General features: G+C 39.9%; 2 protein-coding genes across 2 annotated transcripts; both read left to right on the top strand.

Moving 5' to 3' along the window:
• Positions 1 to 60,358: 60,358 nt before the first annotated feature.
• LOC309392444 (arylacetamide deacetylase-like) lies at positions 60,359 to 77,998 on the top strand (the record flags this gene model as incomplete). The annotated part of the gene is made up of 5 exons (XM_081953673.1): positions 60,359 to 60,496; positions 70,846 to 71,068; positions 71,955 to 72,024; positions 73,028 to 73,199; positions 77,187 to 77,998. The coding sequence occupies 5 exons, from the start codon at positions 60,359 to 60,361 to the stop codon at positions 77,793 to 77,795; spliced, it is 1,212 nt and encodes a 403-aa protein (XP_081809799.1). The 3' UTR covers positions 77,796 to 77,998.
• Positions 77,999 to 93,252: 15,254 nt separating this feature from the next.
• Positions 93,253 to 101,270, top strand: LOC309392448 (arylacetamide deacetylase-like; the record flags this gene model as incomplete). Its single annotated transcript, XM_081953678.1, has 5 exons — positions 93,253 to 93,390; positions 94,713 to 94,935; positions 97,428 to 97,497; positions 98,306 to 98,477; positions 100,306 to 101,270. 5 exons carry the CDS (start codon positions 93,253 to 93,255, stop codon positions 100,912 to 100,914), a joined length of 1,212 nt encoding a protein of 403 aa, XP_081809804.1. The 3' UTR covers positions 100,915 to 101,270.
• Positions 101,271 to 103,368: the final 2,098 nt, after the last annotated feature.

Below are 103,368 nucleotides of genomic sequence, written 5' to 3'. Positions count from 1 at the left end.
ACAAGGTTTTGTTCCAGTGAATTTAAAAAAAACAGAAGCAGATATAAGGGTCTCATATTGTAAGATGATAGATTTTGGTTGACCATTATAAGAACATCCTTATGATGAGAGCAGATGAACTTAAAGGGATGGTAGGATCTTCTTCACTGAATAAAGCAGTTGTAGCCAAAGTGATGCCCATGGGGTAATGGTGCCCTTCTTTGGTACCCAGTATAATAAATCAGGGCTTTGGGAGTTATTAAACCAATCTTAGAGGTTTTGGATGTCTTTCCCAGTTTTAAAGACAGCTTGTTTTAAAAGGAAACGTTGGATATTATCAGTATCCTAAAGGAATCTTGCCTTTGCTGGCTTTTCAGAAAACTGCCTCTCTACCACCACAGATATAGTGAACATTTATTCAATAAATACTTTCAATAAAACTAAGAGGAACTTGATTAGATTCATCTTGCACATTTCTAGGCATTGTACTAGGGCTCATATACATTAGAGCAGTGATGGCGAACCTATGGCACGCGTGCCACAGGTGGCACGCGGAGCCATTTGTCAGGGCACGCGAGGCGCTGCCCTGTCAGCTGGCCAGCATGCATGCGCCCGCTGGCCAGCTGAGTTCACCGTTTTTAAAAGCCATTTTTCGCCCTCCCCAGGCTCCAGAGGCTTTATAGGAGCCTGGGGAGGGTGAAAAGAGCCCCCCCCCGTGCCCCCTCCGGAGGCTTCATGAGTGACTTCCGGTTTGCTCGGAGGGTTGTTTTAAGCGTTCCGAAGGCTTCAGGGAAGTCTCCGGATGATCCCTGAAGCCTCCGGAGGGCCTCCGGGGTGGCGGGGGAAGCTCTTTTCACCCTCCCCAGGCTCCTATAAAGCCTCTGGAGCCTGGGGAGGGCGAAAAAAGCATGTAAAAATCGGGGGGGTGTGCCTGTTGTGTGCGCATGTGCACTGGGGGGTTGCGCATTGCATTATGGGTGTGGCACGCCCGCACACGACCCCCCTGTGCTCCCTCCACTTGTGGCACACGAGCCAAAAAAGGTTCGCCATCGCTGCATTAGAGGAAATCTAGAAACAGTAGCACTGCTGGGACTCCAGAGATCAGTTTTACAGGAATGTTTCACAAGATAAATAGGTCAGCGCAATGTTAAAGCACCATGTAGTGGACTTTGTGAAGAAAACCAACCACTTATAGTTTAATAACATTTTTTATTACTTTGTTTTATAGTTAGGTCCCCGGTGATACAAACCTCGAAAAGAGAAAGCGAAGGCTTTCCCCCCCCCCTTTTTTCTGTTAAAAAGTCATAAAAACATAATTTGCTGCACTTTTCAAAGGAATGGAGGGTGTTTTTGTTTGAATGAAAGTGATGTAAGTGGAATTTCCCATGAAATGCTTCATTTTATTTCAAATGTTTTATGAATAGCTTGTACAAATAGGATTGTTGTTAAATGTAATTGTGTACCAAAGGAAAGAAAAGTCACAGAAAATTCTTCCTATATGTGGATTATTGTATTTCACAGGAAAAGCATGCAGATTTTCAATGCATAAAATAAAATTAAACTAATTGTGTTGGCATACAGTCCACTAACCGCAGATTTTGGTGTGTTTACAAGCTCCATTTAGATCTTCATTTCATTCAGTTATGCAAAGAATACAGTATACAGTTACTGACTCATGTTTAAATCCTGAATAAATCAATGTAACTGGACATAAACCACATTAGAGTTGTAAGTCTTTGGATTCTAATGAAGTTTATCCTATTTGCTTTCATTGTGTTAATATGCAGTATATCCATGCAGTTTAGTAACTTTGGTTTTCAAGCTTTCAGTATGCAGGAGTAGATTCCTGAAGTGGGACAGTAAGGAAACTTCTTGTTACAAGAATATAAACGGTATAGGGTTTCCTGCCTAGGCAGGGGGTTGGACTAGAAGACCTCCAAGGTCCCTTCCAACTCTACTATTGTATTGTATTGTATTGTAATATCCATTTACATATTGTCAAAAAAGAATGAAAACCATGGAAATCCCATAGTGACTTGATACTACTCATGACTTGTCAGCCTATCTCACAAAGTAGTTATTATGAAGAAAAGTGAATAAAGGATTGTTTTATATATGGTCCTGAGCTCGGAAGGAAAGGCAAATTTGTTAATGTATTAACAAATTAACAAATAGGACAAAAGAGACAGTGGGTTAAATATACCAAAAACAGGGAAGGCAGATAACTTGAGCTCCACTGCATTTCCATGTGCTGCCCAATTTGTACCATGCCTTCAACAAACCTGATTGTGCAGTGTACATCTGTAAAACATCTGGATGACCACTAGATAGCAGCAGTACACAAGCAGCAGTTACTGTTCTGATCTGTTTTGGGGTGATGGTGATATTTTACTTCTCATGCTAATTTACCACTCTGGAATGCCCTGATGCTTTCTCATCAGAACGCTGATTCTGCTTAACATTTTTAAAATCAGAAAATATTGTCTAGATATTTAATATTCTTGATAAATTTAGGAAGAGACCACAAGATTTCCATTTAGCAGACCTTGTTGTCTGCAGTGAGCTGGCAAAAAGAAATAGTCTGCTCAGTAGAAGACAGGGTATTTGAAGAACTGTCTGTCCCAATTATATCCACATGTCCCACCCAGTCAAGCAGTGAAGAGGGCCTTCTCTGCTGTTGACTCTGCCCTTTGGACTATCTAATGCCAGAGGTGAGAAGCCCTCACTCTTCTGATTTCCAGAAGAGTGTTAAGACCTGGCTCTGCTATTTAGCGTGGGCCTAAGAATGAGTGTGATGCAACCTTAAAGATGGCTGCTGGCTTGATTGTAGTCTCTCCAGCTTGTTAACCTTTTAGCCTTTTAAGCTTTTTAACTTTAATTTTCATGTTTAACTTTTAATTTTTAACCTTTTTAATTTTATTTTTAGCAGTGCTTTTAGTTATGTTTTATATTGTCTGACGTTGTTTCTAAACCACCCAGAATCACAATAGTTTTCTCCACTATCTAAGGCAGTGCTTCTCAATTATTTTCTGTCATGCCCCCCCTAGGAAGAAGAAAACATTTCGCGCTCCCCGCGCGACTGTAAATAGTATCATTTGTCTATAAAATTGTTATAAGTACACCTCTGCATAACACTGTATCCTTATTAACGTATAAGAGAATAAAAAAAGAAAGAAATGTGGATCAATTTACAACAAAGAATAGCTTTATTAACTGTAGCAAAAAAGATTTAAAGGAGCACAGGATTTAAAGGAACACAATATTAAAAAAAAACTTTAACCTGCAAAACAAAAATATATAAAATAATTTGAGCTGAGCCCCCTTTACGGAGCCTCGCGCCCCCCCCCCCGGGGGGCCCGCCCCACTATTTGAGAAGCACTGATCTAAGGTAATATGGCTTTTGCAAAAAGAAAAAGATAGGAATGAAATTTAGGGAAAATATGTCACTTTATAAGTATGCATACCATTTTACTTTCGCATAAAAGTAAAACAGCAACCATATATGAACTGCAAATTTGGAATGCGTTGCTTTGCCTTGTAAACTGCATTCCAGTTTTGTGGTAATGGCTGCTATTTGGGATGATGGTACATTACCTCTGGTATCCAAGGTAATTTTCCAGCTCATAGGGAACACAAGGAGAAGGATGTTATTGTTCTTAAGCCTTACTTGGGGGCTTCCTATAAGCTATTACAAAAACACAATGAAGTTATAGGTGAACCTGGATTTAATGTAGCAGAGTTTTTCTTGGAAAATCCTTTAGAATTTGGTCAATGGCTTCATTTAAATAAGCTCATTTATTCAAATGGAATTGCTACATATTTTAGCATAGATGGGCACTGAATATATTTAATTTTGTAATAGCAGAAATAATCTTGAATCATTTTGTTGTACTGTTTGGCTTCAGAGAAAATATTTTGATGCAATAACTATCCAATTTTCCCCTACATTTTCATGAAAAAAATGCCTATTTCACAATTCAGCAGCTTAAAACGTTGATGCTAAAACACCACATTTAAAACCACATGCATCACATTCAAAATATGTTTGCAAGCAATTAGTCTCACTCTAGTTTTGCCAATACCATGGAAACCAAATAACTAGTACCAAACATTTTATCTTTGATTTATTATGTGCGCATATGGCATACAATGATTTTTGGAACCTCAACACAATGAATATTTCACTTGAGAGTTCTTCAGACAATCTAGCCATGTAATGCTTCATTTGTATTAGTTATTTCCTTGCCCCAAGTTGGAGAAGATATGCATTTGCCCACTGTCTCCATAATGGTTTCTCCCCAGTTTTCAATCTTGATTATGTTGCCTGGAAAATCTATGATACAGCAAGTATAATTCTGATGAACCTGCTATTTACCATGGCATTTCCCTGGTTCATCGTGTATCCCGGCATCCTTGCACACAACCCCTTAAACATTGTACAAACCTTATGTGCTTTATCTTATTAAGATGTTACTTGGAAAATAAGACAGTTTAGATGCTAATTGGATGTAGTGCTAATCAGAAAAGGGAAGGATATCTGATACTGAATTGGCAAAATCTCTCTCTCTCTCTCTGTCTCTCTCTCTGTGTTTGTTTGTGTGTGTGTGCAGATACAGTATTATGACACAGTGGAGTCTTGAAAGCTTAAGGTGATTCTGCTAATATCAGAGAGGATTCTGAGAAAAAACTAAGCAATGCAGGTAGTAATAGCAATAGCACTCAAACTTATATATCATTCATTGTGCTTTACAGGACTCTCTAAGCAGTTTACAAAGTAAACACAATGCCCCCAACAATCTGGCTTCTTATTTTATTGACTTTAGATGGATGGAAGGCTGAGTCAATCTTGAGCCAGTGAGGATTGAACTCCTGGCAGTGAGCTGAATTAGCCTGCAATACTGCATTCTAATCACTATGCCATCATGGCTCCTACATAAAGGTGCTATAATGGCTTATGTGGCCTTCAAAAGCCTACACAGATTAAATAGTACAGTGGCTGATTTGACTATGGCCTGCAGTTTCTATCTTAGAATAGAATATAAAAACCGAATTGGAAGGGAGCTTGGAGGTCTTCTAGTCCACCCACTGCTCAGGCAGGAAATTCTATACCATTTCAGACAAATTATTGTTCAATCCTTAAAAACTTCCAGTGTTGGAGCATTCACAACTTCTGGAGCAAAGTTGTTCCACTGATTAATTGTTCTAACTGTCAGGAAATTTCTCCTTAGTTCTAGGTTGCCTCTCTCCTTGATTAGTTTCCATCTATTGTTTATTGTCCTGCCTTCAGGTGCCTTGGAGAATACTTTGACTCCCTCTTCTTTGTGGCAACCCCTGAGATATTGGAACACTGCTATCATGTCTCCCCTAGTCCTTCTTTCTCTTAAGCTAAACATACCCAGTTCCTGCAACCGTTCTTCATATGTTTTAGTCTCCAGTCCCCTAACCATCTTTGTTGCTCTTCTCTGCACTGTTTCTAGAGCAGTGGTTCCCAAAGTAGGTGGTACGCCCCCTGTGGGGCGATGGGATGACTTAGGGGGGCGCTAAGAGGCAAGGGAGGCAGCAGGGGGGGCACTAAGAGATAAGGGGGGGTGGCAGGAGGGCACTTTGATTATTTTTCTATTTATTCCCTCATCCAAATCATTGATGAAGATGTTGAAGAGTACTGAGCCTAAAACAGAGCCTTGCAGTACTCCACTGCATACTTCCCTCCATGTAGATACAGTTCCATTGAGGACCACACGTTGAGTGCGGTTGGTCAGCCACTTACGAATCCATCTGGTGGTGATGCTGTCTAATCCACATTCTTCTACTTTATCTAGTAGTAGGTTATGGTCTACCTTATCAAATGCCTTACTGAAGTCCAAGTAAACTATATTGATGGCATTCCTCTGGTCCACTAATTTTGTCACTTTGTCAAAAAATGCAATAATGCAATAATGTTCACTTTAGCAATTCTCTGTTTTCGATTCTTCCCACTCCTGTCTTTTCTTTCTGTGTCTGCTACTGGTCTCCTAAAGTACTACACTACAGGAATGGAAAAGCTATGTCAGGTATGAAAGGGAGGCAGATAGACTGAGGTAAAAGCTCGCAAAATACAACACATGCACAGTAGCAGCAGAAGATAGTTCTTTGCCAACAATCAGCTTGGCTCCATTTTGACTGTAATAGAGATACATATAATTCTCTCCCAATCCAATTTTAAAGAAGTGTTCCAGGGCCTGCTTCCTTTACCAGCAGCTGTGAGCCAAACCACTGATGAGTCTGACTTCTTATGCAGATCAATGAGAGCTTGGACAAAATCTAAGAAAAGTTGAAATGACCTCCCTCTTCTGTTAGAACTGGCACTGCTGAAACAGCCACTGAGTCAAAATTATTCTTTGACAGAGATTTAGATTCCCCATCAACAAATGTGTCTTTGATTAAACTGTTTTTTTTAAAACCAATGAACACAAAAGTAACTATGGTAAATGTATTTGTGCCAAGATTTGAAGATTTGTGATATGACAGATACTCTCTGTCTTTAAATTACTGTAAAGTACTTTGCCTTTATTTGCAAAATGCCAGACCAGTTTTCTACACCTAAGATGTGAAAGCAACAACACTTAAGCCTTGTCACCTTTTAAATATTGAACGTTTGAAAAACAGCTGAAACACTCTTTTACTCCCTCGCTCCCTCATTCCCTCTCTCCCTCCCCCTCTCTCTCTTCATCACTGTACACAATCCATTCCTCTTAGAGCTATGTTTTCTTTTACTTAAGAAATCCAAGACCAAACAGGAGAATCATGTGGCTTAAAAATAAACCTGAAAAAGACCCAGGTTATGTTTAATAAATTCATAAAACAAAGAAAAAAATTATGTCTGAAGACGAATTAGATATAGTAGACTACTACGTGTACCTTAGCCAATGAATTTCAATGGAAGGTAATATTATCAAGGAAATTCAATGGTATGTTAAATGTGCTTGGCAGGCATTCAGCAAGCTAAGCGTAATTTTCAAGAACAACCTCTCCCTATGCCTGAAGAGAAAGGTTTTTGATCAGTGTGTGCGATCTGTTCTAACATGGTGGTGAAACATGAACGCTAACCTCACAGTTTAAAAACTAATAGTGGTGCAAAGAGCCATGAAAAGACACACACTCGGCATTACAAGACAAGATAGAAAGACCTGTGTGTGGATTAGAGAACAAACAAAAGTATATGATACCATCAAGAGAGTAAAAAAAATTGAAATGGAAAAGGGCTGCCTTGGTCCATAGCAAGAAGAACTAAAGGCAGGTGGACCAAGGCAGTCATAGAATGGATCCCACTTCATAAAAAGCATACACGAAAGAGACCTAAAACAAGATGGATCAATAACATCATTATTGTGGGCCCAATTGACAAAAGAAAGCTCAGGACCATGTTGGTTGAAAACATGCGGAAGAGGCTTTCATCCTTCAGTGGATAGACAATAGCTAAAAGGATGATGATGATGATGATGATGATGATGATGATGATGATGATGATATGATAGAATATAATCAATATATACAGTACATGTAGTGAAAATATTTTTGGTCTTTTATAACCAATCATTCAGTGATGAAAAACTAGTGAATTCAGCTTAGTGTAACTCACAATTTTATAATCAGTCTTAAACAATTGGTCCACTGTTTTATAAATAAAAGAAAGGTAGAAAGCATTTTTGAAGCAACTATATTAGTTTTTTTCCCCAAGCTATCTTTATGCCACTATTATTTAATTTTTAAAAAGCTGTTACAAATTAGAACAGAGTAGTTGAAATTTCACTTTGTGGTTGTAATTAGCGGGCATTTTTTGTAATACTAATTATTTTAATTGTTAAACATTTTATTATTTCTTTTAAAAGAGAAGGTCAAGAACAATTTCCTTGCTTGAAAGAATGGTTTCTATTAAAGATTAGTAAATTTTTAGGTCTGTTTTCATTTTCATAACAGTAGCTGCAAAATTTAACTGGATAAAATATTGAATTAAATTGAAAGAAAGTGTTTTTTTAATTAATAACAATTGTTAACTCTCTGTAGAGATGTCCTGCAAAAACCTTGAACAGATATGATTCAAGATTAATTTGCTAATATTTTTCCTGTACATTTGGCTTTTGATAATTAAATTGAAGAATAGCTGGGTTATTTTACCTCTAGTAGTAGAACATTTTTTTCCAGAAAAAAACTTGAAAAAAGCACAGAGAAAATATTTAATTACCATGGCAAACATTATCATAAAAAAGCAGAAAAACAGAACCAAATTAAATGAATATGTTTTGCCCTTCATCATGAACTTAGAACCTGGACGGTAATGTAATGGTCATATGAAGTCAAATAAGAAATATCCAATGATTTCCATAACTAGAACAATGCATATTATAGCTTAGGTTATATTCCTATTTGGGGACTAGTCATAAGTGGGAGGAAAAAGTCTTGAGGTACTGGAGAAAGGAACAATGTGCTGGAGAACAATGCTACAGTATGTGTCCTTGAGTTCCTTAGTTGTACTTTAAAGATCAAGAAGAACAAATGGTTCTATACAATTACTTGTGTTGAAGTTCTATTTTTATATAGGGAATGGGAAATAGGTAAGCTTTTAACAGTTAAGGCAATATATCTCTGGCAGCTCAAATTTAAAACATAAAAATGAATACAGATGGGGAAAGCAACTCTAAAAATCTTAACTACATTTGCTATTAATCTTCACTTTATCTTCAATTTCGAGTTGGATCCTCATTACATTATTCAATGGTATTTGATTTTTTTTTAAAAAGATCCTTTGATCTACACTGAAGTCATTATGGCAATATCAGCCTACTTGCACCTTTTGTATGAAACAGAAAATTGGATTCACATTACTTCTGGACTTTGGGCATCTTGGAATAAGGAAAGCTGTGATCAGGATCAATGGTCAAGACATCTATACCAAAAATTAAAGTGATGGGGAAGATGGAAATCAAATAAAACAGAAATGAAGGCAGTTACATCACAAGTAACAAGACACCTGTATGGATTTAACAGTCTCAGAAGCTAGACAGAGAAGAACTAGTGACAAGTTCAGGACTCTAAAGTTTTACGTCTATATTAATGTACTTGGGAATAAATTCTGCTCAATTCAGCCAGCCTATTTCACTCTTGAGCCATTTTAAAGTGATGTGTTTGAATCAGTTGCCCCATTTTCCAAGACAGCAGCTCTTCATTGAACAAGCTTTTAGGTCTTCCAGTTGCTGTATAACTTTCCACTCCAATGCTTGCTGAAGTTGGAACAGGAAACGTGCGTTCACCACTATTCTAAATTTAAAAAGTACATTTAAAATAAAATATAAGCATGACAAACTGGCATTCTCTAAAGGCCCAGTTAAAGACGAGCCTTCTGGAGTAAGAATCACAAGAAGTTCCTTCAAAATTGAAAGCAAATTCCCAGCTGGCATATGATTAAGTTTGCAATATGGCTATAAATTGCACACAGACTACCATATGTAACTAAAAAGTAAGGCAGGGGAGAAGGAAAAGAATAATAGGCATATACTAGTAGTTTAAAACAAAACTTTAATACAAAAACAGTCAAGACCATAGGCTTAGCTTTTTAAAAAAATCCCAGGTTTGGTGGATATTATTATCTTTTTAATTATTAGATTTTATTACCGGTAGCTTGAGGTAATAAGGACACAAGTAGTAATTTGCCAGATTAAATGTATTCCCATTCTTGTAGATGAGAGGATGAAAAGATGAGTTACTTGTGCTAAGCCTTTTTACTGATAATTCTTGGTACCTGGCACTTAGATAAGTATCAAAACAGAACAAACTGAATACATGGTTTTCATGAAATAGAAAGATTGAAATTGTCTGGGGGAAAATGTTGAGCCTACCTTCACAATCAATTTATTCCAGATCATCCCTTCCACTGCACTTTTCCTAGAAGAGAAAAAAAATGTCTCAAGACATTCTACAGAAGAGAACATAATATAATTTTTGAAACTACAAGTGGGTGTCAATCAGAGCAGAGATCTAAGTGTGCCATTCTAGAGGCACACATAATTGTCTTGCCACCACATTCTGCACCAACTGAAGTTTCCTGATACTCTTCAAGGGCAGCTTCACATAGAACGCATTACAACAATGAATTGTAATTTGAGAGTTAATCAAATTAACATAAGTAACTGGCCAGGGTGTTTCATCTCTTCTGCTTAGCTACTGTTACCACTGTTTGGGGAACAGTTGCTAAAATGGCATTTGTGTTTTACTCCTGTCACACCTAATTAAAGCAGGCTTATTAAGAGGTGGAAAAGGGAATAAAAATATCCTGCTGTTTTCTACAATCTGCAAATGTTCACTCTTAGTTTTCATGTTTATCGAGAAGCATGGTCCCTTTTAGTCTCTGTGTTTGCTTTATCCACAGTAATAGCTTTGTAACTCTTATTTCCTTTCCCCAGTATTTTAAAATTTCAATTTTCTTCCTTCTTCTTATTCCCCTCTCATTCCTGAACTGCGTGAGTCTTTCACTGAATAAAATCTAAGATTATGTACCTTTTGTTAGATAATTGTGCATAATTCAAACAATTTATGTCTATCATATTGTCCAATACCTATAATAGTAATAACAGACTCATATTTTTCTCATGTTTCTGGTTTTAAAATGTTGCAAAGACTACATATAATGTATTATTTCTAGGAGATACTAACTTTGCCAGTCAGCCATGCCAATAAGACTGCCAGCTCAATTATCCACTGTGGAAACAGGCTTCTGAATAGATTACTGGCATGATTCTAAATTCTCTAAATTATGTTCTTATTTTCCTTCCTTGAATAGTTCACTATAGTTTGGTGGTTCCTTCATGCTATGAGGCACATTCCAGAGGTCACTGAAGATTCTTTCACTGTGACTAACCCTGGTATCTTCTGAAATACATAGAAAGCATGTTGATAGAGTATTATAAAAATAACATATCTTTTCTCAATTTAAAGAGATGTCCTTAGACAAGAGTAATAAAATCTATATTCTAGATATATTCTTTTACCCAGACACTAATCCAGAAACAACCTGCTCATATAAAAACATAACTATTATGTCAATTATAGTTAGCTCTGATTTTATAGTTAAGCTTTCACAGTTATATAGAAATCATGTATAATATTGCATAAAAAAACATTGACTAGAAATCCTAATTTTGAAATAAATATTCTTCAAAAACCCTTTCAAAAAGCTAGTTGGCGATGTTTCTTTATCTTTCTACTACAGTATTTTTAGTTTTAAAATTGGGAAATATATTAAAAACTAATAAAGTTGGTTTTAGAGACTTCAATTGCCTATGGGTTGCCAATTGAACATCCCTTGTCTCATCTGAATAGCCAAATCTGATTTCTTATTCATGACTGCTGCCATGAAGAAATCATGAATTCCATCCTTCAAAGCCACAGCTGATTTTCATGAAGATTCCATTAAAATCACATCATAGCAACACACAAGCTATATCTAGGTCTCTGGGGGCTTGGTGTGTAATTTCAATGGTATAAAAATCTTTAAATTTTAAAAAGGAAAAAGAATAGTTTCTTCTTGACTTGTGAGAATACTAGGATGGGATTATGAATGGGACGGCTCTTCCGAAATGTATATGGGTCCCCCCTATTTTAAAATGCAAATTAATTCCCTCCTCTTCATAGTGAAAAATGAAAAAGGATGTAACGATGAATAAAAAATAATAAAATTCAATCATTTCATAAGTAATAACCCATACCCAAATAGAACATTAATTTAATTTCAAACAAATAAAATGGGTTTTATCTATTCAGAATGTAATATATTATGTTATTTTATTCTGAATCTTTATAGAACTTGCCAGTAAATGAAAAGGTCCATGATTAAGAAGAAATACAGATGTAAATTCATGGGTAGCATTACAAGCTTTTCCTGATTTGGTCTGACTCATTCTGCCAGTTTGCCCTAGTTCGGGCAAACCGGAAGTGGCGGTGGTAGAAGGTTCTGCCAACCCATTCACTCACCCAGACATCATCATGCACATGTGCAGAAGTGTCATCGCACGCACATGCGCACATTCCCAGTTCTGAATCAGTAGTGAAAGTAAGAGAAAACAATTACTGGTCTGACTAGACAGGGCAGTCAAAAAAATTCCTGGAAAAAGGCAATGGTAAACAACTTCTGTATTGCTGCCAAGAAAATGGAATGACTATTGTCCAATTGACAGAATTCAAGGTCAACCTGCATGGATCTTTCCCATTTATTCCAATTGTTGCCAAAAATGTAATGAAAAGATAGACACTTGACTTCTTGTGAAAGAATTATATCTTTTGCAACTAGAAATACAATTTTCGAACAAAATGTTGAGAATTCTACATTCACTATACTTTATATGCATATTGAAAATACATTATAACATTTACTAGATCCCAAATTGCCACCTTAATATCAATATAACTGCAGTGCTGTGGTGGCATAGTGGTTAGAGTGCAGTACTGCAGGCTCCTTCTGCTGATCATGGGCTACCAGCAGTTTGGCAGTTTGAATCTCACCAGGCTTAAGGTTGACTCAGCCTTCCATCCTTCCAAGGTGGGTAAAATGAGGACCCAGAATGTTGGGGACAATATGCTGACTCTGTAAACCACTTAGACAGGTCTGTAAAGCACTGTGAAGAGGTATATAAGTTTAAGCGCTAAGTGCTATAACATAAGACCTAAATCAACTTTAGTAGAATAGTTCTATGGCAATGTATTACCACTGACTGCACCAGTAAAAATCTAGGATAAGAAATCCAAGAGTCACCATTACTAATAAAGCTGTCTCTAATGTCTCTTTATTTTACAATCTAGCATTGCCAGAATAACGTCATGGCTAATGATATCTGATATTCAATGAGAGACAGGGGGAGGATTGTTGGAGTGAATATATGCTTTAGTTCCCAAACTAATCTTAATTAGAAAACTACATTTTTATTTTCCTGTGAAAAAGCTATACTAAAGAGGCGAGGTTGCTTTTCTGGAAAAAAGTTAAAACTACAAGATTTATTATTCTTTTTATACAGGATAATATATTTGATAGAAACTATTATATCTTAGAATCCTAGCAGTATTTATGACTCATTGTCCTTAAAATTGTATCCATTTCATATGGATTTGCTTTGAAAAGTCAGCAACCTGCTTGCCCACAGGCTGTCCCATATTTCATTATTCCAAAATAGCTATCCACAATTGTAAGGATAGTTGCTGCACTTAAGAAGATTCTCTACCTATCAATAGTTAAATATTTTCAAACAGCTCTCAAGTTGCTGGGATGTGACTGTTGAAGTTCCAAGTCAGTAGAATTCTTTACAGACCCCTGGCATAAGTAAATGCAATTCTGTTTCAGCTGTAGTTTATTAATCCCAATTTATTTCAGACTTAAGGCACTAGCCAAGTAAGTTGAATGATATTACTGATAACTCATTTACTTTCCTGGCTATGATGGTAGAACATGTTCTCTTCTCTGACTTCTTTCGGTGGTGGTTAGAGAACTGGCAGAAAATATTGCTGCTGCTGCAAAAGCATTGAGCTATGTAGATCCGGTTGGATTGGCTGTATGGAAAGCTGTCAGGTTAAGTACCATCTCAAAAACACACGTGTGTTAGACTGAGTTTATCCTAAGTATTCCTCACAGTTTAATCACTTGAAGGACTATTTATATAAGAATTGTGGGAGAGAGGCATTGTAAGAAATAATGAACACTTGTTACATCTTGCTAAGTAAGATGTAAGCAGTGCCAACGGGTGGCGCCTAGGAATAGAGCCTTCTCTGTGATGGGCCCAACCCTCTGGAATGATCTCCCCCCCGATATTAGAACTATTAACGACCTCCACTCCTTCCAACAGAAGCTTAAGACCCACCTGTTCCAATTAGCTGGCTTAGCCGATTTATAGCTCCATCTTTCACCTCCTGGCAAACATCTTATTGTGGAATTTTTAAGGGAATTTTAATCTTATTTGTATTTTAATTAAATATGGTACAGTATATTTTCTACCTCCTCCGTCTATGTCTATGTTTATGTATATGTATTCTATTTTGATATGTATATGGTTTTTAATAATGACTGTACACCACCCCGAGTCCTGCTTAGGAAAGGGCGCGGTTTATAAATAAAAGTTTGATTGATTGATTGATTGAGATAAATGGAATGATGATCAGAAAGTGTTCATAATAAATAGGATTGAATGGTTCTTTTTCTAAAATTCCAATAATTTCTAAACATTATTTAGCAAAAATACTTTCAGGGTATTGCTTATTCTTGCTTATTAAATATAAAATAAGAATAAGCAATAATCTGAAGGACTAGGTTAGCAACAGATTATGGACAAAATCTATGTTGTTGCTGATAGTTGAGACTTAACTTAATGGTACAAAATTAATTAAAATGCAGAGATTAATGGGAATGGGGGAAAAAACGTTTCTTTTCTCAAAGCATAATTCTGACCTATGGAATTTTCAGTCTTGATATGGAATAAGAGCTTTTCAAATGGTTAGGCAATTTACGAACAATTATTAGCTATCACAGCTGAATTTAATGGCGCCTACTGCAGGATGCAATAAATGAAAATAAACATTACATATGCAATGTGTTTGTGGGAAGTACCTAGTAGGCCATTTCTAGTATAAAGAATACTAAATTTGGTGAGCTTCGAAATGATCTAGTAAGGTGGAAGTGGGGAAACTATGACCCTTCATATGTAACTGAATTATACTTTCCAGTAGCTGAACTAGCAAGTCTGATAAGAGATGTTATCAATATTGATACCTTCAGTTCATTATAAATCTCCTTTTTCCTACTAACTGGCATTACCAACTAGGATCACTTAACATTATAGACTGACATCCCAATGGAAGCTGATGTAGAAGCCGAAGCTGTTCTGTATTGAATGTATTTAGTTGTGTTAAGCGCTGCTAAACTGAAACTAGCCTTTAGATGTCTCTAACTGTTAGCTCCAACTGTTCTGGAGGGAAACTTTGAATATGCATATTTGGGCAGGGGTTTTCATGTACTATGATTGGTTAAGGCCCCATGGGCCCAGAGCAGTGACGTGCAGTCAGGGAGGCAAGGGAGGCACAGCCTCACCACTCTCATTATGAAAAGAAAAAAAACTGTAAAAGGAAAAAGCTGAGCTAGTTGCTGCCTCACCATGGATGACTCTGCTTAACTGTTTAAAAAAGCCTCTAAAAAAGCACCCTCTACTATGAGGCAGGAGAACTGCATGCCTCATCTAGTCTATCTTTAGACGTTTTATGATCACTCGAGCAGAGTTAAGCAAGGGTTAAAAGCCTAAAAATTCCTGACGTAGGCACGCTGCCTCATAGTAGAAGGCACTTTTTAGAGGCTTTTTTTAACAGTTTAACAGTTAAGCAGAATCATCCACGGAAGCCAGGCAAAGAGCCATCCTGTAGCAAACACACTTTCCCCCAGCCTCTTTCTTTTGGAAGGCTCGGATCGACTCCACTCCAGCTCCTCTGCCTCTCCTCTCACCCCAGCCTTCCAGCAGGAGGTGAGTGGGTGGGCTTTATTGCGTTCCAGGCATTTCCGACCCAGACAGCAGGCTGCATTTGCAATGGTGGAGGTGTTTGGGGAAGGCAGCAGGGAAATGGAGGGGATGGCAGAGGAGCTGCTTTCAAGCCACTGGAAAAGATATCCAATCCAACTTTTGTATGTGTGTGTGTGTGTGTGTGTGCTTGTTTGAGAGTGAGTGAGAAAGGGAAGGGGGTAGGAGAGATAGTCCAATCCAACTTCTCTGTGTGTGTGTGTGTGTGTGTGTGTGTGTGTGTGTTCGAGAGAGGGGAGGAAGGGAGAGAGGGAGGAAGGAGGGGAAGGGAGAAGAAAAAGAAAATGAAAAAAGGAAATTTATTTCGCAAAGGAGAAAAACAAATGCTGTCATTTTAAATCGGAACTGAGCATGCCTGGCTGTGGAATTCTGGGAGTTGAAGTCTAAAGTCTAAAAGTATTTGAAACCCACCACTGTGTCAGTGCCTCACAAGCCATAAATCTCACCGCACGTCACTGGCCCAGAGTATAAATTATAGGCATTTGCCTGCAGTTCACCAGTTCCATTTTGAATCAATAGAAGCTGTTGCAGCTATGCTGATCTGGTTCTTGCCTACTGAAGCCCACTGCATAATAGAAGCTATTTTCATTTGTAAAACTTCCCCGAGTTTATGAATCTTTCCCTCAGAAAAACTCTTTGAATCATAATCATCAGGGAAAATGATCATATCAAAAGACTGTATGGGGCATTCTGGAACAGCCATTTCACTCAGCTGACAGAAGACATATTGGGCCTAGCTCTGGTCTGCTATTCCCTCAAACATCAACTCAGAGCAACTACTTTAGTGCAGTTACAAAGTGCTTTGCCTAAGCTTGCTGAACATGTTGTTGTGTAATGTTATTCTGAAGAAGACCTATAACTGAAATGATAACCATTGTGATCATCTCCCATTATGCTTCTCAGAGGATTCCCACAGAGATGGGAAACTGGCTGAAAAAGGTTCCTCTGCTTGTGCTGGTGTTGCAGAAAATGACAGACTTAGACGTCTCAGGATGCAGGAGAAGTTTATTGGCAGCCAGGTTCAGAAAACTAGCCCATGGCTAATATTGCAAGTTCTGAACAACCTTCATCATTGAAGCATGCATTCTGATACATTCTCAAAAGCAGCATAATACGGAAACACTCATTTCTTATTCCTTGAGGAAAGAAGCCTTATAAGTAGATATTGTCTTACTTCTCCTTTTGTCTTGGGCCATAGGTACTGACTAGGTGTCTTTATGTGAACTTTAGCTGAACCTTGTGGTTTTGGGCTTTTGACATAAGGACATTTACTGGAACATTTACTAGACTTCTGTGGTTGAAGGCTGATGACATTTCCCTGTCTTCTTACAAACAGGCTTTTTATTTGTCCCTTATGCCACATCTTGTTTTTATATTTTAATCCACATTTTATTCTGCTTTACTGGTACCTCTGAAGAAAGTGGGAGAACATACACAGAGATAAATAACAAAATATCCTTCCCTCATAACTTTAGAAGACAGAGCTTCTTGGGCTGCTTTTGGTATGGTCCTGGTATGACATGGTTCAAGACTGAAATTAAGGTTGAGATTAAAGTTAAGGTGATAGAATTGGCAGAAATGACAAAACTGATTTTTCTTTGTTAAAGAAAAAACTTTGACCATTTTTATTTCTACTAGGAAACCATTTTTGCTGGTTTTTGCAAGAAAATGAAAGAAATGAAATCATGACTTTGGAATTTGATTATTGGAATTGGAGATTAGGAAGGGATAGGATTATAGAAATAATATGGACTATTGCTAATTTTAGAATAAGAGTTTGGTGTATTTTTTATCTATTATCTGTAGCAAAGAAAGTCAGGAATTATTTCTATTTTCTTTACGTTTTGGTTCCTTTTATTTTCTGTACTTCTGTATTACTTTTTTCTTGACTTTTCTTTCATTTTAATTCTTGTTTGCTTGTCTATTTTTGTTTTTTGAAATTCAGTATAGGGATATATATGTAGAGATAATACCCAATTTACAACCTGTCCTTTAACAACCATTTGAAGTTACAATGGACATACTTTGGGGCTACTCACAACACACATTTATGTGTGTTTGCAGCATCTAATAATTACATGGTCATGGCAGTTTATGGCAGTTTTGTTAAAAATTGGCACTTACTCTTGGTTTTTGGCAAAACCATTCTCTATAGCAAAACATTGGTTTGCTTAATGATTGCTTTGTTCAATTAATGACTGGTGGAACTTATGTGTGCTACATTTACTTAACAATTGCTTTTAAAAAAAGATCTTAAAATCAGGTTGGTCATGTGACCTTTCCATATTATGACTGTCACGTTTACAACTGTGATGGGCAGTTCATCTGATGGACAGATCATTAAGGCTAAGATGCACTGCCTGCACAGAACTCCTTATCTTGCTGACCAGATTGATAACCAAATTGATAGTAATGGAACAGTCACCTCTGCTGCATCTACAGCAGACCAGAGTGCATCCATATTCAAACAACTTGCCCTAATGTTATCTGCATGAAACAGTCAATTTTGTCTATAGGCAAAGGAAGTCTTATAGAAGGGAGGATGTATTTATACCATCTCCAAAGTTCATGTAGGTAACTATGGTAGTGCTTATGTGTGAGTAAAAGGAAGCTTTCAGGAATACCTTTATGGACTTAAAAGGATTGGATGCTTATAGAGTAAACACAATCTTGTCTTTTGCTTTCTTCAGTACAATAAGCTATATGGTTTTCATTATTTAGCACGTGATGACAGAAGAGAAGGATATATGCACAGTTCATGTAATGATAAGTAAAACTTCTGTGGGTGTATGACATTGGCCCCATAACTGGATGTCCAAATCAACTATCTGGGTGATCACCTATGGCGTTGCTTCATGCAGATCTAGGCAACCAGAGAATGCACATCATGGGCAATCTTCCACAATATGTCTAATAGCTTGCATGTCAGCACCACAATCGCAACAAGGGGAAGTTACACCTCACTAAGTTGTCCTACTTCATCTCTGAACTTTTCATGTTCTAAGCATCTTAATATCATCTGCTTTTCTCATTAAGAATGTTCTGCTTAAATATTTTATGGCAGACAGTTCGGTCTTATTCCTTTACCTAATTTTATCCCCATTTGGATTCCTTGTTTGTTTGTTTGCCTGCCTGCCAGGTCTAAGAAAGGAGTTTATAAAAGTTCTGAATGTATCATCAAATGGTCACTTTACAAACACGTACAGAATTTTATGCAGTTTTAGGCATTTATTCTCCCATATTTTACACCTCTTTTCAAATAAGTCTTAACATAAAAGACCTCTCAAAACAACAAAATCTTGATAACTGTGGAATTTATTTGTCTCTGCTACTAATAAAATAGAAAGATGTGTGTTTCTGTATGACCTAGACTTTGTAACCGTCTTCAAAATAAATTTGCTGTAACAAAAGCCAGCAGTTTTCCTTTTTTCTAGGCCAAAAAAGAAATCTGTCTCTGGAAAAAAATGTTGTTTCATGCAGTGCAAAACACTGAGGTGTACATGCATACATACTACAAACCTATCCAAAACCATCACAATTTTTCATGAATTTCGTTTCCATTTAGTAAGAAGGGAACATACTATTCACATGTTGGTGGATTTCAAACAAATCATTTTAAAGGCCAATTTTCCACTTTACTGTTTTCAATTTTTAGAATAGTTTTTTTTTAATCTTTCCTCCAACAAACAAACACAATTTTCTACTAATACAATTGTTTCAAGTGTTTTTAGCAACACTGAAACAAAAGATCATCTTACTTGACATACCATACTTTTGTGTGCTGCCAATATCTGACACATCGACCAATAATTAAATCCAACTAATGGATCTTTTCTGAGTCAAAACAAGTTAATCATTTAGATACTAATTAGTTCATATCTTCTTCTAAAGGGTAAAGCCACATATGGTAAGAAAACACTGTGGCATTACTATGCTATTGCTATTGAATGCATAAAGACAGCTGATACTGGAAGCTAATGGAAGAAACCAGTAAAGCAGGAGAGGCTGCTGGAACTGCATGGAAAAAATAATCATTGTTTGTTTCCAGCCTTGCACTGTCACACTGAACTATGGGTAAACTATGCTGCTAAATGACCTACTAGATATTTTATTCTAGAATTAAGCTGTGCAGTTCTCTATAATCACAGAATCAGCATTCAAATATTTTAGTGGGAGCACATATAAATGATTTATTAAAGAGACAGCATCAATACTGCAGCAATATGATGTACAATATAACTTTAGAGAGAAAGAGTGAAAGATAGATTCAGGTGATATGAAAGATAGTGTCAGTGGAGGGAGAGCTGGTGTGATAGACTACAGTAAAGTGGCAGTTTGGTAGGAAGGAGGAAGCAGTCAGGAAAGGAGTGGTCGTGGTGAGACAAAAAACAATGTATAGTCTGGAATTGCATAGGAAACAGAGGAAGAGAGTAAGGATAGCCACTCCCTCGGATCTCCCAGATTAGTAGAAAATTAGATATGTTAGGGTCAGAGTAATAAGAGTTTAGTCTGGCAAGATTCTGTCTATTGTATAGAAACAAATAAAGAACTCAACTTTGGAAAAATGTCTCTTGGTGGTTCTTCTTGGGCTAGCCTGACTGGCAATGGATGGATGGAGAGATAGATTATAGTTCCTATCGATCTACAAAACCTTAAAACCTTGACAAGAGGCAAATCATCATGCTTTGAACTGATTATGTTTCCCTTTCTCTACTGAGTCTTCCCTATTTTCGATCCTAGGGCTTCTGGATTACACCACTTTTTTCCTCACTCAAAAGCCTGAGGCTGATTGATTGTTAGCTGACTTGACACTACTTTACGGTAGGATGTTCCCTTGAATATTTGTTCACTTGATGAATATTTGTAATTCATTCATATTGTAATTAATATTGAGATAATCTCCATGTAGGTAATACCAGATCCTCCCTTTTGTAGCCTGATATTATTATTGTTTGTACAGTTCTGGACATTCTTCATTCTTCTGAGGTTTCATGTTTCAGTTCTAACCACAGTTTTTAAAGGTGGAATCAAGGCATGAAGGGCAGATACATGTATAATAACATGTAATCAGCACATAATATGAATATTATTCAAAATAATTATGTAAGACACAAGTATTACAATATCTTCTAATAGCACAAGCCAGGATTTCCAAACAAATACCAAAAATCAAAACATCTTTGCCTACAGCTTTTGTAATGGGAAAATGCAGACGAAAGCATGCCATTAATTTTTACTTTATATGCAGGAAACATATGTAAATGTGGATTGGATATATTCATTCTTTAGGAAAACTAAATTTGGCTAGAATTCTAAACAAAAGTTGCACATAAATTTTGTCAAATTTTGACTTTTTCAGTATCCAAGAGATATAACTGCAATATGATCATCTACTTTGATTTGCAGTCATTGTGTTGTGGTCATTTTGTTTAGTACCCTGTCTTGGTAAAAAGATCATAATCTTTGTCATTGTCGTCATAGTCATCACCATTGTAGCTAAGGTGGCTGAAGGGTTTCCTGCCTAGGCAGGAGGTTGGACTAGAAGATCTTCAAGGCCCCTTCCAACTCTGTTATTCCATTCCATTCCATTCTATTCTATTCTAAGGATTGATGTTATCCCCTAGGATTTTACATTCCCTTTAATATGTGAAATGAATGCTGTTACTTATTTTCCTCTGAGAAAAACTGGATTGGTGAGTGTGAGCTAGATAGACTTTTCTTTACTTTCTGGAGTTGTAGCAATGAAACTCTGTAAATCCAATGTAAATATCTCAAGACTGTATTTTCTATGGCTTCTTGAATTTCGATTCCCCCCCCCTGCGTTCTATGTATAGTTTTGCTGCATTCGTTATTTAATTTTTGATATTTTAAGGCAGAATTCCTCTTTTATTACTGCAATAAATTTTTATTAATCCTGGTGTTTCATATGAAATACTTTTATTCTATGAACCACTTAAAAGGGACTTTATTTCCTAAAAGGCTGCATAAAGGTATCTAGATATTAGTAAATTTCTCATTGCATTTCTTCATTTGTCTATTTATACCCTCGTTAGCCCGAATGTTCATTATAGTGCAACAATTATTGAATCAATGTATCTAAAGTCCATTAACTTAAAGAGTTTGTAAAATATCCAGGATCCTTTATTCCTGCAGAATTGAAATTTTCACAAAATCTAGACCACTTTTATTTGCAAAGTTGCAACATCCCCATGGTAATGTGACAGTGACTTCCTGTTTTGATAGCTTTTCACAAGCAAAGTCAACAGGAAAGTTGGCAGGAAGTGTATTTATTTATTTATTATTAAATTTGTTTGTCACCTGTCTCTCTGCAAGGGAGAGTTGGAAGTCATTCTCACTCCCACTGCTTTTTTGTCTGCCCATGATGTTTCTGCTTATTTTTTTAGTAAATAACTGTTCAGTTATTATTGAAGGTTTTTTTTTAAATACTGCAATTATTTTAATGATATTCATTCTTGTTAGATGATCATGGGACTATCCAGCATTGGGATAAAAAAACTAAATAACTAAATAACTAAAATTTAATATTTATTTTGGTCATATCAAAGTGCATACTGTCTCTCAAATGATGACCCAATAGGTCACAGGGTTTCTTGGTTTTAAATAAAAATGACTCCTTGTGTAGTCTGTGAACTAAGGTGCATTATCTGATACACCATCTGCCAAAGATAACACAGTTTTAATAAAAAGTGAATAAAGCCGGTTGTTTGGGACTATCCTAGTAGTATAAATAATGATCATACACTTTGAAGATATGTGTGGCTTTTTCTGAACCTTTCATAATGCAGTTCTTGTATATTTTCCTCAAAATAGATGAAACACCCTTAAAAATCAATCCACTCATCTATAGTACCAGAAATGCATTGAAGGCTTTAAGTTGTTGTAATTGAATCATCTTCTACTTTTGCACCATGTGATGCAAAAGTGCAAAAAACAATTGAAGTTATTTATTGTAAGAATTGATAATTCCTTAACTTTCCACATATTGCTGGAAAATCTATAGGCTGAGCTTGGTGGACAGATCATAGAAGCAAAAAAAGATTCTCATGAAATTAGCCCGAAGTTCACCTTAGAGTTATTTCCAAATAAAACAAAATAAGTCATTTCAAATTTATGGAAAGATCATATAGGGTCACGAAAGATTCTGTATTAATATAATCTGTATGCAATATACATGCTTAAGAATTGCAAAGTTAGCAGATGTTTATAATTTAAAGAGAATATGACATTGCTTTGATGTTATATGAGTTGCATAATTATGGCTCATACCTAAAAACAAGGCATACTTTCATTAACTTTTGGAATAATGATGTTCAGTTCTTTTAAAGGCCAATGCACAAATGAGTTAAGAGAGGTTACCTAGACTGAAATGGATCTATATACATAAACAGGGCGGCTGGGCAGTTATCTGCCGATGCGATAACAGCGGAAAAATGTTGCCGCTTTGCCACTTTTATCACCACTAAGTAGGATTTAATATGAATTCTTACTAGTATTCGGTCCAACCACTCTCTAGATGTCTTTTCTGGTGTTTCATCTCCCGGAGCTCCTCGGTAAACCAGGGAGCTACCCCGGATTGGCACTGGGTCAGAGGCTGCAAAGGCACAACGTGGTCCAAGGCCCCAGTGTCCGCCCTATCCCAGGCTTCCACTAGGGCTTCGGTTGAGTTGTGAGCAAGGGATTCAGGAAAAGTCCCAAGCTCCATCAGGAAACTACCAGGGTCCATCAGGCGCATAGGGTGGAACCATTTAATCGGTTCCACCTGTCTGCGGAGAGGGGTGGCAGTATGGAAGTCAAGCCTAAGGAGGAAATGATCCGACCATGTCAAGAGTTGGCTAGAAATATCCCCTAAATCTAGATCATTCATCCACTGTCCAGAGACGAAAATCAGGTCTAGCGTGTGTCCCCTGTTATGAGTGGGGTTTTGAATTAACTGAATTAGGTCCATAGCCGTCATGGAAGCCATGAGCTCCTGAGCTGACTTGGATGTTTCGCCAATGGAAAGCAGATTGAAATCCCCCAGGACCATAAACCTGGGGAAATCAACCGTCAATCCAGCTAACACATTCAGCAGCTCCTGCAGGGCTGATGAAATGTAGCAGGGAGACAGGTACGTAAGAAAAAGGCCCACCTGGACTCAGCAGATTGTTTTTTTTCTTTGCATCCTAGGGAAAAAAACATTTTCCACTACCTAGAATTGAACCCTCAACCTACATTTACATTTTATTTCCACAAAGCTGATGTCTATTTAAAAAAAAAAGAAGTTGAGTTTGAGAAAAAGAAAATGATAGTTTTACTCATTCCTACCATGCATAACCTGAGAATAATGTTGTGGATTATTTTACTACTATACTACTATTACTATTTTACTACTATACGTAAAAGTAAAAATCAGGTCACCTGAATGCTCAGATTATTGGCAATAAAAATACTGTATTATTGTGAAGTAGAGAAGGGTGTCTGCAGTAATTGCTTTTTCTGTTATACATTGAGACTTCCATGATTGCCCATACTTCCTAGTGTAGAAAGCCTGGTGGGAGCAGTTCTTCCCTGGGGACTTAAAATAAAATTCCATGGAGGTTTTATCTGAAGAAAAGCAGAGGGTTTTTTTCTTGGATCTCTTAGGAGTTAGAAGTGCAATATCTTGGTAATTTCATTGAAGAAAAGTGACAGGTTTGGCAAAGAGTTTCCTGGTCTCACTCCACAAATGATTATTATGTTTCCAAACCATTTTGACTTCTTTTCTTTTTTCTTTTTCCGTTTCTGTGTTCTTCAAAGGGTGAGAATTTGTTGATACTATTGATCATCTATTCCATTCTTTGAAATATAAGTTGCTAAATAATAACTAGTTTTCCACACAGATGTGACAGTCGCCTTTAAACCACAAAGACTCCTTGCTGAAATGTGTCATTGGGGGAAAAAAGAAAGATTTTATTTAGGTCAACCAAGGACGAATATCCCTTTCTGGATTTTTTACAAGCAATGTGCAGATGAGTAATAGGCTCAATGCCACCAAGGTCTCTTGGTGTATTCAGTATATATTTCTTTTGGATGCTGTTTTATCAGAAATATTGTCCCAGATGGATTCCAGAAATCAAGCCCCGAAACAAGGCTGAATCATTTCAGGGAAAGATAAATTTTCTTCATTCAAATTAGGCTTCTCAGTGGAGAAATCTTTTCTTGTATTCCAGTGGAGAGAGCTGCATCAAAGACAAACAATAAATTTAACTTTTTTTAAACTTCAGCTTAGCTGTGCAGTCTGAATAAAAACATATATGATAAAATTCAAAATAAATTCACCACTTAAATTAGGCAACACCAAGGCAGTTACTCAAAAAACTAAAAAAATAAAATAAAATAAGAAAAGGACAATTAAAAAAAATCAGTTCAAAGGCTTAGGAAAACAAAAAGGCCCCCACCTGGCATCAAAAAGATGCTAATGTGTCTCACTTAAGCCTCTCTGGGAAGATAACACCCTACATGGTTGTATGTGTGTGTGTGTGGGGGCGAGTAAATATGGAAAAATATATTTTATGTAGAGTCCACCTCACTCCTTTGATGAGGTGATCTGAAAAAGACCTCCGTTAGATGATTTTAACAAGAATTTTCCATGTAAGCCACACTGAATGGTAGGAAAGATGGAAGGATTTTAAGTACTACATGAGTTTTATCTTTTGAATTTTGTGATAGATTCAGATATTTAAATCTTGAGTTAAATAACTTTTGTGTACAATCTTGTGTTTTAAGAATCATAACCTGAGGTCTATTATTGGGTATTACCATCTAGTTTGGTATAATATTCTTTACTAACATATCAACCCAACATCTTCACACTTAGAGCCAAATTCTTTGTAACAGGACAGAATACATCAAAAGAGTTGATTTATTTTTCTGGTTTCTGTCTGTATAGCAAAAATAAAGTTCTGGAATTATAACATTTTGTTAATTAGAAATTTCATTCAACCTTTTACATTTTTAAAAATAGCTCCACAATTAAACATTTGGTTTCAATCAACGTTCCCAGGTCTCTGAGAAATTGTTGCAACAGAAAAAGGGATTTCTACATGATCCAAATTCATCTTATTTTAATTGAGCAGACTTGCTCATATTAAGAAGAATAGAATCAACCTATACATAACAATCTCTGGACAACATCAGGAACCTGAAACAGTTGGAGTTAACACTATTCTAACAATATTCACACTGATCTACAAGTGTGTAGTATACAGTAAAAAAACCTGTGGTTCTTGGTTATATTTCAGTGGTTTTTTGCAAGTAATTATTCTTTTAAAAGTTATATGATTATATCCCTTCCTCGCATCCTACTATGTAAAGAAAAACAACTATTTAAAAAGTGGCATCAGAAAGAGAGTATGAGAGAAAGAAAGGTGCCATAAAAGAAAAGAAAAAGTGATATCATTCACTTTTGGAGCTAAACCTGTCAACTTGAACTAAGTCTAATATATTGGGTTCATGTAGTAATAGCTTCTGTATGGTATGCAATGTGAATTGAATGTTTAAGAGAAAAAGTTTGTTTGTAATAAATAGTCTTTTTTGTTCTACCAAGATCAGCTAAGAATTTTTGATAGTCTACTGCTGTGATTTAAGATTAGGTAGACAGGATTAGATTATGTCAAAGCCATTGCAACAAACAAAGAATTTTTTGTTCCTAAAGAGCTTCAGTAAATAGCATGTGTTTGAGGAAGAAATTTATTATTTTTAGCAAAATTAATTTCTTACATACATTTGAAGAGCTGTCACTTCTTAAAATTGAAATGGATCTTCAGTGAAAGATGCATATAACATTTACTGCTCCAATCAAGTTAGCTGTCACTAAATACCACTGAACGATAATATCTTTAGTAGGTTTCAGATTTTTCATCACCCAGAGTCACTGGAAGTGGGGCAGCATATAAATTAACTAAATTATTATATACACAGCAATATGAAAGAAAACCTTCATGGTATACTAGCTTCACAGCATTTCTTTCACTGTTCTTCAGATATTCTTCCAATGCCCTTTTTTCAACTGTTTGGTGTACTTGTAACATCCCATGCTCATTTATATTCTTTGGTGTCTAGAGTTTGTCAACATCACTGTATGAGTGTAGAACTTGTTATCAACTGTTGGTCAACTAGGCTGTTAGACTAACATCAGCTACCATCCCAGTGAGAATTTTAAAGTTGTTAGTAAGCAAGTAATTGACCTGTAGTTGCCTAGTGCTGCCCCTTTTCTTGGATCTTCCTTATCAAGTAGGTTTTGTCAGATTTTAACTAATCTTCAGTTTCTCATCCCAGCTGTATGTTGTTAAACTCTGTGCCAATGAGTGCCAGGCTATCCCATCTCCCATCATGTATTCTTTGGTCTTCTTGTTTAGCTTATTTTCTTCCCTCTGTTCTAGCTTTCTTGAAACTAATCTTAGCATGCAGATTTTATTTTCCTCACAGCATACAAGCCCTCATAATATAATGCCTCACTGGGAGTTAAATTATTATTATTATCTGTTCACAACAATGTGAAGTCGCAGCTGCCAGGCCTTTAATTGGTGTTGGCTTTTATTTGCATCCTGATTTTCCAAGAATTGAGGATGTCATAATATATATCATAGTATATGTGTGGATACAAAGAGTGTGGTCTTCTGCAATTTGCCAGATGAAAATTTTGTTAATATGCAGATTTGCTGTCTAAGATGTTTTGGACACAGTTGCAATTAACTTATTAACATGTTTCAATGGGAGACAATTGCAAGGTCTGTGAGTAATATCAGTTGGAGTAGAGTTGAGATCTCAGCAAACAATAAATTGTTCTTCTCTGATCTTGTTGATATTCCTTATCTGTATTTTGCTTGTTTGCTCCCTTTCCAGAAAAATGATTATCTGCGTCCGCAGATAACCGCCCTGCCGCCCTGTTTCGGGTGACTCGCTCCCTCTTGTTTGAGAGACCGCGGGAAGCCCCTTTACAGGGCAGAGCAGAGGAGTTTGGGAAATATCTACAGGACAAAGTCGCTCAGATCCGGATGGGATGGGCCCCTTTCAGTGGTCCAGTAGACACGCTCGTGGCGAGTCTTGAGGGACCGCTTTGGGAGGAGTTTGACTCGGTTGCCATCGAGGATTTGGACAGGTTGCGTGGACGTCTGCGACCCACCACATGTTTATTGGACCCGTGTCCCTCCTGGCTTGTACTGGCATCCTGGGAGGTTACGCGCGACTGGCTCCTGGGCCTAGTGAACGCTTCGTTGGGTGAGGGATCTCTACCGGCCGCCTTGAAAGAGGCGGTGGTGAGGCCCCTGCTCAAGAAGCCTTCCCTGGACCCAACGGACCTAGCCAATTATCGTCCTGTCTCCAACCTTCCTTTCTTAGCGAAGGTTGTAGAGAATGTGGTGGTACAGCAGTTCCCACGTCACCTGGAGGAAAATGATTATCTAGACCCGCGCCAGTCCGGCTTCCGACCCGGGCACAGCACGGAGACGGCCTTGGTCGCATTGGTTGATGATCTCTGGAGGGCCAGAGATAGGGGTTGTTCCTCTATCCTGGTCCTATTAGATCTCTCGGCGGCGTTCGATACCATCGACCATGGTATCCTGTTGCACCGGCTAGAGGGGCTGGGAGTCAGGGGCACCGTTTTACGGTGGTTTGGCTCCTACCTCTCTGACCGGACGCAACGTGTGTTGTCAGGGGAGCAGAGTTCGACCCGGAGGTCACTCACATGTGGAGTGCCACAGGGATCGGTGCTCTCGCCTCTCCTGTTCAACACATACATGAAACCGCTGGGCGAGATCATCCGTGGCTTTGGGGTGGGATATCATCTGTATGCTGATGATACTCAGCTATACATTTCCACCCCGAACCACCCCAATGAGGCCGTCGAAATGATGTCCCGGTGTTTGGAGGCCGTACGGGTCTGGATGGATGGCAACCGACTAAAACTCAACCCTTCCAAGACGGAGTGGCTGTGGCTTCCGGCCCCCCGGTTCAACCAGGTGCTTCCATCTCTGGCCATTGGGGGCATGCAACTAGCCCCCATGGAACAGGTGCGCAATTTGGGCGTCCTCCTAGATGCCCGGCTGTCCATGGATGACCATGTAACAGCCGTGGCTAGGGGGGCGTTCCATCAGGTCCGCCTGATGCGCCAATTGCGCCCCTTATTGGACCGGGATGCCCTACGCACAGTCACCCATGCGCTAGTGACGTCTCGCCTGGACTACTGCAATGCTCTCTACATGGGGCTTCCCTTGAGATGCACTCGGAGACTACAGTTGGTCCAGAACGCGGCCGCGCGGGTGATTATGGGGAGGTCTAGATACTCCCCTGTAACACCTCTCCTGCGTGAGCTGCACTGGCTTCCTGTGGTCTACCGAGTGCGTTTCAAGGTTTTGATTATGATCTTTAAAGCGCTTCATGGCATAGGACCTAGTTACATGCAGGATCGCATCCTGCCCCACACATCCCTACGACCAATTCGCTCACACAGAGAGGGACTTCTCCGGGTGCCGTCCGCCAAACAGTGTCGGGGGGCGACATCCAGGAGCAGAGCCTTCTCTGTGATGGGCCCAGCCCTGTGGAATGACCTCCCCCGTGACATCAGGATTATTTCCGATCTCCGCTCCTTCCGTGTACAGTTGAAGACCCACCTCTTTCAATCATCCGGCCTGGCTCAACCGTAATCTTTTCATATTCCTCCTGACTGTCTTTTTTAAATTTTAAATTTTTATTGTATATTGGATTTTTTATTAGACGGGGCATGTTAATGGTTTTAATTTGTCTTAATGTTTTAATCTATTACCTCCTCCGTGCATGTATGTCTTTGTATATATGTATGTTTATATATGTCTTAGTGTACGCCGCCCCGAGTCCTGCCCAGAAAGGGAGCGGCTAATAAATCCAAATATATATATATATATATATATATATATATATATATATATATATATATATATATATATATATATATATATATATATATATATATATATATATATATATATATATATTTATTATATATATATATATATATATATATATATATATATATATATATATATATATATATATATATATATATATACATACATATATATACATACATATATATATATACATATATATATATATATATATATATATATATATATATATATATATATATATATATATATATTTATATATATTTATATATATTTATAAAAAATATTTGCTTAAATCATCTGATGATTTTTTCCCTCTTGAGGATTACAGTATATCTTATGAGATACCCTTGTGATAAATTCTTAGTCCAAGAATTAGCATAGGATTCCTTGTGAACTATGAATGGGATGGAAGCTGGAATAAATCAGTAAAACCAGTTATGAGTAATTAATGACTTCACAAGAAATATGTTTGCATAAAAGCCAGTAATAATAGTGAAACTAAGACTTTTGAAAGTAACCCAAAGTCAAATAAAGCAAGTGTTTGTTTTCTCATTCTTTCTCTTCCATTCTTTTATGCTTCTCTTTCCTATTTCACCAATGCCAAAATTTGTATAGGTGTTAGCTCTTTTTCACGCATTTATGGACAGATTTTCAAATGTGTAATCCATCTGGAAATGTGGTTAAGGAGGTTAAATGCTTGATTTGGCCATATGGGCAAAATGTCCTGGGAAATGCCTCCTTTCATGGTTGAAGAATTCATAAGGGATACATTTAAGCAGCTACCACATGGGAAGATCCTGTTAAATTCTGTCCATCCCAAAATTCTCTGCAAAATGAAACTCAGGAAGAGTTAGGGTTGGTTAAAGTTAGGATGGGTCATCAGCCCATCCTAACTTCAACTGATGATATTTTAGGTCTTATTCATCAGTAACATTCTTTAATAAAAATGTATGTACACTTGTACATCACCAATAAATTTTCAGAACTTTCTATTCATTGGAATAAGTCTAATATATTTCCTGTGGGTTCCAAAGTTTCCATGGATATTTTTTCAGAATAGATTTTGTATGGATTCACCCACCCACAGACACTTGAAAATATTTCTTTATTGGCAGAGGTTAATGTTCATAATTTTTAAATCTCAGATTAATATTGATATGACTGGAAGTGACTAGTCGGTTAAAAATCTACTTGAGATGAAGCGTCGCGATGACACAACCTGCGATCTCAAAGTCCCGAGATCACAGTTGATACTTTTGCCACTGGACAGTCCGTATGGACCTAAACCTTTCCACAGAGATGGTGATTGGGAAGAATACATCTTGCTGATCTCAAAGTCCCGCAAAGTCCCTGATTGATCCAAGAGAAGTTTTTCTAGATGGCGACAAAAGCACAGCCACAAACTGATGAAGTTGGGACAGCTCCGGGACAGAAGTAAAAGGAAAGAGAAAGTGTATACAGCTGGTGAGGAAATTTTACTGTTTTAAAAGAGACTGTTCAAAAAAACTTTAAAGCTAAATTAAATTTGAGAACAGAAGAAATAAGCGGCGAAATTAAGGTGCATTGGACAGTGTGTTATCTTTCTTTTGTTAAATGCTATTTTATGGGTGGAATTTACACAACACTTTTTAAAGTGAACGGATTAGTTTTTCTTCTTCTACTTTTTTATTTTTGTAACATATGGATTGGAACTCTTTTTTTCATTTCTATATGAGTTTTTTCTTTTTTTCTATTTTGCCTCATTTAAGAATTTTACTTCTTTTAAACCTGGAATACATAAAAGATACAAAAGGAGTACAAAGAGGCTTGTAACATGAGGGGGAAAGGAAGCAGCACTGCCACTTGGAGGCTGGAGGTTTGAGCCTTGGAAACATTGTACTTTCACTTCTCTCTTTGATCATTTCGATTTTGCACTTTAAGACCTTGCAGCTTGTTTACAGAGAGTGATAAGAAGAGCACGGAGTGTTTATGCAGGTGTTCTTTTGAACCTTATTGCCAGCTGGAGAAAAGTGAAAACAAGGTCTTATTGTGAGAGATTATAAATGAATTTTTGGTTAGTCTAATAAAAAGCTTTGAAAGCCAGAGTGGCAGTGTTTACCAGTTGAAAGAATGGCACAACATCAACATCAAAAAGAAACTTTAATATTGCAAGAGATAATGTTTGAAATTCAAAAATTATTAGAAGTATCAGAGAGAATTGAGGAGAAACTGAAAACATAGAGCATGTAACAGCAAAATATGATGGTCCAAAATTTCAATTGGAAAAAGTGGAGGCTAGAGTCCAAAAAATTGAAGAGAAAAACCAGCACAAAGACAAGAAATTTGTTGACATCTATGGTGAATGGAGTATGGTTGGAAATGGAGAGAGTGGAATATGGAAAGGAGAGTTAGATGGCCAGGAACTCTACCCCAGATGGCAAGGTTTAGAAGAAGAAAAAAGATAAGAATTGATGGATTTAAGGAGAGAAATCTTATCAGAAGCACTGTTGATGACTAAAGATATGCTGATTAAGGAAACAGATGGAAGATATCGAGATTATATAAGAGATGCAACAAGCAATGAGCTGCAAAGAGAAGTCCGCACAAATATTATCAAGGAAATAATCAGAAGATGAATTCCACAAATGGCAAAAAACATAACATTGTATTACTACTGGAAAGATACAGGTTGATATATGAAAGCTTATAACAAAAAAATAGTCAAATTTAGTTAAATTTAGAGCATTATGTAAAAAAATGAAGTGATAATGGATATGGTTAAATAAATAATTGATAATAATAATACTGGGTACATATGTAGTGGTTTGATAAAAATTAATTGGATATGAATGGTAAATGGTGACTATGAAAGGAAGATTAGAAATTTTGTTATGACATAAAAGCTAATAATCAAAAAATAAATTAAATGTAGTTAAACTTTGAGTATTAGGCCAAAAATGTTATGATAATGGGCATAATCAAATAAATGATTGATAATGCTAATGATAATAACACACACGTATGTATGTATGTATGTATGTATGTATTGGCTGAATAAAAGGAAATTGTATATAAATTGTAAACAGTGATTTGGAAAGGAGAACTAGAAACTTGGTTACTAAATATTATTGATTTTTATTTAGAATAGGTCATAAGGATTTAATGTTATTGGATGGTATTGGAAATTGCTAACGAAATGCCATTATGTGGTTTTCTTTTAAACTTTGGAATATTCTATGCAAAAGGACGTTAAAACAATTATAGTCAAATGAAAATTGAGGTATGATGATAGTGATATCTATAAATATATTTGATTTAAAATGTATGATTTGATATGAATTATAGGTGGTGACTGTGGAAGAGATGCACAAAAGCTTTTTGTAACCAATTGACACACTTTCTATAGTATGTAAAGAAAGAGGATTCTTTGCGTTGTGTTTGTTTGTGTTTATTCAAAAATAAAAAAATAAAAATCTACTTGAGATAATGTGGAAGAGTAAATGTTACTTCAAGGTTATCTTGTCATAATGGGTCTCATCTTTCAGAAGAGGGGAAGCTATTTTTTTGTATCAGCTGAACCTTCTGAACTGTTTCTATGTCCAGCCTTTCAGGGCCATGCAATTCAGATTGTAATAGTCAAAATGCAAGATGATAAGGTTTTAACAGTGGTGGGTTGCAGGCGGTACATCCCAGTACGGGCATACCGGAGCCTGCCCGGAGCACCAAATACCATTCCGGTACGGTGTTCAGGAGGGTCCACCTGCCCGCCTGAGCTCCTTACCTGTCTTTTAAGGCTTCCGTGCATGCGCATGGCACGTACAGTGCATGCGCTATGCTCCACAGAGCAGCTAGAACATCGCGGAGGAGCTAAGACGCATGTACGTGCTGCACGCATCCATGTGGACGCTGCTGGAACCTACCACTGGGTTATAAGCATCTGTTAGAGTCCTCCACTCAAATAAAGGCTGCCACTACACATCAATTGAATCTGAACAAAAAGTTTCCTAGCCTTAATTTCTGCCTGTTGATACGTTCCAAATCACAAATTCAAGAGGAAATAAAGTGAGTGGGATCTTTACAATGATATTCTTATAGGCTTCTGTTGAAGAAACCCCTTGCTTCACCTGCCTTACCGTATCTCATGAACCTGCAGTGAAATAATCATTGCTTATTGGGGGTAGGAGGAATATATCAGAACAGGGAATCTATTCTTCATCCCAATGTGATTCGTAATTGTTTATGTTTTCATATTTCACTGAATTTCTCATAGTGACGTAGTGATGAAAAAAATAATATTTACCATGGCAAGTTTCATCTATTGTTTAGACATATTTTTGTCCCTTAGATAAAACATGGTAATGGAAAAGTTGAAGCCTACTAAAGGATAAATGAAATTCTGCATCCTGTATGAAAATATTTTATTGAAAAATAGAAGAAGAATGTGCATTTTGGTAAGTCATTATTTTTTAAAGTATTTTATTATTTTATTCAATTAATGAAACTATTCCAGCATGAAGAAGATCCTATGGTATTGATCTGCTGTGTGGTTGTTAATTATGATAAGCCTGTCAAAGAACAAAATATCCTTCATTCAAATCTGAATTATTTCTGGCTGGCAATTTAAGGAAATTATAGATTTAAAGTACATATATCATTTAAATACATGGGATGTGAGTTCCAGAAATTTCAGGCCATTTGATAAAATACATTTATCTTACCTGCCATTTTTCTCATCCCCAGACATGCCTTTAATGTCCTATGTAGTTGGAAGCCATTATTCTTGGAAACAATTGGACTATATCAGTGGTGGGATTCAAATTTTTTTACTACTGATTCTGTGGACGTGGTTTGGTTTGGTGACCATGGCAGGGGAAGGATACTGTAAAATCTCCATTCCCACCAAACTCCAGGGGAAGGATACTCTAAAATCTTCATTCCCTCCCCACTCCAGGGGAAGGTTACTGCAAAATCCCCATTTCCTCTCGATCAGCTGGAACTCAGGAGGCAGAGAAAAGATGGAGGTGGGGCCAGTCAGAGGTGGTATTTACCAGTTCTCCAAACTTCTCAGAATTTCCGCTAGTAGTTCTCCAGAATTGCTCAGAAACTGCTGAATACCATCTCTGGACTATATGCATACTTTATCCTTAAATTTTCTTGTAGAAAATTAGTTATATTTCATTAAGGCTCATTTCTTGAAATATGGCTTGCTTAGACTTAACAGATATATGAGAACAAAGTTTTCATAGATCATGAATATAAAAAATTGCCAAGAACTTAGAAGATTCTTTTAAAAATGGCCTTTTAAAATTAGCATCTTTTTTTTACAAATGACTTCAGCCAGGTTTGAAAAATGTTCTTAAGGTTTCCTTTATATTTCATCTTACATTTTATTTTCAACACTGGGTGTGTAATAGTAGTAACACTTCAAACAAATTGAAACTTCACACTTAAAACACAGATAAATAAATATAGATGATATATCAGCTGAGTGGGAAATTAGCTAAGCCATCTTTTATCACTTGACTGTCCAGGACATATTCATATTTGAGAAGTATATCTCAAAAGGGCTGGAAGGGGGAGGGGCAAGGGGAATGGCTTACTGAAATAAGAAAAGATTCTCAATGATAGTATTAAATGCTAGTTTATTTAACTTAGTTCTTAAAAACCTTTGAATTACCCTGAGGCCTTTGTGCTCAAACTTCAGCATGCACAAACAACTTACATAATCTTGTAGGCTTTACATGAAGAAATGCCACATGTTAACTGAATGCTTATTTATCTTTAGTTCTGCAGCATACTGCTATTTGCAGATAGAAAATGAGGGCAGCACTGGAGAAGACATTTGTTTCCATTTATATAGCTCATAATTCAATAATGAAAAACAGATGGAGGACCAGGATCCAGAATGGCTTTATAACAGAAACTCTTGTGAAAGCCACATCTTTTCACTTGATTGAAATTAGAGTAATACATTGACCCCGTGGCAAAGAAGTAGCATAATTTGTTCCAAGTTTGTGGTAGAGATAGATAACTATCTTTAATAATGGTCTATACTCTAACTTAGTAGAACTCTATTAGGGTTCTTCAACTGAAGCAGAAATTGCAGGCTTGCTTTTGTTGTTGGTTCTTTACTTTAGTGCTATTTTATACCTCTCATTTAATAATGAAAAATTAAAAGTATATCTCGTGATAAAATTGTATGAGCAACTAGGATAGAATGGGATATTTTGCTTCTTTTGAAAGAGATAGTAACTACTGCAAAGCTTTTCTTCTGTATGCAATTAAAGACTGATTGTTTAACTTGTTTAAGAATAACCAGTAATTTTATTTTTATATGAATTATCACCTTTTCATTTCCCTTTTCCCCCCACTCTGATTTGTGAAAAATTACTGATTAGGGATATAGAATGTTGAGATATCTAAAGTATCATAGAAGGTCAAGATAACTTCTCTATCATCTCAGAGTACAGACCACAGTATAATGGTCTCAATTTGGAGAAACTAAAATTCTGATAAAATGTTAGAGGAAAAATTCTTAATATAAAAGCACTTCAGTAATGGAACCAACTGCAATGCAAAGTGTTTTTCTGTAACAGCTCTGCTTCCTTCTAAAATGGTCGTGCTTTGGTGTCCATGTTCCCATTATCTGTTAGACATCTATCACAACCTTCTCTGGATTATGTTGTTTTTTAGAGAGGCTATGCTTCCAGAAGTAAATCCTCTGAACTGGAGGTGATTTGTGCTGTTCTGGACATGAAAAGGATTGGAATATTGTAGCCTTTCTGGACATTTAATGTAGTGATCAAAACATTAGCATAGAAACCAAGAGACTGTGAGTTCTAAGGCATGAAAGATGGAAAGCTGAAGTTACTTATAAAATGTTAAAATTGAGGTATGAGATAATATGAGCTTTCATATTCTTAGGAGCAAAATCAAAAGAAGGTGAGAAACACAAGAATCTCTGCTAGTCAGTCTAGAGATCTAGGCGTTCTGATATGTTCTCAGAGTTCAAGTGCCAAGACATAGGGAGAACAGATATGAGAGTCCCCCATAACTAGGGATAGCTACTGCTGAGCATGGCAGAGTGCAAGCAACTTATTGGCTTTGCTTGTAGAAAGATAGCAGGAAGATTGTAAATGGCAATTGTCACCATGGGACCAGTCATAAGTACCATTCGTTCAGCACGGCTATAACTTCAAACTGTTGCTGAAGAAGTGGTCATTAAATGAGGATTATCTATAATTCTAGACTTCATTAAGAACTAACATATGATAGCAGAAAATAAAACTGACACATAGTAGACTGCAAAGAAAAGAAGTGCAATAAAGGAACAATAGGTATACCATCTAAAATTAAAACTGAGTAAAATTGAGATTTTATTGCCCAGTTTTCTTCCAAAGCAAGGTTTTCCTTGCTTCCAAAGTAAGGAAAAACCTTGCTTTGGAAGAAAACTAGGCAATAAAATAAAGTCAAAACCTTAATGTCACTTTTCCTCTAACTATTTATTGCATATAGAAGTCCCTATGTGTTTGGTTGCTTCCTGCTACCTTAAAGATTTGCTATTCCTAATTAGGAGAAGATGTTCATTTTTCATTCTTTTCTTCTGCACAGCCACTGCTGTTCAAGGTTAGCTTCAAAATATATGTTCAGGGATTTAACCAACTATCTAAAACTATCCAGGTTGTTGACAGACTGTTTAATGAAGTATTAATACACTTGAAAAAAAAAACCTGTACTTCAGTTGTGTTGTGTACTGGTGAGCCCGGCCAGCAGAGGGCGTCGAGAGAAATGCCTCTGATTGGCCCAGGCGCGCCAGCCGGCCGGCGGGAGAAATACTCAACCCATTGGTTCACCGTCTGACAGCTGCATGTATAAATAGCTGTCAGACGGCTTCTGTTGTGCTTGTTCCTGTCAGTTCTGTTCTGGTTAAATAAACGTGTTAGTTGCAATCAGCTGTCTCCGTCTCCTCAGTACAAGCTACAACACTGGCGACGAGGACGGGCGACACGGATCCCCACGTTGTGTCTCCCATGGCTGCCGCTACTGTTTTTTCGCCTTTTAGACCGGAGGCTGAGGCGTGGGACGCGTTCTTAGAACCTTTTGAATGTTTCCTCATCGCCCATGACCTCACCAGCCTCTCGCTCGACCGCAAACGAGGTATTTTTCTAAACTATTGCGGCCCTGAAATGTTTGCCACAGCGAGGGCACTTTCTTCTCCGATTCCTGTACATACAATGCCCTGGGACCAACTACTTCTGAAGCTGAAACACCACTACGAGCCTGCTCCTTCGCGCTTCGCCCGGCATCAATATTTACACTGCTGCGTCCAGAAAGAAGGGCAGCCCATCAGCCACTATGTGGCCTTTCTCAGGGCAGCAGCTATAAATTGCGAGTTCCATGACCTCGATGAGGCATTGCTCGAACAATTTATCTATGGCCTCCAAGATGTTAAACTCCATCGGCGCATTCTCTCGCGTTCCGAATTGATGCTGAAAATTGCCGTGGACGACGCCCGAGCCTACAAGATGGCTGACCAGTCCACCCCAAACTTCAGCCATTTCTCTCAGCTGCCACTGCACACGGCTGCCGCCCCCTCTGCCTACAATCCGACCGCCTCTGCTTCCTACCGCACTGACATCGACCTGGCCATTGATCGCCTGCAAGCGCTCTCTACTAAGGATGGCCAGCCCTGCCTTAGCTGTGGTGGCTGACACCTCCTTTCCTCCTGCCATTTCCAGGCTGTAGTTTGCCACAAGTGCGGCAAAAAAGGCCACCTGGCCTCTGTCTGCTGTTCGGCGCCGCCTGACCACTGTGCTCAGCCACCGCATCCTCAGCTGCCCCACTCTCCAGCTCATCTGCCTTCCCTCCGGGAAAATTCCCTGTCAGTGGGTGATCCTGATGATGCATTCCCGGAATGGATCATTGACTCGGCCTCTTCTTCTATGGGAGGCCGAGGTAAGCTGCACCTGCCTGTCTACATCGAGGGCGTCCTCTGCTCTATGTAGGTGGACACTGGATCAGCCCGATCCATCATGTCCTGGGACACCCTGCACTCCCTCCTTCCCCACCTCCGCCGCCAGCACCTGTCTCCCGCCGACTGTCGCCTCCTGAACTACCAGGGGAACCCGATTCCTTTACTGGGTTGTGGCCATTTCCTAGTCTCCTATGGCTCCTATCAATCTGTTCTGCCCCTGCTTATTGTCCAGAATCCCCTAGCCTCTCTGCTGGGACTCGATTGGTTCCAGGCTCTGGGTCTATCTATCTCTGGGGTTCATGATATCTCTCTTCCCGCTCCTTCCTCTGATCCTGCTCTCTCCTCCCTCCTTTTGGAATTTTCAGATGTTTTTGACCCCTCCCTGGGCTGCTACACCGGCACGCCCATCTCTTTAACCCTCGATCCCTCCGTGGCTCCTATCCGCCTCAAAGCCCGCCGCCTGCCCCTCGCTCTTAAGGCTAAAGTAGATGCTGAGCTCGATAAGCTCATTGCCCAGGGGATTTTGGAGGCCGTCGATTTCTCGCCCTGGGAGACGGCTATTGTGGTGCCTTTAAAGTCCGACGGGTCCATTCGGATCTGTGCGGACTTTAAATCGACCATAAATGAGGCCTTACAGTCCCACCCATACCCCATGCCCGTCGTGCAACACGTCTTGCACTCCTTGGGCCAAGGCCAGGTTTTTGCAAAACTTGACCTTGCGCAGGAGTATCAGCAACTCCCCGTAGACAACGTCACCATGCTTGTGCAAACTATAGTGACACACTGCGGCGCTTTCAAATGCCGCCACTTACAGTTTGTCATCAGTGTGGCCCCGGGCATTTTTCAGGGCCTCATGGAGCGTTTGCTCCATGGCATTCCTGGGGTCACACCCTACTTTGACGATGTCCTAATCGCTGCTAAGGATCGATTAGGACTCACCAAAACACTGTGGTCGGTCCTTCAGTGCTTCCGCGCTGCCGGCCTCCATCTCAAAGCCTCCAAATGCCAGCTGGGTGTCCCTGCCATCACCTTCCTGGGATACCTGATTGACAAACATGGCATCCACCCTGACCCATCCAAAGTCAAAGCCATTCTCTCTGCCCCCACTCCCTCTAACAAAGTCGAGCTCCAGGCCTTCTTGGGGCTCCTTAACTTTTATTCTTCATTCATTCCCCATAAAGCCACTCTCACTGAGCCACTCCACCGCCTCCTGGACACCTCCTCCCCTTGGAATTGGACAAGCCGCGAGGCGCATGCGCTCGTGGCTGTCAAGCGCTCACTCACGGCCCCTCCCGTCCTCGCTCAATATGATGACCGGTTTCCCCTTGTCCTGGCCTGCGACGCCTCCCCCTTCAGCGTTGGTGCTGTCCTCAGCCACACCTACCCCAACGGCTCGGAGTCACCCATCGCCTTTTACTCCCACACCTTATCCAAGGCTGAGCGAAATTATAGCCAGCTGGATAAGGAGGTGCTGGCCGCTGTTGCGGGAGTAAAAAGATTTCATCACTACCTCTACGGCCGTCCCTTCTCTCTTGTCACCGATCATAAGCCCCTCCTCAGCATCATTGCTGGGGACTGCCCTACTCCCCTCATTCTCTCCCCCCGCATGTTGCGCTGGGCAGAATTCCTCGCTTCCTACTCCTACACGCTTTTCTATAAGCCAGGTGGACACATTGCCCACGCTGATGCTTTAAGCCGCTGCCCTCTGCCTCTACCTGTCTCCGACCCTGCTCCTACCCACACGCTGTGCCTCATTGACGACCTCCACCTGCCGATGTCCGCTTCGGACATCGCATAAGCCTCTCTCGCTGACCCAGTCCTCTCCCGTGCCATGGCCGCTGTCCACTGCGGCTGGCCTGCATCGTCTGCTGACCCTCAACTCCTTCCTTTTTTTCGCCGGTGCACAGAGCTGTCAGTCCTTCAGGACTGCCTCCTCTGGGGCAACCGCGTCGTGGTTCCAGCTTCCCTACGCAGCACTGTCTTGACCCGACTCCATGACCGCCACCCTGGCATCATCCGCATGAAAAGCCTCGGCCGCGGATATGTCTGGTGGCCATCCATGGATGCGGACATTGCCTCCTGAGTCCAGAATTGCAGCCCTTGTCAGGTCGTGTGACCTGCCCCTCAGCCGCCCCAGGCCGAGATTGGGAATGGCCCATGGCCCCATGGAGTCGACTTTACCTATAACATCTTGCTATATAGCAAATGTACTGATTTTGAAATCTATGGTTTTCATCCAAAAACTCACTGAGATCCTTCCTGTGTGGGTTTCAGGAATGTTAAGATTGGAGGTACAATATATTCAAATTACTCTCTGTGATTCAGGAGGTGGTATGTACTTCAGTCACAGCCTTCCAGCTTTAGAAAAGACCAATCTGCAAATTTAATTTTAATATTTTCTTTCATAATTCATTGTCAAGAGGAAATGAGCTTGCTAACATTATTTCATTTCTCACCAATTAATCTGCCCTTACCTAAAAAAAAAAACCTTTCATTTAACCATTGCTCCCACAATTCATGGGATCATTATCAGCAGGTATTCTTACAATATTGGTAATAATAATAATAATAATAATAATAATAATTTTATTTGATTAGCCGCAACCCTCTCCCGAAGGACTCGGGGCGGCGTACAATCAAAACGGATAAAAATACACATAGGACAAACATATATACAAAAAGAACAGAGACATATACATATGTGCATGGAGGAGAGTTGACTTATAAGTGAAAGACAATTAAAAACACAATTTAAAATCCCCTTAAATAAAATTACTAAATTAAAAAACCCGTCAGGAGCGTTACGAAGTTATGATTGAGCCAGGCCAGCTATTTGGAAAAGGTGGGTCTTGAGCTTGACACGGAAGGAGCGGAGGTCAGTAGTGGTCCTAATATCCGGGGGGAGGTCATTCCACAGGGCTGGGCCCGCCACAGAGAAGGCTCTGCTCCTAGGTGCCGCCCCATGGCACTGTCTGGTGGACGGCACCTGGAGAAGTCCCTCTCTGTGCGAGCGGATGGGTCGTAGGGATGTATGGGGCAGAATACGATCCCGCAGGTAACTAGGTCCTGAGCCATGGAGCGCTTTAAAGATCGTAATCAAGACCTTGAAACGCACTCGATAGACCACAGGAAGCCAGTGCAGCTCGCGCAGGAGAGGTGTCACATGGGAGTACTTAGTACTCCCCATAATCACCCGCGTGGCCGCATTCTGGACCAACTGCAGTCTCCGAGTGCATTTCAAGGGAAGCCCCATGTAGAGAGCGTTACAGTAGTCCAGGCGAGACGTCACCAGCGTATGGGTGACTGTGCGTAGGGCATCCCGGTCCAATAGGGGGCGCAATTGGGGCACCAGGCGAACCTGGTGGAACGCCCCCCTGGCCACGGCTGTCACATGTTCATCCATGGACAGCCTGGCATCCAGGAGGACGCCCAAATTGCGCGCCCGCTCCACGGGGGCGAGTTGAATGCCCCCAATGGCCAGAGATGGAATTATCTGGTTGAACCGGGGAGCCGGAACCCACAGCCACTCCGTCTTGGAAGGGTTGAGCCTGAGTCGGTTGTCATCCATCCAGACCCGTACGGCTTCCACACAACAGGACATCACTTCGACGGCCTCGTTGGGGTGGTTCGGGGTGGAAATGTACAGCTGAGTATCATCAGCGTACAGATGATATCCCACCCCGAAACCACGGATGATCTCACCCAGCGGCTTCATGTATGTGTTGAACAGGAGTGGCGAGAGGACCGACCCCTGTGGCACCCCACAAGTAAGGGGGCTTAGGGTCGACCTCTGCTCCACTGCCAACACACGTTGCGTCTGGCCGGAGAGGTAGGAGCCGAACCACCACAAAACGGTGCCCCGGGCCCCCAACCCCTCCAGTCGGTGCAACAGGATACCATGGTCGATGGTATCAAAAGCCGCCGAGAGGTCTAATAGGACCAGGATAGAGGAACAACCCCTATCTCTGGCCCTCCAGAGATCATCTACCAACGTGACCAAGGCCGTCTCTGTGCTGTGCCCAGGGCGAAAGCCAGACTGGCGCGGGTCTAGATAATCATTCTCCTCCAGATGTCGTGGAAACTGAGAAGCCACCACACTCTCTACAACCTTCGCCAGAAAGGGAAGGTTGGAGACAGGACGATAATTGGCCAGCTCCGTAGGGTCCAGGGAAGGCTTCTTGAGCAAGGGTCTCACCACCGCCTCTTTCAAGGCGGCCGAGAGAGACCCCTCACCCAACGAAGCGTTCACTAGGCCAGGAGCCAGTCGCGTGTAACCTCCCAGGATGCCAGTACAAGCCAGGAGGGACACGGGTCCAACAAACATGTGGTAGGTCACAGTCGTCCATGCAATCTGTCAAAATCCTCGATGACAACCAAGTCAAACTCCTCCCAAAAAGATTTCTCAAGACTCGCCACTGGCGTCTCGACTGAGCCACTGAAGGGGACCCAATCCTTCCAGATTTGAGCGACTTTATCCTGCAGATATTTCCCAAACTCCTCTGCCCTACCCTGTAAAGGGGCCTCCCGCGGCCTCTGAAACAGAAGGGAGCGGGACACCCGAAACAGGGCGGCAGGGCGGTTCTCTGCGGATGCAATGAGAGCGGCACAATATTGACGTTTGGCCGTTCTCAATGCCACTAGGTACGTCCTTAAATGGGCTCGTACCTGTGCTCGGTCAAATTCGGATCGGGAGGATCTCCAACGACTCTCCAGGCATCTCTTGCGGCGCTTCATCACCCTTAGCTCCTCGGTGAACCAAGGAGCCAGGGTGGATCGTTGCCACCGGAGAGGCCGCAAAGGCGCCACCCGGTTCAAGGCCCCGGTAGTCGCATTATTCCACGCGGCCACCAGGTCCTCTACCCGAGGGCGGGTCAGGGCTGCAGGAGGTGGCCCAAGCTCCGTCTGGAACCTGTCTGGTTCCATCAAGCGCCTGGGGCAGAACCATCTAGTGTTTTCCGGTTCCGCCTCCCCGCAGCAAGGGGTAGCACCAGAGAAGTCAAGTCGGAGGAGTGAGTGATCTGACCATGACAGAGGAGTGATGGTTAAATTCACTCCTCCCAGATCACTCAACCACTGGCGAGAGACAAAAACAAGGTCCAAGGTGTGACCTCCCTCGTGTGTCGTGCCCTGAATCATTTGAGTCAGGTCCATGGCTTTCATGGAAGCCATGAACTCCCGAGCCCCCTCTGATGCTTCTCCCACCGACGGCAGGTTAAAATCCCCCATCACTAAAAGTTTGGGGGTCTAAACCGCCACCGATGAGATCAGCTCGAGGAGCTCAGGCAGGGTCGCTGATGTATGGCGGGGAGCCAGGTATACTATCAGCAGGCCCAACTGCCTCCCAGGGCCCCATTTCACAACAAGGGATTCACATCCGGACGTCTGTGGCACAGTGGACTCCCTCGGCTCCAAGTCCTCCCGGATAATCACTGCTACCCCACCGCCCCTTGCCCGGGCCCGGGGCTGGTGAAATGCTTGGTAACCTGGTGGGCACATTTCCACGAGGGGTAACCCTCCCTCGTGGCCCAACCAGGTTTCCGTTATTCCCATGAGGTCCGGCTCCCCCTCCAAAATTAGATCATGAATGAGGGGGGCCTTATTGACAACGGACCTCGCATTGCATAACAACAGCCTCAGGCCCTGGTCCTGCAAATCCTGACCACCTAGAACGCGGGGGTTGGTACAAGTGACCGGGTGTAACCAGCACCCACAGTCTCCCAACCGACTACGAGTTGTTAATCTGTCCTCGTATCTGCCCCTCCCTACGACTGTTGGAATCAAGGAGCCCTGTATAGGAATGATATCCTCTCCCCCCTCCTCCTCTCTGCTCCTTCTGCTCAAGACCCCACCTGGTGACCTGGCTCTGTCATCACTCCTGATCTGACCCACCCACCCCCCAACCCCTAAACCCCTAAAAGAATTTAAAAAACATTTAACTAAAAAACCCCTAAGTCTCCGCTTCCTCCACCTCTCGGGATTAATGAATCCGTCATCAAGGTGGGCCCTTGAAAGGGCGGAGGGCCACACCTGCGAGAGGGGGGATTCCCGCAGTAGGATTAGGTCTAGCCTAGAGTACATATGCTGTTAAAAATTCATCAGGGCCTAGGCTCTGTGCTGCAGATGGTGTGGTCATAAGCCATAGTCCAATAAAATTGAAGAAGCCGGGTTCCGGTGCAAAGAGTATCGTCCAGTCCAAGATGAGGGGGGGGGGTAGTGATGATAATAAGATGGTCAGGTGCCGGTCAGTAAGTGGGGGCTAGTGGGTGGTCAATGGTGGATGGCGAGGGGTAGATGGATTTTTGCTTGATAATGGGCAAGGGGCAGATGGTCAGTCAGATGAAGATGAGGAGGTAAAAAACCTCCAGGGCATGCACGGATGAAAAACAGGGGCAGTTGTTAGTCCAAAAGTCAGCAGGGGGGGGGGGTAAACGGAACAGTCAAGGAGGTGGCTGGCAGGGGGTAAAAAACTCCCCTGCCAAGTCTGATGTTAAACCTCCTGCCAGTTCCCAACAAGCCTGCCAGTTCCCAGCAAGCCTCCTCCCCAGCCTCCAAGCAGCCTCCTGGAACGCAGCCCTTCTCCTACCAGGCCTTCGGCATTTAGGTCTTGCCTAGGCCTGCATCCATGCTCTAAGCACTCCAGCCAAACCATTACAAGCCCCAACGCCGCTCCTACCGGCCTCCAGTCCTTCCTGCTCCAGTTCTATCCAGTCCTATCGACCTCCAATCCTCCCAACTCGACCTCCAGCATCTCCAACATCTTTCCCAATCTGCTGCAGGCCAGGGAAATTGGCGTTCAGCTTTTCCAGCCATCGCCGCCGCCGCTTGGATTGCTGCCACCCCAGGGACGGCCATTTCCATTCACCGCCGCCCCAGAGCTCGCTCCAAGCCACAAGCCTCCAAAAACGACAACAGCACGCCCCCGCACGCTCCAGGCGCCGTTTCTTCGCCTTTCGCCATTCTTCCGAGCTCCTCCAAACCTCTCCGCTCCCAGAACAGCGAACTCAACTCCTCCGGTCTCAAAAACGGCATTTTTGGGCGGCGTCTCTCATCGGCAGCTCACCGGTCCACTCTCCGAGCTATTTCCAGGTCTTCAAGCCACCCTGGGAGACCCCCTTGGGTCATAAAAAGACCCAGGGTGGCTGTTTATTGGACACCTGGCCCCCATGATGTAAAAAGGGGGCCGGCAGCATCCCTGCTCCCTTAAAAGAGCTCGTGGATCTAAGGAACTCTCAGGCAGACCGCCATTGCTCCAGGAAGCTCCTCCTCCAATCTCTTATGAGATTTCTTACAATGTCTGTGAGGTTTCCTTGGAAGAAAGTGCTCTCATTTGCCAATTTAAGGCAATCTTTTAATTTTAATGTATGAAGTCACAAATAAAAATGAAATTAAGAGATGTCAATGGCTCAAAAATTTTCTTTGGGAAAGGAGCATGCCAATATTGTATAAAGACATTTAATTAAGGAATATGCAGAATGAATAATTAGGAACGACATTGTTCAAATCCAAGCTTAGTGGTTAATTTTTGAAGTGTTTTGCAAATGCAGGAAATTGCACTCACTGCATATAATCAGTAACTGTCAGCATACCAAACAACATTTCCTAGATTAGGGGATACTTCATACAATCACTCATATCCATTCTGGTCTGAACTACTGCAATGAGGCTGCCATTGAAGACTACTGGCAAGATTTAACTGGTCTAGAATGCAGCAGCATAGACCTCAGTATGCCCATATTTTACCCCTCCTTTGTGAGTTGCACTAATCAGCTTGTGACTTACAGTCTACATGTCACACAGGCACTACTTGCCTCCATAGAAAGTGCCCAATCCTATCTGGCAGGTTTGGTACATTCCAGGTTCCTTTGACTAAACAATGCCATATTTCCAGAATCCAGAATTCTGCCTTCTCTGTAGGATTGTTCAGAGTTCATATTCACCCTGAGGTTTGAACATGTCCCATTCTACTGGGGTTTCAAAGGTCTTTGAAGATTTGACTCTTTCGGAAGTGTCACTAAATCTTATTTAGAATTTTCTTTGTTTTCATTGGGTTTTGTCATTCTTGGCATCTTTATCCTTCATTATTATCTTTTGCTATTTGCTTGTTTATAACATTTTAAACAATTTGTAAACCAGCAAGAGTGACAGGGAGTTGGGAAAACTAATAATAATGTTCATCAAGATTCAATCAAATCAACATTTATCAATATGTGGGTTTTTTTTAAGTGCCATACCAGAAAGTCTTGGGTGGCACTTAGAAAAGCTGTACATGTCTGTACATCTGTACAAAATTTATGTCAATCACAAAAAGAACTTTGCTTGAATCGATGCATCTACTATGCCAATACATATTGACTTTTTAGGTTCTTGGGAACAAGTCAATAAAAATTAAGATCAAGACCAGCTAAAGAACATGATTTCACATAACTTTGAATCATCATCATTTAACCAAAGAAATTTGTTCTTAACTAGTCTTGCTTACCTAGCAGGCTATGCTTAAACATATTATTAAATATATTTGGGATAATTAATTTATTTTAATAATTAATATATTGTAATTAAATATTATTTATTAAAGACAAGAGAACAGCCCAGGAGAAGGCAGTAACTAATCATTTCTGTAACCAAAAAAACTGCTCAGTGTGATGGTATCTTTATTTTATTAATCTGAATCATATAATTTTTCTATTGATTTATATTCTGTAAATCCAGCAATTCTATTTCCTGCAATTTTGTCACTTAAAATTTCAGTTCTGCAATTCAAAGGCAATTTCCAGAGCAAAGTGAAGAAAGTGTGTTGCAATCCTTAAATATTTGAATACAGATACAATTTCCCTGAAAAACCAGGTTTTTAATAATCAAGAACTGTCTCACTCCATAATTACCAAAGCAAAATATATTTTATCAACTGAAAATTAGTGAATATTTAACAAAGTGCCTCTGGCCCTGACTATTACTATTGAAATCAAGTGAAATGCTTGATCAGCTGACTTGTCAGTATTGCAATCCTCCTGAGATTAGTCAGTGAAAGGGAGAGTTGAATAAAGTAGGAGTAAAAGATGGGATGAAAATTCTTCTACCTTCTGGTAGCTTCAACTTTGATAGCCTACTCCATCTACAGGCCTTTACCAAAGAATGTGGAGGAATCCTGGAAGCTGATGCTTTTAGATGCTAGCGTTAGAAGCAGAAACAACGTGGTAAATTGAGACACAGGTACTCTCTCCCAATTTTCGCATGCTTTTTTCCAGAGGCTTTGTAGGAGCCAGGGGATGGTGAAAAAAGCCTCCTCCGCCCCCCGGAGTCTCTCCGGGGGCTTCAGGGACCTTCAGGAAGCTTCCCTAAAGCCTCCGGAGGGCAAAAAAAGACCCTACGAGCAAACCGGAAGTGACTTTTGGTTTGCTCGGAGGGTCATTTTGAGTGCTCCGGGGGCTTCAGGGACCTTCAGGAGGCTTCCCTGAGGCCTCCGGAGCAATTAAAATGAGCCTCCGAGCAAACCGGAAGTCTGTTCCTGAACTTCCGGTTTGCCCATAGGGCCGTTTTTTGCGCTTTGGAGGCTTCAGGAAGTCTTGAAGCCTCCGGAGTCCTTCCGGGGGACGGCAGGGGCTCTTTTCATCCTCCCCAGGCTTCTATAAAACCTCTGGAGCCTGTGGAGGGCAAAAAATGGCTTTAAAAAAGGGTGAACTCAGCTGGCCAGCACGCACATGCATGCTGGCCAGCTGACAGGGCAGTGCCTTGTATGCCATGACAAATGGTCTGTGTGCCACCTGCGGCACATGTGCCATAGGTTTGCCATTCCGGGTCTAGTGGTTATAGCTAGAAACCGGGGCAGTGAATTTTGGACCAGCCTTAGGCATGATTAAGCCAGCTAAATGGATCAATTCTTGGTTGATCCAGAAAAAAACAGACTCTGCACTTGAGGGGAGATGCTATGGAAAAAAAAGAAAGAAAGAAAGATTCTTTCATGTCTTATCTTATGTATCTGCCTGCTGAACTGAGTCAATGGAGGCAGGCAATTAGGGCAGAGCTGCAAGGAAGGGAATGGGCTTCTAGGTCCCTTCCCTGTGATCGGCCTGCCCCAACATGCTTGCCTGCCTTCCACGCAGCCTTCCATTTTCCTGCCTTTGCAAGGTGGCCACCAAGACTCCAGGAAGGCCACGTGAAAGGCAGGCAACCATGGCAGGGCTGTGGGCCGCAAGGAAGGGAGTAGGGGTGGGGCTGAAGGAGCAAGCGGCAACCAGGGTACCGGTTTTGGGGTGTGGCCAGCCTGAGGTCCATACCTGGTCAGCCCAATGTCCTCTACTGGTTTTCCTGAACTGGTCCGAACCAGTAGGATTTCACCCCTGGTTTATTCTAACTGCTTGAGAGAGGGCACAAGGTTCTACCTGTTTGACAAGTGTAATTTATAGAGTAATGTTACAAATGTAGTCAAATAATAATGTTCCATAGAAACAATACCCTCCCAATACACCCAGAGTACTGTAATAGTAGAAGATATAGTATTAGTATCAATTTTTTCCACAATCTTTCTTGAGATTTTACTTCTGCTTTAGCCAACTGCAAAACCATTTCCTAAATTTGTGCTTTTTTTCTGACCAGGTCAGTGCTTTTTAAGTACAAGCTGAAACCATTTTACTAGGTCATAGATCTGCAACCTTAAACACTCAAAGAGCAATTTAGACCCATTTCCTACAGAAAAAATGACATCACTCACTCCCATCCAGTCACAGGACTCCCTAGCCATACCTACCCAGTGAACGGCAGAGCACTGGCTGTTAAAAAACACTGTGAACCACAAAATCTTTTGACATCTCTCTCTCATTGAGACTTGAGATAAGTCTCTCTCATTATCTTTTTATCCTATGATAGCTATTTTCATATAATATACTAATCTATTGATATATAGATTATACTACCCCTTAATACTCTTTAAAATTGATTATTGAGTAGAAGAAGAGGGAAAAGGAGAGGGAGAAGGAAGAGAGGGAGGGGGAAGAAGGCAGAAAGAAAGAAGGAAGGAGGGAAGGAAAGAAAGAAGGAAGGACTGGAGAAAGTTATGAGTGAGAGAAGAAAGTGGGAATTCTGGAAAATAACTAAATTAGGGATCCAATTCTTTTAAAAAAAGAAGCTAGCCGTTTGGGCCAAAGATTCTCTGAGGATATGCTCCAGAGAGAAAGATCTATTTTAACCAAGGAGCTTCAGATGATATTACCGGTTATGCAAGAGACAATGGCTAAAACTCATGAAGAATTGAAAAAGGATGTCAGAGAAATAAGAAATGATACTGGAGAACTAAAGGAAAGGATGCAGAAGATGGATGATAAATTTGAAAAGTTCCAGGAAAAGATTAATAAAAATGAACAAAGAATAAATATAATAGAAGGAAAGATGGAGAAGGAGGAGGAAAAAATGGAGGAGCTGAATTCTAAGTTGATCCAGGCAAACAAAGAACTTTAGTTAACGGTTCTCACATTAGAATCAGAGAAAGCGGATCAATTTCTACGGTTTCAGAATGTAAAGGAAGAAAAAGGCAAGGATTTACTGGATTTGATGGCAGACCTTATGGCAAAGGCTTTGGGAATAGGAAAGGATGAGATGGCAAGTGAGATCGATGAGACATATAGAATCCAGACAAACTATGCAAAAAAGAATAATCTCCCAAGGGAAGTCCATGTCAAGTTCGTTAAAAAATCAATACGCAACGAGGTGCTGAATAGAACAAGAGACAATCCGATAGTACACAATCAACAACAACTAACAGTCCTAAAACAGGTACCAAGGAGAATCAGAGAACTAAGAAGGCCCTAACAATTTTTAACATCTGTGATGAATAAATGCGAAATTAACTTCAAATGGTTGATATGGGAGAGCATACTGGTAACTTGGAGAGATAGAAGATTCAGAATAGACACGGTGGAACAAGTGGAAGATTTCTACAATAATCTTGTTGGGCAGAAGGGTGAGGAAGACGAAGAAGAAAAGATGAGAGCAAGGATACAAGGACTCAGGGCACAGATAAGAAGAGAAAGGAACTAGTGAAGACAAGAAAAGAGAAAGTTGTTTTAGAGAAAAAAGAGGAAGAACCAAAAGAAGTGAGAGAGATAAGGGCAACAAGAAGCACATGACCTAAATACACATAGAATCATGTCAGGAGAAATCAAGATTCTATCATTGGATATCAATGGTCTAAACCTGCCCCAGAAAAGGAAAACAACCTTTAATAAACTAAAACATTTGAATTATGATATAATTGCAATGCAAGAGGTCCATATAACTAAACAACAGATCCAGATCTTGGAATATCCTAGATTGGGTAAACTTTACACAGCATTAGCTGATCAAAAGAAAAGAGGAATAGCATTGTATGTTAAAGACACGATCCAGACTAAACTAATTTATCATGATGAGCAAAGGAGAATATTAATTGTAGAAATAATGTTAAACCAAAAAAAGGTGTCACTGGTTGTAATATATGCACCTAATGAAGGTCAGGAAATTTTTTATTATAGACTACATAGTATTATTCGAGAGATGGGAAATGAAAATATCTGTTTAATGGGTGATTTCAATGCTATAATTGACCAGAAATGGGACTATGAAAATGGAAAGAAGAGAAAAGGAGCTAGGAGAATTTTGCCCAGGTCATTCTTCCAAATGGCCAAAGAATTAAATATCTATGATGCAGTGACGTGCGGTGAGGTTTATGACTGGTGAGGCACTGACACAGTGCTGAGTTTCAAATATTTTTAGACTTGTGGACTTCAACTCCCAGAATTCCACAGCCAGGCATGCTCAGTTCCAATTTAAAGCAACAGCATTTGTTTTTCTCCTTTGCTCCTTCTTTCTTTTTCTTTTTCTTCTCCTTCCCCTCCTTCCTCCCTCTCTCCCTTCCTCCCCCTCTCTCAAACACACACACACACACACACACACACAGAAGTTGGATTGGACTATCTCTCCTACCCCTTCCCTCTCTCACTCACTCTCAAACAAACCCCCCCACACACAAAAGTTGGATTGGATATCTTTTCCAGTGGCTTGAAAGCAGCTCCTCTGCCATCCCCCCCATTCAATACAATACAATACAATACAATACAATACAATACAATACAATAGTAGAGTTGGAAGGGATCTTGGAGGTCTTCTAGTCCAACCCCCTGCCTAGGCAGGAAACCCTATACCGTTCCACACAAATGGCTATCCAACATCTTCTTAAAGACTTCCAGTGTTGGGGCATTCACAACTTCTGGAGGCAAGCTGTTCCACTGATTAATTGTTCTAACTGTCAGGAAGTTTCTCCTCAGTTCTAAGTTGCTTCTCTCCTTGATTAGTTTCCACCCATTGCTTCTTGTTCTGTCCTCAGGTGCCTTGGAGAAGCTGCCCCTGCTGCCTTTCCCAAACACCTCCACAATTGCAAATGCAGCCTGCTGTCTGGGTGGGAAATGCCTGGAACACAATAAAGCCCACCCACCACCTCCTGCTGGCAGGCTGGGGTGAGAGGAGAGGCAGAGAAGCCGGAGGGGAGCCGAGCCTTCCAAAAGAAAGAGGCTGGGGGGAAGTGTGTGTACTACAGCATGGCTCTTTGCCTGGCTTCCTGCCTCCTCCTGTGGTCTCCTCAGTGCTCGCTTGTGCTCTCCCTCCCCAAGTGTAATTTGATTGCAGGTGGAGCCACGTTGCCTTTTCAAACTTGTAATCAGTGAAGCTGGGCTAGATTTTTATATAGTTTTATCCAGCTGTGTGTGTGTGAGAGAGAAATGAATGGGGGCCTGGGGAGGAAGTCACTACACTTGGGGAGGGAGAGCACCAGTGAGGTTAAGCAGAGTCATCCACGGTGAGGCAGCAACTAGTTCAGCTTTTTCCTTTTACTTTTTTTTTCATGATGAGTGTGGTGAGGCTATGCCTCACTTGCCTCACCTGACTGCACGTCACTGCTATGATGTATGGTGAGAAAGATGTCCAGAGGGAAAGCAATATATCATCTACTCGAATAGACATGAATCCTGGTCAAGGATAGATATGGTTGGATTTCGATGGAGTTAATTTCGGAAGTGAAGGAGATAGACATAGAACCCAATTTATGGGCTGACCACAATCCCATGAGGATTATATGGAAAAAACAAAAGGGCAGTTATCGTTGGTTATTCAATAGAACAATCCTAAAGGATGAGGAATATATTAAAAGAGTTAATCAGGAATTGAGATTTTTCTTCAAAGAAAACTGGCCAGGAGACACATCCATACAAAACCTATGGGATACAACTAAGGCATTTATAAGAGGGATCACGATATTGGCAACAGCTAGGAAGAAAAAAATTGAGAATCAAAAAATAAGAGAGTTGAAAGAAAGGTATAGAAATTTAGAGAATGAACTTCAAAAAAACCCACAAAATTTAAGTATAAAAGGAAGTATGAAATTTATTGAATATGAATTGGCTATATTTGAAAAAGCAAAATTGGCACAGTCTATAAAAAAAGCAATACAAAATTTCTTTGAGAATGCAAATAAACCGGGGTGGTAGCTATCCTATAGGCTGAGGAAGCAGAAGCAAGAGAATTGGATCAATAAATTACAAGATGAAAAGGGTGAGATCTGCTATCAACTAGAGGAAAAGAAAAATATTACCAAAAATTCTATGAACAATTATATAGAGAAAACCAAGACTATACAAAGGAAGGAATACTACAATACCTGGAAAAGTCAGATCTGCCAAAGATACCAGAAGAAATAAAAAATATGCTCAATGAAGAAATTAAAACTTCAGAGATAATTGAGGCCATACAAAGACAAAAGAATAATAAAGCTATAGGCCCGGATGGACTGCCAGTGGCAATATATAAAGAATTCTAGGATATGCTTATTCCAACGCTGTTGGAAGTTTATAATGCTGTGTTGAAAGAGGTGAAGATACTGTTAGCATGGACGGAGGCTAACATTGTATTATTACCTAAGGTGGACACAGACTGATGTTTGTACAAAATTACAGACCAATCTAACTGCTAAATGCAGATTACAAGATTTTTGCTCTGATAATAGCAGAGCAGTTGACAAAATTCCTTACATCGTTCATTCACACAGATCAAAATGGATTCCTCCCCAAAAGACAAATTAAAAACAATATGAGAATTACGCTGGACATTCTTGAGTATTATGAAGTGCATAATGAAAAACAGGTTGCACTACTTTTTCTCCGTGCCCAAAAGACATTCAATAATGTGAACTGGGAATTATTGCATCAACAATCGGAACACATGGAATTTGGGGATAAATTCATTAACATGATTAGAGCAATATATACAAATCAAAAAGCCAAAGTAATAACTAATGGTGAATTAACGCAAAGTATAGCAATTCATAAAGGTACAAGAGAAGGTTGTCCTTTATCCCTGCTGCTGCTTATATTAACCTTAGAAGTTCTAGCTAGGAATGTACATAAAGAGGAACAGATAAAGGGACTAGAAATAAAAAAGGAACAATTTAAGTTACAGGCTTTTGCGGACAATGTAATTTTCATGTTAGAGGATCCTATATAGTCTGGTATGAAACTTATTGAGGAATTGACTGAGTATGGGAAAGTAGAGGATTTAAGGATAAATATGACAAAGACTAAAATGCTGGTTAAAAATATAACATCCAAATTCAAAGAGGAGTTAACGAAGGAATTGGGTATTCAAACTGTCAAAAAAGTCAAATATCTAAGTATACATTTATCTGCGAGGTGTGTGTCCATCAAAGAAGACAATTATACTAATTTGATCAATAAAACTAAGAAAGACTAGAAAGATGGAGAAACCTACAATTAGGTTTTTCCACCATTCATTTTGATGGGTAGGATCGCAGTCATAAAAATGAATGTACTATCAAAATTTATTTTCCTATTTCAGAACATTCCCATTAAATTAGAAAAAGGTTTTTCTAAGGATTTGAATCAATTGGTTTCAAAATTTATTTGCAGGGAAGAAAACCAAAAATAAAACTCACAGTCCCTTTTATTAATATGGAACAATATTAAACACGACCACTATACCAAAACACCCATTTGGCTATCTACGATGGAAGCATACATCCACCCAAATTTAATTAATAATTTGTAACCCCATTGTGTTAATTTAGTGTGAAGCAATTTATAAAATTTTTCTTGTTGTTGATTAGGAGCATATACTCCTGTTAAGAGTATTTTCTTTCCTTCTATTAGTAGTTCAATTGCAATATATCTACCTTGAGAATCTGCTTCAATTAATTAAGCCTTTAAGTCTTTTCTTAAATATATGACTATACCATTTTTCTTCTCCGGAGCAGATGCTACAAAATGTGATCCCAGTCTTGCGTTCATCAAGTATTTCCTGTGTTCTAATGTGTGTTTCTTGTAAGCAAATTACATCATTTTAAAATTGTTTCAAATAGTGAAATATTTTTTTCCTTTTTTGTGGTGAATTTAAGTCATTGACGTTCCATGTTAGAAATTTAATTGTCATCTTCAGTGCGCTGAAGCTTTCGAAGAGCTGCCTAGAAATCTTGCTGGTATTTCATCTTCGGTCTAGCTCCTCCCACTGCTTCTGTGCTCGCGTTTATATTGGATTGCTTTAAAAGTCAAGATTTATTTCAATACACTTTTGGCACCAGTGAAATGTGTTCCAGTGGGCTTTTTAAGGTAATTTGTTCCTTTTGGGAAGCAACCAGTGTGAATATCTGGCTGCAGACCATTGTAACTTCTTGAGTAGCATTTCATGAATAAAATCTTTTGTTTCTCTTGATTGGATTTTGCATGGATAGTGTCAAAGGAAATGGGTGCAATCGTGCCTATAAATTCATCTGGCTGGACAGAACCATTTAAAATTGTATCAGCACTGTTTCTGCTTTCCACAGGAGTTATCAGACTCTGAATAAACAGAGGAAAAGGGTCATATGGGCCAGCCCTGTGTTTTGTGATTACCACCGGATTATAGAGCTTTTGGGTCATATGAGCCTAACCTGTATTGTGAATTGCCTCAGGAGCATTGTAGTGACAAAAACTGCCTCATTTTTGCTGAATTGCTGACTGCCATTAACAGCATAACTTTGCCTGATTGCTATTGACAACTACTCTTACCTTTATCCGGCTGACTGATTGGTAATGTTATTGTGGAGAACAGTACTGTTTTGGACCCAGCCCCAGACCCCACCTCTCGGGTCTAAATCTAATATCGGGGGGCTTAGTAAGCCAAATTAATTATCCTAGCAGTGGTAGCCAAAATTAAGGCCAAGACTAGGGCTCAGAAGAAGGCTTCTCAAGCTGAGGAAACAGCGGCCAAACAGAGACAGAACGCATTAGATCGGGAAATTACCAGGGCCAGGAAACAATCTGGCAGTCATAAGCAATCTAATCTAAGACATCAGATGAATCTCTGTTAGGCGTAATTGACAACACTGGTCCTTCAAGATCTTTAGGATCCTGTCCTACACCTAGAGCTTGGTCACCTGTGGCTTTTAGTGAGCAGGGAGAGAATGTAGTGCTGACTAGACCAGTTTCCCTATCTACTTCACAAGATTCTGTCAGACCACAGGAGACAATCTTTATTCCCACTGATGCGGGGACCCGTCCAGTGGACCTGGTGGAGGAGAAGATGCCTGCCTGTTTCAGGAGGTGGATTTCTCAGGTGATTAGGCAAGAGATAGCCCGATTCCACAAGAGTCAGGTGTCTGGGCCTCAGACTAGTTGAGATCTGCAGCAGGATAGCATGTACCATGGGGAAGGGATCCCACAGGGTACCAGGGACTACAGCTTGAACCATCTTCTCCTGGGCCTTCAGCTCAGAGTCAATCTCCTTTATCTGAAGGAGAAATTCTGGGGAGTTAAATATGAGCCAGCAGTGTGCAGCAGCAGCCAAAAAAACCAGCAATCCTAAGTTGCATTAACAAAGGGATACAATCAAGATCAAGTGAGGTACTAATACTACTCTATAAAACCCTAGTAAGACAACATCTAGAGTACTGCATGCAGTTTTGGTCACCACACTAGAATAGAATAGAATTCTTTATTGGCCAAGTGTGATTGGACATACAAGGAATTTGTCTTTGGTGCATATGCTCTCAGTGTCCATAAAAAGACAAGATATATTTGTCAAGAATCATAAGGTAAAGCACTTAATGATAGCCATGGGGTACAAATATGTAATCAGGAAACAATCAATATCAATATAAATTGTAAGAATACAAGCAACAAAGTTACAGTGCTGCAGTCATAAGTGGGAGGAGATGGGTGATAGGAATGATGAGAAGACTAATAGTAATAGTAATGCAGCCTTAGTGAATGGTTTGACAGTAGTGAGGGAATTATTCGTTTAGCATAGTGATGGCGTTGGGGAAAAAACTGTCTTGTATCTAGTTGTCTTGGTGTGCAGTGCTCTATAGCATCATTTTAAGGGTAGGAGTTGAAACAGTTTATATCTAGAATGCGAGGGATCTGTAAATATTTTCAGGGCCCTTTTTTGACTTGTGTAGTGTACAGATCCTCAATGGAAAGCAGGTTGGCAGTAATTGTTTTTTCTGCAGTTCTGATTATCCTCTGACGTCTGTGTCTGTCTTGTTGGTTTGAAGAACCAAACCAGACAGTTATAGAGGTGCAGATGACAGACTCAATAATTCCTCGGTAGAACTGTATCAGCAGCTCCTTGGCAGTTTGAGTTCCTGAGTTGGCGCAGAAAGAACATTCTTTGGTGTGGTTTTTTTGATGACGTTTCTGATGTTAGGTGTATATTTTAGGTCTTGAAATATGATAGCACCTAGAAATTTGAAGGCATCTACTGTTGATACTATCTAGTATTGTAAGAGGTAGTAGTATGGTAGAGTTTCTCCTAAAATCTACCACCATTTCTACGGTTTTGAGTGTGTTAAGTTCCAGATTGTTCCTGTCGCACCACAAGTCTAGTTGTTAAATCACTGTCTCATCATTGTCTCGAATGAGACCAATCACTATTGTATCATCAGCAAACTTCAGTAGTTTAACAGATGGATTGTTTGAAATGCAGTCATTGGTATATAGAGAGAAGAGAAGTGGAGAGAGCACACAGCCCTGGGGGGCTCCTGTGCTAATTGTACAGGTATCTGATGTGATTTTCCATAGCTTCACTTGATGCTCCCACTCTTTTAAGATGTTTGTGATCCACTTACAAGTGTGTTCAGGTACCGCTAGCTGATTTAGTTTATTTAGAAGAATATCCAGTATGATGGTGTTGAATGCTGAACTAAAGTCTACAAAGAGGACCTTTGCGTAGGCCTTTGGAGATTCAAGATGTTGTAGGATGTAGTGCAGAGCCATATTAACAGCATCATCTGTTGATCTACTTGCTCAGTATGCAAATTGCAGGGAGTCTAAGAGCGGATCTGTGATGTCTTTCAAGTGGGACATCACTAACCTTTCAAAGGTTTTCATAGCTACAGATGTTACTGTTCTGTAGTCACTCAGTTCCTTAATGGAGGGCTTCTTCGGCACTGGGATGATAGTCGAGCATTTGAAGCAAGAAGTAACATGACACATCTCTAATGATTTGTTGAAGATTTGGGTGAAAATGATCAGCGCAGACCTTTAAGCAAGAAGGGGTTATCTTGTCTGGGCCTGGTGCTTTTCCTGGCTTCTGTTTGTGAAATAGATCTTGCACTTCCTGTTCCGTGGGTTGTGAAGCCAATGGGATGGGGTTAGTTGTAGGAGTTGTAGGAGCTTTGGGTATTGTTGGTGTGTCTGGGATGGGGATTGTGGAGATAGGTGGCTGTAGTTTCCTTTCAAACCTGCAGTAAAACACGTTCAGGTGGTCTGCCAATTGTTGATTTCCTTGAGCCTGGGAAGGAGGTTTGCTGTAACCGGTGATATTTTTAACATTTTTCCACATGTTTGCTGGTTCATTTGTTAAAAACTGATTCCTTAGCTTTTCAGAGTAGCTTCTTTTTGATGCTCTGATCTTCCTTGTTAATACGTTTCTGGCCTGATTTTACAGCATTCTATCACCTCTTCTGTAGGCTTCCTCTTTGGAATGACGTAGCTGCTTAAGTTTAGCTGTGAACCAAGATTTATTGTTACTGTATAATAACAAGTTTCTGTTCGGTACAAATAGGTCTTCACAAAGCTGACATATGATTTTACAGTATCTGTAAGTTCATCCAGGTCTGCAGAGGTTTCTGCAAAAATATTCCATTTAGTGCAGTCAAAGCAAGCTTCTAGCTTTAACTTTGCCTCCTCAGTCCAAGTTTTCACTGATTTAATTGTTGGTTTCATGGCTTTAAGTCTTTGTCTGTAGGTAGGTACAAGGTGAAACATGCAATAGTCAGAGTGTCCCACAACTGCTCGTGGTAGGGAATGATAAGCATCTTTTAGTGTTGTGTAGCAATGGTCTAAAGTATTCTTACCTCTTTGGCAAGCATTCACATGCTGAAAATATTTTGAAAGCTCCTTCCTTAAGTTACCTTTGTTGAAATCACCTAGACTAATGGCCAGTGTATATGGGTATTTGACTTCAGCCTCTCTAATCTGATCATCTAGAGTTCGTAATGCCTCTTTACACAAGCTTGTGGAGGCACAAACACAGCAATTAGGAGAAATGAGGACAACTCTCATGGAGAATAAAAAAGGTTTGCAGTTAATGAGTAAAACTCTAAGTTTTCATCACATAATTTATGGAAAAAAGATGTTGAGACTCTAGAAAAAGTGCAAAGAAGAGCAACCAGGATGGTAAGGGGACTGGAGACCAAAACATATGAAGAACTGTTACAGGAACTTGGCATGGCTAGTCTAGTAGAGAGAAGGACCAGGGGAGACGTAATAGCAGTGTTCAAATATTTGAGGGACTGCCACAGAGAGGAGGGGGTCAAGCTATTTTTCAAAGCACCTGAAGGACAGACAAGGAATAATGGATGGAAACTGACCAAGGAGAGATTCAACCTAGAAACAAGGAAGAACTTTCTGACAGTGAGAACAATCAAACAATGAAACAGCTTGCCTTCCGAAGCTGTGGGAGCTTCATCACTTGAGCCTTTCAAGAAGAGATTGGACTGCCATTTGTCAGAAATGGTGTAGGGTCTCCTGCTTGAGTGCGGGGTTGGACTAGATGACCTACAAGGTCCCTTCCAACTCTGTAAATCTCTTAAAATCTGTACATTTGACAAAATTTATATCAATCACAAAAGGCACTTTGCTTGAATCGATGCATATACTATGCCAATATGTATTAACTTCCTAGCTTCTTGGGAGGAAGTCAATATGAATAAAGATCCACACCAGCTAAAGAACTATTAGTGGTGATTTCACATAACTTTGAATCATCATCCTTATCCTCAATCCTCATCAATCATTATCATCATTATTCAACCAAAATAAATTTGCTCTTAACTAGTCTTGTTTAGCTAGCAGAATGCACAGGCTATCCTAAAACATATTATTAAATATACTTGAGTAATATATTTTCAACACACACACACACACACACACACACACACACACACACATACACACTGTATATAATTTATTACAGGCAAGAGAAGTGTGATGGCATCTTTGTTTTATTAATCTGAATCATAGGACTTTTCTAATTGCTTTCTCCTTTGTAAATACACCAATTCTACTTTCTCTCCAGGAACTTTGCCACTTATAATTTCAGTTCTGCAATTCAAAGGTAATTTCCAAGGCAAAGTGAAAAAAGTGTGTTGAAATCCTTAAATATTTGAATATGAAAAAAATTCCCTGAAAAACTACGTTTTTAGTAGTGAAGACCTGTCTAACCCTGTAATTAAGAAAACAAAATAATTCTATCAACTGAAAATTTGTGAATATTTAAGAATGTGCCTCTGGCACTAATTTTACTATTGAGATCAAGTGAAATGCTTGATCACCTGACTTGTCAGTATTGTAATCCTCCTGAGATAAGCCAGTGAAAGCGAGAGTTGAATAAAGTAGACGGAGTACAAGATGGGAGGAAAATTTGTCTACTTTCTGGTAGCTTCATCTTTGATGGCCTATTACATCTACAGGCCTTTACCAGAAAATGTGGAGGAACCTTGGAAGCTGATGCTTTTAGATGCTTGCTTTAGAAGCCTAATTCATGCGGTAAGTTGAGACATTTATTTCCCATGGTTATGCCTGAGAATGCTTGAAGATAAGGTGACCAACTTTTTTACAATGAAAAGGAGGACGGATAAATTGGAAAAAAAATATCGTAAATAAAAGAAATATTTTATTCATTGCAACAATAATACACTAAAATATGATATATGCATAATAAAAAACATTTGTAACATTTTATATTGTAATTATGCTTACATGCCTGTTAATTATTATTTAAATGAGTACTTTTCCATTGAATTAATATTTTTTGTCAATGTATCATCTTCTAACAATATATTGGAAATATCTGAACAAGAAATATCCTTCATATTGAATTTTACGGCAAGTGCTGCAGCTAGAGTATCAACATTCAATCTCGATTTCTCACTTGTCGAAAAATCATTGGCAATTGAAAAAAACTCTTTCAACTGCTGCATTAGTTCCAGGGCAGCACAACGTAAATTGAACAAGTATAAATAAATGTTCACATGGAATATGTTCATTTTTGAAATGGCTGAAAATATCCACCGATCTTTTATCAATTTCAACATGTTGATTTTCCCATTGTATTAATTTTTCAGAATTTAAATATACATTCAGTCTTCTAATTTCTTCAAAGAGACAATTGTCTTTTATTTTAATGTCTAGCATTTCTTTAGATAAAAATTCAACACAAGATTCAATATCTGTTCAATATACTTGCAATGAAGTAAAAAAACACCATTAAAAATTGTTTAATAAAACGTGAATTGTACTTACCTCTGTATAATTGAATATTCACTGAGAAAGAAATAATTACCATGAGTCATTCAATTGCCGATGTGCCGTGAGTCTACTGCATGCATATGTGCCGTGTTGTGTTTTGGTAAGAAGTAAACAAAGCCACTTGCACGCGGCACTCTCTCTCAAGGTCTCCCTTGCGGAGCGCATGCGTCTCATAATCGCGTCTTATACCGCACTATACCGAGTCTTGACGAATTATCATGTCAAATACAAATATGTCACCTAACGCGCAACAGATTAGTCTTCAAATATCGAAAAGGAGGACATGTAGGAGGACACTTTTCGAGGGAGGACAGAACTTACAAAAGAAGGACTGTCCTCCCTAAAGGAGGACGGTTGGTCACCTTATTGAAGATGAAAGTTGTGCTTTTAGGGACATCAGATAATGCCGGAGAAAACAACAACCAAAAAATAAGAACACTAACAATCTGTAAAATGCCTTCGGCTTACTGAAGGCAGATCCTGAATATTATATACATAGGAAGTGCTATGGAATTTATGTATTTTTCTACACTTTTTCTGGATATAATCTTAAAAATATAATAAAACCAGGAGAAACTTGCTTTCTATATTTTAGAAACTTATCCTTTTACAAAATATTTTCTTCCCGGACATTAGACTCTGAGCAGGATGCTTTTTCTATATTGGATATAATGTATATTTCAGTCACTCAAGAGAGTTTGGTCCAGTGCTTAAGGCACTAAACTAGAAACCGGGAGAGTGAATTCTAGACCAGCCTTAGGCATGAAAGCCAGCTGTGTGATCAATTCCTGCTGTAACGAAATGGATCAATTCTTGGTTGTTCAAAAAATAAACAAACCCCCAGACATTGCACTTGAGAGAAAATGCTAGGGGAGAAAATGAAAGAAAGAAAGAAAGAAGGAAGGAAAGATACTTCTTATCTTCTGTATCTGTCTGCTGAACTGAGCAGGGACGTGCAGTCAGGGGAGGCAGAGCCTCACCTCTCATCATGAAATAATAATATATAATAATAATATCCACGACGGAGTTTCATATATATAAGAGGAAGAGGAGGGAGGAGGAGGAGTGCGCGCGGGGCGGTGCCAGCTGGGCAACCGGTGGAGGCAGGAGGGTTTTCAGAAGCGCCAATAACCTTCCTGCCTCTGCTGTACTTTGCGTGCTCCTCGTGACTGCAATAGACATCCACAAGTGGCAGGGACTTGATGACGTCGCCGCAGCTGCCATGCGCGGATAGATGGAGGTAGCCAGAGTGGCACCGAGGTAGTCCGGCGGATGAGTGACTGAGGATCAGGCTGGTTACATCCGGCCAGCCTTGCCCAGCGTCGACGTCGGCGACGTCATCAAGACGAAGTGGCTTGGAGGCGAAGTGCTTTTCAGTGCTTTTCTGTGCGTCTGGCGTTTAGGTAGATAGCCGGATGTCCTATAATAATAATAATAATAATAACTTTAATTTATAAACTGCACCCTTTCCTAAACAGGACTCGGGGCGGTGTACAATCATGTTAAAACAGAATAAATACACAATATAGGTATACTTCATATACAAATAGTTAACAAATAATTAAACGGAGGAGGTAGGATGTAGACTGTACAATATTTAAATTAAAATACAAATAAACATTAAAAATACCCTTAAAATACCCTTAAAAACTACCCAATAAGATGTTTGCCAGGAGGTTGAATGGGACTATAAGTCAGTTAAGCCAGCTAATTGGAACAGGTGGGACTTAAGCTTCTGTCGGAAGGAGCGGAGGTCAGTGGTAGTTCTGATATCGGGGGGGAGGTCATTCCAGAGGGTTGGGCCCATCACAGAGAAGGCTCTACTCTTAGGAGCCGCCCGTTGACACTGCTTCGTGGACGGCACCTGGAGGAGTCCCTCCCTGTGAGAGCGGATTGGTCGCAGGGATGTATGAGGTGAGATGTGATCCCGCAGGTAACTAGGTCCCGTCCTAAATGCCAGACGCACAGAAAAGCACTGAAAAGCAGCTGCTGTTGGGGATCGCAGAGCGCGAGCCGGCAGAGCGCCCTCAGGAAGGTGGGAATGGGATCAGGTGTGCTGGAGGCTGAGGCAGCCTCAGTCTCCAGCACACGTGGTCCCATTCCCCGCCTTCCTGATGACGTCACCAGACTCACCAGCCATAAACCTCACAGCACGTCACTGGAACTGAATAAATTCTTGCACTCCTTTTTTCACTGTCTCATTCTTTCCAGATTGCAATGCTTAACTAGTAATGCAGGTAATGTATTTTGTCTGTTTATTTTATTTTGTGTCTGTATGCAGAAAGGGAAACCCTTATTTGCATTTTATTGGCCTCCACAAGTCATCCCAGATAGGGAAATCTTAGAGTAAACACTCATTGTTTAATATACATTGTTTCTGCATTTTAGCTGTTCACGTCCACCCAGTGCACTGAAACGCGGTTTCAGCTTTTTGCATGCTGCTGCATGAGGAGCCTTCTGTGTTTCTGTACAGGTGTGCAAATATCTTCGGTGGGACTAAATCTGCAGCATATCAGTTTTCCTCTGCCTGCGGGTCGTATTCTGCCGGTTCACCCCCGTTCAGGTGAACAGGAAGTGGCGGACATCATCATGGACACTCTGCACATACTGGTTCTGAACTGGTAGCAAAAAAGGAGAGGATTTCATGCCTGCTTTGGGTCTTGCAAAGGGAAAGAAAACAAATTTCTTGCCCTTTTCAGCGAGTGATTTGATTTGAGCCAAGTTTATTCTACCGGTTTGGCAAGTGCAATTTATAGAGTAATATTGCAAGTGTAATCCAATAACAATGTCCCATAGCAATAATGCCCTCCCCTTGGTCCTACCCAGAGTATTCTTTGCCTTATCTATTAGTAGAAAATATGGTAGTAGTAAATCATTAGTTCTGCAGTGCTTCTTCCGTCTTTTTGCAATCTTTCCTGAGAGTTCATTCTGCTTTATCCAACTACAAAACCTTTTTCTACATTTGTCCTTTTTTCCCCGACCAGGTCAGTGCTTTTTAAGTACAAGCTGAAGCCATTTTACTAGGCCAGGATCTGCAACCTTAAACACTCAAAGAGCAATTTGGACCCATTTCCCACAGAAATCACTGACATCACTCACCCCCATCCAGTCACATGACTCCCTAGCCATGCCTACCCAACAGGGTATTAGGGCAGAAAACTGGTTGCTAAAAAAAACAAGATGGCAGTGCCATAGGCACTGCTGGGAAAACGAGTTTGGGGGAATGGCAGGCCTGGGTCACTGCTGGTTCCAGTGACCCAGGATGCCAAACTACTACTGGTTCAGCCAAACTGGTCCAAACTGATAGGAAGCCACCATTGTCTCTTTCTCTCCCTCTCTGTCTCTCCCTCTTTCTATGTCTCTCTATGTCTCTCTTTCCCCCTCTCCCTCTCTATCTCTCTTTCCCCCTTCCTTCTGTATCTCTCTTTCCCCCCTCCCCCCCTCTCTCTCTCTTAGAAAGCCGAGATTGGGCAAACCTAGCAAGCTGTCCTTGGGGCTCTTCAGTGCTTCTTTTCTTTCTTCTTGGCAACTTTTGGAAATCCTGGCTGGCTGAGGAATAAGGAATGAGCTCAAGCTGCAGCAGAGGCTTCCCCAAAGATGGGGATCCCCTGGCTGGCTGTGGTGGGCCAGAAGGGTGGGCAAGAGTGGGCAGACCCTCCTTAAGTGGGGGCTGGGCTCAGCTAAAGTGCAGCAAAGGTGCATGGGGCGCATGGGTTGACCAGCTGATGGGCGAGCGTCTTTGACAAGGGTGCTCTAGCTCTCCCAGCCAGGCCCCCAGGATGGTTGTGTAAGGTTTTATGGGGCCAGCCCCCTTTTGCAACTGCCCTGAGCATCTTTACTTCTTCAGCAGATAGGTGTCCCCAGCAGCTTTGATTGAAAAGTGTCCTCTGGGTGGTGAAAGTCCCAGGTAAGGTTTAAAGCTGAGGGCCCCTTTCTGTCATCCCTTCCTGGATCCCATTCCAACTCCACCAGCTGTTGTGTTAGTGAGGCCAGCATTGGTCACAGTTGGATGGGCCCAGTGTCTCAGGGTGGCATCTCCCCAAGTGACCAAGACACCCAGCACCAACAAGGGCAAGAAGAAGCACCAGCCAGAGAGAAGGTGCTGGAGAATCAGCCCTGACCACTTCTCCATCCCCCGTCATCAGCCTTACCTTCTCAAGCCAGGCGAGGAGTGACTGGGAGAGGTGGGTGAGGGGCAAGGCCAGCCATTGGTGAGATCACCTGACAGGGAGCTACAGCAAAAGGGCAAAAGAGCTACATGCAGCTCCAGAGCCATGAATTGGAAACCCTGTACTAGTTCAAACTACCTCTCAGGTCAGCGTTTCTCCTTTACCTTAAACACCTTTCATGTTGTAGGACATAATGAGAATAAAGCATAAAAGGAAGCCAGGAAAAAAAACTAGAATAGAGTCATTTGTCAGACAAGGAAGAAAGATACCATTCAAAGGGAGAATAAGTGGGAATAGAGTAACGGAAAGTAATTTGTGCTGAGAAATGTAAACAAAGGCTTGAAGATTAATATAATTAAAATCAGGAGAAAATTGTTTTATGGATAAGTTGAATGAACATATAGCATGTGCTTTGGGGCAGCTGTGCTATTGGTGGCTGATTATCCCAGTGCTTAGTACTATGATATATACCTAACTTCTAAGTTCCAAAAGTCAGCTAAAGTTAAGGTGATGGATTTAGACAATATTCAAAACCACACTTGTCCATGGAGGTCACAGCATAACCAGTTACTCACTCTTAATTCAGAGGGTGTTGTGAGGAAAACACAAGGAGGGACACCCATGTTACCCATCTTTCAGGGGGGGGGCGGACCTTGAATTTAAAATGTAATAATTCCTGGAGGTCCAAATGTTCTATCTGTGCTTGTCGGCATTGCTAAGTATTCAATTGATTTTTATTATGGTCACAGATGAGCATTAAAAACAACAGCAATAATAGTAAAAAGTAAAAATATAGGCAGACAGAATAATATATTAGATTGGTGCTGGATTAACAGTGGACTATTTGCCTAATTCTACATATAGGATAGTGGAATTTGGCCACATTAAGAGACAGTACTTCACATTGATCTGATAGCCGTAGTTACACTTGAAAAATGTCACTATTTCCCAGATATTTTATTAGCTAAGGTGTTATAAATTGAGTCCTTGTAGAAGATGCCATATAGTAGATTTGAGCTACAGTTTCAATGGCCCCTTGTCCACAATTCAGCCAGAATTCCTAAGTGTGGAAACCTGACCTAAGCCAGGATTAGTAAAACTGGTTTTACTATTCTTAGATCGGGTGAATGAAGGCACACCATTTTCTCTGCATGACCATTGGAAGCCAGATGGAAAGGAGCAATCAGGGCATGTCTGAATCCTTGTGTTGCTAAATAGGTCTCAAATTGCATGGCTGCAAATTGGGGGCCATTGTCAGAGACCAAAACATCGGGCAGGCCATGAGTGGAGAACAGTCTCCGTAGTGCTTTGATGACTGCTTCTGCCGTGGTAGAGGTCATGAGGACTACTTCTAACGATTTCCAGTAGGCGTCCACAACTACCATAAAGGTCTGGCCATGAACAGGGCCAGCAAAATCTATGTGCAACCTAGACCATGGTGCTTGAGGTCACTCCCACTCCTTAGCCAGTGCCTCTGGGGGAGCTGGTCTGGACTCCTGGCACAGTGTGCAGGTAGCCACCCATTCTTCCATCTCCCTGTCCATGTTAGGCCACCACACATACCTCCTGGCCAAAGATTTCAACCTGACAATTCTAGGATGCCCTACGTGCAAGGCCTCTAATACTGCAATGCACAGTTTGGATGGAAGAACAATCCTGTCACCCTACAGTAAACAACCATTTATTACTGACAGTTCATCACGTTTGCAATAAAATATTTTAAATTCAGACCTCACAGGCCCTTGGGCAACCCCCTCCACACCCAGTTCAAAACCTGTCGGAATATAGAGTCGTTTGCTGAGTGGCGGGCGATGTCACAAGACGAGACAGGACCAGCCTCAAGACAGTCAATGAGGAGGACTGGTGTCTCGGGGGTAGGGTCAGCAAGCAGTTCAGGCAGTGGGCATCGACTCAAGGCATTGGCATGCCCCAGGGTAAAGCCAGCTCGATGGACAAGGCGATAACTTTAGGCCGCGAGGAAGATTGTCCATCTGGTCATTTGTGGTGACAAAGAAGCAGGGGTAGGCTGGTCCCCAGCGAGCAAACCCAGCAATGGTTTGTGGTCCATGATAAGTTCAAAGTCACTGCCGTAGATATACTTGTGGAACTGTTTCACACCAGTGACTGTAGTCAGAGCCTCACGGTCCAGTTTGCTGTAGTTCCGCTCAGCAGCAGGCAATGTTTGTGAGTAGTAGGCTATTCCATCGGTTCCATTGGGCATGCACTGGCTGAGAACGGCTCTGATGCCAAATGGGGAAGCGTTGCACGTTAGGACAAGTGGCAGAGTCTGGCTATATTGGACCAAAAACGTGTCTGCTGACAGCAGTTTCTTCACCACAGCAAATGTGGCTACTTCAGCTCTGCCCCAGGACCACTTGGCATGTTTGCTGAGAAGATGATGCAACGGCTCAGCACTGTGGATTTCTGCTTGAGAAAGACACTGTAGAATTTAAGGAGTCCAAGGAACACCTGCAGTTCGGTCTGATTGAGAGGTGCAGGGGCGTCCTGGATTGCCTTAATTTTTTTGTTGGTCAGGTGAATCCCAGAGCCATTGATGAGGTACCCTAGGACTTCAACCCTTGGCATGTTAATTTGGCATTTTTCTTTTTTGAGGCAAAGGCCTTTGTCTCTGATTCTGGCCAGAACAGTTCACAATCTTTTAAATAATTGCGCCTTATTTGCAGCCAATACCAATATGTCGTCAAAATAGGGGACGACTCCTGGAATCCCCTGCAAAAGCTTTTCCATGACGCTTTGGAACAGGCCAGGGGTGATACTAACTCCGAATTGAAGATGGGTGCATTTGAATGGTGTCACAATGGTTTGGACCTTCACCGTGGCACCATCTATAGGCAACTGCTGGTATGCCTGCACCATATCTAATATCGCAAAAACTTTTTCGGGTCTAATGAGTGTAGTAAGTGCTGTACAATGGGTACAGGATAAGCGCTTTGCTGCAAAGCTTTATTTATTGTGCACTTGTAATCCACGCAGATGTGGACAGACCCGCCAGGCTTGACAGGTGTCACTCTGGGGGTCTCCCAGCATGCGTGATTGATCGGCTCTAGGATTCCCTGGCCAATCATTTTGACTAGTTCCAAATCAATTTTAGGGCGGAGAGCGAAAGGTACTCTTCTGGGTTTTAGCCTGATGGGGGCTACATTGTTGTCCAAGTTAAAAGATATTGGAGTCCCCTCATACTTACCTAGACCGGTGCCAAAGACGTCCTCGAACTCCTCAAGGAATTCCTCAGTGCTTTCATCCCATATGGAGTTGATTCTGGTCACTTCTAGGCCCAGGGCTTCAAACCAGTCAAGTCCCAGGAGGCTCTGCAGGTCTCCGTTGTCTACCATCACTAGTAGCTGGCCACAGAAGGTCTTGAACCTCACCCGGAAGGTCCCCTGGCCCATGATGGGGACTCGGTTCACCTGGTAGTTGTGAAGGCCGATGTCTGGAACCCTCCGCTGATGCTTTTTAAGGCTAGGGATAGCCTGTTTGAGTGCTGCCCAAGACATTATGGTCAAGGATGACCCCATGTCAATCTCCATGTTGCATGGAGATTCCTCAATGAGGACTGTGACTTTCAGCTTTTTTGGCCACTTTGTGCGGACTTGGCCTATGGAGGTGTGGTAGGTGACTATGGTGTCGCCTTCTGTTCGCTATGGTGGTGGCTGCCATGCCCCTTGGTTGGGCCTCCGCTGACGGTTAAATATGCTTCTGGGCTTCCAGGTTGCAGTGGGCCGATCGCTTCTGCAGACGTTGATGATGTGCTCCTTGCATTCGCAGCATTGACAAATGGCATCACGGAAACAGCAATGTGTTTCCTCCGCAGCAGGAAACGTGGTTCAAAATTTCGCACTGGCTTGGTGCAATTACTGCGCATGCGTAACTGTCAACTTCGCTCTCAGAGCCTTCAGGCTCTGTGGCCTCGCAATGCATGCCTGCGCTCTTCCACATGCTCTTTGGCCTATTTTGGCACTGCAGGGTCTCCGTTGATTTAACTGAAGACTCAGTAGCCTTGGCTTCGTCTAGGGCAATTTGGAGAGTAAGATTAGTCTTTGCTAATAACCTCCTCTACCGGCCAATGTCCCTAACACCGCATATGATGCGGTCAAGTAGTAGTTCATCAAGATCTCTAAACTCGCAGTACGCTGCGGCCTTTCTGAGCGCCCCAATGTATTCATTGATGGATTCCCCTTCTTTTTGTTTCTGGATGTTGAATTCGTTCCTCCAGACATATTTAGATGGTCTGGGAGCGTAGTGTGTCCTTAGTGTCTATTGTAGAACTGACCAAGCTACTGATTGGAGTAGCATTGGCTCGGACAAATCCTTCGCTGTCTCGAACACCTCTGGTCCACAGTAGCTCAGGAATATATTCTTTTTCCGGCCTTCAGAAAGGCCCATGAGGCCGTTGGCTTTGAGGAAGCAATCGAACCTCATCAGTGATTGGTGGCTGGGTTGTACGGAATTGGTGGGGCATGCGTTGTCATCTTGTGTTCCTGAGCAGATTTGAATTTGCTGCTCAAAGATGGCTGCTTGATGCTGTGTCGTGCTCTGGGCTGGATTGACTTGCTGGATTGTCGAGCTCTTTTTGTCTGCATAGTTGCCTTCCAATCCTATCCTCGTCGCCAGTGTTACATCGGGTGAATGAAGGCACACTCAAGCTTCAGAATAACAAACAGCTCTTTATTAGCACAAGTCAACTATGTACAATCCAGCGAAGGTTCAGTCTGACAGCAGCCCTTTTATAGGGAGCTTTCAGACCCTTCGACCAATCAGATTGAATCTCTATTCCCACCTGAACAGAGGACCTTGGTGTAAACCATTACCAATGTTTCTGGTACCTAACACCTATTATAATACATTATTAGGAGAGGCAAATGGTAGCGTCTAGTTAACAATATCCTATTATGGGAATACTCAAATATATTAGCAATTTCTTTGACAAAAGAATAGGGAAAGTGATGGTAAATCAGTATACTAGCATACATTATTAACCTTCTATCTACCTCCCTGTGGTCATTAGCCCATGAATCACTGAACAGTTATACTTTTAATCCCTTCTCTATCCTATCATATTTCAATATAATTACAATTTCTATAGTTAGCTTTTAACTTTTAACTTTGACAGTTATACTTTTAATCCCTTCTCTGTCTGAGGTCTTCATTTCATATCTCATATTCTCCATTATTATTTATGTCTTTATTATACTTTATTACCTCCCTGTTTCCTCTCCCTTTACAGAGTCTCTTGCTTGCTATTTCTAGTATCTGCAGGGACTTGAAATGATGAGCTCTGTAACCATGAATTTCTTTCAGAATGTCCTTGGAGTATCTCATGCAGTATCTCCAAGGTAACAGATACTGGTATTTCTTTGAAGCAAAAGCAAAAAAAGGATGTTAATATTTGTTTTGCAGGCCACAATTGTGGAGAAGTTGGGTCTTGGACACTATATGGATGTTATAAATCTGTACACAACGGTTGAATATACAGCACCTACATCTGATGAAAATGTTATTGTAACAGACACAGAATTTAGCCATGTTCCAGTACGTCTTTACATTCCTACAAAGCAGTCAGATGTCTTGAAAAGAGCAGTGATTTTCATCCATGGAGGTGGATGGTGTGTAGGATCAGCAAGTAAGCATAAGTATTTTATTCCACTACTTTGGGTCTCAAATAAAAATGTATCTATTTCTTCTGATGTCCCATGTTTGAAGGTATAACAGAGATATTAACCATCTTGAGTTGGTGGTTAATTAATTGATTTTTTAAAAACCATCCTGATGATTGTCACAAAATGAATCACATAGAAGGTACAAGATTCACAATTGTCAAAAGGTAAATTGATGAGGTTGCACCTTCCAACCTCTCTAACTCTTGCCAGTTTATCTGCTTGCCAATTTTAATTTACAATGTAACCTGAGCAGTAGGGGTAAACGAAGTACTAAGTTGCTATCATCCCATTATTTTCATTGGGACTGTTAAAAAGCCATTTTAAAAGATTTTCACATTCTGTTGACAACTTGCTTCTCTTCTTTGGTAGTATTTCTTGGCAGCCTCATCAGGAGCCGTATCATTCCAAGGGATCACTGAATGGTAGAGATTAGAGTAGTTTTTCCCTTCCTCAATAATTTTATGATGCTCCCAAAATTAATTTCCATTCCCAGAATTCCTCAGCCAGTAGAATTTTGGGCACTGGCATCTACAAATCTTGAAGTTGCCAAGATTGGAAAACATTCGAGTAGAGATTCATGGAAAGTTTCCAGAAAGTCCCTCCCAAAAGAAACCGAAAACAGCTCATTAGAATTTGTAGGTTTAGGACTTCAAACCTCACATGAACACAAGGCAGGAACATTTCTGCTATTCATAAAATGAGCTTGATGTTTCTTAGCTTTCTATGGTAACATTCTAGGCTCACTCTTGTGATAGTCTAAAGCCCTTGTTCCATAGTATTTTTGAAACATGTACTGTGTATTGGTATTACAAGAATAGTAAAACATGCTTTGCTTCTTATTTTTCACAGCCATGAAAGCCTATGACCTCTTATCAAGATGGACATCAGAAAGACTAAATGCTGTTGTGGTGTCAGTCGAGTAAGAATGGTGTTTGAAGGAGACATTTTCGTTCATTAATCTTTTCCTAATCTTTTTCCGTAAACAAAAAAATAATTAATGATTAATAATAGCACAAACTGGAACATTGAAGCCATATATATATTGTTATTGGTTGCTAATTATACTTCCTTGCAAATGCTGTGCTATAAGTATTATTTCCTATTTATAATGGATAACTAATATAGTTTTACATTTATTGTATTTTATACTATTTGCTAATTGTAAACAAATATAATATGATTGGAACATGGTATAATAATATTTAAATAGAACAAATGAAAGGCATAAATCATTTCAAAAAAGTAAAATCTTCATTTTAAAATATAAAAATGTAGAGATTGTCAGCCTTTTGTGGTAATCCAGACAAACTATTACATCTTGTATGAAAACTACCCAACACAATGGGTACTAACGCTACCTTTATTGCAAAGTTATAGTAACAGAATTTTGCTTTTTTTGCCCGGTTTCCTTTACTTTCAAAGGAACTAGCATGGTCCCTTCTGAGATGCTTTCCATACCCCATTCCTTTTGTGGACTGAGATGTCTCCTATCTCTTATCTGTGGGCTGTGGTTCTTCCTTCTCTTCCTTAAGGATATTTCCACAGATTATTACTTCAGTCTTGCTTACCAGCTGCTTTAAAATAAGTTGATGGTATTTTCCACAGTTAAAGATTATTCTGTCTCAGATTATTACACATAACTCACAGCTTCCATAAAGCACATACTCCAATGAAGCATAATTATTCTATTGACTAAACAGACCAGAATAGAATAAGTCAATCAAAGGAAAATAAATTTTATTGATCATTTAGCACACAAGTAAGAAAGGAATTAAAAAAAAGTAACCAAATTCTATATCGAAGAAAATCACCCTTTAAAATCTAGTATCAGTAGTGTAAATCTAGTGATAAATTAATTTTGTTTTACCAACACAAAGAATTTATATATTTCTTTCATTGTGTTTTTAATTAATTCCAAAAAGTTACAGACTAGCTCCAAAATATCGGTTCCCCATTGCATTTGAAGATGTGTACTCAGTATCAAAATACTTTCTACAAAGCAGCATTCTGGAGAAATATAATGTAGATCCAAGCCGCATAGCCATTGCAGGAGACAGTGCAGGAAGTAACTTAGCTGCAGCTGTAACCCAGCAGGTAAGAATTACCCATTTGAAAGTAATAAATCCAAAATGGAATTATACATGTTACTAATCTCTGTTATCTCAAATCATCCTGCTCGTTTATATACCTTGGGGCTTTTCACACTGTCTACCTAAGAGTAGGAAGTCATAATTTTTAATTACCCTGAAAGATTCAGGATCTTCTAAGGAGTTCAAAATGGAGGATCATAGAATTATGTCTGTTAATTGGACCCCGACTGTCTGAAATTATCATGTAACATAATACCTGCAGCAATTAACAAACAGAGCAATTGCTGGGACTTTTCACAAACTGGGTTTCTACCATTTTAAAAGAAAGTCTTAGATTTTTAGTTTGTTGATTTACCTAGACCAAGAAGTGGCATGAAGGCCATCTACCATGTTTGCAACAAAGCCCAAGAAGACAACTGATTCAGGAGAAATCCACTAGATAACACCTTGTCAATGGTTATTTCATTGTGAAAAATATAAATTCAGCCCCATTTGAAGAATAAGCAAGCTCAACAACACCATCAAAATAAATTTAACACATTAATGTGAGCTGTGAATCACATAAGATAGACAAACAATTCTGATTCTTACTTTTCATTTGATCTATTTGCATATTCATGATTTATCTTAGAGGAGGAAAGGAGAAATTGCTATGTGTTGTTCTTTTACATACCTTAATTATAAAATGATTGAGGGAGGTTGTCCCAAATTGCAATCTGGGTTTCTCTCTAGTCTTAAATCTCAAGAGAAGTACAGATAGTCCTCAACTTATGACCACAATTGAGCCCAACATTCCTGTTGCTAAGCAAGATAATTATTAAATGAGTTTTGCCCCATTTTATGACTTTTCTTGCCACAGTTAAGTGAATCACTTAGTAACACTTAAGTTAGTAACAACTAACTTAAGTTAAGTTAGTTGTTAAGTAAATCTGACTTCTCAATTGACTTTGCTGGTTAAAAGGTTGCAAAAAGTGATCACATTGTCTTGACACAACAGTTATATGTGTAAAAAACAGTCACAAGTCACTTTTTTCAGGGCCGTTGTAGCTTTAAGCAGTCACTAAACAAACTGTTGTAAGTTGAGGACTACCTGTATAATTTCCATGGAGCATTTCCACATTAGGAACCAATTTCGTTGTATTTAAATACAATGACAATAAAGATTATACTTACTTATAGGGGCCTAAATATAAGTGAAAGATAGAACTTCACTCCCATTGCAAGAATAAAGCAAGCTCAACAACACTATCAAACTAAATTTAACATATTTATCAATATTCCCTCTAATTTTTTTTCAGTGTGGGTGGAAAAGTATAGTGTTTGAGCAGCACATTTTCATGCCTGAGCTGAATTTTTTTCAGATGTCACCCAAGACAACAACGAAATCAATGTTATTTGAAACTCAAAGTTATACTTATTCAAGATACACATTTAACTAAAAGTGTTATACATCAGTATCACTTATAACTGCAAGTTTGCAATATCAAAATACTTGTATAGTGTTTACTCCAGCTTTACATTTCGACATCAGCACTGACTGATGATGTACCTATAGGGTTATTACAATTATCTTTTCAAATTCATTTTGGATTAAATAAAAAAGAGCTTTGAAATGAATATATAAATGGCACTTAATATCAGTAATATTAAAATAGTAAATGTTTGATATACTTCATTTTAATGAATTTCACTTGATACACTTCATTTTAATGAGTTCACATTCAATTTCAAAAGTTGCCTATACACTGTATGCTTCTGTGAATGTATTGTGTGCAATTTGCTATTTTAAAGGAGTAAAATTATTAAAATCCCCATACATAAAGTCTCATTCACATGTAACAGTTTTGTTCCATCATTAATTTGTAAACTCAAGGATTTATTGCTTGCATGTTCAACAATGCTTGCTGATTGTTTAAAAATTTGTGGGAATTTTTTACTCTGTATACAGGTGGTTTCAGTAGCCTACTACTACTGCAAAACTAATTGCAAAACATTAAATTTTATTATTTTTAATATGAAAAAATAATTTGACTCATAAAATCTATTTTTTTTCATGATTGTTCACACAGAAGTTGCTTGCTATTGGAAAAAGTGCATTCTAACAATGAATAGCTAAACAGAATAGGAAATTGCATTATCCAAAACTCTAAAAAAATGAATTGAAAAATATTTTAGCCACACTTTTTTCAAATCTTACTCCTCCTACAACCCAGTGAACTGTGTGGATGACTTTAAAGTACTTATATTGTAGTTAAGGTTTTAATTCTAAAAAACTTCTAAACTCCATACTACTTGCAAATATAAATAGATTGTTAAAATGGCTCTATCATAACAAATAAGAGAAAAAAAAACACCTTCCTTTTGTTTATAAAGTAGTGATTTTAGTTTGCTCCAAATGATTTAACTATGGAAGACACTATTTTAAACTGACAGATAACTTTAATTAGATTAAAAGCAAAATTATTCTCAATGACTTTGAAAATCTCAATGAGTTATCAAATATAGGTACTCCTTCATTACAATGTGGGACTGGAATTTTTATTAGTCAGCAATGTGTTCAAAAAGTGTGATGTCATGTCATGTGACCAGGCTCTCTCGCCTCTTTCTGACTCTGAGGGCATCAATCATGTTAGCCCAGGGGTCTGCAAAGTTGGCTCTTTTAAGACTGGTGGACTTCAACTTCCAGAATTCTGAGAGTTGAAGTCCACCAGTCTTAAAACAGCCAACTTTGCAGACCCCTGTGTTAGCCCAAAGCCTGGCGCTGAGCCTTGCTCCCCCATTGGTGGATCCCCGAGAAGCAAGAAGGGAGAAAAAGAGATGGAGGCCAAGGAGCTTCCCCCTCCAGCAAAAATCTAACCAGGGAGCCGGGCAGTAACAAATTAGCCGATCACGCACTGAAAGCGAGGTCCGACCAGGTGGGCAGCGAAACTCCAGAGCTCTCTGTTCTAATTCCCCCTGAAAACTGTTGCCTCTGAAGCGTTTGCTCTACTGTTTTGAACCTTTAAACACCCCTTTCCTTTTTTCTTTTTGGCCCTTTTCGGTAGAATCCTGAAGTCAGGCGGGGTCGAGAAGCGAGGATGGAGAAAAAGCCTCCATCTCTTTTTCTCCCTCCTCGCTTCTCGGCCCTGCCTGACTTCAGAATTCTCCCTAATCATTGTGGATCGAAAAGAAAAAAGAGAAAGGGGTGCTTGTTTTGAAACCTTAAAACCCCCCCTTTCCCTTTTTTCTTTTCGACCCACAATGATTAGGGAGAATCCTGAAGTCAGGCAGCAATGTATTGTGGTAGGAAAGGTTTAGTGGGAGCCTGGAGGGTGTTTTGATTGCGATTCCCTAGCCTCTCTGTAGTCCGTGTCCAGCAAATATGTAATGCTGCATGGCACTTAGAAACTACTGCGTGGTGTATTCCAGGCACGTGAGTGGCCACGCAGGCGCACACCTTAGAGGGAACAGTGATATTTATATGAGTGGTGAATGACATAAGACAAACAAATAAAAAATTATCAAGAAAAAATAATTTTGGGGGAATAAGAGGTCACTTTTTAGGACAATGTTGAGTTGGACATGACCTGTACTTTACAAGGAGAAGAATTTTAAAGCTCCCCTCACTCTGCTCTTTTTCCCTATCCAGCCTATTTTGACTATGAAAATGTATTGAAAAAGAATCAAATAACTAAACTCCATAGAGTAATGATAAAGAATAGTTATAGTCATTGATGAATAAGATTGGAACATACTGAAGTTTTGAAGATATCTTTTGGTAGCAAGTGTAATAATATATCTTTCAGTATTTTATTTGCAATTTTCTTCAAAGGTCATTAGTGTAGAAAATTGACAGATTGCAAATACTGTGAAAAACATATCAGTTAAGGTTTTTCCCTTAAAATTTTGAATAAAAAAGATAGAAAATGGCGTACATTAAGAAATATGAAACATATTAAATAGTCCATCTTTCATAGGAAAAATATTTCTAATAAATTCTTTTCTTTTCTAGATTCTAGATGACCCTGACGTCAAAGCTAAATTCAAGATTCAAGCTTTATTGTACCCTGGTCTTCAGACTATTGATGTGGAATTGCCATCCCTTCAGGATAATAAAAACATGCCATTTCTGTCTAAAACATTAATAATCAGATTCCTCAGTGAATATATTACATCAGATGACTCTTTTTCCAAAGCTTTAGAGACCAACCAACATGTCCCTGCAGAGTTCAACCATTTGTTTAAATTTGTAAACTGGAGTAAGTGGCTACCTGAAAGATTTAAAAAAGGCCACATTTACACTGACCCATCACATAGAAATTCCAAAACAGGTCACAAATATCCAGGTTTAGTGGATCCAAGGACAGCACCCCCTTTAGTTGAGGATATCAAGCTTCGGGGCTTACCACTTACATATGTCATGACTTGTCAATATGATGTCTTGAGGGATGATGGAATCATGTATGTTTCCCGTCTTAGGGAAGCAGGAGTTCAAGTAGCACATGAACATGTTGACAATTTTTTTCATGGTGTTGTAACATTTATTACAGGCCCTTTTGCCTTAAATATAGGACACAGAACGGCTAACAACTACATTGAGTGGTTGAATAAGAACCTGTGAAAATACACCTATACCATATATAGATGGTTGACCTGGATTCATCCAGTTTCCTTCAATTTATATAATTTTTTTCAGGGACATTATCCTTTGGGTCAATATGTTTGACACCATAATTCTGCAGTTATTATACTTGATATAGAATCTCTTGTTTCCTGCTGTTTGAATAAGTATGAGAAGCTTGGTAGAATATGTGAGGGACTTGTATAACCATTAAATGATTAATAATTTAAAATGAAAAATAAAGCTTTTGACCATTTCCTGTGTGAAATTATAGACTTGGATCTTGATGTTATATTCAGGATTGCTTTAAAAGTCATGATTCATTTCTATACACTTTTGGCACCAGTGAAATGTGTTCCAGTGGGCTTTTTAAGGTAACTTGTTCCTTTTGGGAAGCAACCAGTGTGAATATCTGGCTGCAGACCATTGTAAGTTCTTGAGTAGCATTTATGAATAAAACCTCTTGCTTTCTCTTGATTGGATTTTGCATGGATTTTGTCAAAGGAAATGGGTTTGATAGTGCCTATAAATTCATCTTTGATTCAGGTTGACTTGTTGATTCAGAAAAAAAATGAATAAAATGTAAAAAAGTATATTATGCCACAAATGTACATATCCAAACTACTTCCTATGGTGAGCTGCTGGATTAGTTAGGTAGATATGCTCCTGAGGAGGATTCCTTTGATCCAACTTATTTAATAAATCTCCAATTTTCTCTTTTTCGGAGAGACAATCCAAAAATGGTGGGACTGCAAGTAGAGCACTGTAGAGGAACTAGATTATCTAGATCCATTTCAGATGGGTTTCTGACTTGGGTATATGCTAAAGATTCTTTTAAAAACCATATTCAATTAGATTGACCTAAACTCAAGAGAGATAAAAAGAAGTGCTGGATTTTGGATGTGTAAGACAAATATATGTGTGCTTCCTATTCTTCATGGTATCGATGTGAGAGTCTAGAATGGGGTTATTCTACACTGCTAGCTCATTAAATGAATTGAAAGTGTGAAAACATGCCTCCTTGGTAATGGTCCTCGGTCTTTCAATTCAGTCTCAGCTTGCAAGACTGGTTTCTCTTGAGCTCCCAGCTCAGTGGTTGAAAGATTTATTCTAATATTATCTGGAATTTTTTTTTTGGCTTTGGTAAGGAAAACAATACAAGGTACCTTCATTGCACTGTGAGTTTAGCACTGCGGGCACTTCTGTGGGGCTCCATTAGCCCAGTTTCTCACGCTCCAAGGCTTCGCACTATTTGAGCTCCAGACTTTTTCTCCTTAGTGATGACCAGAAGTAGCAGCTGAATATAGCTGTGGCAGACAAATCATTGTAGTTTCAATTTCACCCGTAGCTCCATTAGGCTCTGGAGACAATGTGCACCGCTTTTTTAGGACTGCGGTAATGGAGCAGTCATTAAATCAAACTTTCTCTTTTGACAGCTCTACTCGCTTTTCAAATTAGCAGTTTTGGCATTTTTTAACATAGGTGGCAGCGAGGCTTAGGAGTCCAGTGATAAATTTGACCATTTGCAGGCTCTCTGCTCCTGTAAAGTGTGACTCTAAGGGCTCTATTGACTTCCATTGTCCCAAAGGTTTTTCCTACCTCTTCATTTTGGCATGCAGACAGTTGTCCCAGACTCCGGACAACAGCGGTAGCCATTTTGTTTTCCTACGGTGGCCATTTTGTTCACGTCAGCTGGACAGAACCATTTAAAATTATATCAGCACCGTTTCTGCTTTCCACAGGATTTACTGGAGTCTAAATAAACACAGGGAAAGGGTCATCTGGGCCAGCCCTGTGTTTTGTAATCACTGCTTCTTTACAGGCTGTTGGGTCATCTGGGCCTAACCTGTATTGTGAATTGCCACAGCAACATTGTAACAACTAAAACTCCCTTATTTTTGCTGAATCGCTGACTGCCATTAACAGCATAACTTTGCTTGATTGCTGTTGACAACTGCACTTGCCTTTATCCGGCTGACTAATGATATGACTTGGGACAGTACAGTTTTGGGCCCAGCCCAGGCTGAGTTATCACCTCTGGCGTCCGAATCTAATATTAGGGGGCTTAGTAAGCCTAGATTAATTAGCCTAGCAGTGGCAGCAAAATTAAGGCCAAGACTAGGCTCAGAAGAAGGCTTCTCGAGCCGAGGTAAAAGTGACCAAACAGAGATAGAAAGCATTAGATTGGGAAATTACCAAGGCCAGCAAACAATATGGCAATCATAAGTGATCTAAACCTAAGATATCAGATGAATCTCCGTTAAGTGTAGTAACTGACAACGCTGGTCTTCGAGATCTTTAGGATCCTGTCCTACACCTAGAGCTTGGTCACCTGAGGCTCTTAGTGAGCAGGGAGAGAACGTAGTGCTGATTAGACCGGTTGCCCCATCTACTTCACAAGATTCCGTCAGACCACCGGAGATAATCTTTATACCCACTGAGGCAGGGACCCCTACAGTGGACCTGGCAGAGCAGGAGATGCCTGCCTTTTTCAGGAAGTGGATTTCTCAGACTATTAGGCAAGAGATAGCCAGATTCCACAAAAGTCAGGTGTCTAGGCCTCAGACTAGTTGAGATCTGCAGCAGGATAGCATGTACTATGGCGGGGGGACATCCCACAGATTACCAGGGACCATGGCTTGAACCATCTTCTCTGGGCTTTCAGCTCAAAGTCAATCTCCTTTATCTGAAGGGAAAATTCTGGGAGAGGGGGAGATTTCTGAAGGAGAAGGTGAACAGCTGGCCTTGCCAGTCTTAAAGGGCCCGTTTAACCCTTCTCTCTTTAAATCCCTACTGTCAAAGGTGAAGACAACTGCCTGCCTAGGGAAGGACTCAACTGTTCCAGATTTTACCCAAGGTTTGGTGGTAGAGGATGACTTTCTTTTCATGGAAAAGATGGCCACAACTGATAATATTCCCATACCAGGAATGTTTCTGGATGTGATTAAGAGGCAGTGGACTGCTCTGGCTACACTCTCTAGGTCTAGTACTTCTGAAAAGTCTCTCTGTTCAGTTGAATCTGACCTTTTGACTCTAGTGCAGGTATCTAAGTTGGATGCCCCTATGGCTGCTTTGACTTCATCTTCGGTGCTGCCTTCCAATGCTGAGGATGCGTTGAAGGCTGAGAAGAGAAGGGAGGAGATTGCTCTGCACAGACCCATCAGACTGATTCCTGGGTCATTTGGGCCACTACTGCTGCTTCTTTTTTTACCAGGGCATCTTTGCAGCTGCAAGGCAGGATTCTTGCAGACAACTTCCATGCACACCAGGACATTTCTAAGATCATGGCTGCAGCAGAGTTCACTGCAGATGCATCACTGAATACAGCTAAGTTTGCGGCTGGAGCCATGGTTTCAAATGTTACGGCCCGTTGTATGCTCTGGCTGTATCATTGGTGTATGGATGCTAAGCATAAGTGGAAGCTGGCAACTTCTCCTTTTGTGGGAGGACAGCTTTTGGGGATTATTTGGTGCCTTTCCTGATTGAGACCAAGGATAAGATAAAGGTTCTTCCTTCTCAGGGCAGGGGGGCAGATTTTCATCCCTCGTTGTACTTTAAGCGGTCTTCTTTTGACAGAGCAGGATCTAATTTTACCCGCCAGCGGCCATTTCTTGGACACTCTAATTACCAATCCGATAGATCTGGATTTGGGAATGGGGCCAGAGGTAGACAGTAGTTACAGGGCAAGCGGCCCCTTCATGTCAGGGGCAATAAGCCCTATAGAAGTCAGAAATGACTTGGAGGGGTCCTATCCTATAGGGGGTCAGCTGGCATTCTCCTACAGATGAGGGTAGATCACAACAAACACCTGGGTTCTGGAGACGGTAAAATCAGGTCTCTCCATGGTATTTCACTCCCCTCCTCCAAGGTTCTTCCTCCACTGTATCCAGGGACCCAGCAAGAAGAGGACATGGAATTGGCAATCCAACATTTATTGGATATTTGGGCCATTCAACTGGTTCCGCTAGAACAGTGGGGACAGGGATTCTGTTCAATCCTCTTCATAATACTGAAGGTCTTGGGAGGGTGGAGGTAATTCTGAATCTAAGGGGTCTAAACAGGCATCTGGTTTACAGAAGATTCAAGATGTATTCCCTTCAGTCTATTCTAGAAGGAATATGGCACGGGGACCTTTTGATTTCAGTAGATGTGATGGAGGAACAGACTTCCGGTTTGCTCGGAGGCCAGTGACGTGCGGTGAGGTTTATGACTGGTGAGGCACTGACACAGAGCTGGCTTTCAAATATTTTTAGACTTGTGGACTTCAACTCCCAGAATTCCACAGCCAGGCATGCTCAGTTCTGATTTAAAGCGACAGCATTTGTTTTTCTCCTTTGCTCCTTCTTTCTTTTTCTTTTTCTTCTCCCTTCCCCTCCTTCCTCCGTCTCTCCCTTCCTCCCCCTCTCTCAAACACACGCACACACACACCCAGAAGTTGGATTGGACTATCTCTCCTACCCCCTTCCCTCTCACTCACTCTCAAACAAACCCACACGCACACAAAAGTGGCTTGAAAGCAGTTCCTCTGCCATCCCTCTCATTCCCCTGCTGCCTTCCCCAAACACCTCCACCATTGCAAATGCAGCCTGCTGTCTGGGTGAGAAATGCCTGGAACACAATAAAGCCCACCCACTCACCTCCTGCTGGCAGGCTGGGGTGAGAGGAGAGGCAGAGAAGCCGGAGGGGAGCCGATCCGGGCCTTCCAAAAGAAAGAGGCTGGGGGAAAGTGTGTGTACTACAACATGGCTCTTTGCCTGGCTTCCTGCCTCCTCCTGTGGTCTCCTCAGTGCTCGCTTGTGCTCTCCCTCCCCAAGTGTAGTTTGATTGCAGGCGGAGCCACGTTGCCTTTTCAAACTTGTAATCAGTGAAGCTGGGCTAGATTTTTATATAGTTTTATCCAGCTGTGTCTGTGTGAGAGAGAAATGAATGGGGGCCTGGAGAGGAAGTCACTACACTTGGGGAGGGAGAGCACCAGTGAGGAGACCACAGGAGGAGGCAGGAAGCCAGGCAAAGAGCCATGCTGTAGTATGCATGCAGTTCTCCTGCCTCATAGTAGAGGGTGCTTTTTAAGAGGCTTTTTTAAACAGTTAAGCAGAGTCATCCACGGTGAGGCAGTAATTAGCTCAGCCTGACCTCAGCTGTCGCCTTTTTCCTTTTACATTTTTTTTCTTTTCATGATGAGAGTGGTGAGGCTGTGCCTCACTTGCCTCGCCTGACTGTACGTCACTGTCGGAGGCTCATTTTAAGTGCTCTGGAGGCCTCAGGGAAGCCTCCTGAAGGTCCCTGAAGCCTCCTGAAGGTCCCTGAAGCCTCCGGAGCACTCAAAATGACCCTCCGAGCAAACCGGAAGTCACTTCCAGTTTGCTTTTAGGGTCTTTTTTTTGCCCTCCGGAGGCTTCAGGGAAGCTTCCTGAAGGTCCCTGAAGCCCCCGGAGAGACTCCAGGGGGTGGGGGAGACTTTTTTCATCATCCCCTGGCTCCTATAAAGCCTCTGGAAAAAAGCATGTGAAAATTGGGAGGGAGCACCTGTAGTGTGCGCATGCACACTGGGGTGGTCGTGCAATGCATTATGGTGCAGCATGCCTGAGCTTGACCCCCTGTGCTCCCCCCACTTATGGCACGTGAACCAAAAGAGGTTCACCATCGCTGCACTAGACCAAACTGGCTCTCTTGAATGTCTTAAACATACATTATACCCAATATAAAAAAAGCATCCTGCTCAGTCTAATTTTCAGGAAGAAATTATTTTGTAAAAGGATAAGTTTCTAAAATATAGAAAGGAAGTTGCTCCTGGTTTTATTATACTTTAATATATGAGATTATATCCAGAAAAAGGCTACAAAAATATATACATTCCATATATCTTCTTCCCCCCCCCCCAGTAATATTCAGTATCTGTTTTCAGTATGACTAGTCTTCATTTTACAGATTGTTAGTGTTCCTATTTCTTGGTTGTTGTTTTCTACAGCATTATCTTATTTCCCTAAAAGCACAACTTTCATCTTCAAGCATTCTCAGGCACAGGAAAAAATGTCTCAATTTACCACATGGTTTCTGCTTCTAACGCTAGCATCTAAAAGCATCAGCTTCCAGGATTCCTCCACATTCTTTGGTAAAGGCCTGTAGATATAGTAGGCTATCAAAGTTGAATCTACCAGAATGAGAGAGAGAAATGAATGGGGGCCTGGGGAGGAAGTCACTTGGGGAGGGAGAGCACCAGTGAGGTTAAGCAGAGTCATCCACGGTGAGGCAGCAACTAGCTCAGCTTTTTCCTTTTACTTTTTTTTTTTCATGATGAGAGTGGTGAGGCTCTGCCTCACTTGCCTCACCTGACTACACGTCACTGGTGTGTTTCATATGAACAGGGTGGTCCTCAGGGTGGACCCTGCCTTATGCCTAAGGTTAACTTCTTGTTTCACTGAGCACAGGAGGTAATATTGCCAGACTTCTGTCCTTGACCTCAAAATACCTTGGAATAGCAGTGGCATAAATTGGATGTAAGGAGGGCACTCCACATTTACATCTCCAGGACCTCTTCCTTCAGGAAGACCGAGGCCCTGTTCGTATCCTTTCAACTGTCAACTCTGGGCCACAGGGTGACACCTTCCATGGTGGGTTGTTGGCTGAGGGCTTGTATTTCCAGAGCCTATGAGAGCCAGGCTCTCCCTGTGCCCTGGGGGATCACAGTCCACTCTACAAGAAGTATGACCACTACGACTGCTTGGGCTAACCAGGCGTCAGTGGAGGAGATATGTCGGGCAGCAACGTGGACTTCTCCGGTGACGTTCATCCGCCATTACAGACTTGACACATATTCCTCAGCAGTAGCGGCATTTGGGTGTCGTGTGCTTCAAAGAGTACATGAGGAGGACAGCACTTTGGGCCAAGACAGATCCCTCCCATAGGACTTCCAAGGCTTTGGTATATCCCACCCTTGGCTCTCATGTCGATATCATGGAGAAGGGATGTTGGTCTTACCTGTGAATGGCCTTTCTCATAACGATTCACAGGAGGGTCCAGACCCGCCTGTTTGACTGCTTGGCCAGTTGCCAGGAGAGGGAGAAGTTTTGGACTGAACAGAGTACAAGATTCCACTTGCTTCGTCTTCATTGTTCAACTGAGGACCATTACCAAGGAGGCGTGGTAATACTTTCATACTTTCAATTCAGTCAATGAGCTAGCAGACTAGAATAACCCTCCTGGACTCTCCCGTCGATCGTCATGAAAAAGGCTGCTCTTAGGTAAGACCAACATCCCTCAGCCCCTTACATCTATTCCATATTCTTATCTATTGCTATTGTTCCTATATTATTACCATATATTATTCTTTGTTATTACAATTATATCTGTACAAGCATTCTACTTCTATCATTTCTATAATATTACTATTACAATTGTCTCTATACTTTATTATTATTACTTCTATACACAGTAGATAACTATCTATCTTTAAGAATGGTCCATACTTTAACTTAATTGAACTCTATTAGGGTTCTTCAACTGAAACAGAAATTGCATGTTTGCTTTTGTTGTTTGTTCTTTACTTGAGTGTTATTTTATACATCTCTCTGTCATTTAATAATGAAAAATTGAAAGTTTATCTCATGATAAAATTGTATGGGCGGCTAGGACAGGATGCGATAATTTGCTTCTTTTTAAAGAGATAGTAACCACTGCAAAGCTTTTCTTCTGTATGCAATTAAAGACTGATTGTTTAATTTTTTAAAGAATAACTAGTAATTGCATTTTTATGTGAATTATCACCTTTTCATTTCCCCTTTTACCACTTTGATTTGTGAAAAATATCTAAGCAGGGATATAGAATGTTGAGATATCTAAAGTATCATAGAAAGTCAAGATAACTCTTTATCATCTCAGAGTACTGACAGCAGTGTAATGGTCTTAATTTGGAGAAACTAATTTCTGATTAAATATTAGAGGAAAAATTCTTAATATAAAAGCAATTCAGTCATGGAACCAACTGCAATGCAAAGAGTGGGTTGCCTTTCATTGGGTGTGTTTAGGAAGAAGTCATAATACTATCTCTTGAGAATGCTTTCATTTGAACTTCTGCGCTCAATTGTGGACTCAATTCTATAGCCTAAACATTCTTCTATAACTCTATGCTTGTATGTTTAATGAACATAAGCACAAGTATTTAATTGTACTCTATCCTGCTCAATGAAATTCGTGCTCCTGGCTCCAACATTCCACATTCTTCTTTGCTGTCCTTGTATTGCCTTGCATTGCCAAGGCTGGAACACTTCATTAATTTACAAATGAGATAACTATCCAATGTGATGAATTGTACAAGCCTTATCCCTGGAAAATCTGTTTTTTCATATGGACATTTTCTGTAGAAAATTCAAATTCTAATCACCATCTATTGTCTGTTCTAGAACATGGAATTCTATGTGCAGACCAATGTTCACAAAGAGTTTGGCTTGGCCACCAATCTGCATTTAACATCATTCGTAGCCTCCCAGGCCCCATGATCATGATTTACAATGGAGTTTTTTTTTGCTGAACAATTGGTGTTTAAAACAGAAACCCCCCATTGCAGACAAAGGCTTTGCTTAACAACCACAGCATTCACTTAACAACCATGGTAATGATCACATTAACAAATATAATAAAATCAGGTCAGTCATGTGATGACCCTCTTAATGACTGGCATGAATTACAACCATAATTCTGGTCCCAATTATGATCATAAATTGAGGACTATGTATAGAGATAGTTTGTGGATCATCTTGGATATCTGAATTAAATGCTAAATGGAACTCAGAATTAACTATTCCAATGCCAGCTACTGTAATGGGTGGTGAGAATAATTTTGGGGATCAGGAGGAACCAGCCAAAACCAAATCCAAGTCTCAACCAAAGAGGAAGTTTGAGAAAATGTTGCAGACTTGACCCTCTCAAGTTCTCTTATATATAAAGGCAATGAGGGGAAGGGAGAGAGTTACTTGCAGACTTTCAAGATGGATGTCAGTTATTTAAGACACATCTGTAAATCAAACTGATGGATGCTAAAACTATTCTTCATATAAGGTTACAATAACAGAATTTTGTCTTTATTGCTGATAGTATTAAGTAACAAAATTATGAAAGCTTGCCAAAGTTAATCTATTTTAATTACTGTATTTTTTGAAGTATAAGACAAACCTTTTTTCCTCAAAAAAGAGGCTGAAAATCTAGGTGTGTCTTATACATCGAATACAACATTTTTTGCCTCCTGAAACCCTGCCCTTTCACCAAAATGGCTGTGCATACCCTTCTCTTAGTCTTAGGTGCTGCAGATTGTCAGTGATTTCCTTCTCCAGCACATAGATAAATACACCTGGAAACATCTTCCTACCTACCTACTGTATTTCTCTCCCTCCCCCCCTCTCCTTTTCTCTCTATCCCTCTACCTACAAATATATCTATTCTCTCTCTCCCTACCTATCTACTGTATTTATCTCCCTCTCTCTCTATTTGTCTCTCTGTCCCTCTACTTACCAAACTACAGTACCTACTGTCTCTCCCCCCTATCTTCTGTATTTCTCTCTCTCTTTTTATTTCTCTCTCTCTCCCTCTACCTACCTACACCCAGTCTCTCTCTCTTCCTATCTACCTACTGTATTTCTCTCTCTCTCTCTTTATTTCTCTCTCTCTATCCCTTTATCTACCTACCCACCAACCTACCTACCTACCTACCTACCTACCTACCTACCTACCTATCTACCTATCTAATTACTCTCTCCCCCTACCGACCTACTGTACTTCTCTCTCTTTCTCTCCCTCACTATCCCTCTATCTACCTACCTACATTTTTTTAAAAATTGCCTCTTCAAAACCTTGGTGCATCTTATACTCCAAAAAATATGGTAATCCCTATTGTAATTAATGTATGGGATTATTCCAAGTTTCTTTCTCAGCTTTCCTTCTGTTCCCTAGTGTCAGGGAAGCTTTTCTGTAACAGTGCTGCTTCCTTCCAAAATGGTTGTGTATTGGTGTCCTTATTCACAGGATCTGTTAACATCCTATCACAACCTTCCCTGGATGATGGTGTTTCTTAGAGAGACTATGCTGTTTCTTACAGCTTCCAGAAGTAAATCTTCTGAACTTGAGGTATTTGTGCTGTCCTGGACATGAATGGGTATAGAATATTGTAGGCTTTTCTGGACATTTAAGGAAGTGGTTAAGATGTTGGTCTAGAAACCAAGAGACTGTGAGTTCTAATCCCACTTTAGGCATGAAAAATGGAAAGCTGAAATTACTTATTATTAAAGGTGAGATAAAAATCAAATAAACATTCCACTCCTGAATCAGTGAGCTTGCATAGTCTTAGGAGCAAGATTTTAAAAAGTGAGAAACATGGGAATGTCTACTAGTCAGTCTAGAGATCTAGGCATTCTCATTGTAAAGGTTGTAAATGGCAATTATCACCATGGGACCAGTCATAAGTACCACTCTTTCAGCACTGCTGTAAGTTCAAACTGTAGCTAAAGAAGTGGTCATTAAATGAGGATTATCTATGTTAAGGATATAATTTTACCCTTTGTAATTAATGTTGATGGATAGTGGCTTTTCCTGGAAGTTTCTTCCAACATATAAATAAGAAAAAAATCAAGGAAACAGTTGCTCCACTAAAGAGAGAAGATAGCAAGGAAGTAACAGGCAACAGAGAGAAAGCAGAGTTGCTTAACTCATTATTTCCATCAGTCTTCACACAAAAAGAAACTATAGCGCAGCCTAAAAGGAAATAAAAAGGAAATAAAAGTTAAAATAAGCAACAAAAAAAATCCAGTAAGAGAACAACTGTCTGATCTTGATGAGTATAAATCACCAGGATGTGATGGATTACATCCCAAAGTTCTAAAGGAGCTGGCAGATGTTATCTCAGAACCACTGCACCACTGCATCTTTTGAAAATCCTGGAACATCGGGGATCTACCAGAGGACTGGAAAAGAGCTGATGTGATTCCCATCTTAAAAAAAAAAAAAACAGACACAGGAAATTACAGACCAATCAGCCTAAGGTCAATATACTGGAAAAGATAATAAAAAACATATCTGCCAACACCTAGAAACAAGTAAAGTTATAACTAGCAGCCAGCATGGATTTGTTAAAAACAGCTCATGCTGAACCAATCTTATTTCATTCTTCAACATAGTGACTAAATTAGTAGACCAGTGAAATACTGTGGACATAATATACATAGACTTCAGCAAGGCATTCGACAAAGTAGACCACAACCTACTTCTTCATAAGCTAGAAAAAAGTGGATAGATAGCTTCACCAACAGATGGATTTGCAACTGGCTGACAAACCGTACTCAACCTGTAGTTCTTAATGGGTCTATGTCTACATGGAGAGAAGTATGCAGAGGGGTACCACAAGGTTCCATTTTAGGCCAAGTACTCTTCAATATCTTCATAATCAACTTAGATGAGGGAATAGAAGGGGAACTTAACAAATTTGCAGAGGATACTAAGCTAGCAAGAATCGCTAACACCCTAGAACTGTGATGGAGACCCTACGGCACACGGAGCCATATTTGCCGCCATGGCAGCCCTCGGCAGCCCTCAGCTACTCAGCTGATTTTCAGCCTTCCGCAGGGCCAGGGGAGGCCGTTTTCGCCCTCCCCAGGCTTCAGGAAAACCTCTGGAGCCTAGTGAGGGCGAAAAACATGCCCAACAGGTCAACCGGAAGTTCCCGTTGGGCCTGTTTTTCACCCTCCAAGCTCCAGAGTCTTTCCTGAACCCCCGGGAAAGCGAAAATCCCCCCAGGCAGAAGTTGCACACACATGTGTATGGGGTTAGCTCGCACATGCACAGAGGGGTGGGATCTTGACAGACTTGAACACTGGGCTCTATCTAACAAAATGAAATTCAATATAGAGGAAAGAAAGTCTTACACTTAGGTAAGAAAAACAAAAAGTACACATATAAACTGAGGGAAACCAGTCTTAGCAGTGATTGTGAGAGGGATCTTGGTGGACAACCAGTTAAATATGAGCCAGCAGTGTGCAGCAGCAGCCAAAACAACCAGCAATCCTAGATTGCATTAACAGAAGGATACAATCAAGATCAAGTGAGGTACTAATACTACTCTATAAAACCCTAGTAAGATGACACCTAGAGTACTGCATCCAGTTTTGGTCACCACACTAGAATAGAATAGAATTCTTTATTGGCCAAGTGTGATTGGACACACAAGGAATTTGTCTTTGGTGCATATGCTCTCAGTGTCCATAAAAAGACAAGATATATTTGTCAAGAATCATAAGGTAAAGCACTTAATGATAGTCATGGGGTACAAACAAGTAATCGGGAAACAATCAATATCAATATAAATTGTAAGAATACAAGCAACAAAGTTACAGTCCTGCAGTCATAAGTGGGAGCAGATGGGTGATAGGAATGATGGGAAGACTAACAGTAATAGTAGTGCAGCCTTGAATTGTTTGACAGTGGTGAGGGAATTATTCGTTTAGCATAGTGATGGCGTTGGGAAAAAAACTGTTCTTGTATCTAGTTGTCTTGGTGTGCAGTGCTCTATAGCATCATTTTAAGGGTAGGAGTTGAAACAGTTTATGTCTAGAATGTGAGGGGTCTGTAAATATTTTCACGGCCCTTTTTTGACTTGTGTAGTGTACAGATCCTCAATGGAAGGCAGGTTGGCAGTAATTGTTTTTTCTGCAGTTCTGATTATCCTCTGACATCTGTGTCTGTCTTGTTGGTTTGAAGAACCAAACCAGACAGTTATAGAGGTGCAGATAACAGACTCAATAATTCCTCGGTAGAACTGTATCAGCAGCTCCTTGGCAGTTTGATACTGTCTAGTATTGTAAGAGGTGGTAGTATGGTAGAGTTTCTCCTAAATTCTACCACCATTTCTACGATTTTGAGTGTGTTAAGTTCCAGATTGTTCCTGTTGCACCACAAGACTAGTTGTTCAATCTCCCATCTCATTGTTGTCTCGAATGAGACCAATCACTATTGTATCATCAGCAAACTTCAGTAGTTTAACAGATGGATCCTTTGAGATGCAGTCATTGGTATGTAAAAAGAAGAGAAGTGGAGAGAGCACACAGCCCTGGGGGGCTCCTGTGCTAATTGTACAGGTATCTGATGTGATTTTGCATAACTTCACCTGCTGCTTCCTCTCTTTTAGGATGCTTGTGATCCTCTTACAATGATCAGCACAGACCTTTAAGCAAGAAGGTGTTATCTTGTCTGGGCCTGGTGCTTTTCCTGGCTTCTGTTTGTGAAATAGATCTTGCACTTCCTGTTCCGTGGGTTGTGAAGCCAATGGGATGGGTTTAGTTGTAGGAGTTGTAGGAGCTTTGGGTGTTGTTGGTGTGCCTGGGATGGGGATTGTGGAGATAGATGGCTGTAGTTTCCTTTCAAAACTGCAGTAAAACATGTTCAGGTCATCTGCCAGTTGTTGATTTCCTTCAGCCTGGGAAGGAGGTTTGCTGGAACTGGTGATATTTTTAACAGTTTTCCACATGTTTGCAGGTTCATTTGTTAAAAACTGATTCCTTAGCTTTTCAGAGTAGCTTCTTTTTGCTGCTCTGATCTTCCTTGTTAATACATTTCTGGCCTGATTTTACAGCAGTCTATCACCTTTTCTGTAGTGTTTGGAATGACGTAGCTGCTTAAGTTTAGCTGTGAAGCAAGATTTATTGTTACTGTATAATCACAAGTTCCTGTTCGGTACACATAGGTCTTTACAAAGATGACATATGATTTTACAGTATCTGTAAGTTCATCCAGGTCTGCAGAGGTTTCTGCAAAAATATTCCATTTAGTGCAGCCAAAGCAAGCTTCTAGCTTTAACTTTGCCTCCTCAGTCCAAGTTTTCACTGATTTAATTGTTGGTTTCATGGCTTTAAGTCTTTGTCTGTAGGTAGGTACAAGGTGAAACATGCAATGGTCAGAGTGTCCCACAACTGCTCGTGGTAGGGAACGATAAGCATCTTTTAGTGTTGTGTAGCAGTGGTCTAAAGTATTCTTGCCTCTTTGGCAAGCATGGACATGCTGAAAATATTTTGAAAGCTCCTTCCTTAAGTTACCTTTGTTGAAATCACCTAGAATAATGACCAGTGTATATGGGTATTTGGCTTCAGCCTCTCTAATCTGATCATCTAGAGTTTGTAATGCCTCTTTACACAAGCTTGTGGAGGCACAAACACAGCAATTAGGAGAAATGAGGACAACTCTCATGGAGAATAAAAAAGGTTTGCAGTTAATGAGTAAAACTCTAAGTTTTCATCATATAATTTATGGAAAAAAGATGTTGAGACTCTATAAAAAGTGCAAACAAGAGCAACCAGGATGGTAAGGGGACTGGAGACCAAAACATATGAAGAACTGTTGCAGGAACTTGGCATGGCTAGTCTAGTAAAGAGAAGGAGCAGGGGAGACATAATAGCAGTGTTCCAATATTTGAGGGACTACCAAGCTATTTTCCAAAGCACCTGAAGGCCAGACAAGGAATACTGGATTATTAGCTTGCCTTCCGAAGTTGTGGGAGCTTCATCACTTGAGACTTTCAAGAAGACATTGGACTGCCATTTGTCAGAAATGGTGTAGAGTCTCCTGCTTGAGTGGGCGTTTGGACTAGATGCCCTACAAGGTCCCTTCCAACTCTGTAAATCTGTATAAATCTGTACATTTGTCAAAATTTATGTCAATCACAAGAGGCACTTTGCTTGAATCGATGCATATACTATGCCAATATGTATTAACTTCCTAGCTTCTTGGGAGGAAGTCAATATGAATAAAAATCCACACCAGCTAAAGAACTATTAGTGGTGATTTCACATAACTTTGAATCATCATCATCATCAATCCTCATCAATCATTATCATCATTATTCAACCAAAGTAAATTTGCTCTTAACTTGTCTTGTTTAGCTAGCAGAATGCAGAGCATATCCTAAAACATATTATTAAATATATTTGAATAATATATTTTCAACACACACACACACACACACACACACACACTGTATATAATTTATGAAAGGAAGAGCACTGTGATGGCATCTTTATTTTATTAATCTAAATCATAGGATTTTTCTAATTGCTTTTTCCTTTGTAAATACACCAATTCTACTTTCTCTCCAGCAACTTGATCTCTTATAATTTCAGTTCTGCAACTCAAAGGTAATTTCCAAGGCAAAGTGAAGAAAGTGTGTTGCAATTCTAAAATATTTGAATAAAAAAAAAATTTCCCTGAAAAACTACGTTTCTAATAGTGAAGAACTGTCTAACCCTGTACTTAAGAAAACAAAATAGTTGTATCACCTGAAAATTTGTGAATATTTAACAAAATGCTTCTGGCACTAATTTTACTATTGAGATCAAGGAAATGCTTGATCAGCTGACTTGTCAGTATTGCAATCCTCCTCAGATTAGTCAGTGAAAGCAAGAGTTGAATAAAGTAGACAGAGTAAAAGATGGGAGGAAAATTCGTCTACTTTCTGGTAGCTTTAACTTTGATAGCCTATTACATCTACAGGCCTTTACCAGAGAATGTGGAGGAACCTTGGAAGCTGATGCTTTTAGATGCTAGCTTTAGAAGCCTAAACCATGCGGTAAGTTGAGACATTTATTTCCCGTGCTTATGCCTGAGAATGCTTGAAGGTGGTACCTTAAACACCTGTCATGTTATAGGAGATAATGAGAATAAAGCATAAAAGGAAGCCAGGAAAAAAACTAGAATAGAGTCATTTGTCAGAAAGGGAAGAAAGATACCCTTCAAAGGGAGAATAAGTGGGAATAGAGTAATTTGTGCTGATAAATGTAAACATAGGCTTGATGGTTAATATAATTAAAATCACAAGAAAATTGTTTTGTGAATAAGTTGAATGAACATATAACATGTGCTTTGGGGCAGCTGGGCTATTGTTGGCTGATTATCCCAGTGCTTAGTCCTATAATGTATACCTAACTTCTAAGTTCCAAAAGTCAGCTAAAGTTAAGGTGATAGATTTAGACAATATTCAAAATCCCACTTGTCCATGGAGGTCACAGCATAACCAGTAACTCACTCTTAATTCAGAGGGTTGTTGTCAGGATAATACAAGGAGGGACACCCATGTTACCTATCTTTCAGGGGGGGAAAACCTTGAATTAAAAATGTAATAATTCCTGGAGGTCCAAATGCTCTATCTGTGTTTGTCGGCATTGCTAAGTATTCAATCGATTTTTATTATGGTCACAGATGCGCATTAAAAAGAACAACAATAATAGTAAAAAATAAAAATATAGGCAGACAGAATAATATATTAGATTGGTGCTGGATTAACAGTGGACTATTTGCCTAATTCTACATGCAGGATAGTGGAATTTGGCCACGTTAAGAGACACTACTTCACTTTGATCTGATAGCCGTAGTTGTACTTGAAAAAGGTCACTATTTCCCAGATATTTTATTAGCTAAGGTGTTATAAATTGAGTCCTTGTAGAAGATGCCATATAGTAGACTTGAGCTACAGTTTCAATGGCCCCTTGACCACAGGGCAGTCCCAGCTCAAATGGTATTCAGCCAGAATTCCGAAATGTGGAAACCTGACCTAAACCAGGATTAGTAAAACAGGTTTTACTCTTATAATACATTATTAGGAGAGGCAAATGGTAGCATCTAGTTAACCATATCCTATTATGGGAATACTCAAATATATTAGCAATTTCTTTGACAAAAATAGAGAAAGTGATGTCAAATCAGTATTCTAGCGTAAATTATTAATCTTTTATATACCTCCCTGTGGTCATTAGACCATGAATCACTGAACAGTTATACTTTTAATCCCTTGTCTATCCTATCCTATCAGTATCACATGCAGTATCTCCAAGGCAACAGATGCTGGTATTTCGTTCAGGCCAAAAAAAAAGGATGTTAATATTTGTTTTGCAGGCCGCAATTGTGGAAAAGTTGGGTCTTGGACACTATATGGATGTTATAAATCTGTACACAATGGTTGAATATACAGCACCTATATCTGATGAAAACGTTATTGTAACAGACACAGCATTTAGCCATGTTCCAGTACGTCTTTATATTCCTACAAAGCAGTCAGATGTCTTGAAAAGAGCAGTGATTTTCATCCATGGAGGTGGATGGTGTTCAGGATCAGCAAGTAAGCATAATTATTTTATTCCACTACTGTGGGTCTCAAATAAAAATGTATCTGTTTCTTCTGATATCCAAGGGCTTTCATTGAGGTATAACAGAGAAATCATCCTTCTTGAGTTGCTGGTTATTTAATTGATTTTTAAAACCATCCTGATGATTCTCACAAAATGAATCACATAGAAGGTACAAGATTCACAATTATCAAAAGGTAAATTGATGAGGTTGCACCTTCCAACCTCTTTAAATCTTGCCAGTTTATCGGCTTGCCAATTTTAATTTACAATATAATCTGAGCAGTAGGGGAAAACAAAGTACTAAGTTGCTGTTATCCCATTATTTTCATTGGGACGGTTCAAAACCCATTTTAAAAGATCTTCACATCCCATTGACTACTTGCTTCTCTTCTTTGGTAGCCTTTCTTGGCAGCCTCATCAGGAGCCGTATTATTCCAAGGGATCACTGAATGGTAGAGATTAGAGTAGTTTTTCCCTTCCTCAATAATGTTATGAAATGGGGAGGAGGAGCCAACGTTGCAACGGTACGGACATGTGGTCTCGATGCTCCGAGACTGCCGCTGATACTTTTGCCGCTGGGTGGTCCAATCGGACCTAAACCATCCAAAGAGACGGTGAACAGGTAGACTACGTCTTGCTGATCTCAGGGACCCCACGAAGTCCCTGAATGATCCATAGAAGGTTTTAAAGCTGGTGACAAAAGGCATTCCTGTTTCTCCTTTGATCTCACTGTCTTTGTACTTCAAAGTTCCGTAATTAAAAGCGCACAAAGTGTTTACACAACTGTCCTTTGACAGCCTTATCGGCACTGGGAGGGGGGGGGATGGAACCTCTTTACAACTGATTTTGTGTTTAAGATATGTATATTATATAATATATATATATATATATATATATATATATATATATATATATATATATATATATCTCGGGCTGTATATATCTTAGATATGTATATCTTATATATATGTTGTATTTGTACTGATAAATAAATAAAGGGAGACTAGGATATCCCGTGGCTTAGTGGTTAAGACTCCTGCCTAAGATATATACAGCCTGGGTTCTAATCCCAGTAAGGGTATGGCTAGCTGATGAGAGCTAATTAGCTCGAAATAGATCTATCCTAGTCTCCCTTTATTTATTTATCAGTACAAATACAACACAAATATAAAAGGCAACATTAAAAATAAAAATATGGTTTTCTGCCTGCATGGTCTTCTGTGATGAAGCCGAAGGACAGAAAGAGGGAGTGTGACCTTCCTCCCATATTTAGGCATACCAGGGGTTGTAACACAAATATATACTTATTTCCCTGGCTCAACTGATAAGGAAGAGAACCCGTGGCTTAGTGGTTAAGACTCCTGCCTAAGATATATACAGCCTGGGTTCTAATCCCAGTAAGGGTATGGCTAGCTGATGAGAGCTAATTAGCTCGAAATAGATCTATCCTAGTCTCCCTTTATTTATTTATCAGTACAAATACAACACAAATATAAAAGGCAACATTAAAAATAAAAATATGGTTTTCTGCCTGCATGGTCTTCTGTGATGAAGCCGAAGGACAGAAAGAGGGAGTGTGACCTTCCTCCCATATTTAGGCATACCAGGGGTTGTAACACAAATATATATGTATGTATGTATGTATGTATGTATGTATGTATGTATGTATGTATGTATGTATGTATTACCATAACAAAAGGAACCTGGACACAAATTGTAAACAGTGACTTGGAAAAAAAAAAGCTTAGAAACTTGGTCAACTAATCTTTATTTAGAATATGTTATAAAGGCTTAAGGTTATTGGATGATTTTTGTAATAACTGATGAAATGCCATCAGGTGGTTGTGTTTTTAACTATGGATTATTTTATGCAAAAGGACACTAAAACTTCAGTGAAATGAGAACTATGATATGTTGATAGTAAGACTCATTAAGAATCTTTGACATTTGATATGAATATAAGTAGTGACTGTGGAAGAGATACACAAAAGCTAATTGTAACCAATTGACATACTTTCTATAAGATGTAATGTTAGATGATGATTTTTTGGTGTTGTTTGTTTAATAAAAATAAAAATTTCTTGCAAAAAAATAATAATGTTATGATGCTCCCAAAATTCATTTCCATTCCCAGAATTCCTCAGCCAGTAGAATTTTGGGAACTGGCATCTACAAATCTTGAAGTTGCCAACATTGGAAAACATTCGAGTAGAGATTCATGGAAAGTTTCCAGAAAGTCCCTCCCAAAAGAAACCGAAAACAGCTCATTAGAATTTGTAGGTTTAGGACTTCAAACCTCACCTGAACACAAGGCAGGAACATTTCTGCTATTCATAAAATGAGCTTGATGTTTCTTAGCTTTCTATGGTAAGCTCACTCTTGTGGTAGACTGAAGCCCTTGTTCCATATTATTTTTGATGCATGTATAGTGTATTGGTATTGCAAGAATAATAAAACATGCTTTGCCACTTATTTTTCACAGCCATGAAAGCCTATGACCTCTTATCAAGATGGACATCAGAAAGACTAAATGCTGTTGTGGTGTCAGTCGAGTAAGAATGGGGTTTGAAGGAGACATTTTCATTCATTAATCTTTTACTAAACAAATATAATCTGATTGGAACACGGTATAATAATATTTAAATACATAAAATAAAATGCACAAATCATTTCAAAAAACTAAAATCTTTATTTCAAAATATAAAAATATAGAGATTGTCAGCCTTTTGGAGTAATCCAGACAAACTATTGTATCTTGTATGAAAACTACCCAACACTATGGGTAGTAAGGCTACCTTTATTGCAAAGTTATAGTAACAGAATTTTGCTTTTTTTTGCCCCGTTTCCTTTACTTTGAAAGGAACCAGCATGGTCCCTTCTGAGATGCTTTCCATACCCAATTCCTTTTGTGGACTGAGATGTCTCCTATCTCTTATCTGTGGGCTGTGTTTCTTCCTTCTCTTCCTTAAGGATATTTCCACAGATTATTACATCAATCTTGCTTACCAGCTGCTTTTAAAAAAGCTAATGATATTTTCCAAAGTTAAAGATTATTCTGTCTCATATTATTCCACATAACTCATAGCTTCCATAAAGCATATATTCCAATGAAGCCTAATTATTCTATTGACTAAACAGACCAGAATAGAATAAGTCAATAAAAGGAAAATAAATTTTATTGATCATTTAGCACATAAGTAAGTCAGGAATTCAAAAAAATTAAGCAAATTGTATATCGAAGAAAATCACCCTTTAAAATCTAGTATCAGTAGTGTAAATCTAGGGATAAATTAATTTTGTTTTACCAACACAAGGAATTTATATATTTCTTTCATTGTGTTTTTAATTAATTCCAAAAAGTTACAGACTAGCTCCAAAATATCGGTTCCCCGTTGCATTTGAAGATGTGTACTCTGTATCAAAATACTTTCTACAGAGCAGCATTCTGGAGAAATATACTGTAGACCCAAGCCGCATAGCCATTGCAGGAGACAGCGCAGGAAGTAACTTAGCTGCAGCTGTAACCCAGCAGGTAAGAATTACCCATTTGAAAGTAATAAATCCAAAATGGAATTATACATGTTACTAATCTCTGTTATCTCAAACTATCCTGATACTAGTTTATTTACCTTGGGGCTTTTCACACTGTCTACCTAAGAGTAGGAAGTCATAATTTTTTAATTACCCTGAAAGATTCAGGATCTTCTAGGGAGTTCAAAATGGAGGATCATAGAATTATGTCTGTTACTTGGACCCCGACTGTCTGAAATTATCATGTAACATAATACCTGCAGCAATTAACAATCAGGGTACTGCTGGGACTTTTCATATTAGAGGTGTAATACTGGGTATCTACCATTTTAATAGAAAGTCCTAGATTTTTAGTTTGTTGTTTGGCCCAGACCAAGAAGTGGCATGCAGGCCATCTACCATGTTTGCAATGAAGCCCAAGACGAAAACTGATTCAGGAGGAAATCCACTAGATAGCACCTTGTCAATGGTTATTTCATTGTGAAAAATGTAACTTCAGCCCCATTTGAAAAATAAGCAAGGTCAAGAACACCATCAAAGTAAATTTAACACATTCATATGAGCTGTAAATGACATTAGACAAACAAACAATTCGGATTCTTACATTTTATTTGATATATTTGCATATTCATGAATTTTCTTAGAGGGGGAAAAGGAGAAATTGCTATGTGTTGTTCTTTTACATACCTTAATTATAAAGTGAGCGAGAGAAATTGTCTCTAGGAAATTGCAATCTGGGTTTTACTCCAGTCCTAAATCTCAAGAGAAGTACAGGTAGTCCTCAATTTATGACCACAATTGAGCCCAACATTTCTGTTGCTAAGCAAGATAATTATTAAATGAGTTTTGCCCCATTTTATGACTTTTCTTGCCAAAGTTGTTAAGTGTTAAGTGAATCACTTAAGTTAGTAACACAGTTGTTAAGTGAATCTGGCTTTCCAATTGACTTTGCTTGTCAAAAGATTGCAAAAAGTGATCACATTATCTTGACACAAGTGTTGTATGTGTAAAAAGCAGTCACAAGTCACTTTTTTCAGGGCCATTGTAACTTTGAGCAGTCAGTAAACAAACTGTTGTAAGTTGAGGACTACCTGTATACTTTCGCATGGAGCATTTCCACATTTGGAACCAATTTCGTTGTATTTAAGTACAATGACAATAAAGATTATACTTACTTACAGCGGCTTAAATATAAGTGAAAGATCTAACTTCACTCCCATTGCAAGAATAAAAAAAGCTCAACAACACTATCAAAGTAAATTTAACATATTTATATGAGTGGTGAATGACATAAGACAAACAAACAAAAATTTATCAAGAAAAAATAATTTTGGGGGAATAAGAGGTCACTTTTTAGGACAATGTTAGGATACTGAGTTGGACATGACCTGTATTTTACAAGGAGAAGAATTTTAAATCTCCCCTCACTCTGCTCCTTTTCCCTATCCAGCCTATTTTGACCATGAAAAAGAATTGAAAAAAATCAAATAATTCCTAAAACATCTAAACTCCACAGAGTCATGATAAAAAATAGTTATATTATAGTCATTGATGAATAAGATTGTAACATACTAAAATTTTGAAGATATCTTTTGGTAGCAAGTGTAATAAGATATCTTTCAGTATTTTATTTGCAATTTTCTTCAAAAGTCATTAGTGTAGAAAATTGCTAGATTACAAATACTGTGAAAAACATATCAGTTAACGTTTTTCCCTTAAAATTTTGAATAAAAAAGATAGAAAATGGCATACATTATGAAATATGAAACATATTAAATAGTCCATCTTTCATAGGAAAAATATTTCTAATAAATTCTTTTCTTTTCTAGATTCTAGATGACCCTGACATCAAAGCTAAATTCAAGATTCAAGCTTTGTTGTACCCTGGTCTTCAGACTATTGATGCAGAATTGCCATCCCTTCAGGATAATAAAAACATGCCAATTCTGCCTAAAACATTATTAAGCAGATTCCTCAGTGAATATCTTACATCAGATGACTCTTTTTCCAAAGCTTTAGAGACCCACCAACATGTTCCTGCAGAGTTCAACCATTTGTTTAAATTTGTAAACTGGAGTAAGTGGCTACCTGAAAGATTTAAAAAAGGCCACATTTACACTGACCCATCACATAGAAATTCCAAAACTGGACACAAATATCCAGGTTTAGTCGATCCAAGGCTGGCACCACTTTTAGTTGAGGACATCAAGCTCCGGTGCTTACCACTTACATATGTCCTCACTTGTCAATATGATGTCTTGAGGGATGATGGAATCATTTATGTTTCCCGTCTTAGGGAAGCAGGAGTTAAAGTAGCACATGAACATGTTGACAATGCTTTTCATGGTGGTATAATGTTTATTACAGGCCCTTTTGTCCTAAATATAGGACACAGAATGGCTAACAACTACATTGAGTGGCTGAATAAGAACCTGTGAAAATACACCTATACCACCTGAAGATGGTTGCTCTGGATTCATTCGGTTTCGTTCAATTTATATTAATTTTTTCAGGGACATTATCCTTTTGGTCAATAAATTTGACACTGTAATTGCACAATTATTATACTTGATATAGAATCTCTTGTTTCCTGTTGTTTGAATAAGTATGAGAAGATTGGTAGTATATGTGGGGGACTTGTATAACCATTAAATGATTAATAATTTAAAATGAAAAATAAAGCTTCTTTTGACCATATCATATGTGAATTTAGAGACTTGAATCTTGATGTTATTCAGGATTGCTTTAAAAGTCATGATTCATTTCTATCCACTTTTGGCACCAGTGAAATGTGATCCAGTGGGCTTTTTAAGGTAACTTGTTCCTTTTGGGAAGCAACCAGTGTGAATATCTGGCTGCAGACCATTGTAAGTTCTTGAGTAGCATTTCATGAATAAAACCTCTTGGTTTCTCTTGATTGGATTTTGCATGGATTTTGTCAAAGGAAATGGGTGTGATAGTGCCTATAAATTCATCTTTGATTCAGGGTGACTTGTTGATTCAGAAAAAATGAATAAAACATTCTATGAGATATATTATGCCACAAATGTACAAGCTACTTCAATGCTACTTCCCATCGTGAGCTGCTGGATTAGTTAGATAGATATGCTCCTTAGGACGCTTCCTTAGATCTAGCTTATTTAATCAGTCTCCAATTTTCACTTTTTAGGAGAGACAATCCAAAAATGGTGAGGTTGCAACTAGTGCACTGTAGAGGAACTAGAATATCTAGCTCCATTTCAGCCAGGTGTCTGACTTGGGTATGTGTTAAAGATTCTTTTTAAAACCATATTCAATTAGATTGACCCAAACTCAAGAGAGATAAAAAGAAGTGCTGGACTTTGGATGTGTAAGACAAATATGTGTGCTTCCTATTCTCCATGGTATCGACGAGAGAGTCTAGAATGGGGTTATTCTACACTGCTAGCTCATTAAATGAATTGAAAGTGTGAAAACATGCCTCCTTGGTAATGGTCCTCGGTCTTTCAATTCAGTCTCAGCTTGCAAGACTGGTTTCTCTTGAGCTCCCAGCTCAGTGGTTGAAAGATGTGTTTTAATATTATCTGGATTGTTTGGTTTTTGGGGGTTCGGTAAGGAAGACAATACACGGTGCCTTCATCGTACTTTTAGTTTACCACCACAGACTCTTCTGTGGGGCTCCATTAACCCAGTTTCTAGTGCGCCAGGGCTTCCTGCATTTGAGGTCTGGACTTTGCCTCCTTAATGATAACTGGAGGTAGGAGCTGATTATAGCTGCGGCAGATGAACATCGTGGTTTCAATTTCAACAGCAGGTCCATTGGGCTCTGGAGACAGTCTGCGCTGCTATTTTAGGAGTACAGCAGTAAGGCAGTAATTTAAGGAAACTTTCCCTTTTGACAATTCTAGCCGCTTTTCAAATTGGCAGTTTCGGCATTTTTTAGCATAGGTGGTGGCGAGGCTAGTGACAAATTTGACCGTTCACAGGATCACTGCTCCTGTAAAATATGACTCTGAAAGCTCCATGGACATCCACTGTCCCAACGTTTTTTCCCGCCTCTTCATTTTGGTGTGCAGATGGTTGCCTCAGAGTCCTGAAAACAGCAGTGGCCATTTTGTTTTCTTCTGCCAGCCATTTAGTTCACGTCAGCTGGACAGAACCATTTAAAATTGTATTGGCACCAGTTCTGCTTTCCACAGGATTTATTGGAGTCTGAATAAACCAGGGGAAAGGGTCATCTGGTCCTGCCCCGTGTTTTGTGATCGCCTCCAGCTTAAAGAGCATTCGGGTCATCTGGGCCTAACCTGTATTGTGAATTGCCGCAGGAGCATTGTATCGACTAAAACTTCCTCATTTTTGCTGAATTGCTGACTGCCATCAGCATCATAACTTTGCCTGATTGCTGTTGACAACTGCACTTACCTTTATCTGGCTGACTGATTGGTAATGATCAGGCGGAGAACAGTACTGTTTCAGGCCCAGTCCAGACTGAGTCACCACCTCTGGGTTCTGAATATAATATCAGGGGGCTTAGTAATGCTAGATCAACTAGCCTAGCAGTGACAACCAAAATTAAGGCCAAGGCTAGGACTCAGAAGAGGGCTTCATGAGCCGAGCAAAAAGGGGCCAAACAGAGACAAAAAGCATTAGATCGGGCAATTAGTAGTGCTAGCAAACAATTTGGCAATCATAAGCAATCTAAACCTAAGACATCAGATGCATCTCTGTTAAGCATAGTAACTGACAATGCTGGTCCTTTGAGGTCTTTAGGATCACATCTTACACATAGAGCTTGATCTAGGCATAGGAATAGGGAGAGAACATAGGGCTGATTAGACCGGTTGCCCCATCTACTTCATGAGATTCTGTCAGACCACAGGAGACAATCTTTATTCCCATTGAGGCAGGGATCC

This window comes from Natrix helvetica (genome assembly GCF_964273705.1).
Source record: "Natrix helvetica genome assembly, chromosome: 5".
Classification (NCBI taxonomy): domain Eukaryota; kingdom Metazoa; phylum Chordata; class Lepidosauria; order Squamata; family Natricidae; genus Natrix; species Natrix helvetica.
Note: the sequence above shows the minus strand (reverse complement) of the source record. Positions and strands in the feature narration are given on the sequence as shown.